We start from the raw sequence: 143,007 nt of genomic DNA on the forward strand, positions 1-143,007 counted from the left end.
TGGACTTTAGAAGACCAACACAGTTGAGTCAACAGAAGTTGCCTTTCGCAGCCCCAAGTTTGCATATATTCACATTCATATACCACATAATCTGTCAAAACCCATTCTCGCTGCCATCAGGATAAAGCCACATCGCTGAATGAGACCATTCCTGAGTTGACTCAGGGGCACCAGCAAAATGTGCTAGTGTGGGCAAGTTCCTGTGACACTGCAATGTCAAGAGCTGTAAAAGCCTTGGGCTCTTCCCAGTGATCCTCTCTGCCTTTTGCAGACCCAGCTTTTTCACAGTGAAGGCAAGCAGCACTAGCAAAAGCACTTGAGTGTGCACACTATTGCTACTGAGAGCTATAAACCAACAAATGTTCAGTTGATCCAGGTCCTAGGAAAGAAGGACTGGTTCTTCATCACAGCCCCATCATTGGTAAGTGTATTGGTTTTGTTGGCAAGGTTTTGGTAGCGGGGGGGTTACAGGGGTAGCTTCTGTAAGAAGCTGCTAGAAGCTTCCCCTGTGTTCAAGAGAAAGCCAATACCAGCTCTGAGACGGACCCGCCGCCGGCCAAGGCCGAGCCAATCAGCGATAGCGGTAACGCCTCTGTGATAACGTTTTTAAGAAGGAAAAAAAGTTGGGACAGGCAGATTCGGCAGCCGGAGAGAGGAGTGAGAACATGTAAGAGAAACAACTCTGCAGACACCAAGGTCAGTGAAGAAGGAGGGGGAGAGATGCTCCAGGCGCCGGAGCAGAGATTCCCCTGCGGCCCGTGGTGAAGACCATGGTGAGGCAGGCTGTCCCCCTGCAGTCCATGGAGGTCCACGGGGAGCAGATATCCACCTGTAGCCCGTGGAGGACCCCACGCCGGAGCAGGTGGGTTTCCCGAAGGAGGCTGTGACCCCGTGGGAACCTTGCGTTGGAGCAGGTTCCTGGCAGGACCTGCGGATCTGTGGAGAGAGGAGCCCACGGAGCAGGTTTTCTGGCAGGACTTGTGACCCCGTGGGGGACCCACGCTGGAGCAGTGTGCTCCTGAAGGACTGCACACCGTGGAAAGGACCCATGCTGGAGCAGTTCGTGAAGAACTGCAGCCCGTGGAAGGCCCACGTTGGAGAAGTTCGTGGAGGACTGTCTCCCGTGGGTGGGACCCCACGTTGGAGCAGAGGAAGAGTGTGATGAGTCCTCCCCCTGAGGAGGATGAAGCGGAGAAACAACGTGTGATGAACTGACCGTAAACCCCATCCCCGTTCCCCCTGTGCCGCTGGGGGGGTTGGTAGAGAAGCCGGAGTGAAGTTGTGCCCGGGAAGAAGGGAGGGGTGGAGGGAAGGTGTTCTGAGATTCGGTTTTATTTCTCATTACCCTACTCTGGTTGATTTGTAATAAAGTGAGTTAATTTCCCCAAGTTGAGTCTGTTTTGCCCGTGACGGTAAGTGATGAGTGATATCTCTCCTGTCCTTATCTCGACCCACAAGCTCTTTGTTATATTTTCTCTCCCCTGTCCAGCTGAGGAGGGGGAGTGATAGAACGGCTTTGGTGGGCACCTGGCAACCAGCCAGGGTTAACCCATCACAGTAAGCTGCTGCTTTTTCACATTACTATGCCCCCAAGCGGGGCCTCTTCAGCACGTGTCACCTCCTCCTCTGGCGAAATTCCAAAATCTTTGCCTTCTGGCCAGTCCGTGATCACTTCCAAAATTCCTGGGCGACTGGGGTTTCCTATGCGAGCCGTTGTGTGATCAGTGATCCACTTACTCCAGTGGCATCAGTCGTGATGTGTAGAGGAGACCCTCCCTTTGAACATCCAGCCTAACACCGGCAGTCAGGGTGCTAAGAGGAGCTGTGTTTCAGTACCAACCACTTCTGAGGCAGCTCGAACTCCTTCATATGCTGCCAATATCTCTTTTTCAGTTGGAGTATAGCGAGCCTCGGATCCTGATATCCCGACTCCAAAACCCCAGGGGTCGGCCTCGGGTCCCCGGGTGCTTTCTGCCAGAGGCTCCAGGTAGGGCCATTCTCCCCGGCTGCAGTATAGAGGACATTTTTAACATCTTGTCCTGCCCGGACTGGTCCAAGGGCTACTGCATGAACAATCTCCCGTTTAATTTCTTCAAAGGCTTGTTGTTGCTCAGGGCCCCATTTAAAATCATTCTTCTTCCGGGTCACTTGATAGAGAGGGCTTACAATCAGACTGTAATTTGGAATATGCATTCTCCAAAAACCCACAACACCTAAGAAAGCCTGTGTTTCCTTTTTATTAGTCGGTGGAGACATAGCTGCTATTTTGTTGATCACATCCATTGGGATCTGACGACGTCCATCTTGCCATTTTATTCCTAAAAACTGGATCTCCTGTGCAGGTCCCTTGACCTTACTTTCTTTTATGGCAAAACCGGCTTTCAGAAGGATTTGGATTATTTTCTTCCCTTTCTCAAAGACTTCTTCTGCCGTGTTGCCCCATACGATGATGTCATCAATGTATTGCAGGTGTTCGGAGCTTCACCTTTTTCCAGTGCAGTCTGGATTAGTCCATGGCAAATGGTGGGGCTGTGTTTCCACCCCTGGGGCAATCGATTCCAAGTGTACTGGACACCCCTCCAAGTAAAGGCAAACTGTGGACGACACTCTGCTGCCAGGGATTGAGAAAAACGCATTAGCAATGTCAATTGTGGCATACCACTTGGCTGCCTTTGACTCTAGTTCGTATTGAAGTTCTAGCATATCTGGAACGGCAGCACTCAGTGGTGCGTAACTTCATTCAGGCCACGATAGTCAACTGTTAGTCTCCACTCCCCATTAGACTTTCGCACTGGCCATATGGGACTATTAAAGGGTGAGCGAGTTTTGCTGATCACTCCTTGGCTCTCCAGTTGGCGAATCAACTTGTGGATGGGAATCAGAGAGTCTCGGTTGGTGCGATATTGCCGCCGGTGCACCGTCGTGGTAGCAATTGGCACTTGTTGTTCTTCAACCCTCAGCAACCCCACAATCGAAGGGTCTTGAGAGAGACCAGGCAGGGTAGACAGCTGTTCAGTGCCCTCCGTCTCCAAGGCAGCTATACCAAAAGCCCATCGATACCCCTTCGGGTCCTTAAAATACCCTCTCCTGAGATAGTCTATGCCAAGGATACACGGAGCCTCGGACCAGTCACAATGGGGTGTTTCTGCCATTCATTCCCAGTTAGGCTTACTTCAGCTTCCAATACAGTTAACTCTTGGGATCCCCCTGTCACACCAGAAATACAAATGGGTTCTGCCCCTTTATAACTTGATGGCATTAGAGTACACTGCGCCGGTGTCTACTAGAGCCTTATACTCCTGTGGGTCTAACGTGCCAGGCCATCGAATCCACACAGTCCAATAGACCCGGTTATCCCTTTCCTCCACCTGGCTGGAGGCAGGGCCCCTCTAATTCTGGCCAGAGTATCCGGTATTCACTTCTGTAAAATTGGCTCAGAAGTCCCTTCAAGAGGATCAGAAATAAGATCAGCCCTTCTACTCTGTTTGGAAACTGGAGCGGCATTTTTCCTAGTAGAATCCCCTTTTGTGGTGGTTTTTCCTCGCAGCTCACGTACCCGTGCATTTAGGACCGAGGTAGGTTTTCCATCCCATTTCCTCATGTCCTCTCCATGATCACATAGGTAAAACCACAGGGCACCTCGTGGTGTGTACCTTCTATATTCTCTCTCTTGGGCAGAGGAGCGCTCACTCCTAATAGCTGAGACATTGGTCCTTACAGGTGGGCAATAGGACATATCCTCTTTGAATTGCTGGTGGAAATCCTCGCACAGCTTCTCCACAGCCAAAATGCAGGCTTGTAGGGAGGAGGAGAGGTTTTCTTCGTACTGACGGAGTTGGCGAGCCGCTTCATCCACTGTCGGTGCCTCTTCGTCTTTCCAGGTCATTATCACCAGGGAGTTGGCATAGGACGATGGTGCGCTCCGTACAAACTCCCGCCACATGGGTCATGTGCATTGGACTTCGTCTGGATCTTTGGGTAATTGTGGGTTGTCTGGGTCATGACGAATCGTCTCTAGCACAGCTAATTCCCTCAGAGATTGGATAGCTCTTTCCATGGTGGTCCACTTGCTTGATTGACATATAACATCTTCCTTAAAGGGGTACCTTTCCTTCACACTTGACAGGAGTCGCCTCCAGAGGCTGATGGCTCGTGTCCCTTTTCCAATTGCCTTGTCAATGCCACCTTCCCTGGCAAGCGATCCCAGCTGCTTGGCTTCCCTACCTTCTAATTCCAAGCTATTAGCCCCATTGTCCCAGCATCGGAGGAGCCAGGTGATAATATGCTCACCTATACGGTGGCCGAAATCTTTTCGCATATCCCGCAGCTCACTCAAGGATAGGGACCGGGTTATTGCCTCTGGTTCTGCCTCTTCCTCCTGGTCCCGTGATGACCCTGGTTCACCTTCATCCTTCGCTAAGCGAACTGATTTTTTTGTATATTTCTTCTTCTGTATGGGGGCAACTGATACTGGTGCTGGTTTAGTTGCAGTATCGCTCGCCAGGTTTTGGATAACCGCAGCGTCTGTCACCAAGGTTTGGGTAGCTGCTGTGCTCGTTGCCGGGACTGGAGGGACTGCAGTGCCGTTGCTGAGGTTTGGGTAGCAGTGCTCGTGCGGGCTGGAGGGGTCACGGTGCCTGTCACCAAGGTTGGGTGGCCAATGCTCGCCGGGGCTGGAGGGGCCGCAGCGCCCATTGCCGGGGTTTGGGTGACCGCAGTGCTCATCGTTTTGTTGTTAGGTCCAGAGACCTTCTCTTCCCCTTGAGGGTACTGAGTGGTGTCGAACAGGGCTCGATAGGCATGGGCCAGGCCCCAGCACGTTGCAGTGATTTGTATCTCTCTGGAGCTGGGGGTGACAGCATACCTTTTCCAAATATTTTACTAGTTCTTCTGGATTCTGCACTTGTTCAGGGGTGAATTTCCAAAACACTGGAGGTGCCCACTTTCCTAGGTACTTGCCCATACTACCCCACACACCCTGCCACTCATAATTATCCAGCCTTGGGGCAGATCTCTGGGTAATCTTCTTAAATAGTTGTTTAACCTTAAACAAGAGCGGAACCACATTCAGGAGCATGCTAATTCCCAGCAGTAGGGCTAGGACCGTGCTGGTATCAACATCCCAAGAGTATTCAAATTTTTCAAAATTCCCAAACATCATTGTAATTGGACCGAAGGAGAAGGGAGAGGGGAAGAAAGGTATCCCACCCATAGACTGGTTTTCCAAGGAGGAAAGGTAAATGGTGTAATTATTAATAGTTTCCCACAGATGGCTCCCGCAGTATAAAGGTGACAATGCTGAGTGCAAATACCGGATTAATCCCACAACTGATGACTTTATCATACCATAAACCAGTGTTATACAATACATCAAAGCGAAAACCTTAATCCACCTCCCACGGATGATAAGCAGCAGAAGAGGGACTACATACAGCAAGCGAGGTGATACATAACAGAACTTTAAGAACCAGAGCAACAACTCTAAGAACACATAAATCAACATAATGACCAGCAACTATTAGACCAATAAAATGAATGCTTATAACAAATTTGTTTTAACGAGCTCTGGCCAGGTTTGTTGTTATCTCAACCCTTCGTGCCCCACGTTGGGCGCCAAAAAGGAGTGTCGTGGTTTAACCCCAGCCAGCAACTAAGCACCACGCAGCTGCTCACTCACTCCCCCCCACCCAGCGGGATGGGGGAGAGAATCGGGAAAAAAAAAGTGAAAACTCATGGGTTGAGATAAGAACAGTTTAATAGAACAGAAAAGAAGAAACTAATAATGATAAGGATAACACTAATAAAATGACAACAGCAATAATAAAAGGATTGGAATGTACAAATGATGCGCAGTGCAATTGCTCACCACCCGCTGACTGACACCCAGCTAGTCCCCCAAGCGGCGATTCCCCGCCCCCACTCCCCCCAGTTCCTATACTAGATGGGACGTCACATGGTCTGGAATACCCTGTTGGCCTCTTTGGGTCAGCTGCCCTGGCTCTGACCTGTGCCAACTTCTTGTGCCCCTCCAGCTTTCTCGCTGGTTGGGGATGAGAAGCTGAAAAATCCTTGACTTTAGTCTAAACGCTACTTAGCAACAACTGAAAACATCAGTGTTATCAACATTCTTCACATACTGAACTCAAAATATAGCACTGTAACAGCTACTAGGAAGACAATTAACTCTATCCCAGCTGGAACCAGGACACGTAGTCAATCTAAACCACTCAACTTCACCCCTGCTGCTACTTAGAGAATGTTCCGCTAATCAATTCCATTTCCCATTCTTCCATAACAGTTTCTGCCAATCCTTAATTTTTTTCATCAATGAACATAACTACCCTTAACTATTTTAGGGATGAAAAAGACTGCAACCTTGCTGTCATGTTGTGGGTTAACCCTGGTAGGCAGCTAAGCAACACACAGCCGCTCACTCACTCCCCCTGCAGTGGGATGGGGAAGAAAATTGGAAGGGCAAAAGTGAGAAAACTCATGGGTCAAGATGAAGGCAGTTTGATAGATAAAGCAAAGCTGTGTACGCAAGCAAACCAAAGTAAGGAATTCATTCACTACTTCCCATTGGCAGGCAGATGTTTAGCCATTTCCAGGAAAGCAGGGCTTCCAGGAAAGCAGGACTTCAGAAGTGTTCAAAGTCACGTTGAATGGAGCTTTGAGCAACCTGATCTAGTGAAAGATGCCCCTGTCCATGGCAGGGGGGTTGGACTAGATGATTTTTAAAGGTCCCTTCCAACCCAAACCGTTTGATGATTCATCACGCTTAAATGGTTACTTGGAAAGACAAATGCCATAACTCCGAACATCCCCTCCTTCCTCCCCGTAGCTTTTATTTCTGAGTACGGTGTCATAGAATCATTTAGGTTGGAAAAGACCTTCAAGATCATCGAGTCCAACCATCAGCCATGCCCACTAAACCATGTTCTGAAGTGCCACGTCTACGTGTTTTTTGAACACCTCCAGGGATGGTGACTCCACCACTTCCCTGGGCAGCCTGTTCCAATGCCTGACAACCCTTTCAGTAAAGACATTTTTTCTAATATCCAACCTAAACCTCCCCTGGCGCAACTTGAGGCCATTTCCTCTCATCCTATCACTAGTTACTTGATAGAAGAGACCAGTACCCACCTCACTACAACCTCCTTTCAGGTAGTTGTAGAGAGCGATAAGGTCTCCCCTCAGCCTCCTCTTCTCCAGACTAAACAACCCCAGTTCCCTCAGCCGCTCCTCATAAGACTTGAGCTCCAGGCCCCTCACCAGCTTGGTTGCCCTTCTCTGGACACGCTCCAGCACCTCAATGTCTTTCCTGTAGTGAGGGGCCCAAAACCGAACACAGTACTCAAGGTGCGGCCTCACCAGTGCCGAGTACCGGGGGATGATCGCTTCCCTGCTCCTGCTGGCCACACTATTTCTGATACAGGCCAGGATGCCGTTGGCCTTCTTGGCCACCTGGGCACACTGCTCGCTCATATTCAGCCGGCTGTCAACCAGCACCCCCAGGTCTTTTTTCTGCCGGGCAGCTTTCCAGCCACTCTTCCCCAAGCCTGTAGTGCTGCATGGGGTTGTTGTGACCCGAGTGCAGGACCCGGCACTTGGCCTTGTTGAACCTCATACAATTGGCCTCGTCCCATTGATCCAGCCTGTCCAGATCCCTCTGTAGAGCCTTCCTACCCTCGAGCAGATCAACCCTCCCTCCCAACTTGGTGTCGCCTGCAAACTTACTGAGGGTGCACTTGATCCCCTCGTCCAGATCATTGATAGATATTAAAGAGAACTTGCCCCAAAACTGAGCCCTGGGGAACACCACTTGTGACCGGCCACCAACTGGATTTAACTCTGTTCACCACAACTCCCTGGGCTCGTCCATCCAGCCAGTTTTTTACCCAGCGAAGAGTACGCTTGTCTAAGCCATGAGCCGGCAGCTTCTCAAGGAGTATGCTGTGAAAGACAGTGTCAAAGGCCTTACTGAAGTCCAGGAAGACAACATCCACAGCCTTTCCCTCATCCACTGGGCGGGTCACCTGGTCATAGAAGGAGATCAGGTTGGTCACGCAGGACCTGCCTTCATGAACCCATGCTGGCTGGGCCTGATTCCCTGGTTGCCCTGCACATGCCGTGTGAGCACACTCAAGATGAACCGCTCCATAATCTTCCCCGGTACTGAGGTCGTGCTGACAGGCCTGTAGTTCCCTGGATCCTCCCTCCAACCCTTCTTGTAAATGGGCATCACATTGGCAAGCCTCCAGTCGTCTGGGACCTCCCTGTTGACCAGGACTGCTTGATAAATGATGGAGAGTGGCTTGGCAAGCTCCTCTACCAGCTCCCTCAGTACTCTCGGATGGGTCCCGTCTGGTCCCATAGACTTGTGAGTGTCCAGGTGGCATAGCAGGTCTAACTGCTTCCTCCTGGATTATGGGGGGTATATTCTGCTCTCCGTCCCTGCCTTTCCACCTCAGGGGGCTGAGTACCCTGAGGATAACTGGTCTCACTATTAAAGACTGAGGCAAAGAAGGCATTAAGTACCCTCAGCCTTTTCCTCATCTCTGGTGGCAATGTTTCCCCTCTTGTGGTGGGTGACCCTGGCTGAACACCAGGTACCCACCAAAGCCATTCTATCACTCCCCCCTCCTCAGCTGGACAGGGGAGAGAAAATATAACAAAGGGCTCGTGGGTCAAGATAAGGACAGGAAAGATCGCTCACCAATTACCGTCACAGGCAAAACAGACTCAACTTGGGGAAAATTAACTCAATTTATTACCAATCAACCAGAGCAAGGTAATGAGAAATAAAACCAAATCTCAAAACACCTTCCCTCCACCCCTCCCTTCTTCCCGGGCACAACTTCACTCCTGGATTCTCTACCTACCCCCCCAGTGGCGCAGGGGGATGGGGAATGGGGGTTACGGTCAGTTCAATCACCACGTTATTTCTGCCGCTTCATCCTCCTCAGGGGCATCCTCCTCATCACACTCTTCCCCTGCTCCAGCGTGGGGTCCCTCCCATGGTAGACAGTCCTCCACGAACTTCTCCAACGTGGGTCCTTCCCACGGGCTGCAGTTCTTCACGAACTGCTCCATCATGGGTCCCTTCCACGGGGTGCAGTCCTTCAGGAGCACAGTGCTCCAGCATGGGTCCCCCACGGGGTCTCAAGTCCTGCCAGAAAACCTGCTCCGTGGGCTCCTCCTCTCTCCACAGATCCGCAGGTCCTGCCAGGAGGCCTGCTCCAGCGCGGGTTCCCACGGGGTCACAGCCTCCTTCGGGCACCCACCTGCTCCGGCGTGGGGTCCTCCACGGGCTGCAGGTGGATATCTGCCTCCACCGTGGACCTGCATGGGCTGCAGGGGGACAGCCTGCCTCACCATGGTCGTCTTCATGGGCTGCAGGGGAATCTCTGCTCCGGCGCCTGGAGCATCTCCTCCCCCTCCTTCTTCACTGACCTTGGTGTCTGCAGAGTTGTTTCTCTTACATGTTCTCACTCTCTCCTCCGGCTGCCGTTTCCGTCTGTCCCAGCAACTTTTTTTCCTTCTTAAATATGTTATCACAGAGGCCGCTACCACTATCGCTGATTGGCTCAGCCTTGGCCGGCGGCGGGTCCGTCTTAGAGCCGGCTGGTATTAGCTTTGTTGGACACAGGGGAAGCTTCCAGCAGCTTCTCACAGAAGCCACCCCTGTAACACCCCCCCCCCCCGCTACCAAAACCTTGCCACACAAAGCCAATACACCTCTGCATCCAATAAAGGATGGATATTCTCCTTGGCTCTCTTTTTGTTGTTAACATATATGTAAAAACATTTTTTGTTGTCTCTTACGACAGTGGCCAGATTGAGTTCTAGCTGAGCTTTTGCCTTTCTAATTTTCTCTCTGCATGACCTAACAAGATCCCTGTACTCTTCCTGGGTTGCCTGCCCTTTCTTCCAAAGATGGTAAACTCCTTTTTTCCGGAGTCCAGCAAAAGCTCCGTCTTCAGCCAGGCCGGTCGTCTTCCCCAATGGTTCTTCTTGTGGCGCATGGGAATAACCTGCTCCTGAGCCTTTAAGATTTCCTCTTGAAGAATGCCTAGCCTTCCTGGACCCCTTTGCCCTTCAGGACTGTCTCCCAAGGGACTCTCTCAACCAGTGTCCAGAACAGGCCAAAGTTTGCCCTCCGGAAGTCCATAGTGATGGTTTTGCCGACCCCCCTTCCTTACCTCACCAAGAATCGAGAATTCCATCATTTCATGGTCACTAAGCCCAAGACAGCCTCCAGCCATCACACCTCCCACCAGTCCTTCCCTGTTTGTAAACAGTAGATCTAGCAAGGCTCCTCCCCTCGTAGGCTCACCTACCAGCCTGTGTCAGGAAGTTACCTTCCACACACTCCAGGAACCTCCTAGACTGCTTGCTCTCTGCTGTGTTTTATTTCCAGCAAACGTCCAGAAAGTTGAAGTCCCCCACGAGAACAAGGGCACACAATTGTGAGACTACTGCCAGCCACTTGTAGAATGATTCATCCGTCTCTTCAGCCTGGTTGGGTGGTCTATAAACAGACTCCCAGCATGATATCTGCCTTGCTGGCCTTCCCCCTCATCCTTACCCATAAGCACTCGACTGTATCATCACAGTCGTGGAGCTCCGTACAGTCAAAACACTCCCTAACATAGAGAGCCACCCCACCACCTCTCCTTCCTTGCCTATCCCTTCGGAAGAGCTTATAGCCATCCATTGCAGCACTCCAGTCATGGGAGTCATCCCACCATGTTTCTGTGATGGCGACTAAGTCATAGATATCCTGCTGCACAATGGCTTCCAGCTCCTCCTGTTTATTGCCCATGCCTGCGTGCATTGGCGTAGATGCACTTGAGCTGGGCTATCGAATTCACGCTCAACATTGTCATGCTGCCCCCAGGCTCATCTCTGGTGTGCCTAGATTTATCCCTTACCCCCCTCAAACCTAGTTTAAAGCCCTCTCTATGAGCCCTGCCATCTCATGAGCGAAGATCCTTTTCCCCCCTTTGAGATAGCTGGACGCCATCTGTCGCCAGTAGGCCCGGTGCCGTGTAAACCTCCCCATGATCAAAAAACCCAAAATGCCACCGATGGCACCAGCCTCTGAGCCACGTGTTGATCAGTGCGTTTTCCCGTTCCTTTCAGTATATTTCCCTGCCACTGAAGGGATTTAGGAAAACACTACCTGTGCTCCCAATCCTTCCACTAATCTCCCCAGTGCCCTGAAGTCCCTTTTGATTGCTTTTGGACTTCTCTCCACAACCTCGTCGCTGCCAACCTGCACAACCAATAGCAGGTAATAATCAGAGGGCCAAACCAGACCAGGGAGTTTCCTAGAAATGTCTTTTACCCGGGCCCCAGGGAGGCAGCAGACTTCCCTGTGGGATGGGTCAGGTTTGCATATTGGGCCCTCTGTCCCCCTCAGAAGGGAATCGCCTACGACAATTACCCCCCTTTTTCTCTTAACAGAGGCTGTCAGAATGAATGGGGCTGACCGACTCAACCTAGGCACCCCCCTGGATAGGCCTTCGTCTACACCCTGATGTTCATTGACCTGGCCCTCAAGTTCCAGAGTCCCATACCTGTTGTGTAGGGGCAACTGGGAAGGTGAGGGAGACTGGGAGGGGATTCTCCTGCCTCCCCAACACGGAACCTATATCCATTCCCCTCCATCTCTTAGGTCCCCTTCGGCCTGGAGGCAAGAGGGTAGGGGCTCCTCCACTTCTCGTGGAGCCTCCATCTGCTGCCTCTGCATCAGGGATGGTAGGGTGAGGGTCCACCAATCTATATCCCTCTCACACTCCCTAATACTCCTCAACCTTTCCACTTCCTCCTTCAGCTCTGCCACCAGGCTGAGCAGATCATCCACCTGGTCACACCTCAGAGAGGAGGTGTCCCTGCTGCCCTCCGGCACCAGTGACAGGCTCAAGCAAACCCTGCAGCCAGAGTCCTGGACAGCTGCATGTTTCCTTGGGAGCTCTGTCCACGCCGCCACATTTTTCCTAGCAATAGCTTTCACCCGAGTGGCAACCATACGTGGGTCTCCTTTTGAGCAGATGCCCACCACTTGAGTAGAATTCTCGAGCTGGGAAGGGGGGGGGGTGCGCCCTACCTGCACTCCCTGCCTAAGCGAATTGCCATGCAAACTGAAGCACTACGCCCTTTCTGACATGCTACACCCTGTTTACCCAGCCTGTTCACCACAATCCTGGTCTCCGGGAAACTCAGGGCTATTTAACTGTCCCACATTTTCCCCTTGTAAAGCCCACACTGCGTCAGCCTCTCTCGCTGGAGGTGCCGGTTCTGGACGGGTCTCTCTGCTCTTCCTCAGGGCTCCTGGGCCTCAGGAACCTCCCTGTCTGCCTCAATATAGCGCTTAGCTGCCGACTTACTGATGTTGCTGCTGGTCTTGATGCCAAATGATTGCTGCTGACGGTTATCCCCACTTTTAAATCTCCTGTGGTTACCCCTTGTAATGCCTACACCGCATCAGCCTCTCTCGCGACAGCTACCGGCTCTGGATGGGTCGCTCTGCTTTTCCTCGCCGCCGACTTACCGTTGCTGCTGCTGGTCTCACCGCTGACTGATTGCTGCTGATGGTTATCCCTTACTCAGAACTCCTGCAGCTGCCCGTGGTAACACCCACACGGCGTCAGAGTCTCTCGCGAGAACTGCCGTCTCTGGATGGGTCTCTCTGCTCTTCCTCAGCCTCTGGAACCTTCCTGTCCACCTCAGTCTAAAGCTTAGCTGCCGACTTACCGTTGCTGCTGCTGGTCTCGCGGCCGACTGATTGCTGCTGACGGTTATGCCAGTTTTAAATCTCCCGCGGTTCCCCATTGTAATGCACACACCACGTCAGCCTCTCTCGCGGGAGCTGCCGGCTCTGGACGGGTCTCTCTGCTCTTCCTCAGCTTCTGGAACCTCCCTGTCTGCCTCAATCTAGCGCTTAGCCGCCGACTTACAGCTGCCGCTGCTGGACTCACCGCCAACTGATTGCTGCTGAAGGTTATGACGCTTTTAAATCTCCCACAGTTTCCACTTGTAACGTCCACGCCACGTCACCCTCTATCGCGAGAGCTGCCGCCTCTGGACTGGTCTCTCTGGTCTTCCTCAGGGCTCCTACGCCTCAGGAACCTCCCTGTCTGCATCAATCTAGCACTTAGCTGCCGATTTACCATTGCCACTCTTGGTCTCGCAGCCGACTGATTGCTGCTGACGGTTATGCCACTGTTAAATTTCCCGTGGTTCCCCCTTGTAACGCCCATGCCATGTCAGCCGCTCTCGCAGGAGATGCAGCTCTAGACTGGTCGCTCTGGTTTTCCTCGGGGCTCCTAGACCTCGAGAACCTCCCTGTCCACCTCAATCTAGCGCTTAGCCGCCAACTTACCATTGCTGCTGATGGTCTTGCGGCCAACTGACTACTGCTGACGGTTACGTCATGTTCAAAACTATCGCGGTTGCCCCGGTAACACCCACACCGCGTCAGCCTCTCTCGCGGGAGCTGCCGGCTCTGGATGGGTCTCTCTGCTCTTCCTCGGGGCTCCTACGCCTCGGGAACCTCCCTGTCTGCATCAATCTAGCACTCTAGCCGCCGATTTACCATTGCCACTCTTGGTCTCGCCGCTGACTGATTGCTGCTGATGGCTATGCTGCTTTTAAAACTCCCGCAGTTCCCACTTGAAATGCCCACGCTGCGTCAGGCTCTCTCGCGGTTGCTGCCAGCTCTGGACTGGTCTCTGCTCTTCCTCGGAGCTCCTACGCCTCGGGAACCTCCCTGTCCACCCCAATCTAGTGCTTAGCTGCCAACTTACCATTGCCACTTGTATTGGGTCTGCCTGAGATGGAGTTAATTCTCCCCATAGCAGACCTCATAGCGCTGTGCTCTGCATTGGTAGCTAGAAAGGTGTTGATAACACACCAGTGTTTTGGCTACTGCTGAGCAGCACTGGCACAGCATCAAGGCTGTCTCTCCAACATTTTTGCCCCCCCCCTCAATGGCAGGCTGGGGCAGGGCAAGATCTTGGGAGGGGACATAGCCATGACAGCCGACCTAAGCTAACCAAACAGATATTCCATACCATATGATGTCAGCTCAGCTATAAAAGCTCAGTAAAGGGAGACAGAAGGGGGGGCATTTTCGTCTTCCGGAGCAACCACTACGCGTACTGAAGCCCTGCTTCCCAGGAAGTGGCTAGACATCGCCTGCTGATGGGAAGTAGAGAATAACATCATTTGTTTTTCTTTGCTTTTGCGCGCAACCTTTGCTTTCACTTTATTAAACTGTCCTTATCTTGACCCACGAGCCTTTTGTTATATTTTTCTCCCCCCTGTCCAGCTGAGAAGGGGGAGTGATAGAGCAGCTTTGGTGGGCACCTGGCATCCAGCCAGGGTCAACCCACCACAGTCCTTTTTGGCGCCCAACGTGGTGCTCGACAACGGCAGTTTTGCATTAAGCGTGCCTTAGCTAGTTATTAAGTGGCAAGCTCCTGTGCAGGTCACGGAGCTTGTTGGCTCCTTGCTTATCTCTATCTTGCTGAGTTTGGGAACATGGTAATGCAAATAATGCCTGTGTGCTTTGTCCTGGCACTGATGGCTTTGTTGTGCTGCGGGAGCTATCTTGTGGGGAGAATGAAGGAACTCGGGAACATGCTAATACAAATAATATCTATGTGCTTTGTCCTGGCACTGATGGCTTTGCTGTGTTGTGGGAGCTATCTTGTGGAGGAGATGAGGGAACACATCTCCCTCTCCCTACCGGGCATTGATGTGAATGGTTTTATTATGCAGGCTCCCGAGGTCCTTGTTCACCCTTATGTGAGTTGTTCAATACTAATAATTAATACTGGTGGTATATTATGGGTATTGTGGAATCTGGTCTCGTCCTGGTATAAGAGAAGACAACTTTTGGGTGAGGCAATACTGAAATGTGCCTTCAAGCGACTGGTCCCTGGGTGGCAGGGTATATGGAAGGATTTGGGCAGATTCCTAGGACGGTTATCACCTCCCATAATCTGGGACTTTACACCCAAACAGGCAAGCAACCCTGGCAAACTGACGCGCCACCTGATAGAAGGGTGCCTTGCCTACCCCAATGAAAACCAGTAGCTTCTCACACTGTACTGGGGCCTGGCCTATGACTACCAAGCCATAGTTCAACACTCTCAGAGGACCACGGTTGAGGCAGGGACCCAGACTGCATCTGAGGACACCAAGCTCGAGATAGGGACCCCAACAACAACAACTACAGTAATTGCCCCAGTAGTGAAAAAGAAACAGTGGACAAGGAGATCAATGGGTCCATATCATCGATTAGTAAGGGAAGAAGAAGAAAGGTTTAATCTAGAAGCTGGTCCTTCGACAAAGAAATTGGAGGAAGGAGTGAGAGAACTTAGACAGGAAGCGGAAACTACCCAGTCCCTGACCTCAGAACTTCGGGACCTTGAACAGAATAAACAAGAAGACAAAAAAAGAAGAAAGATGATAATAAAGCCAATTAGAAGAACACAGGTGTGCAATCCACGATAAAGGGAACTTGGCACAAAGAACCTCAATTCGGCAGTTTATCTTGACCAATTAGACTGAGACAAGTTTCACATGTTTTAGTTGGTATAACCAATTATGCCTTATGTTTATGCGCGTGTACAGAGATGGTATAACCAATCATATTCTATGCTTGTGCACGTGTACAATGACTTTGCAGAATATGTGTGTTTTGTAGCAATAAAGGGTCGTCTGTCGTTTGCTTTCAACTTTACAGGCGTCCGTGTATTTCTACCTCCTGCAGTTTGCCTGTTCCTTTTCCATATACATTTATTAGTCTAAGAAGAGATATTGTCCCTTTTGTTAGAACTTCCAATGTCATAAATCTCTTCTATTTGAAAACTTCTTTGTTATTTGCAATTGGTAATTCGGAGTTCCAAAACACAAATTTAGTGAGTGGCAGATTTGTAAAGTCTCACTCAATGACCTCGTGCCAAGAAATGAGGCCTGAAACTTCCTCAGATGTCAGCAGGAATGAGAGACATTCTTTCTAAACTCAGCAGTCAGAATCTCCAAGGAGAGAACTTGCGGAGACTCAATTAAGCGCTCAAACTCTCTGTGCAAGATTCCCTTTATTTCACAAAAGAATCCAACTTATATATGTTTCAACAAAGATCCAGAAAGTACTAACGGCTCACAGCCAATACTACTAACACAGGAGGGCATATCTGGCCCAGCTGGGATGTTTGCCAGTCCTCAGAACAGTTAAAGATAAAAACATTCCATAGACATACTCGTGACTGTCTTCAGCCACATCTTCCCAGGCCTACACAAGCCCATCCTCCAACCTGACCTTGTGAAACTAGTTCTTCAAAGGCTTGGCAAACATGCAGCACAACAAATTCTAACGGTCACTCTTGAAAACAAATGCCAGGTGTTCCGAGCTGCTCCCACAGAACTCTCCACAACAACTTCTTGCATCTCAAGCTTGAGCAGTACAGATAAAATTATGCATGACATTTCCATGGTTTCAAGATGACACAGATTTCTATTTATATATTTATGACTTTCTCATTATGTGATTGGAAAGAGGCTGAAAGAAAACAGTATGTATGACTGTATCCTTTCCTTTTAGTCTTTATTAGGCACTTTGCAGATGCTGGAGAGATGCAGCCTTTGCCCCAAAGAGCCTACAGTCTGTAGAACAAGACTCATTCTTCCTATTATCCATTGGACAAAGTTTAGAAACTAACTTTAATACAGCAAATATTAACAAAGTCCTCACAAAATGCTGAGTGGATGAATGCTGTACTTTGACCAAATTGAAACTCAAAAGATACTTTTAAAAACTTGTCTTCAATATAACAGAAACAACAACAACAGTTCAAATGAAGTATAGGTATATTAGCTAATGCTTACTATCTAGACACTATTGACATCTGACTTTTTGGAAGAATTTAAGAATTTGTGAGCTAAGTCACAGAGAGAAAAAGAAAAACAATTTAGAAATAGTAATATAGGGAGATGGCCTGCAAATACTTTATTTACATGAGAAAAACTGCTTTAGTGATTGTGAATACTACTGCACTTGGTTAAATGACTGGTCTGCAAGAATAGGACATAATACTTCTAATCCTCATCCCCTGAGAAAGATCTTATCTTAAACCATGTAAGCAGCTGCGCTTTATCCATTTGAGTTCTGTTGAAAGAAATGAGATTACTCAGGATAACGTTAGGAAAATCTCATTCCTTAACTATTGTACCAATTAGTCTTTATAGTATGGGATTGTATGAACTTTCTTAGGAGAGAGAGAGAGAGAGAGAGTTTACATTGTATACTGCACAGTCATGGTTAAGTAAAGCATGACTAAAGAACCCCAGCTCATTGAAAGGAGAAGGACAGGCCCCACCCTGAAGAATAAAGGATACCCCTGGACTACCGAGAGATAATGCCAGCATCCTAGCTCCTCTAACAGCCCTGTGAAACCCTCCCATCATCTGGCATCATAGATAAGTAACTGTAGCAAGACTGACTCCAGGGATGTTTAGATCAAGAAAGAAGCAGATGGATGATGATGCCTGTCATGGTTTAACCCCAGCCAGCAACAAAGCACCACACAGCCGCTCACTCACTCCCCCCCCTGGTGGGATGGGGGAGAGAATCAGAAGGGCAAAAGTGAGAAAACTCATGGGTTGAGATAAAGACAGTTTAATAGGTAAAGCAAAAGCTGCACACGCAAGCAAAGCAAAACAAGAAATTCATTCACTACTTCCCATCGGCAGGCAGGTGTTCAGTCATCTCGAGGAAAGCAGGGCTCCATCACGCGTAACGGTTACTTGGGAAGACAAACACCATCACTCTGGATGTCCCCCACTTCCTCCTTCTTCCCCCAGTTTTATATGCTGAGCATGACATCATATGGTATGGAATATCCCTTTGGTCTGTTGGGGTCAGCTGTCCCAGCTGTGTCCCCTCCCAACTTCTTGTGCACCCCTAGCCTACTCACTGGCAGAGTGGTATGAGGAGCAGAAAAGGCCTTGACTCTGTAAGCACTGCTCAGCAATAATGAAAACATCTCTCTATTATCAACACTGTTTTCATCACAAAACCAAAAACATAGCCCCATACTAGCTACTACGGAGAAAATTAACTCTATCCCAGCCAAACCCAGCACATTCTCCACCCCTTTTTCCATACCATTTACATCATGCTTAGGTCCCACACTATCCAATACAACCTCATTAACGACCATCCCCCTTCCCATCCTTTGATATAATACACAGATATCATTCATCCCTTTAGTCTATGGACCATCCCTGTAAAATGTCTATAAAATGTCCACAAATGTCCACAAAATGTCCATTGAGTTCATTTAGTCCATGACTTTGGGCTCCGTCTGTTATGGTGGTCACTCAGGACAGGAGAGGTGGTGTCTTTCGTGGAGTTATTGGGCACCAAAGCCAGCTCTGGTCGGGTCACTACTGCACTCACTGCTTCTTGTAAGGCTTGTCCTCCACTGGTTCAGGCGGTTCCTGCTATAGTAATTCCTAGAACATGCAACTCAAATCATGGGTTACAACAATTTAAAAGTATTTGCATTACAATCTCCACCTCTGGTCCCTTTGGACCAGACCATTGGGTTTAACATTGCAATGAACTCCTCCCCTTGCCCCTGCTCTGGCTTGCACTTATCCACAGACTGCAGTCTCTTAAGGGTGTACCTGCTCTGAGTGGAGCCTTATCTATGAGCCACAGTCTCTCCAGGGGTATACCTGCTGTGGCATAGACTTATCTACAGCCACAGCCGCTTTGAGGTGCACTTGTTCCAGCATGGCCTTCTCCATGGGCCGCAATGCCTTCAGAAATATAACTGCTCCAGCATGGCTTTACCCACAGCCACAGTCCCTTCAGAAGTAAACCTGCTCCAACATAGCCTTACCTATGGCTGCAGTCCCTCCAGGGGTGTACCTGCTCCGTCGTGGGTTTATCCATGGCCACACACTTTGAGGTGCTCCAGCATGACCTCATGCACAGCCACGGATGCTTCAAGGTGTGCCTTCTCCAGTGTGGACTTATCCTTGGGCCATAATCCCTTCAGAGGTATACCTGCTGCGGCACAGACATAGCCACGGCCACAGACGTTTCGAGATGCACCTGCTCTGGCGTGGACTTATGCACGATCACAGATACTTTGGGGTGTCCTGCTCCTGCGTGGACTGATCCATAGGTCACAGTCCCTTCGACTCGAGTTCACACTGGAGTTCCATCCTGTCCAGTACAGCAGCACAGAAACAGCAGCAATGCCCTGGCCATCTGCCAGCCCAGGCACATCACCATTGCTGTTATCAAAATGTTCCCAGGCACTGCAGAATAAGATGATAAGCAGTACAGCAGTACAGCAAGCAGCGAAAGCAAAAAGCAGCCACTAACAAGCACTAGACTCTAATTTACATTAAGGCAAGCAAGCCCTGTGGCAAGCACAGGAGCGAGCCTGTCAATTAATAGCTAAACAGCAATAACAGCTATAAATTCGATCTAGCACATTCCAATCAAATTTGTCGTTATCTTGAACCCTTCGAGCTCCACGTTAGGCGCCAAGAAGGACTGTCATGGTTTAACCCCAGCCAGCAATTAAGCCCCACACAGCTGCTCGCTCACTTCCCCCGTGGTGGGATGGGGGAGAGAATCAGAAGGGTAAAAGTGAGAAAACTCGTGGGTTGAGATAAAGACAGTTTAATAGGTAAAGCAGAAGCCGCACTTACAAGCAAAGCAAAACAAGAAATTCATTCACTACTTCCCATCGCAGGCAGGTGTTCAGCCATCTCCAGAATTTTAGAATTATGCCATATAATTATAGTTGCTTTGCAAAACAGCAGTGTGTGTGTTAAGTAATGATTAGTCAAATCACGTTCTAACTGAATGCCTGAAACATATAAGAACCACGTGTAAAACCACATTTGGGGTGCCCCAATTTGAATGGGACACCTCATGTGCATGAATAAAAGAATTACTCTTGTAATTCTATACTTTGTGTCCTAGCTTCTCTCCTCAGTTGGCACAGGGCAGTTTCAAAAGTTTTGTGACAGTAACAACCATATATATGGATGAGATTCCTAAAATACAAACATTTTGGGACACAGACTTTTGTGTTTTATGAGAAGGAAGACTTTGTTGGATTTAAACAAAAATGACCAGCCTTATTAAACTATTTTATCACAGTAACAATTTCAAATCACAGCTACCAGCAAACATCCAGCTTCTCGACTTATCTAGATGCCCTAACATGGTGCACCTACAGCTGTCTCCTTTCACAGGAAGGGGAGAGAAACCAAAAGCTGGGCAAGTTGCGTGCAGTGACATACTGTTAATAATGTGCGAGCTGCAGCGATGCAGGCGCGCCTACTACCCCTTTTCCCCCCGCCTCCTTTCCTAGCTCTTCCAATCACGTGGCGTGAGGAGGCGGGGGTTGGGGTGTCACGTGAGAGCAGGAGGCTGGGGCTCGTGACCCAGGCTGGAGGGGAAGATGGCGGCGGAAAGACAGTCTCCGCGATTGGCGGGTGTACGGCCTGTCGACTTTGAGGTGCTGGAGGATGGCAAGAACGTCTTTGCTAGCCCCGTGTCCACTTTGGAGGTGAGAGCCCGCTCGTCCTGCAGCCGCCCTCTCTCCTTCCCTGGTGCAGTCTATTACTGTGGGGCCCAGCCATTGCCCAGACCCCTGCGGTGGAGTGTGATGGTGCTGGCTCCTATCAGGCCCTCCCTGACTACCGGGGGTCCCTTCCCACCCCCATCTCGGCCTCGAGCTGCGGCCCTCACCGCTCTGTTCTCTGGGAGCGGCGGCTCCTTGGCCCTTGCCTTCTGGTGGGGAGAGTCACCTCACCAGGGGCCCTCCGGGGCCCTCAGCTAAGTCTTTCTCCTGTCAAAAAAAAACCCACGGAAAAGTCTTTCTCCAAGTATCACACCTGCAATTGTTCAGAGAAAACAAGAGTCTGAAAGATCTAAAAATGTGTGGTGAATACATCTATAAACCACTCTTGCTTTCCATGTCAGGAATCTTAATAGAAAACCCCCACTACAACTGAATGTGTAAATACTTCATAGTTCTGAAAAATGCTCATGTGTTCATTAAAGTGGGAACTTTTTTCTAAGTCATGGCCATGTTTCACCTGTACTAGTCTCTTATGGAAAAACTTTGTTCTCCCTGTACACAGTTATCCATTTAAAAAGAAAATTGTTTGTGTTCCTCTTTTCCTGAAGTTTCCTGTCCCTGACCTTTACAGTAATAGGATCAGTGCATATTTCTTTGTTTTGCTCCGACTGTTGTCTGTCCTTAAAAAGGTCAGTAAGTAAAGAGGCTCTTAAATGTGTTTTTTAAAGACACTTGCCTTCTCTGAAGTAGCTTAAAAAGTTTTTGTTTTTTTTTCTTTTTGTAGATAATCTGTGCAATGCTACAAAAAAAAAAATCTGTGGAAAAATACTGTGAAGGAATAACAAATGATGTTATTTGTGAAACTGCAGTTGTCAAGAACTATTTTAATAGACTTATGTACATCTGTGTGTGGTACAGTGTGTATTACTGGAGTCTTGTTTTGTATTTTCAGAAAAACTGCAATAAAACATAATTTCTTTATTGATGTGCTCTTGAATTAAACCCCCAAGAGATGTGATAGAATTAATGCCTAAACCACAGTCTAACAATGAAAAGTCCTCATCTTAATGATTAAAAATAGCTACTGAAAACTTCTATAGCTGGAAAAACTGGTGAAGAAATGCACTTTCTCTGTATTGAGTGGTTTGGTTGACAGTTCTGTTGTGCCGCTTTGTTTTTGTAGTCAGTTTATTTGGAAAAAAGTAGTTAAGTAGCAAAGGGAAGCCTCACTGCTTAGAGAAACTTTGAAGACAAAGCTTTTTTTGACTTTTAATCAACTAGAGTGCTTAGGAAAGAACCCTGCTCTTGTGAATTTCTAGCAAATTTGGAAGGAAGAGATTACGAAGATTGAGTTTGAACTTCTCCCTAGCTTAAAGCTAGATTGTTTAACTTAAGCGTACAGGGCACCTTAGTCCAGAGAAGAATGATTATGTCATGGTGTGGGTCTAATTAAACTTATGTATTTGAGTGTTGTAGTGGTGTTGTAGTCCTATAATATTCATGAAGTAGCTGTTTCTAAATGGCAATGGCAGCTCTATTAAAACCAGAGCTGACTTAATCCTGATCATATGTTTGTTTGCTGATTAACTAGAGAGGAGAGCATGGCAGGTGACAGTGAGGTCCAAAGCCAATTTATGTGAAGGTTATGGTGCTTTGAGAGGGTTCCAAACTGTTTTAATCTTGGAGCTGTCCCCTTGATTTTTTTGTGATTAATTTCTGTTCTTGCCCCCCTCTTTTTTTTTTTCCTTTTTTTCTTGCTTTCATTCTTTTTGCACCTCACAGAAGACATGCTGTTGTGTTTTTACCTATAATTTCGCTAAGCTAAGCAGTGGAAAAGCTGTAAGATTGCTAATAATTCTTCCAAATGGTTTCAGTGTTAGCATTTGTTTTATAAGAGGAGATTTTGTTAACTCGCCTAACTTTGTTCCAACAAAATATAAATTTCATGTATATTATGAACAGTAAAAATAAATGAAACTTTTTGAAATTTCTTATGGCTGCAAGCAGCTGTGTATTGTTTGAATGGAGCTAACTTGTTCACTTAATCTCTGAAAAACTAGTATGGAGCGCTTGGAGACTTTTTTTCTACATAGAAAAAATTACTAAACAAAATCTAAATATAAGCCTTTCCAAAAGGACCTTCGTAATCAAACTACATTCAGAATGCTAACAAACTTATTCTAGATATTTCTGTAGCAGTTTTTCATGTAAATTAAACTTGAGGAAAGTTATTTACTTTTTTTCCTGACAGAAATGAAAAGAGCTGCTGACTAGTTTGTATCCTTTGTTCGTTGTTATCCCACTAGGAGTAGGAAATGGAAACAGCTTACTGGGCTTCCTTTCTGTACATCTTGCTTTGTTTCTTTGCAATGAAAGAATGTTTATTGCAATACTTATATACTGATATGTGACAACTGGTTCTCTGCTATTTCACTTTTTTTTTTTTTTTTTTAACAGTCAAGTCCTTCATCTCCAGAGCCAGCAAGTCTTCCTGCAGAAGACCTCAGCACAAACTTTAATGGTCCAAAGCCAGCAGAAGTCATGCCAGATGATGATAGAGAAGACCTTTTTGCTGGTAACTGCTTTTTTTCTTCTAATGTAGCTGCATAGACTCTTTTCCTCTTGGACTTAAAGGGGTGTGCTTTTGTGAGGAGGAGGAGGAAAATCTTTTTATGCTGTAAAAGGTAATTTCCATGTCTGTAAGGAAATATGAAGCAGTACCCTTGCAATGGAAACTCTGATTTTAAGCTTAAGCAATTTAATATTGTTGTAAATCTTATACCATTGTTCAACCTGTTGAAGATATACTTTCTGGAAAATTCATTAAGTAATGTTTTCCTTTGGATGTTAGGAGTATCACTAGTCTTTGTCGATCATTCTTTATTGGATTCAATGATCACCTATTTAATCGAAGTCCTATGATCTTCTGCAATATACTGTCAAATTTATGAACTTGAAATAATTTGCAAGAAAAGTGACATACTATAAAAGGAAAAACAGCTGAGGTTCTTTGTGCAAAGTTTGTTCTACTGTTGTTAACACATCTAGCTACTGGTTGAATATTATTGTAAAACTGTTTTGAAGTGTAGCCTTTTCTTTTTGAACTGCAAGTAGAAGACTTAATCTTGCTTATTAGCGAAAATAAAGTGATATGTGACTTCTCTTTAGGGGTAGATGAGTCTTGTTTAAATTTCAATAGTAAATTAAAATTGGGGATTTTTTTTCACCAAATTTGTGTGTTGTCATCTCAGCAGTAAGCACTTTATTACACTCTTGACAATACATATTTTTGTAACGGAACTATTAAGAATTACATACTGAAGTAATGGCACTTTGAGAAGCTTATTTGATAGAAAAGTTAAATTTAAATGTCTTAAGATCTTGACAGTGATGTACAGGATTTTTTCCTGTGGGACTCTAGCTTTAGTTAAGTTTGATTACTAAATACAGGTTTCTCTGTGATATGTACTGTCGCTGCATAGTGTGGCAGTGTTAGCTAGTTAATAACTTGTTCTGCTGATGGTAATATGGCATGTCTTGTTATGTAATAATATTCAACTTTGTGTGTGTGTAAAAACATGAGGCGAGTTAAAGCCTTTTTTTCTACTGTATAACCATTTATAGCTGTCCTAGTCCTTTTTTCCAATTATGAAGACTGATAATTCAGATAATATTGCAAGCTGGAGGGTATTTCTACTTATTAAAAGACTTTATTATTATAATAAAAAGATGAGAAACTGACATATGGGATCAGTCCTGGCATTTCACTAGTGTAAGATTTGGTCTCTAATATTTGACAGTACTGGATGTTTTGGAGAGAGATGTATGAAAGTTTTGAAAAGTAATCAATGACACTTATTTTTAATCCTTGGTCAGTCACTACTTTGATGTTGGTTTTCTACAGTCTGTTTTTTCCTAACATGGATTATGGTTGCTGTCACATTTACAGATGTAGGAGCATTTACTATTCAAGAAAGGAGATGTAACGTTTAGAATATATTGTGCGTCAAAAGATGGTTCTAAATGCTTCTTCTCAATACTAAACACTTTTCCTATTAGTGAGTCAGTTGGCAGTCTGCTTTGAATACACTCCTAATCTTATCTTTATTTGCACCCTGATGTAATTATTTTTAAATAAAGTTTATAGCATTTAGTTCTGAGCTGCTTTATATAGATAAGTGTATATATGTGCCCATTACCTTTGTTCTCAACTTATCAAACTTATATTTGCATATATTTGAACTTGCATTCTAACAGTGTCATAAGCAAATCTATTGATTAGTTTGCAAACTCTCTAAAACAGTCTTAAGAGAAATGGAGAATAATTAAGAATTCAGTGATAACCCTAGTAGTTTTGTATTTATATTACCTGATCTTACGACCTACAAAGACTGGGAACACTTTACTAGTACAAGAAAGCTTTATTTTTAATTTGGTTATATAGTTTCAGTATATAAAGCCAGCTTTTTGTAGCTGTAGGGCCATCTGGAACATGTTTTAGGAAAGCAGATTGTCCTTTGGCTGGAAAATATTAAATTAAGAAAAAAGGTGACTGGACTAAATATCGATGGGATCCAGACAGAAGTAACATGTTAGCAGCCAGATCGTTGAAGTGAATGGAACACTGAGAAAAGACAGAGAAATGACTTAATGAGTTTGAGTTTTACTATGGAAGACATTTTTTTAAATGCAAGCAGCATTCAGCTGTGAAAGCATCTGACGTGCTATAGGTCTAATACAACTAAAAGTGATTTTTAAAAGGTCAGTTCATATACAGACTAAGGCTAGTACAAACTCTCAAATGGGGAAAAAAAGACTGATTTATAGAGCCTAACACAACTTGCAGAAACATGACCTCTTTAACAGTAGCCTGTTCTAAACAGGAATTTTGCATAATACAGTTCCGTCCTAGTGATGAACTTCTAACTGTATCACTGTCAGCATATGTGTTCTCAAAAACAATGTCTAATTTGTGTTTCAGTGCTATGTACTCACGAGGATAACTTTTTTTCCTTAGCACTGTTTTGCTAGACAGTGATGGTCATCCAGCCTTTCTGACACTGATTTGCGACGAACAGAAACAGTGTGAGAAGGCTACATGAGATATCTATTTCCTTGCTTTCAGCTTGATTGTGTGAGCCTTTTTTTCTATGAAAGCAACACTCAAGTTTTAAAAAAATAAAAAATGAATGCAACTTTTTTCCCCCAATATGCTGAAATTCCAAAGAAATCTTATCTTTACAAAGATTATAGGGACAGTTAACTGGAGAGGAAGAGAATGAAGTTTCACAACTTCTTAGCTTGTGTTGGTCCTTCACGTTGAATTATTAGACACTATAAAACCCAGGTAAAAGGAAGTCCTATGAATGGCTCCTGAAAGGAGGGCATTAAAAAAAAATGTAGTTTTGCAGACTTATTTGTAAAAATGTGGTGATATTCCTCTCTAGCTACTGTAGGCTTGATAAATCTTTTTCATTGTTCGTCTAATAATGCAACCTAATGGAAAAGGAGGTGAGAGAGAACAAATTAGAAAATGTCCTGTACTGTCTTAATGCAGTTCAGAATCTGGAATTTTTGTAGGCTTTTTTGACTATACTTAAAAACTCTTTGCTACTGTGTTTTTAGGACAGCTATAAGGTATATCTGCAATAAACTGGTTTTAGATATTCCTTACGTCATCTCTAATGAATCATAAGTGCTTTGGCTGAACTGTTAAGCTGAGTTATGAAGGTGGAAGAAAATGAGATTTTTTTTTTTTCCCATCTGTTACTGGAGACCTGTAAACTTTGCTGTTCCATTTATTAGTGTTGTGATTCTCAGTTCTGCAAATAAGAAAACTATCTTGCTAAAACCATTTAAGAACTTTTTCCCTTAGGATAAAAGTAAAAATGTTTTTCTGCAAAGCTCCCAATTCCAGGCGGGGGTGGAGGTGGATGATAATGTTGTTTTTTTGTTTGTGGTTTTTTTGGACAAGAGAATACTGTAGGAACATCTGTTCAGATGATTGCTATCTTAAAACCTGGTCATCCATAAACTTATAGAGAGTTAAGAACTAAATCTTGAATGACTGTTCTAAAATGTTGGCCTTAAGTTCAATGTATAGCTGAAGCTGAAGAAATGTGTCATGGACTGCCTGTGCAGGAAATAGCTATGCCTTCGGCTTCTAGTGCTCATAGGTGATGAGAGTAAGGCTGTGAAATTATATCAGTGCTCTGTCACCTTTTTCAGAAAAATAACATTTTTTTTCCACTTCTCTAGTCTGGTAAAAGATTGCTTTTTATGTGTTTTAGGAATGGATCCTCTCATGCAAGCATCTAGCTTCTGGGGAAAAGTGAACATGTTTGTTTGTTGTTGTTGGGTTTTTTTAGCTTTAGATCCAGATAGATTTGGTTTAGGCCTTTATTTTTCAGAGTTCATACAGAAAAGATGATGCTAATTCTGTGGAGCAAACAAAACATGTACTTGAAGCCCAGTTGAACAGCAAAAGTTCTAGCTAATAGTGTCTGTCAGGCTGTTGTCATGTGAAATGTCTAATCAGAGTAGTTGTGTAGATACCTGGCTGCTTTTTAGAAGCTGGTTATTCAGTTCCAGGTCTGTTCTGGAAGAAAGAAACACGCAAAGGCATTTGAACCTACAGTTTTGAAGTCAGAAGAAAGCCTTATTGGTGGCTGACTGTCCTGTTAATACTATTTATGTTTTCATTAAGATTATTCTTAGCCCTCCTATTATAATCGTAAGAATCATGGGTTCTGACTTGGGCATAGTAGTTTCTCCCAGTTCTGTTAGGATCATAGAATCGTAGAAGGGTTTGGGTTGGAAGGGACCTTAAAGATTGCCTAGTTCCAACCCCCCTGCCACGGGCAGGGATACCTTCCACTAGACCAGGTTGCTCAAAGCTCCATCCCACCTGGCCTTGAACACTTCCAGGGAGGGGGCATCCACAACCTCTCTGGGCAACCTGACCTCACCACCCTCATAGTGAAGAATTTCTTCCTTACATATAATCTAAATATACCCTCTTTCAGTTTAAAGCCATTACCCCTTGTCCTATCACTACATGCCCTTGTAAAAAGTCCCTCTCCAGCTTTCTTGTCAGCCCCCTTTAGGTACTGGAAGGCTGCTATAAGGTCTCCCCGGAGCCTTCTCTTCTCCAGGCTGAACAGCCCCACGTCTCTCAGCCTGTTGTCATAGGAGAGGTGCTCAAGCCTCTCTGACCATCTTTGTGGCCCTCCTCTGGACTCACTCCAACAGGTCCATGTCCTTCTTATGTTGGGGGTCCCAGAGCTGAACACAGTACTCCAGGTGGGGTCTCACGAGAGCGGAGTAGAGGGGGAGAATCACCTCCCTCAACCTGCTGGTCACACTTCTTTTGATGCAGCCCAGAATGAGATTGGCTTTCTGGGCTGCGAGTGCCCATTGCTGGCTCATATTCAGTTTTTCATCCACTAATACCTCCTAGTCCTTCTCCGCAGGGCTGCTCTCAGTCCCCTTATGGCCCAGCCTGTATTTGTGCTTGGGATTGCCCCGAACCATGTGCAGGACCTTGCACTTGGCCTTGTTGAACTTCACAAGGCTAGCACGGGCCCACCTCTCAAGCCTGTCAAGGTCCCTCTGGATGGCAGCCCTTCCCTCCAGCGTGTCGACCGCACCACACAGCTTGGTGTCGTCGGCAAACTTGCTGAGGGTGCACTCAATCCCACTGTCCATGTTGCCGACAAAGATGTTAAATGGCGCCAGTCCCAATACCGACCCCTGAGGAATGCCACTTGTCACTGGTCTCCATTTGGACATCAATTAGAATAGAATAGAATCATTAAGTTTGGAAAAGGCCTCTACGATCATCAACTCCAACTGTCAACCCAACACCACCATGCCCACTAAACCATGTTCTGAAGTGCCACGTCTACGTGTTTTTTGAACACCTCCAGGGATGGTGACTCCACCACTTCCCTGGGCAGCCTGTTCCAATGCCTGACAACCCTTTCAGTAAAGACATTTTTTCTAATATCCAACCTAAACCTCCCCTGGCGCAACTTGAGGCCATTTCCTCTCATCCTATCACTAGTTACTTGATAGAAGAGACCAGTACCCACCTCACTACAACCTCCTTTCAGGTAGTTGTAGAGAGCGATAAGGTCTCCCCTCAGCCTCCTCTTCTCCAGACTAAACAACCCCAGTTCCCTCAGCCGCTCCTCATAAGACTTGAGCTCCAGGCCCCTCACCAGCTTGGTTGCCCTTCTCTGGACACGCTCCAGCACCTCAATGTCTTTCCTGTAGTGAGGGGCCCAAAACCGAACACAGTACTCAAGGTGCGGCCTCACCAGTGCCGAGTACCGGGGGATGATCGCTTCCCTGCTCCTGCTGGCCACACTATTTCTGATACAGGCCAGGATGCCGTTGGCCTTCTTGGCCACCTGGGCACACTGCTCGCTCATATTCAGCCGGCTGTCAACCAGCACCCCCAGGTCTTTTTCTGCCGGGCAGCTTTCCAGCCACTCTTCCCCAAGCCTGTAGTGCTGCATGGGGTTGTTGTGACCCGAGTGCAGGACCCGGCACTTGGCCTTGTTGAACCTCATACAATTGGCCTCGTCCCATTGATCCAGCCTGTCCAGATCCCTCTGTAGAGCCTTCCTACCCTCGAGCAGATCAACCCTCCCTCCCAACTTGGTGTCGCCTGCAAACTTACTGAGGGTGCACTTGATCCCCTCGTCCAGATCATTGATAGATATTAAAGAGAACTTGCCCCAAAACTGAGCCCTGGGGAACACCACTTGTGACCGGCCACCAACTGGATTTAACTCTGTTCACCACAACTCCCTGGGCTCGTCCATCCAGCCAGTTTTTTACCCAGCGAAGAGTACGCTTGTCTAAGCCATGAGCCGGCAGCTTCTCAAGGAGTATGCTGTGAAAGACAGTGTCAAAGGCCTTACTGAAGTCCAGGAAGACAACATCCACAGCCTTTCCCTCATCCACTGGGCGGGTCACCTGGTCATAGAAGGAGATCAGGTTGGTCACGCAGGACCTGCCTTTCATGAACCCATGCTGGCTGGGCCTGATTCCCTGGTTGCCCTGCACATGCCGTGTGAGCACACTCAAGATGAACCGCTCCATAATCTTCCCCGGTACTGAGGTCGGGCTGACAGGCCTGTAGTTCCCTGGATCCTCCCTCCAACCCTTCTTGTAAATGGGCATCACATTGGCAAGCCTCCAGTCGTCTGGGACCTCCCCTGTTGACCAGGACTGCTGATAAATGATGGAGAGTGGCTTGGCAAGCTCCTCTACCAGCTCCCTCAGTACTCTCGGATGGGTCCCGTCTGGTCCCATAGACTTGTGAGTGTCCAGGTGGCATAGCAGGTCATTAACTGCTTCCTCCTGGATTATGGGGGGTATATTCTGCTCTCCGTCCCTGCCTTCCACCTCAGGGGGCTGAGTACCCTGAGGATAACTGGTCTCACTATTAAAGACTGAGGCAAAGAAGGCATTAAGTACCTCAGCCTTTTCCTCATCTCTGGTGGCAATGTTCCCCTCTTGTGGTGGGTTGACCCTGGCTGAACACCAGGTACCCACCAAAGCCATTCTATCACTCCCCCCTCCTCAGCTGGACAGGGGAGAGAAAATATAACAAAGGGCTCGTGGGTCAAGATAAGGACAGGAAAGATCGCTCACCAATTACCGTCACAGGCAAAACAGACTCAACTTGGGGAAAATTAACTCAATTTATTACCAATCAACCAGAGCAAGGTAATGAGAAATAAAACCAAATCTCAAAACACCTTCCCTCCACCCCTCCCTTCTTCCCGGGCACAACTTCACTCCTGGATTCTCTACCTACCCCCCCAGTGGCGCAGGGGGATGGGGAATGGGGGTTACGGTCAGTTCATCACACGTTATTTCTGCCGCTTCATCCTCCTCAGGGGCATCCTCCTCATCACACTCTTCCCCTGCTCCAGCGTGGGGTCCCTCCCATGGTAGACAGTCCTCCACGAACTTCTCCAACGTGGGTCCTTCCCACGGGCTGCAGTTCTTCACGAACTGCTCCATCATGGGTCCCTTCCACGGGGTGCAGTCCTTCAGGAGCACAGTGCTCCAGCATGGGTCCCCCACGGGGTCTCAAGTCCTGCCAGAAAACCTGCTCCGTGGGCTCCTCTCTCCACAGATCCGCAGGTCCTGCCAGGAGCCTGCTCCAGCGCGGGGTTCCCACGGGGTCACAGCCTCCTTCGGGCACCCACCTGCTCCGGCGTGGGGTCCTCCACGGGCTGCAGGTGGATATCTGCTCCACCGTGGACCTGCATGGGCTGCAGGGGGACAGCCTGCCTCACCATGGTCGTCTTCATGGGCTGCAGGGGAATCTCTGCTCCGGCGCCTGGAGCATCTCCTCCCCCTCCTTCTTCACTGACCTTGGTGTCTGCAGAGTTGTTTCTCTTACATGTTCTCACTCTCTCTCCGGCTGCCGTTTCCGTCTGTCCCAGCAACTTTTTTTCCTTCTTAAATATGTTATCACAGAGGCGCTACCACTATCGCTGATTGGCTCAGCCTTGGCCGGCGGCGGGTCCGTCTTAGAGCCGGCTGGTATTAGCTTTGTTGGACACAGGGGAAGCTTCCAGCAGCTTCTCACAGAAGCCACCCCTGTAACACCCCCCCCCCCGCTACCAAAACCTTGCCACACAAAGCCAATACACCTCTGCATCCAATAAAGGATGGATATTCTCCTTGGCTCTCTTTTTGTTGTTAACATATATGTAAAAACATTTTTTGTTGTCTCTTACGACAGTGGCCAGATTGAGTTCTAGCTGAGCTTTTGCCTTTCTAATTTTCTCTCTGCATGACCTAACAAGATCCCTGTACTCTTCCTGGGTTGCCTGCCCTTTCTTCCAAAGATGGTAAACTCCTTTTTTTCCGGAGTCCAGCAAAAGCTCCGTCTTCAGCCAGGCCGGTCGTCTTCCCCAATGGTTCTTCTTGTGGCGCATGGGAATAACCTGCTCCTGAGCCTTTAAGATTTCCTCTTGAAGAATGCCTAGCCTTCCTGGACCCCTTTGCCCTTCAGGACTGTCTCCCAAGGGACTCTCTCAACCAGTGTCCAGAACAGGCCAAAGTTTGCCCTCCGGAAGTCCATAGTGATGGTTTTGCCGACCCCCTTCCTTACCTCACCAAGAATCGAGAATTCCATCATTTCATGGTCACTAAGCCCAAGACAGCCTCCAGCCATCACACCTCCCACCAGTCCTTCCCTGTTTGTAAACAGTAGATCTAGCAAGGCTCCTCCCCTCGTAGGCTCACCTACCAGCTGTGTCAGGAAGTTACCTTCCACACACTCCAGGAACCTCCTAGACTGCTTGCTCTCTGCTGTGTTTTATTTCCAGCAAACGTCCAGAAAGTTGAAGTCCCCCACGAGAACAAGGGCACACAATTGTGAGACTACTGCCAGCCACTTGTAGAATGATTCATCCGTCTCTTCAGCCTGGTTGGGTGGTCTATAAACAGACTCCCAGCATGATATCTGCCTTGCTGGCCTTCCCCCTCATCCTTACCCATAAGCACTCGACTGTATCATCACAGTCGTGGAGCTCCGTACAGTCAAAACACTCCCTAACATAGAGAGCCACCCCACCACCTCTCCTTCCTTGCCTATCCCTTCGGAAGAGCTTATAGCCATCCATTGCAGCACTCCAGTCATGGGAGTCATCCCACCATGTTTCTGTGATGGCGACTAAGTCATAGATATCCTGCTGCACAATGGCTTCCAGCTCCTCCTGTTTATTGCCCATGCTGCGTGCATTGGCGTAGATGCACTTGAGCTGGGCTATCGAATTCACGCTCAACATTGTCATGCTGCCCCCAGGCTCATCTCTGGTGTGCCTAGATTTATCCCTTACCCCCCTCAAACCTAGTTTAAAGCCCTCTCTATGAGCCCTGCCATCTCATGAGCGAAGATCCTTTTCCCCCTTTGAGATAGCTGGACGCCATCTGTCGCCAGTAGGCCCGGTGCCGTGTAAACCTCCCCATGATCAAAAAACCCAAAATGCCACCGATGGCACCAGCCTCTGAGCCACGTGTTGATCAGTGCGTTTTCCCGTTCCTTTCAGTATATTTCCCTGCCACTGAAGGGATTTAGGAAAACACTACCTGTGCTCCCAATCCTTCCACTAATCTCCCCAGTGCCCTGAAGTCCCTTTTGATTGCTTTTGGACTTCTCTCCACAACCTCGTCGCTGCCAACCTGCACAACCAATAGCAGGTAATAATCAGAGGGCCAAACCAGACCAGGGAGTTTCCTAGAAATGTCTTTTACCCGGGCCCCAGGGAGGCAGCAGACTTCCCTGTGGGATGGGTCAGGTTTGCATATTGGGCCCTCTGTCCCCCTCAGAAGGGAATCGCCTACGACAATTACCCCCCTTTTTCTCTTAACAGAGGCTGTCAGAATGAATGGGGCTGACCGACTCAACCTAGGCACCCCCCTGGATAGGCCTTCATCTACATTCTGATCTTCATTTGCCTGGCCCTCAAGTTCCAGAGCCCCATACCTGTTGCTTAAGGGCAACTGGGAAGGTGAGGGAGACTGGGAGGGGATTCGCCTGCCTCCCCTGTCAGGACCCAGACTGGACAGACTGGGGAGTCGTGTTTAATTCGAAATTCCCTCAGGCTAAATTAAGGTGAAAGGACACCAAACAATCAGTTAAAGATTTTATTCATGACAGAAGCAAACTGAACTGGGGAGGCGTGGTAGGAGGTGGAAGGGTTTCTCACAACAGGAATTGGCATAAGACTACTTCTGTAAACCGTGTAACCTAGGGTAACCATATACATCAATTCAGGGAACAAGGAGATCCCTCCCGTTGAGTCACGAGGTTCAGAGCAGACCCCCTTGCTTTCTAGACTCCTCCTCAGAGAAGGGCCCAGGGGCAGCTGGATCCACTCTTAGTCCCAGACTTGGTCAACGGGTTTATGTCTTAAAGGGATGAGGTGTAGGGATTGTGGAAAAGGAAAGAGAGAAGAAGACAGAGAAAAAAGAAGAGAGAAAGATTTCACCGGTCCTGGGTCCAGCATGGGTCCAGTCAGCCGAGGGGTCCAGTCCCAGTGGGCTTGTGCACCTGGGGCTTCAGTTTGTGTCCTTTTATCATCCTTGCCCCTCCTTTGGGCGGGCACCCGAACTGGTCAGGCTAATGAGCAGTTTGTGAGCCTTTGGCCTTGGGGGTTGTTTGTGGAGTAACTTCTCCTTCCCTGCAGAGGTGGCCATTATTTGATCTTTGTATCAGAACAGCTTATCAGAACAGGGAGCTGCGCACCCTCCAGCACGCCCTCCCCCTCCTGTTGCTGATGTCTGAGCTGGTGGGCTTTTCACCTTGGTCCCTTGCTGTGCATGGTTTGTCTTTAAGCAGAACTTGCCCCACCACAATGTTTGAGACATTAACTCTTTCAGTCTCTCACATCCCCAAGCAGGGACCTGTATCCATTCCCCTCCATCTCTTAGGTCCCCTCCTGCCTGGTGGCAAGAGGGTAGGGGATCCTCCACTTCTTGTGGAGCCTCCATCTGCTGCCTCTGCCTCAGGGATGGTAAGGTGTGGCTCCACCAATCTATCTCCCTATCACACCCCCTGATACTCCTTAACGTTTCCACTTCCTCCTTCAGCTCTGCCACCATGCTGAGCAGATCATCCACCTGGTCACACCGCACACAGGTGTTGTCTCTGCTGCCCTCCAGTACCAGTGACAGGCTCAGGCACTCCCTGCAGCCAGAGACCTGGACAGCTGCATGTTTACTTGGGAGCTCTGTCTGGGTCGACACACGTTTCCTAGCAATGGCTTTCATCCGAGTGGCAACCATAGCTGGGTCTCCGTTGACCGCAACTCTTTCAGTGCGACCATCCAGCCGATTCCTTATCCACCGAGTGGTCCACCCATCAAATCCACGTCTCTCCAATTTAGAGACAAGGATGTCGTGCAGGACAGTGTCAAACGCTTTGCACAAGTCCGGGTAGATGATGTCCGTTGCTCTTCCCTTATCCACCAATGTTGTAACCCCGTCGTAGAAGGCCACCAGATTTGTCAGGCACGATTTGCCCTTAGTGAAGCCATGTTGGCTGTCGCCAATCACCTCCTTATTTTCCATGTGCCCTAGCATAGTTAGCCTGGTCCCATAGCCAACCCCCCTGTGCTCTCACCCCTGGAGATATACAGGTGCTCTCACACCCAGAGCTGGCCCTTAGAGACCCACTCACCCCACTGGGTCCCCGGCTGCTTCACCTCCTCGCCGGCTAGTCCAGTTTGATCTTGGCTAGCAATCACACACTCACTCTCACACCTGCACTCTCTCCAGTTGCTGGCACCATGGACACACAGGCCCTCCGACCCGTGGTCTGACTTCAGTTGCTGCACTCACACCACCATGTCTGAAAATAACTTAAAGAAAATGAAATATATGTGTTAGATGCTCTAGTGGCTATAGTGCCAGCTTCTCCTTTTGCACTGCTGTTCAGTGGATATTTCAGAGCTTTCCTGTTTCTTATTGGGAAAGTTGTAACCAACATTAAATTGATAAACTAATTGTTATAACAGCCAGAGACAGTGCTATTTGATAGAAATCAATTATATTAGAAGTTTTTCATTTTTCATACTTATCTTTTGCCTGGTCTAGCTAAAATGTAGACAGATGCCCCAAGTCAGTTTACACCAAAATTGTAAATGATGCAAATTACAGCTACATTTGGGCTGTAGAACTTTGAAATAAAGCAAATATTGGTTCATGCATACTCACTGTGCAATTTTCAGTGGAAAAAGTGCTTTCACATGCTCTTATCTTACATGTTCACCAAGTGGGGAAAAAAATCTCAATGGACTGAAGATTATGCTCTGAAAAAATTACTGGAAAAAATTGAAACATTTTTTTTCTGGCTCCTAGCTCCATGCAAATCCAAACATTTTGAGAAAGATGTTTAAATTTGAGTGTGTTTTTGTTTTGTTTAATTTTAAGGCTCTGGACTTTTTTAAAACAGCAACAGTACAGGAGCCAGCGTGTATGGAGGGGAGGGAAATAATTTTTTCCCAGATTAATTTTGGATTGAGTATTATTAATAGCATTTGAAGTCAGGTTAATTCTACAGTCACTTTATGATGATAAATACCATAAACAGCCAACAAGCCAACATTTAGGCCTTGATTCATTAAAAACATACTTTTAGGATTAAGGGTCAATAACTTTTATAATTTATAATTTAGGATATATGTATATGCTTTGGTGAATGAAATTTTCTCACCTAACCGCAGCTGTCCGAAAGTTAAGCATCCATCTATGCATTTGTAAAAGCATCCTTTCTAGGCAATGGAAATAGGTGCTCACTGAGCAATTCATCCTAGCAAAGGAGTTTAAGACATGTAGGATTGTAGAGGAATCATATTTTCCTTTGACTCCCTCTTTCCATAGCCTATAAATTGAGCTGAATAGCTGCATAGACCTCCAGCATACAGTACAGGCTACTGATGTGAGCAGCCATAAAAGTGACCTGGTTAGAAGGGGAAAATTACTGAACAGAGGAAGATGTCTGCTGAAAAATACTGACGGAGAAAATGCCTGCCAGCCTGGGAACTAGGCCTAGGAACCAGAAGCATCCTTGGAAAGTGCAGCTGGCACTTCTGAAGTGCAGCTGGGTACCTAGAAACCGGAGACATCCTGAGATACCATTGATAAGCGCCAAAACCCCAAGGAACTGTAACTGCAACTTGTCGCGTCCCAAGGTTGGAGTGACTCAGGTTCGTGGATTTCCTTTGTCAGAATTAAGGTGAAATGACACCAGGGGAGTTCAAACAACAATCAACATTTTTTCAACCTAGCTAACCTTGCCCAAGTACAAGTGAACTTATCAATATGAACCTTGCAACATGTCATTAAGCTGCTGTTTGAAAAGAGAAGGGAGGTGTAGAAAAATGAAATGGAAAAAGGAACATGAAACTGTGTCAGAAGGAGAGCTCTCCCGTTGAGTCACGAGGTTCAGAGCAGACCCCCTTGCTTTCTGGACTCCTTCTCAAAGAGGAGCCCAGGGGCGGCTAGATCCACTCCTAGTCTCAGACTTGGTCAACGGTTTATGTTTAAAAGGATGAGGTGTAGGGACTGTGGAAAAGAGAGAAGGAAAAGAGGGAGAGAGAGAAAGTGAAAAAGAAAGAAAGAAATAGAGAGAGAGAGAGAAGGAAAGGGTTTCACCAGTCCTGGGTCTGGCGTTGGTCCAGACAGCCTAGAGATCCAGTTCCGGAGGGCGCACGCCGAGAACTCGTCCTCCCTTCTTTTATAGTTGGTGGTCTCGACATGCACAGTTCATGTTCCCGGGGTTCTCTGGAATTGGTCAGTGGGCTTGGGGGGACATTGGGGAGTTGCCTCTCTCTCCCTGCTGGCATGACCGCTTAAGATAGAAGCGCATTCCCATCCTCCGTGGGGCCCCCTCCTCCAGGCGCATACGCTGTACTTCTTCTCATGGTCGCTTAAGATAAGGAATTGCGGCTTTGGAGAAGTGCGTTCCCGCCCTCCATGGGGCCCTCTCCTCCAGCCACATTTTCCTGTTCACACGACTCCAGCACTTTTACAGAGGCCGTCTTCTCCACCAAAGCCCTTTAATGAATGTTTGAGACATTGACTATAATTTGTCAGACCAACACACAACTTGTCACCTGAAAAGGTGAAAAGAAGTCTGGAAAAAGGGGAAAACATCCTGAGAAAGTAAGAATTGGTAACTGACATCCATTAGCTGTTCTAACTGCAAGAACAGGAAAAGAGCCTGGGAAAATAAAAGTTGTTATGAAAGAACAGAAAACATCATCATCTATTGGTTGTTCCAGGTGAAAAATAGAAATTAACAGCATCTCTTGACTGCTCAAAGTGGTGTTGTCCTATGCCCTCTTATGTCTCCAGGATATAAAAATGACTTAATTTTTATCCAAAATGGAGCCTCTCTCTCTGAGAACTTCCTTCCCACACTGCACGTAGTTTTCCTTTTCCTAAACAAGTAGAATTCTCTGCATAAACTTTCTACAAGATCTTGGACCCTCGCTGGGGATGTCTGGCTGATTCCAAACTCTGTGACACGGTTCATCTTTGAAGTAAGACTCTGTCTGTTACTTTATTGGTCCCCCTCTGGGCCCACTTTTGGGGTCGGTTTGGTTTGTCCTCCCACCTTTGGGATGGTTGGGACCCCCTCTGGGATCGGTTTGTCCTCCCCTCTGGGATGGTTTGGCCCCTTCTAAAATCTAATTCGCTTGATACTGGTATTATATATCCACATAAGTAATCTGTCATAAGTATATCTGCTGTTATATTGTTGATAAGTTTGCTTCTCTAATGATGAGTTTGTAGTAACCTGTAATAGTGTCCTGGTTTCGGCTGGAATAAAGTTAATTTTCTTCCTAGTAGCTGGTATAGTGCTGTGTTTTGGATTTAGGATGAGAATAATGTTGATAACACACTGATGTTTTAGTTATTGCTAAGCAGTGTTTATACTAAGTCAAGGACTTTTCAGCTTTTCATACTGCCCTGCCGGCGGAGGCTGGGAGTGCACAAGAAACTGGGAGGGGACACAGCAAGGACAGCTGACCCAAATGAGCCAAAGGGGTACTCCATACCGTATTACATCATGCCCAGTATATAAACTGGGGGGAGTTGGCAGGGGGGCACCATGGCTCGGGGATTGGCTGGGCATCGGTCAGCGGGTGGTGAGCAATTGTATTGTGCATCACTTGTTTTGTATAGTCTATTATTATTATTATTATTATTGGTAGTATTTTCCCTTCCTTTTCTGCCCTATTAAACTGTCTTTATCTCAACCCACGAGTTTTTTTTGTTTTCTTCTGTTTTTTTTTTATTTATTCCGATTCTTTCCCCCATCCCGCTGGGTGGGGGGGGAGTGAGCGAGCGGCTGCGTGGTGCTGAGTTGCCGGCTGGGCTGAAACCATGACAAATAGTATATATGTACTTGATTGTTGCTATCGTAGAATCATACCATGGTTTGGGTTGGAAGGGACCTTAAAGATCATCTAGTTCCAACCCCCCTGCCATGGGCAGGGACACCTTCCACTAGACCAGGTTGCTCAAAGCCCCATCCAACCTGGCCTTGAACATTTCCAGGGATGGGGCATCCACAACCTCTCTGGGCAACCTGTTCCAGTGCCTCACCACCCTCACAGTAAATAACTTCTTCCTTACATATAATCTAAATATACCCTCTTTCAGTTTAAAGCCATTACCCCTTGTCCTATCACTACAGGCCCTTGTAAAAAGTCCTTTTCCGGCTTTCTTGTACTTGGCCTTGTTGAACTTCATGAGGATCGCACGGGCCCACCTCTCAAGCCTGTCAAGGTCCCTCTGGATGGCAGCCCTTCCCTCCAGCGTGTCGACTGCACCACACAGCTTGGTGTTGTCAGCAAACTTGCTGAGGGTGCACTCAATCCCACTGTCCATGTCGCCAACAAAGATGTTAAACAGCGCTGGTACCAATACCGACCTCTGAGGAACGTCACTGGTCTCCACTTGGACATCAAGCCGTTGACCGCAACTCTTTCAGTGCGACCATCCAGCCAATTCCTTTTCCACCAAGTGGTCCACTCGTCAAATCCATGTCTCTCCAATTTAGAGACAAGGATGTCGTGCGGGACAGTGTCAAACGCTTTGCACAAGTCCAGGTAGATGATGTCCGTTGCTCTTCCCTTACCCACCAATTCTGTAACCCTGTCGTAGAAGGCCACCAAATTTGTCAGGCACGATTTGCCCTTAGTGAAGCCATCTTGGCTGTCACCAGTCACCTCCTTATTTTCCATGTGCCTTAGCATAGTTTCCAGGAGGATCTGCTGGTCTCTAACTCCTCTTGTTTATTCCCCATTGTCGTGGTTTCAGCCCAGCTGGTAACAAAGCACCACGCAGCCGCTCCCTCACTCCTCCCTGCCCCACTCTGGTGGGATGGGGAGGAGAATCAGAAAGGAGAAAAGAAAAAAAAAACGGAACCTCTTGGGTTAAGGACGGTTTACTGGGACAACACAAAAAGAGAAGTTACAACAACAACAATGGTACTAATAAAAGAATATACAAAACGAGTGATGCACAGTGCAACTGCTCACCACCCGGAACCCGACGCTCCGCCACTTCCCCCACCGAGATCTGAGAGCACCCCCCAGCCCGCTCCCCATTTATAGACTGAGCATGATGTCACATGGTATGGAATAGCTCCTTGGCTAGTTCAGGTCAGCTGTCCTGGCTGTGCCCCCTCCCAGGTTCCTGTGAAAATTAACTCTATCCCAACTGAACCCAGGACACCCGTGTTACGTGCGTTTGCATAGAGGCATTTAAGTCGGGCCCCCAATGAAGCTGACTTACTGGCTGGAGTGGCTGGAATTCTATTGTGCTGCTCTTCAGGTGGTCTCCTGCTGACCTGTGATCCCTCTCCAGGCTCTAGGCATCTATTACTGGCATCAAACTGGTAGGAATGGGATGGATTGAGGTTCCCCTCGATTTAAAGCCCTCTTCACCAGCTTGGCAAGCTTATGACTGATTGTTGCTATGCTATTGATTGCTGATAGTAATTTGTAATAGCTTGATATATATATATTCTCTTTATTAATCATAGGTATACTTGCTAGTGGTGATTTTTGTGGCAATATATTTTTAGTGGTGATTTGTGTGGTATTTGTGGTAATCCATAATAAAGTAGAGAAATTTAGAGGGTAAAGCCTCCATGTCCTTGTGTATTACAGAATCCTATGAACCCAGAGTCACGATCCCTATACACCCGCAGGCCATGTAACCCTTTAGGTCATGACAGCTATTCATGTGTTACCAAAACTGTTTAGATATGCAAAAGTTTGATTTAAATAATGTGAGTACGATCTTGCGGAGTTTTTTTATAATCGAGTTCTAACCTTTGTGAGATTTTCTTCCTTCTCACTCTCTTTCAGTAACTACTGCTACATCTGTGTTGTTCTGCAGCTAGTGCTTTTGTCAGGTTAGGGAGCAGCTGGAAGAACCAATGACAACCTCTGCTCCAAATAACCTGCCATTCTTTCCAGTGCTGTTCTAGAACGGATCCCAAAGACTAGCAGCTGTATTATAAAGTTCCAGTTTATAAATCATGATTTACAACAAAAAAGAAGAAAATGTATGTGCACAAAGGAGGAATGTCAAGTACTGGATCATTTATAATGTAACTCATTAGGCTTAGGACTTTTTCTTTAATTTTATACTCTCTATTTGCAAGAAAAAAAATTAAAATAATTGAGAAAATTAGGAGAAACCGCTGAGAAAACAGGAGAAAACAGGGAGAAACTGCACCAGCAGCACATACTGAAAGCTGCAAAAGGAAGCGGTGAGTGCTAGCAGTGGGTGACTCCCTGCTGAGATGCACTGAGGCACACCCATCTGCCAGCCTGATGTACAGTCAAGGGAAGTTTGCTGCTTACCAGGAGCCAAGATCCAGGTTGTCACAGAGAGACTGCAAGAACAGGTTAAAAGCACAGACTACTATCCCCTACTTCTTTTGCATGTGGGCAGCAATGGCATGGTAAAGAAACACCTGGGCAAGATCAAGCAGGACTTCAGAGCCCTGGGGGCCCAAGTGAAAGGGACAGGTGCCCAAGTGATCTTCTCTGTCTTGCCAGTCAGAGATAATGGTGCAGGCAGAAGTCGATGCATCATGCAGATCAATACCTGGCTTCATGGCTGGTGTCATCACCAAAGCTTTGGTTTCTAAGATCAAGGGACATTCTTCAACAAATACAGCATACTGGGGAGAGAATCCAGTATCCTCCACCTATCTAGAAGAGGCAGGAGAATCTTCGCTAGCAGATTGGCTGACTTAGTGACTTGTGATTTAAACTAGTGAACTTTGGGGGTAGTGTCCAAACCTGTGACACCTGCATAATCATAAGCAACAGGGTGGATGAGCGCACCTACCAGAGTAGCGAGGAATGCTCCCCAACCCTCTCCAAATCAAGAACCAAGTCCAGCTGCCTCAAGTGCATGTATATCAACGCACATAGTCTGGGCAACAAACAGGAGGAACTGGAGCTCCGTGTCCAGTCTGAGAGTTATGATGTCATAGGAATCACAGAACCTTGATGGGTGTCGTGATTTAACCCCAGCCAGCAACTAAGCACCACACAGCCGCTCACTCACTCCCCCCCCTACCCAGTGGGATGGGGGAGAAAATAGGGAAAAAGCAGCAAAACCCGCGGGTTGAGATAAGAACAGTTTAATAGGACAGAAAAGAAGAAAGTAATAATGATAATGATAACACTAATAAAATGACAACAGCAATAATGAAAGGATTGGAATGTACAAAAGATGTGCAGTGCAATTGCTCACCACCCGCTAACCGGCACCCAGCAAGTCCCCCAAGTGACGATTCCCCGCCCCCACTTCCCAGTTCCTATACTAGATGGGATGTCCCATGGTATGGAATACCCTGTTGGCCACTTTGGATCAGCTGCCCTGGCTCTGTCCTGTGCCAACTTCTTGTGCCCCTCCAGCTTTCTCGCTGGCTGGGCATGAGAAGCTGAAAAATCCTTGACTTTAGTCTAAACACTACTTAGCAATGACTGAAAACATCAGTGTTATCAACATTCTTCACATACTGAACTCAAAACATAGCACTGTACCAGCTACTAGGAAGACAATTAACTCTATCCCAGCTGAAACTAGGACAGTGGGAAAACTCACATGACTGGAAGACCGCAATGGATGGCTACAAACTCTTTTGGAAAGATAGGAAGGGAAGAAGAGGAGGCGGAGTTGCACTTTATGTAAAAGAAAAATCTGAGTGTATGGATGCGAGCTCTGGAGACCACGAAAGTTCTATCGAATGCCTTTGGATTAGGATTAGAGGGGTTGTCACCAAGGGGAATCTTATGTTAGGTATCTGTTACCGACCTCCCAATCAGGGTGATGAGGCCGACGAAACCTTACTTTGGCTGCTCAGGGAAGTCTCGGGGCAACAGAACCTGGTCCTCATGGGTGACTTCAATTACCCAGACATTTGTTGGGAAAACAACACAGCGGTGCACAAGTCGTCCATCAAGTTCCTGGAATGCATCGAGGACTGCTTCCTGCTACAGATGCTGGACATGCCGACTAGGAACAGCGCATTGCTAGATTTACTGCTCACAAACCGAGAAGACTAACTTGACAACACAGCTACCAATGGTAGCCTTGGATACAGCAACCACAACATTGTGGAGTTTAAGATCCTGCTGAGCACACTAAAGACCAGTAGTAGGACAAAGACCCTGGATTTTAGAAGAGCCAACTTCAATATGCTCAGAGCCCAGCTGCGAGGGATTCCATGGGAAGCATCCATGGAGGGCAAAGGAGCTTGTGAGGGCTGGGAGTTATTCAAGAACAGCCTCCTGGAAGCACAAGAACAGTCCATCCCCTACAAAGGGAAAGGAAGAAGGCAGAACAAGAGACCACCCTGGCTTAACAGTGACCTTTTGGGTATGCTTAAAAGCAAAAAGAAAGCCTACCAGCTATGGAAAGGCAGCCAAATACAAGAACCTTGCTAGGGCATGCAGAGATGCAGTCAGGAAGGCTAAGGCTCAGCTAGAACAGAAATTGGGCAGAGATGTCAAGAACAACAAGAAAGGGTTCTTCAGGTACATGAGCAGTAAGCAGAAGCACAGGGAAGACGTAGGCCCATTGCTAAACAGGGCAGGGAAACTAGTTACTAATAATGCTGACAAGGCAGAGGTTCTCAATACCTTCTTTGCCTCTGTCTTTACCTGTGTAGCTGGACCCCAGATCACAGGATCAAGTAGCTATGACAATGCATGTGTCGACCCACCATTAGTGGAGGACGGGCTGGTCTGCGGCATTTTACAAGGGCTCAACCCACATAAATCTATGGGCCTGGACGGAATCCACCCCAGGGTGATAGGAGAAGTGGCTGACATTGTTGCGAGGCCACTGTCTATAACCTTTGAAAAGTCGTGGAGATCAGGGGATGTCCCTGATGACTGGAAGAGGGCAAATGTCACACCCATCTTCAAGAAGGGCCCAATAAACAACCCAGGAAACCACAGGCCCATTAGTCTTGCTTCATTCTCTGGGAAAGTAATGGAATGAGTCCTCCTGGAAGCTATTACTCAACCAAATGAAGCAGGTGATTGGGAAAAGCCAACATGGATTTACCAAAGGCAAATCATGCCAGACTAACCTGATCACCTTCTACAACAAAATAACATCTTCTGTTGACATGGGGAGAGCAGTGGATGTCGTTTACCTGGAAGTCATCAAAGTGTTCGACACTGTTTCCCACAGCCTTCTCCTGGACAAACTGGCAAGATACAGATTGGTTGGGAGGTCTGTGAGATGGGTAGGAAATTGGCTAACAGGCCACCCTTAGAGGGTGGTGATCAATGGTTTTTACTCAGGCTGGCAGCCTGTCACAAGTGGGGTCACCCAGGGATCAATACTGGGCCCCATGCTGTTCAACATCTTCCTAAATGATCTGGACGATGGGATTGAAAGCACCCTCACCAAGTTTGGTGATGACACCAAACTGGGCGGTGAGGTGGACACGTCAGAAGGGTGAGCCGTCTTACAGAGAAACCTGGACAGGCTGGAAGAGTGGGCTAGGAAGAACAGTATGTAGTTTAACAAAGACAAGTGCAAGGTCCTGCACCTGGGACGACATAACCAAAGAGCCCAGTACAGGCGAGGCTCTGTGTGGCTGGGGAGCAGCCTTGCTGAAAGGGACCTGGGGGTCCTGGTGGACAACAAGCTGAACATGAGTCAGCAGTGCACCGCTGCAGCAACAAAGGCAAAGTGGAAGGCATAAGAGTAGGTGGCGTGGTTTCTCACGAGAATTAGCATGAAACTCCATCAGTAAACCGTATAACACGTGGTAACCATACGTCACCAAAGATATACTACAAGCCTTGCTTATTTGGGGATCAATTCAGGAAAGAAAATGAGGAGAGCCCTCTCGTTGAGTCACGAGGTTCAGAGTGGACCCTCTTTCTTTCTAGACTCCTTCTCAGAGAAGAGCCTAGGGGCGGCTAGATCCACTCCTAGTCCCAGACTTGGTCAACCGTTTTACATCTAAAGGGGTGAAGCATAGGGGTGATGAAGAAAAAGAGAAGGTGTCGTGGTTTAAGCCCACCCGGTAACAAAGCACCACGAAGCCGCTTGCTCACTCCTCCCTGCCGGTCCCGGTGGGATGAGGAGAAAATATAAAGAAAAGCTCGTGGGTCGAGAAAAGGACAGGGAGGGATCACTCACCACTTATGGTCACGGGCAAAAGACAGGCTCAACTTGGGGAAGAAACAAAATCAATTTAATTTACTACAAATCAAATCAAAACAAGGATATTATCAAGTAAAACCAAACCTTAGAACACCTTCCCCCCACCCCTCCCTCCTTCCCAGCTCAACTCCACTCCCGGTTCTCTCTACCTCCTCCAACCAGCGGCGCAGGGGGACGGGGATGGGGGTTGGGGTCAGTTTGCCACACATTGTCTCTGCCGCTCCTTCCTCCTCAGGGGGAGGACTCCTCACTCGTCCCCTGCTCCACCGTGGGGTCCCTCCCACAGGAGACACTCCTCCATGAACTTCTCCAACATGAGTCCTTCCCACGGGCTGCAGTTCTTCACGAACTTCCCTCGCGTGGGTCCTTTCCGCGGGCTGATCTTCAGTCACAGACTGCTCCAGCGCGGGCAGTTCCCCTTCTTAAATATGTTATCCCAGAGGCGCCACTGTCGCGGTCGAGACAGACAAACGACAAGTACGCATTCTTATAGTACAAGCAAAGAAGGTTTTTTTATTACTACAAGCCAGCAAATTTATACCCATTATACTTGTTACCCTGTACATATGTCTGTCCCTTATTGGTCAGAAAGTTGTCAGAAGTTGTTTTTCTCACCCCTCATTGGGTGGCTTTTTCAGGTTCCTTATCACAACTGCAAATGGTCAACACATTCCTTAAACTTAGTTTCCCAGGCATGCTTCTCATCCTTTCTTGTTCTCTCACGGAAACACTGTAATCTTGTCAAGGTCCATATCCTCCCCAGGCCCCTCGGTCCAGCCGAGGTCCTCCACAATTCCCCCTTTTTGTTTTTGCGCCAAAATATGCCATGTGAATTGTCTGCTGCAGGGCCCTTTGCAGCAAGGGCAGCACACATGGCAGGATGCTCAATGCAATGATGATAATTGCCAATATGAATAATCTTGTTTTCAATACTCCCTTTAACCACCCTCCAATCCCCCATTGAGAGAACAAGGCATCCAACCCAAAAAAAAACCCCAACATCTTCTGTCAGCTTCTGCACCTCCTTTCGCAGCTGTTGGATACTCTGGGACACTGACACCGAATGATCTGATAGGTTCATACAACACATACCATTAAGTTTTTCACAACTGTGGCCATGGGCCAACAATAGAAAATCAATAGCTGCTCTGTTTTATAGCATAGCATGGCATATAGAATCTATATCTAGCAATAATCCAGAAAGAGCTTGTGATGTAGCATTGCTTTGTGTGCTTAGCCAGCATCCCTCTTGGCCCGTAACATTTGCAAGCGTTACCCATACGTTCATCTTGGGCTGCGATGGTACCCATATTGCAACCACTACTCTGAGGAGACTGCAGCAGGCAATGACATTTCTAAGTAGGGGTTTTACCAGTCGTGCCGGCACCCATCGCGGTCCAGTATCTGTGGAGACACAAGCATAACCTCGACCCCAGGTTAATAAGTCACAAGGTGCAGGACCATTGACCCGTCTGCAGGTCCCGTATCTGAACCTTACCCCGGGGGTCACACCAGATATACTTGTCAATGACCCAAAATGACGCAGCATTGGTGGTTGTTGAACATCATCAGTGACCTGCAAAAAATTTAATACATACGTGGCCTTGTTAAGTCGAGCCTCCGGGCCCTCACCCATCATTCCTCCTTTTTGTTTTTGAAGCATATGCTTTAGAGTTCCATGGGCGCGCTCCACAATGCCTTGTCCTGTGGGAGAATGAGGGATACCGGTGACATGGGTAATTCCCCAAAGCTGCAAAAAGGTAGTCACCTTGGCAGAAAGATAGGCTGGACCATTGTCAGACTTAATCTGCTGAGGTACACCAGCCACAGAAAATGCTCATTGCCAGTGTCGAATAACATCCCTGGTGGCTTCACCTGTATGAGCGGTGGCAATAACAACAGAAGAAAAAGTATCAATAGACACATGCACATATTTCAAACTGCCCAAACTCAGGAATACGTGTCACGTCAGTCTGCCAGATTTGCAAGGCTCGAAGGCCTCTAGGGTTGGTTCCATAATAATGAGGTACATGGTGGCCCTGACAGTCAGGGCACGCGGCGACGATGGCACGAGCCTCAGAGTTCGACAATCGAAATTGTCGCTTTAAGGCCCGATGTCCTTGGTGAAAAAAAACTATGAGCTTCGATCGCCTGTTGTCTCACATTTGGTACTGGACCTATTGCCACCCTCGATACGAGAGCATCTGCACGAGCATTCCCTTCCACAATAAAACCAGGCAAGCTTGTGTGGCTTTTAATATGCATGACATAATATGGGGAGCGGCATTCCTGAATCTCCATCCATAACAGCTTCAACACCCCAAATAACTTTTCGTTTCCCACCTGACCAAGCACAGCCTTATCCAATCTTTGAACCAAACCCACCATATAAGCTGAATCGGTGACAACGTTTACAGGATCTGGAAAATGTTGAAACACCATCACCATTGCTCGAAGTTCTACAACTTGAGGGGAGCCTTCTTGCTGTTCTATCTTCTGTTGCCATTGCTGGCCATCATGCCACACAATGGCTGCTTTTCCTGTTTTTCCTGAACCGTCAGTGAACACCGTGGGACCAATCACCCGCTCTGATTGACTTAGTTGCTTTTGTGCAAAGCGTATTTGACTTCCCATTTTAATTAATGGATGAGAGGGAAGATGATACCCAATTTGCCCAGTATAATTTGCCAAGGCTGCTTGCAATGCGGAGCTATTAGCGAGACACCATTCAAAATAATCGGTTTTGACAGGCACAGTGATACATTCCGGGTCCCTGGCTATCAATTCCATACATCGAACTCGGGTCTTCATGATAATTTGGGCTAAAAGCTCAAAAAGACCTGGGGCGGTTTTGTTTGGTCTGAACGGCAAGAAGGCCCATTCTAACACATGCAATGGATCCGGCCAATCAGAATCCCATTGTGCGATCATGGCAAAAGGTACCAATTTGTCTATTAATACAAAAACTTGAATTGAAACTGTCAGATCAATTCTCCACACATGTCTATGCACAATTGCTTGCTCTACTTCTGTAATTACTTGTTTTGCCTCAGGGGTTAATGCCCGTGGTGCAGCAATATCTGTATCACCCTTCAATAAATCCAAAAGTGGCTGTAATTTTGATGATGGTAACCCTAAATAGGGTCGAACCAAATTGATCACTCCGGCCAATTTTTGTACATCATTTAAAGTTTTTATCTCCAATTGTAACTGAATGGGTTGTGGTGCGACCGTCTGATTTAATATTTTCATACCCAAATACAGCCACGGCTGTTGACGCTGTACCTTTTCAGGTGCAATAACTAGGCCTAATCGCTGTAGTGAATCACGTTCTGTAACTTCCATTTCCCTTAACATCTGTTGAGATGGAGCGGCTAACAAAATGTCATCCATATAATGATAACAATAACATGTTAGGAACGCAGCACGAACTGGACTTAAGGCCTTTGCCACAAACCACTGACAAATGGTGGGAGAATTTTTCATTCCCTGAGGCAAAACTTTCCAATGATACCTGTCCTGGGTTCAGCTGGGATAGAGTTAATTTTTACAGGAACCTGGGAGGTGGGGGGGCATAGTCGGGGCAGCTGACCTGAACTAGCCAAGGAGCTATTCCATACCATGTGACATCATGCTCAGTATATACATGGGGAGTGGGCCAGGGAGAGGGCTCTGCTGCTCTCGACTTTCGGTGGGGGAAGTGGCGGAGCGTCGGGTCCCGGGTGGTGAGCAGTTGCACTGTGCATCACTCTTTTCTGTATACTCTTTCATTAGTACCGTCGTTGTTGTTGTAACTTTTTTTGCGTTGTCCCAGTAAACTGCCCTTATCCCAACCCTCGAGGTTCCAGTTTTTTTTCTTTTCTCTCCTCCGTCTCCCCCCTATCCCACCGGAGGGGGGCGGGAGGAGTGAGCGAGCGGCTGTGTGGTCCTTTGTTACCGGCTGGGCTGAAACCACGACAGTCCTTTTTGGCGCCCAACGTGGGGCAGGAAGGGTTGAGATAACGACAGATCTGGCTAGAGCGTGTTGAAACAAATTTGTCATACGCATTCCTTATATTAGATAAATAGATGTTAGTCACAATGTTGATTAATTTGTTTACATGGTGGCGTTTTTGTAGGTCCTTATATGCTCTATGTATTGCCTGTAGTTACGTTTCTCACCTCTGGGAGAGGGATTGGGATTATCATTTTGCTGTACTGGGCAATGTCGACTTGTGAAATGATTACATCACTGGTCATGAGGTTAAGCTGGTATCTGTATGAGGCAGTGTATCATTTCCATACTTTGGGCACCTTCTATCGGATTTTATTGGTAATTACAGCCAATCCATGGGGGAGTTAGGGGGGGATACTTCCCCCCGTCCGTTCGGCCTCCCTTTTCTCCTTCCGACTAATTACAACAGCTTTTGAGAACTTTGAATATCCTTGGGATGCACAAGCCAGTGTGCTGTTAGTGCTATGCCTCCTGAATATGTTTCAGGTCTTGTTTAGGGCTACAAAAAGGCTCTTTAAGAGTACCACCCAGAGATCTGCCCCAAGCTGGATATTCATGGGTGGCACGGCATGTGGGAGGATATGGGCAGGTATCTAGAGAACTTCTCACCCCCAGTGGCTTGGAAGTTCACTCCCGAACAACTACAGAACCCTCATGAAGTGGTAGAATATTTGAAAGAAAAATGCTGTGGCTATTCCAAAGACGTACAACTCGCTGCACTGTGCTGGGCCCTGGCCAGTATCTACCAAACACTGCTTGATATTAGGCAGCACCCTCAGGGAGAAAAGGGGGAAAAGATGGAAAACAGGGCAGCAGGCACCGTGGCTACCCCTACCCCGGCAACAGGCAGCGCGGCTACCCCCAACCGCAGTGACAGATACTGCAGCTAAACCAGAGAAACCAACCTGTGCCAGTATCAGTCGCCCCTGTACAGAAAAAGAAACACACAAAGAAATCAGTTCGCTCAGTGAGAGATGAAGATGAACCAGGGTCATCACGAGAACAGGAGGAAGAGGCAGAACCTGAAATAATCACCCGATCTCTATCCCTGAGTGAGTTGCGTGACATGCAAAAAGATTTTAGCCGCCACCCAGGTGAGCACATTGTTACCTGGCTGCTCCGATGCTGGGATAATGGGGCTAGTAGTGTGGAAATTAGAGGGTAAGGAAGCCAAGCAGTTGGGATCTCTATCTAGGGAAGGGGGCATCGACAAGGCGATTGGGAGAAAAACACAAGTCCTCAGCCTCTGGAGGCGACTTCTGTTAGGTGTAAAGGAAAGATACCCCTTCAAGGATGAAGTTACATGTCACCAAGGCAAGTGGACCACCATGGAGAGAGGTATCCAGTACCTGAGGGAATTAGCCGTGCTGGAGGTGATTTATAATGATCCAGAAAATGCGCAGTCACCCATAGACCCAGATGATGTCCAATGCACACAACCCATGTGGCGGAAGTTTCTACAAAGTGCACCACCAACCTATGCCAACTCATTGGCAGTAATGTCCTGGAAAGAAGGCCATGGACAAACGGTGGATGAATTGGCTGTCCAACTCCGGCAATACGAAGGAAGTCTCTCTTCCTCCCTACGGGCCTGTGTCTCGGCTTGTAGAGGAATTGTCCCGAGAGTTCCAGCAATTCAAAGTGGATATGTCTTCCTCCCCACCTGTACAGGCCCGCATCGCAGCTATTGGGAGTAAGCATTCCTCTGCCCAAGAGAGAGGAGAAGAGAGAAGTACACACGACGGGCTAACCTGTGGTTTTACCTGCGTGACCATGGAGAGGACATGAGGAAGTGGGATGGAAAACCTACCTCAGTCCTGGATGCACGGGTACGGGAGTTGCGAGAAAAAGCAACCAGGAAAGAGGATTCTTCTTGGAAAACTGCTGCTCCAGTTTCCTGTGAGGAGTCCCCCAGATGCAGTAGATGGGCTGATCACATTTCTGATCCTCTTGAAGGGACTTCTGATTCACATGTGCGAAAAGTGAGTAACGAATATTCTAACCAGGATTAGAGGGGCCCTGCCTCCAGCCAGGTGGAGGAGAGGGACAACCGAGTCTACTGGACAGTGTGGATTCGATGGCCTGGCACATCAGACCCACAGGAATATAAGGCTCTAGTAGACACTGGTGCACAATGCACCCTAATGCCATCAAGTTATAAAGGGGCAGAACCATCTGTATCTCTGGTGTGACAGGGGGATCCCAAGAGCTAACCGTATTAGAAGCTTGAAATGAGTCTAACTGGGAATGACTGGCATATAAACACCCCATTGCAAACTGGCCCAGAGGCCCCATGCATCCTTGGTATAGATTATCTCAGGATGGGATATTTTCAAGGACCCAAAAGGGTACCGTTGGGCTTTGGTATAGCTGCATTGGAGACGGAGGAGATTGAACAGCTGTCTACCCTGCCTGGTCTCTCTCAAGACCCTTCGGTTGTGGGGTTGCTGAAGGTTGAAGAACAACAGGTGCCAATTGCTACCACGACGGTGCACCGGCGGCAATATCGCACCAACCGAGATTCCCTGATCCCCATCCATAAGCTGATTTGCCAATTGGAGAGTCAAGGAGTGATCAGCAAGACTCACTCGCCCTTTAATAGTCCCATATGGCCCGTGCGGAAATCTAATGGGAATGGAGACTAACAGTAGACTATCGTGGGCTGAATGAAGTCACGCCACCGCTGAGCGCTGCTGTGCCAGATATGTTAGAGCTTCAATATGAACTGGAATCAAAGGCAGCTAAGTGGTATGCCACAATTGACATTGCTAATGCATTTTTTTCCATCCCTTTGGCAGCGGAGTGCAGGCCACAGTTTGCCTTTACTTGGAGGGGCGTCCAGTACACCTGGAATCGACCTGCCCCAGGGGTGGAAACACAGCCCCACTATTTGCCATGGACTGATCCAGGCTGCACTGGAAAAAGGTGAAGCTCCAGAGCACCTGCAATACATTGATGACATCATCGTATGGGGCAACACGGCAGAAGAAGTCTTTGAGAAAGGGAAGAAAATAATCCAAATCCTTTTTGAAGGCTGGTTTTGCCATAAAAGAAAGTAAGGTCAAGGGACCTGCACAGGAGATCCAGTTCTTAGGAGTAAAATGGCAAGACGGGCGTCGTCAGATCCCTATGGATGTGATCAACAAAATAGCAGCTATGTCCCCACCAACCAATAAAAAGGAAACACAAGCTTTCTTAGGTGTTGTGGGCTTTTGGAGAATGCATATTCCAAATTACAGTCAAATTGTAAGTCCTCTCTACCAAGTTACCTGGAAGAAGAATGATTTTAAATGGGGGCCCTGAGCAACGACAAGCTTTTGAACAAATTAAGCGGGAGATTGTTCATGCAGTAGCTCTTGGGCCAGTCCGGGCAGGACAACATGTTATAAATGTGCTCTACACTGCAGCTGGGGAGAATGGCCCTACCTGGAGCCTCTGGCAGAAAGCACCCGGGGAGACCCGAGGCCGACCCCTGGGGTTTTGGAGTCGGGGATACAGAGGATCCGAGGCTCGCTATACTCCAACTGAAAAGAGATATTGGCAGCATATGAAGGAGTTCGAGCCGCCCTCAGAGTGGTTGGTACTGAAACACAGCTCCTCTTAGCACCCCGACTGCCAGTGCTGGGCTGGATGTTCAAAGGGAAGGTCTCCTCTACACATCATGCAACTGATGCCACGTGGAGTAAGTGGGCCGCACTGATCACACAACGGGCTCGATAGGAAACCCCCAGTCGCCCAGGAATTGTGGAAGTGATCATGGACTGGCCAGAAGGCAAAATTTGGAATGTCGCCAGAGGAGGAGGTGACACGGGCTGAAGAGGCCCCGCTGTATAATAAACTGCCAGAAAATGAGAGGCAATATGCTCTGTTCACTGATGGGTCCTGTCGCATTGTTGGGAAAACATCGGAGGTGGAAGGCTGCTGTATGGAGTCCTACACGACAAGTCGCAGAAAACTGCTGAAGGAGAGGTGAATCGAGTCAGTTTGCAGAGGTGAAAGCCATCCAGCTAGCGTTAGACATTGCTGAAAGAGAAAAGTGGCCAGTGCTCTATCTCTATACCGACTCATGGATGGTGGCAAATGCCCTATGGGGGTGGTTACAGCAATGGAAGAAGAGCAATTGGCAGCGCAGAGGTAAACTCATCTGGGCTGCCGCACTGTGGCAAGATATTGCTGTTCGGATAGAGAAGCTAGTGGTAAAAGTACGCCATGTAGATGCTCATGTACCCAAGAGTCGGGCCACTGAAGAACATCAAAACAACCAGCAGGCAGATCAGGCCGCCAAGATTGAAGTGTCTCAGGTGGACCTGGACTGGCAACGTAGGGGTGAGCTATTTATGGCTCAGTGGGCCCCATGATACCTCGGGCCATCAGGGAAGAGATGCAACATATAGATGGGCTCGCGATCGAGGGGTGGACTTAACCATGGACACTATCGCACAGGTTATCCATGAATGTGAAACATGTGCTGCAATTAATCAAGCCAAGCGACTGAAACCCCTGTCGTATGGAGGGCGATGGCTGAAATATAAACAGTGGGAGGCCTGGCAGATTGACTATATCACACTCCCACGAACCCGCCAAGGCAAGTGCCATGTGCTTACAATGGTGGAAGCAACCACTGGATGGCTGGGAAACATATCCTGTGTCCCACGCCACTGCCCAGAACACTATCCTTGGGCCTTGAAGAGAAAGTCTTATGGCAACACGGTACCCCAGAAAGAATCGAGTCGGACAACGGGACTCACTTCCGAAACAACCTCATAGACACCTGGGCCAGAGAACATGGCATTGAGTGGGTATATCACATCCCTTATCACGCACCAGCCTCCGGAAAAATCGAACAATACAATGGACTGCTGAAAACTACATTGAGAGCAATGGGGGGTGGAACTTTCAAACATTGGGATACACATTTAACAAAAGCCACCTGGTTAGTTAATACTAGAGGATCCACCAATCGGGCGGGCCCCGCCCAACCAAGACTTCCACATACTGTAGAAGGGGATAAAGTTCCTGTAGTGCACATGAGGAGTATGTTAGGAAAGACAGTCTGGGTTAGTCCTCCCTCACGCAGAGACAAACCCATCCAAGGGGTGGTTTTTGCTCAGGGACCTGGGTACACCTGGTGGGTGATGCAGAAGGATGGGGAGTTCGATGTGGTACCTCAGGGAGATTTGATTTTGGGAGAGAATAGCCAGTGAACTAGGCTGTATGATATTTAACTGCTAAATAACCTGCTAATATATGTCATTGTATCTATAGTGTCTATATGCCATATCAAGGGTATTACTGTAAGAATTACCCAAATGACTGAAGGATGGACTTTGAAACTGAGCCAAGAACAACAGTGATAGAACTTGAACTGGCGCCCAGCAATTTCCTCAAGATCAACATCTTCGACCTGCAGACCAAGGGTGTGGGTTGCATCAAATGTACCAGCCAGAAGTTCCAGAGACAGCATACAACAACCCACCACTCACACCATCTCTCTTATCCTGAAGAAGTGTTTACAACAGATGGAGCCTCAAAGTCATGGACTAAATAAAATTGATGGACACATTGGAGGGATAACCCATTGACTAAGGGAATACTATTTGTATGTGTGTGTGGGGGGGGGGTGTCCATATACATATATATCTATATATAAGACAAGGAAAGTGGTAGCGGTTGATTGGAAAATGTAAGATCTGGGCATGATGTAAATGGTATAGAATAAGGGGTGGATAATGTCCTGGGTTCAGCTGGGATAGAGTTAATTTTTACAGGAACCTGGGAGGTGGGGGGGCATAGCCGGGACAGCTGACCTGAACTAGCCAAGGAGCTATTCCATACCATGTGACATCATGCTCAGTATATACATGGGGAGTGGGCCAGGGGAGGCTCTGCTGCTCTCGACTTTCGGTGGGGGGAAGTGGCGGAGCGTCGGGTCCCGGGTGGTGAGCAGTTGCACTGTGCATCACTCTTTTCTGTATACTCTTTCATTAGTACCGTCGTTGTTGTTGTAACTTTTTTTGCGTTGTCCCAGTAAACTGCCCTTATCCCAACCCTCGAGGTTCCAGTTTTTTTTCTTTTCTCTCCTCCGTCTCCCCCCTATCCCACCGGAGGGGGCGGGAGGAGTGAGCGAGCGGCTGCGTGGTCCTTTGTTACCGGCTGGGCTGAAACCACGACAATACCTTTTTGCCGGCTCACTGTTGTTCGTTGAAGGTACAGTGAAAGCAAACTTCTCCATATCAGGTGCGGCTAAAGAGATGGTGAAAAAACAATCTTTTAAGTCCATTACAATAATTTCCCCATTGCATTGGAATCATAGGTGGAGAAGGTAACCCTGGCTGCAATGCCCCCATGGTTGCTATTACCTCATTAATCTTTCGTAAATCATGCAATAGCCTCCATTTTCCAGATTTCTTTTTGATCACAAACACTGGTGTGTTCCATGGGCTATGAGAGGCCTCAGTATGTCCTGCGGCCAATTGTTCTGCAACTAAAGATTTCAAGGCGAGGAATTTTTCTTGATTGAGGGGCCACTGATCCACCCACACTGGTTTATCTGTTAACCAGGTCAGTGCCAGTGTCGGGCGCTCCACGCCCTGCAGCACAGTGGTCCCTATGAAAAATCTGTGGTAAGACGCACCCCCCATTGATCCAACACATCTCGACCCCATAAATTAAGTGGCAAAGTGGTGACATATGGCCTCACAGTGGCTTTCTGTCCCTCTGGGTTGCTTATTAGCACAGGTTTTGCTGCAGTAAAACTATTTGAATCTCCACCTACACCCAACACTCCTTTCGCATTTACAACCAATGGCCATGAGGAAGGCCAGTTATGCTGCGCTATGATGGTCATATCAGCCCCAGAGTCCAGCAAACCTATCAATTTTATCTGTGATGGGGATGCATTTTCCATAGTGAGGGTACAGTGTCATTTCTGGCCTGCTTTCCGTAATGCGTTGCGACCAAAATACCTGCGGCTTTCCCGTGGACCCCAAAACCTTGAGTACCCACGAGTTACCTGTTCTGTCGCAGGCACACAGCTCATAAATGGTACGAGTTGAGCAATTCGTGTGCTCCTTTTATAGTGACTGGAGGGGTTGCAGTAGATACCATTGCACATATTTGCCCATGATAATCAGCATCAATAACTCCCACATGCACCATTAACCCTTGCAAAGTACTACTTGATCGTCCTATTAGTAAGGCACTTAATCCTTTACCAATCGGTCCCCAGGCTTCCAGGGGCACTTTATGCACTCCTTGGGTAGATAAAGTTACTGTGTGGGCGGTGCATACATCCATCCCGGCTGTTCCTTGGGTTTGTCCCCGTAACTTGTCACAAAGGCTTGTGGTGTCTGCGCTGGCTGTTGTACCAGAAAGGGGTTGCTGGAGTGGTAGGGCATTTGTGTCTGCACGCGCCCCTTCGCGCTCTTTCTGGCGTTTCCCGGCTGGAGGGGTTGACCGTTAGCATGAAATTTAGATTTACATTGCTTTGCAAAGTGTCCCAGCTTTCCGCATTTAAGACATGTAGCTGCTCCCACGGCCACCTGCCCGGCTCCTCCTTTTCTATTTTTAGCGGGACAGTTAGCCTTGACATGTCCAGTCTGCCCGCAGCAGTAACATTTCTGATTAGACATACGCATTGCAGACATAGCTGTAGCTAATGCAGACATTTTGTATTCAACAGAGCCCACCTTCCCGCAAGCCGTAATCATAGCTTCTAGGGTTGGATGCCCAGGGAGCATCTCAATCACCTTTTGACAATCTGTGTTAGCATTGTCACGGGCTAACTGTTTTACCAGCATTTCTCGTATATGTGCATCAAATACCTGCCGCTCTGTAGCCCCCATCAATTTCTCTACAAATGACAGAAACGGCTCTTTAGCCCCCTGTTTAATCATGGTATATCTTGCCTTAGGCTCTGCCAGCTCTGCCGTTCGGAGCAAAGCTTCTACACCAATAGTCTTTACTTGCTCCAATACAAGTGGATGCCATTGAGCCTGATGTTGAGGATTATTAAATTGACCAGTCCCAGTCAGAACATCAGCTCCGTTACCATAATATGGATCGGTTTGTGAAAGCTGCAAATTGTGTACTGCTTGCGCCTCTGCTCTCTCAGTCCATATACTACGAAAAACAGCGCATTGCACAGGTTGGAAAATAATTTGAGCAATTTGAGCAACATCATAAGGTGTCATTTCTTCCATAGTTAATAGGCGTATTAATTGCATAACTGCTGGGGAGTTGGGACCATATTGCGCAGTTGCCTTTTGTAAATCCTGTATAACTTTCCACGAATATGGTCTATGTTCATCCATAATTCCTTGTCCTGGATTACCCCGTACCACGGGGAAAGCCATCACCTCAGTCCCCCTTAAATTCGTTTCACCGGAGTTGCTTGCTGTTACAGGAACGTTAATTTGCTCGGACAGGTCCCAATTTCCTTCTTGCAGAGCTCGAGCTTTCACCTGCTGCCAGAATTTCAGGGGGTTGTGGGGACTGACAGTAATTCGAGCCGGTGGAAGGACCCAGGGCTGTCCTCGGCAACGCGAGCCTCCCTGTAATTGTCCCTCCTTCGGTGTTCCCGCAGACCCCCCAGATTCAGGATCCCCCATATTATTGCCCATGGGATCATCCCAATCCTCTGATGTTTCGGCTGGCAGAGCCCCTGTTCCCCTCCCCGCGCCCGGGGGGGGCTATTCACCCCTTCTTGATCCTCTGAATCAGGCGGCAAGGGGGGGGCGGACGGGTTAACTGGCGCCTCTGCCGTTTCAGCGGGGCATACGTCACTACCAGGAAGCAAGTCCTGGGGCCGCTTATAAGTTCTATCTTTAATAGTCCGAGGATGTCCTGAGGGCTGCTCATCATCAGAGTCATCAACGAAAGGGTTCTTTTGTCGGCCCCGTGGCTTTGGCCGCCCTGCACGCTTGCCAGAGGACTGGGCAACAGACCCCACGTCCTCTGTGGGAGAGGACTGTCCTCCCCCCGCGATGGGGACGTCTGGCTCCTTCATCCTATCCCTTTGTTCTTTAATGTCTTTGACGGTTTCAAGGAGCAGGTACCACGTCGTCAGGAGGCTGGCTGCCTCCTTAGACCCTCGGGACGCACTGTCAAACAGCTTGTCCCCGAGTCCTTGCCACACAGGCACACTAAATGCAGTCACTGTGTCTGCTTTATATCCGTGTTGCTTGCCCCATAAGAGCATTTTCCGCAACATCAACTCTTCTACTTTAAGTCCTCTCTTTTGCAAAATTACTTTCCACATATTTACAATTCCAGCGTCCTCTTTACTGAGGGTCTCGCCCATGTTCCCGGCAGTTCACCTGTTTATCTGCAGGTGTCAAGTATCTGTCCGGACTAGCAGCTCTTCCTGCCGCTCTCAAGCTATGCTGGGCTCCGTGTCCACTGCTCTCCTCGCAGTCACAAGCATTATTTACAGCATCACGTCGGGGTCACCAATTGTCGCGGTCAAGACAGATAAACAACAAGTACGCATTCTTATAGTACAAGCAAAGAAGGGTTTTTTTTTATTACTACAAGCCAGCAAATTTATACCCATTATACTTGTTACCTTGTACATATGTCTGTCCCTTATTGGTCAAAAAGTTGTCAGAAGTTGTTTTTCTCACCCCTCATTGGGTGACTTTTTCAGGTTCCTTATCACAACTGCAAACGGTCAACACATTCCTTAAACTTAGTTTCCCAGGCATGCTTCTCATCCTTTCTTGTTCTCTCACGGGAACACTGTAATCTTGTCAAGGTCAATATCCTCCCCAGGCCCCTCGGTCCAGCCAAGGTCCTCCACATCTCTGGATCAGTAGCCCTTGTCCTTATGGGAGATTTCAACTTCCCAGACATCAACTGGGAATAACATACTGCTGTGACAAGCAGGTCTTGAAAATTCTTGAATTTTGTAGGTGATAACTTCTTGTTACAGGTACTCAGGATGCCAACTAGGAAAGATGCCCTCCTAGACTTTCTGTCTGTGAATAGAGAGGGACTCGTGGGAGATGTGGTGGTAGGTGGCTGTCTTGGCCACAGTGATCATGAAATGGTTGAGTTTAAAATTTTCAGTGTAATGAGAAAAAAGGACAGCAGAGTTGCTACCCTGGACTTCAGGAGAGCAAACTTTTATTCAGGGAGCTATTTAGCAGAGTACCCTGGGAATCTGCTTTTGAGGGCTTAGGAGTCCATGAGTGCTGGTCAGTCTTTAAGAACCACCTTTTAGAAGCACAGGAGCAGGCAATTCCACTGTGTTGTCAGTCAAGGAAGTGGGGCAGAAGACCATCTTGGCTGAACAGGGAACTCCTCATGGAAATCAAGAGGAAAAAGAAATGGTAAGATCTTGTCACGACCCCTGCTGGACAGACCAGGGAGGGGTTGTGGTGAGATCAGAATTCCCTCGGGCTAAATTAAGGTGAAACGATACCAAACGATCAGTTAAAGATTTTATTTATGGCAGAAGCAGCCTGAACTTGGGAGGTGTAACAGTAGGTGGCGAGGTTTCTCACAAGGGGAATTGGCATGAAACTACCTCAGTAAACCGTGTAACACGTGCTAACCACATATATATCAATTCAGGGAAGACAATAAGGAGATCCCTCCCGTTGAGTCAGGAGGTTCAGAGTGGACCCCCTTGCTTTCTAGACTCCTTCTCAGAGAAGAGCCTAGGGGCGGCTAGATCCACTCCTAGTCCCAGAATTGGTCAACGGTTTTATATCTAAAGGGATGAGGTGTAGGGATTATGAAAAAGGGGGGAGAGAGAGAGAGAGATCCAGAGATAGAAAGAGAAAAAGAAAAGAGAAAGATTTCACCAGCCCTGGGTCCAGCATTGGTCCAGCCAGCCTAGAGGTCCAGTTCCGGTGGGCGCGCTCACAGGGCTCCTCGTGTCTGTGTCTTTTATAGCCCAGTTCCCGCCTTTTCTCACGTCAATCATGCCCCTCTTGGTCTTCTACACATCGCCGGTAAGGACTTATGTAACTCTCGATCTTGTGCGCAGGCGCCATTGGGGGGTGGTGGTCGCGAAAGGTCCCTTGGACAGCCGTGAGCCCCTTCCTCAAATAAACTTTGTATGACCTCTGGCCATATATGGTGAGCTGCCCTGCTCAGCGTATCAGAACACGGCATTGCACATCCTCCAGCATGCCCTCCATAACCCTTGAAGGTTATGGCTGAAGTCATTGTCATGCAGGGTTCGTTGTTATGCAGAACTTGCCCCACCACAATGTTTGAGACATTAACTCTTTCAGTCTCTCACAGATCTCTGCAAGCAAGGTCAGGCTTCGCAGGAAGATTACAGAGCTGTGGCTCGTATATGCAGGGAGAAGACACAAAAGGCCAAAGCTCAACTAGAGTTGAAAGTGGCCAGTGTTTTGTCAGATAACAAGAAGGGCTTTTTTAAAGTATGTTAATAGCAAGAGGAAGTCTAAAGAAAACATTGGACCAATACTTGTTGAAGAGTCACCTGACTAATAGGGTTGAAGAAAAAGCAGAGGCATTCAATGTGTTTTTTGCCTCAGTCTTTAATAATACTGATAGACCTTGGGCTGCCTGGTCCCCTGAGTTGGAGAACTGCGAGCATGAGAACAGTGACTTTCCATTTGTGGACACTGAAATTGTAAGGAACCAGCTGTATCAGCTGAACGTTCACAAGTCCATGGGGGCTGATGGGATTCATCCCAGAGTACTGAAGGAGCTAGTGGATGTTACAGCAGGACCCCTTTCGACCATCTACCAAAGGTCTTGGGAGTCTGGGGAGGTCCCTGCTGACTGGAAGCTAGCCAACGTTATTCCAATTTACAAGAAGGGCATGAAGGAAGACCCAGGGAACTACAGACCTGTTAGTCTAACCTCAATACCTGGAAAAATTATGGAGAAGATTATACTGGGTACTACTGAAAGGCATTTAAAGGCAAATGCAATCCTTAGGCACAGTCAACACAGGTTCACAAAGGGAAAGTCTTGTTTAACTAATTTGATATCCTTCTATGATAAGGTCACCTGCCTAGTGGATGAAGGGAAGGCGGTGGATTTTTTTGGATTTTAGTAAGTCTTTTGATACTGTCCCTCACAGCATCCTTCTGGACAAGTTGTCCAACTTTGGGATGAGTGGGTTCACGGTATGCTGGGTGAAGGACTGGCTTGTAGTGAATGGGGCTACATCTGGCTGGTTCCTCAGGGCTCAATTCTAGGGCCAGTTCTGTTCAATATATTTATCAACAATCTGGACTGCAGGAGTTGAATGCACCATTTGCAAGTTTGCTGATGATACCGAACTGGGAGGTGCTGTTAACTCTCTCGAGGGAGGAGAGGCCTTGTAGAGGGATCACCATAGATTTGAGCATTGGACAATGATTAATGGGATGAAATTTAACAAGTTGAAATGCTGGTTTCTGCACCTAGGATGGAGTAATGCCCAACACAAGTATAGATTGGGTGAGGAGTAGCTGGAGAGCAGCCCTGGAGAAAGGGATCTGGGGGTGCTGGTTGACAGCAGGCTCAATATGAGTCAGCAGTGTGCCCTGGCAGCCAAGAGGGCAAACTGCATCCTGGGGTGCATCAAACACAGTATAACCAGCCAGTCAAAAGAGGTGATTATCCTGCTGTATTCAGCGTTGGTGCAGCCTCACCTTGAGTGAGGATGTGAAGGATGCTTGAATGCATCCAGAGGAGGGCAGCAAAACTGGTGAAAGGGCTGAAAGGCATGTCCTATGAGGAGCAGCTAAGGACTTTGGGTTTTGTCTGGTTTGGAGAAAAGGAGGCTGAGGGGCGACCTCATTGCTCTCTCCAGCTTCCTGAGGAGGGGAAATGGAGAGGGAGGTGCTGATCTCTTCTCCCTGGTATCCAGTGATAGGACACGTGGGAATGGTTCAAAGCTGTGTCAGGGGAGGTTTAAACTGGACATTAGGAAGCATTTCTTTACTGAGAGGGTGGTCAAACACTGGAACAGGCTTCCTAGAGAGGTGGTTGATGCCCCAAGCCTGTCAGTGTTTAAGAGGCATTTGGATAATGCCCTTAATAACATGCTTTAACTTTTGGTCAGCCCTGAAGTGGTCAGGCAGTTGAGCTAGATCATGGTTGTAGATCCCTTCCAACTGAAATAATCTATTGTAAATATATGGTTTGCTGGTGGTCAAAATCAATTAGTGGAGAAAAGAAAGCATGAAGTGTTTGCAGAGCAGAGTTATGCATCCTCTTTAACATAGATGAACTATCTACAGTCTGAAGACAGTAAAAATAAGTAGTTAGTCTTACTGGTCAGAATGTCTCATCTACTAATATTTGTATTTTATGAGTTGTGGGCTTTTGGTAGGGGGTGTATATATATATATATATATAACTTATCTTGATATGCTCAGTTATCAGCCTATGTGACTTAATCAGTTGTTCAGAGTGCAAAAACTTCATATGGCATAGTGTCCCGTCCCATTCGGTGGGCTTGAGGGAGGTCATCTTTTAGATAGTCCGTTGCCACACACAGGAGTCATGACAATTACTCAGGAGGGACAGGGAAAATTTCAATGCCCTGTTTCGCTCAGCGAATCCCAGGGCAGGAGTCATGACAATGGCTCCTAAATGCTTGAAATATGTTTTATTTAACATTGACTTATAACACAAGTGTGGCTAAATTTGGCGTAGCAGATATTTCAAATAAAAAACTTGACACCTAAGAGCCATAGCAAAATATTCCTAACAACAAGGTAGGAGGAAAAGAAGAGATGAGAGAGAGAGAAGAAAGAGAAGAAAAGGAGAGGTAAGTATCACCGCCCTTGGATCCAGCGAGGAAAGGGTCTCAATAGTAACTCTCTGGATTCCTCAGGCGGCAGGCACACGCCTGGGGGTTGGTCTTCCCCCCTTTTATACTGAATTGTGAAGTTCTTGAGGAGGGAGTTGGGGGGGTCGCTGATGCCCCCTTATCCCATTTAACTTGTTTATACAACTGCTGTGGTAAGGGCCCATGGCAAAACTCCGAACCTGTGACAAAACATCCAAAGCGCAACACCTAGAAAGCCTCCCAGAAAGACAATCGCCAGAAAGCCTCTTTGAGGCACAACCACTAGAAAGCCTCGCAGAAACAGTTCACTACCCCACCTCCGCAGGGCATGTCCTGTTTTGACTGCTTGTGGCTACCTGCTTGGTTGTTTGAGACAAAATGGTTGCCAGTCTCTCACAGTCTCTTGGTCCCTCACACATAGGTGCTGAAAAAGAGTGGTCTGTGGTGGAAAAAATGTCATTAGTTTTCATGATATATCATATAGAAATGAATGAATGATTTAGCAGTTTTGTGACTACTTTAAAAGACTTTACCTGGCAGCATATATATAAAAAAAAATGCATACTTAATTTTACTTTAACCTATTATTCACTAGAAACTCGGATGTCCCCTCTAGTTTTACTGACATATTTAGAGAAATTATCTGAGAGACAAATGGATGTTATTTATAAATGATCTTATTAAACTTATGTATTATCACTTTTTAATGTGCATGCTTGGTATCTTTTGTGGTGCACATCTATCTCTATCTTACAAAAACTTTTTTGTGAACTCAAAATCTTTATCTAGAAGCTACAGAAGAAGTTTCGTTGGACAGTCCAGAGAGGGATCCAGTACTTTCACCAGAACCTACTCCTGCAATCACTCCTGTAACACCTACTACATTAGTAGCTCCCAGAATGGAATTGAAAAGTGTAACAGCCCCTGTGATTTTTGATAGATCCAGAGAAGAGGTACTGAGAAAATTTTTAACATATATTTTGATGACTATGGAAATGTCTTGTTGGGGGCTGTGTGTGTGGTACACGTTCGCTATTTGTTGGTTTTGTTGGGTTTTTTTTTAATGCAGTTCCTAATTACTCACAGGATCATTCTTTGGTAAAGGGAAGTATGCAAGAGAACAACTATTCTGTTTATTTTGTGTTTAATATGTATTTGACTCAATATCATGAGTATTCATTGCTTAGGTGATGAGATCTGTAGTGTGAGGAATAACACGCTCCATTCCTACAGGATAGGTATTGTAAAAGTGTGTGAAGGGAGCAAGTGTTGAGCTAGATGGAGGAGAAATGTTGAAGATGTGTATTAATTCATACTAGCATGTTACAGGTTTTAACTTGGATTTCTGAAGCTGTTGTTAATGAGGAAATGGAGGAAGCAGTTGTTAGCATTATTCTGCATACTAACAAACAGCTGAGGCTGGTCATAGTTTTACCACTTAATTTGCTATTTACATTTGGCATTCCATTCAAAGTCTGTGCATTGGCAAATACCATTCATTCTAGAATATGCTCCTAGAAAACATCACTGATGAATGAGGTTTGGCAAACAACACTTGCCTGGGACTCAATGATGGCTGCTTCCCCAGATGCCTTAAGCTGACATTTCATTCTGATTTTCTTCATCTTCAACCTTGGCACACTGTCTGTTCTGCCATGGTGTTTAACTACTTCCGTTTTATCAAACTTATGTATATTGCATGAAAGATTAGGAAATTCTGTGATCACACAGCTCAGGCAAGTATCTGAAAATTCTGTAGTTGTTGCTTTCCCCATCCCCAACTCTTCAACTACAGATACCATTAATAATGAGGAATATATCTGTCTTTTGATTAGAAGCTTATAGAAACATTGTGAGAGCATTTTTGAACCTCTGTGCCTGCTGGAATTGGAGGAGATAAAATGATCATTTCCCCAAGATAAATGTTTACTAAAACTCTGAGGCCAACAAGTCTGAAGAAGAGGTTGCCACACTAAAAATTTTTTTAGGAAGGCTCACAATTAAAAACCAAGATGTGAAATTATGTTTACTTAAAATTGGATGGTGGGTCTAGAAGAGCTTTTTAGTCATTGAGACATACAGACCCTTCCTCTATATCCTTATCTTTGTACCCATACGTAGTATGAATACACATTAACTTGTTAAATATGGCATACATTTTTTTCTAGATTGAAGAGGAAGCAAATGGAGATTTTCTTGATATAGAAATCAATGTATCAGACCCAGAGAAAGTTGGTAAGTGACTTGAACCTAGTAAGTCATATGTTAGGCTGTCTTACCTCTTAGAGATTATTCTGAGATTTTAGCATAATTCCTTATTCAGTAATCTTTTGATGGTTTTTAGTATGTAAATAAAAAGCTATTTAATATGTATTTTGGAAAAAAAATGTGTGTGGAGGGATTAAGGTAACTTGCCTTAGGATAAGTATTTTAATTTTCTTACAGGGGATGGCATGAATGCTTATATGGCATACAGAGTAACAACAAAGGTAACTAGTGCAACATATATTTGCAAATAACTTTATATCACAGCTGAGTAGATGCATCAGTAAGTCATAACTAAAATTACTTTTCTTTTTTTAGACATCCCTTTCCATGTTTAACAAAAATGAATTCTTTGTTAAAAGAAGATTCAGTGATTTCCTTGGCTTGCACAGCAAATTAGCAATGAAGTACATGCATATTGGTTACATTGTGCCTCCCGCTCCAGAAAAAAGTATTGTAGGTAAGTCTACTTTCTGTAAGGTTGAATGCATGCATGTGATTTCAGTACTATAATATAAATGAAATATTCTAATACCAATTCTGCTTGTAAAATAAATATACATGGAACTTGGTAATATGGTGGGACTTACTGTTATGTAAGCAAGCTCTGGGTGTGACTTAAGGTCCTAGTGTAGAGACTTTCTTTGGCTACAGATAACTTGGGAAAACTCACAGACTCTGTAGGACATTTCTCCAAAGAGCACAAAGCTCCCACTTTAAACTTGAACTGCCTACCCTTCAGTGCTTGGGCATTATTTAGTCACATCTAAAAGTGTATAGTCCACATGCTTATAATTTTGGAAAGAAGAAAAAAAATAGAGCTTTCTAGGCTGATTTAAAATGAGGCATCTTAAAGCGGAGAGCTGGCAAAACAGCTGAAAGCAGATGACATGCATTTATACTACACACGCGTTTATTTTATTTTACTTTTTAAGTCTGCAGTCTTAATATGAAATGTCCTACTGTCATGGTTTAACCCTGGTAGGCAGCTAAGCACCACACAGCTGCTTGCTTGCTCCCTCTTCCAAGAGAATCAGAAGGGTAAGAGTGAGAAAACTTGTGGGTTGAGATGATAAAGACCATTTAATAAGAAAAAAAAGGAAGGGGGAAAAAAAAAACACAAAAAAACCCGCATAAATAAGAACAAAACCAAGATAAACAAAGAAACCAAATTGCTCGCTACCCGCTGACCAATACCCAGCCAGTCCCTGAGCAACAGCAGCCCTGGCAACACACACCCCACCCCTGCTCCAGTTTATTGCTGAGAGTGATGTCATATGGTATGGAATATCCCTTTGGTCAGTTGGGGTCAGCTGTCCTGGCTGTGTCCCTTCCCAGCTTCTTGTGCACTCCCAGCCTACTCGCTGGCAGGGCAGTGTGAGAAACAGAGAAGGCCTTGATGCTGTGTAAGCACTGCTCAGCAATAAATAAAACATCAGTGTGTTATCAACACTGTTTCCAGAACAAATTCAAAACATAGCACCATATGAGCTGCTATGAAGAAAATTAACTCCATCTCAGCTAGACCCAGTACAATCTCCACCCCTTATTCCATACCGTTTACATCATGCTCAGGTCCCACGCTATCCTATCCCTCATTAACTACCACCACCCTTCCCGTCCTCTGATATATATACAGATATCATTCCCTTAGTCTATGGGTCATCCCTGTAAAATGTCCATAAAATGCCAATAAAAATGTCTGTTGAGTTCATTTACTCCATGACTTTGGAGTCCATCTGTTATGGTGGTCACTCAGGACAGGAGGGATGGTGTGTTGTGTTGGATTGTTGTCTAACAAATCCAGCTCAGGTTGCGTCATGCTGTACTTGCCTGGTTCCTCATGAGATTCAGTCTTCATTGGTTTGGGTGACTCCTGCTGTAATACCTTTTGCATATGGCAGCCACAGCAGTGGTGACATACAGCAAGCCCACAATGGAGGAATCTTCTGAGAGGCCAGGCAGGGTAGATAGCTATTTAATCTTCCTTGTACTTAAGGCAGCTATACCAAAAGCCTACCTTGAAGTACCCTCTCCTGAGGTAGTTTATGCCAAGGATGCATGTGCCCTCCTGGCCAGTCACAATAGGACGCTTTTGTCACTCATTCCCAGTTAGGCTTACCTTAGCCTCCAACACAGGCAGCTGTTTGGATCCCCCTATCACTCCAGAAATACAGATGGGTTGTGCCCCTTTGTAACCTGATAGCATTAGGGTACACTGTGCACTGGTTTCAACTACAGCCTTATACTCCTTTGGGTCTGCTGTGCCAGGCCATTGAACCCACACAGTCCAGTAAACCCAGTTGTCGCTTTCCCCTGCCTGGCCGGAGGCAGGGCCTATTTATTCCTGGTCAGAGTATTTATTACTTGATTTTTGTAACTGCAAACCAGAAGTCCCTTCATCAGGGTCAGAAGTAAGATCAGCCCTTCTACTCTGCCCAATAGAAACTGGAGCAGTAATTTTCCTGTATGGACGCCTTTTGGCTGTTGTGGGCAAAACAGACTCAACTTGAGCAATTTAACTTAATTTAAAACATTTAATTACTGATTTGGGTATTGGGGGGGGGGGGGGGGGGGGGGGGGGGAAGACAAACACTTAAGGAAAACACTTTTCCTCCGCCTTTCCCAGGCTCAACTTCAGTCCAGACACCTCTTGTCCCCCCTTCATAGTCCCCACTCCCCTTGTTATCAGTGCATCTTACACTCAGTCCCTTCACAGTGAGGCCACAGGTGCTGCAGGAGGTTGGGGTCAGGACATAGTGGTTTCTTTTTGCCACTCCTTGTTCCTTACTCTTATCTTCTGCTGCTCTTTCCTTCTACTTGTTTCCTCTGCTCCAGCATGGGTTCCTCCACAGGCTGCAGTCCCTTCAGGGGTGTACCTGCTCCAGCGTGGAGTTCCCCCTACTGTTCTGGCCTTGTTTCTTTTTTCCCTCGAACATACTGCTTCTCCTGTCCTGACCACTCATCTTGACAGATGAGGCCCAAGTCATAGCTTGTTTGTGAACATCTGGAGGAGTGGAAGAAGCCCATGGAATATCTCTCTGTTAAAGGACAGGCAATAGTAGTTAATAAGAATGTATAAATCTGTATGTTGGGTATGAAGGTGGTTTAAGTATGTAGTTTCAGTTGTAAGTGTTGGTAAGAAGGGATTTCAGTAATGAGAATTAAATACAATGGTGTGGTTAGAAGATATATGTGTATTAAATTATGTGGGACCTGAGCATGACGCAAATGGTATGGAATAAGGGGTGGAGATTGTATTGGGTCTGGCTGAGATGGAGTTAATTCTCCCCATAGCAGCCCTCGTAGCGCTGTGCTCTGCATCGGTAGCTAGAAAGGTGTTGATAACACACCAGTGTTTTGGCTACTGCTGAGCAGTGCTGGCACAGCATCAAGGCTGTCTCTCCAACATTTCCCCTGCCTCTTACTGGCAGGCTGGGGCTGGGCAAGATCTTGGGAGGGGACATAGCCAGGACAGCTGACCCAAACTGATGAAACAGATATTCCATACCATATGATGTCAGCTCAGCTATAAAAGCTAAGTAAAGGGAGATGGAAGTGGGGGCATTCGTTATTTACATTTGTCTTCCGGAGCAACCGCTATGAGTACTGAAGCCCTGCTTCCCAGGAAGTGGCCAGACATCGCCTGCTGATGGGAAGTAGAGAATAAAATCTTTTTTTTCCCTTTCCTTTCACACGCGACCTTTTCTCTCCCCTGACCAGTTGAGGAGGGGGAGTGATAGAGCGGCTTTGGTGGGCACCTGGCACCCAGCCAGGGTCAACTCACCACAACCGCCCTTTCTTAAATATGTTTTCATAGAGGCACCACAAACTTCTCTGGCTCAGCTTTGGCCTGTGGTGGGTCTATTGTAAAGCCGGCTGGAACCAGCTGTGACCGGCATAGGGTAGTCTCTGACCTCCTCCCACAGAGATCACCCCTGCAGGGCCTGCCCCCCCCAAAACCTTGCCATTTATACCCAATCCCTTAATTAAAAAGAAATCCTAAAAACCAACACCCCCCCCCAAAAAAAAACCCACACGCTTATTTTTAGAAATTAGAAAATACTAGAATAAAAATATTAGTTATGAGTATACCAATCAATAGACTTATAAACTAAGATTTAATTTCTTGTTCTGCTTTATTAGAGTAACTGTTTTCTTCTGAACACAAGTGACCAATAAGACTGTGACCTTTATTTAGATTGTCTTCATAAATGAAAATTCAACTAGTTTTTTAATAACTTTAATCACAATAGATGTATTGCAGGAAATTGCATATTTCATAGACATTTCCCACAAAAGTGTGCAGCATGTGGTGTTTGTGTTCTTTGTATCCTGTGGCACTTTTCATTGTAATTTGGCTTAAACTTAGCTGAGCTTAATCTTCTAATCTTATCAGTTACATTAATGATTTCTTTATGATAACGTAAAATCAATATGATGCAATTTTCTTCAAAGGCATGACCAAGGTTAAAGTAGGCAAGGAAGATTCTTCATCTGCTGAATTTGTAGAAAAAAGAAGAGCAGCATTAGAAAGGTAATATATGTATCTAACTAAAACTTGTTTACTGTCAAAATGAATTTTAATATACTACATTGACTCTGTAACTGAGATCTAGACCATTTATACTTAGGTGGATTCTGGAGTCTGTATGCAGGTGCCCAATTTTTGTGTAGAGATGGAATAATTCCCGTTAATAATAGGAAATGTAGAATTATTCATAGGGAGAATTAGAGTTACCTCTTTTCAAACAGATCACTTCTGAAAATTGAGGTTGCAGAGATCCAGTAAGCAAAACTTTCCTCATCAGCTTACTTACACATTGTGATTTTAAGGCATTAAATCACTTCAGTGCAACTATTTAATATAAAATTGACTGTTGGGCAGGAGGAAGGATGAAAGAAACCTTTAGTCAGTTGAAACTATAACGGCCTTCTGATGACTTATAATGCATTACTGTGACTAGCTATATTTTGATGTAAGAGATAGCAGATCTCTGTCACCCAGCACTGGCATACAACTGGTATTGTTCAAATACCTTTGCTATGGAAGGGTGTCACAGGAGAAGAGTCAGAGATCACTCAGACAGATCTTATCTAGTAGTTGGTTTATTGAGATCTAATCAGTAGATTTAGGTATGTAAAATATTTAATAAGTACAGATGGATTGGCGGTCAATACTCTGCTATTTACTACACTTAAAGTTAGTATAGGATAGAAAGATCATCGCGTAAGCTTACTATACGTATCTTAAATATTACATGCATGCAAAAAATGTCACTTACCAACACATCAATGCCTGGTGTCAGGTAAGGGATCTCTCAGCCTCGAGGGGTAACCTTGAAAGGCATCCCTGCTCAAGGGGAGATCACTGCCACGCAGCCAGCTGCTATGGAGGGAGAGCTCAATGGAGCCTGATGGCTGCAGATATTTATAGCGTAAAGTGGTTGGCTCGTAGGCAGGTGTCGTGGTTTAACCCCAGCCAGCAACTAAGCACCACGCAGCCGCTCACTCACTCCCCCCCACCCAGTGGGATGGGGGAGAAAATCGGGAAAAAGAAGCAAAACCCACGGGTTGAGATAAGAACAGTTTAATAGAACAGAAAAGAAGAAACGGATAATGATAATGATAACACTAATAAAATGACAACAGCAATAATAAAAGGATTGGAATGTACAAATGATGCGCAGTGCAATTGCTCACCACCCGCCAACCGGCACCCAGCTAGTCCCCGAGCGGCGATTCCCCGCCCCCACTTCCCAGTTCCTATACTAGATGGGACATCACATGGTATGGAATACCCTGTTGGTCAGTTTGGGTCAGGTGCCCTGGCTGTGTCCTGTGCCAACTTCTTGTGCCCCTCCAGCTTTCTCACTGGCTGGGCATGAGAAGCTGAAAAATCCTTGACATTAGTCTAAACACTACTTAGCAGCAACTGAAAACATCAGTGTTATCAACATTCTTCACATACTGAACTCAAAACATAGCACTATACCAGCTACTAGGAAGACAGTTAACTCTATCCCAGCTGAAACTAGGACAGCAGGTTCTCTGCTATGTTCATGCAGTTTTGGCTGCTTATCAGCCCAGTCTCCAGCCAAACCATTTTTGTGGGTTTGGTGCTGGGTTCTTGCTGATAGCCTTGCACAATAGGATTAACTTTGGTTAGGCCTACTTGTTGAGCATCTGCCTGGACCAAAGTTCAGTTAGTTCAAACAGGAGGAGTGCACCCGTCACAAAGGGTACTGTCACTGATGTGCTGCATCATCCCTTCCTGTTGACGTGGCTGGTAAAGCCTTTCAAAAGCAACTAGTAAAACTTCTATAACTTATGGTCACATACAGCTGAGTCAAGTATACAGACTTAATTTTGGTATGATTTTATAATATGCCCATTGCTGTGATGTGATTCTATGTGATTATTACATCATATGAAAACAATATACCATTTAACAGTTTCAGTTAAACTAGAAAATTAATAGAAATCAAAGGTTTTTGATAGTACGTCAAATAGCATATCTAACAGATAATATATGAAGCTCTTGATCTTTTGGAGTTCCAGAAGCAATCTTAATTGGAAAAATATCTATTCAGAATCTTGTTGCTACCATCCTTCCATTTCTTAACTAATAGAAGAACATCTGAACTGATGTTGACCCTCAAAATACTGATAGGTTGTCCTATCTTACAGCTGTTCATCACTAAAGATTGGTATACAGCTTAACGTTTGCTACTTAAAATTGTACCCTTAAGTTACTGAAATAGTTCTATCACTTGGAGCAGAACTCTGAAACACATCCTGGCTATACAACAAGCCTGTTGCTGAAAGAGTGGTGGTATAAGATATGAAGACTTGGAATAACAGCTGGGATTGGAGTAATTAGACAAGACAACCGAACAACCACTTCCAGACAACTTTAGGTCTCTGTCTGTGATAGAGATGACTGGTTTCCTCCTTGGTTGGTCACTTGAACAACAGAACTCGGATTAGGAAAAGTTTAATTCACAAATTTGCATGCATGCTTTAAAGATTGCTTTGTCATTTATTTTGTTAAAGGAGTTAAACTAGTATACCACTTTCAGTGGATGTTAAGCACTCTTCTCATACTGGGGAAGGGACTCCTCAGTACTTCTGACAGTGTTGGGAAGGCTTCACGGTATATTCCGTTTCTTTTTTCAGAAAGACCATGAAAGTCTTATCTGGCAACGAGCAACTTTTTCATCATGTTCCTAAGCCAATTTTAGCTAGCTTTTCCATTCAGAACCAAAAAGTCACCTATCTACTGAGGTGTTCAAAAGGTATTTAGAGGCAGTGGTTATGTTGCTGTTTCCTAAAGCCAAGGAAAACATATTAACGTGCCCTGGAAAGACCAAAGAAATCTGTTCTAGATTGCTCTTTCTAGATTGCCCAGAGCTATGGGGAAAGTGGGCAGAAAAGCAATGTGCCTTTTTTATTGAATTCACTGAAATTTATGCCTTAGAATAGTGAACTTAAGTACTACAAGTCTGACAGGTGTCTTCAAGTATACCTCTAGTTGTCTCCAGTGAAAACGTTAGTTATCTCCCTTGGAGTAAGTGCTATTCTTTAGCAGCAAAGTTCTACAGAAAAAGCTCTTTGCCGCATCAACTTTAACTTGTACTTGCTATTGACAAGCAAGGAAAAGTTGAGCAATCTAATGTATGAAATAGTTTCGCTGCAACTCTTAGCTTCTTAAGAAGAAAAATAAGTATCTAGTGGCCATATCTAATGGAGGATGGAGAAAATATATTGTGTTTACAATATCAATGTACTCAAACTTTCAGTTAAGTCCCGGTCTATATAACTCTCTAGGACAGTTTCCAAGCAATTTGTGACTGTAATGGGGCAGTTCTGGCACTTTACAGCTGAAGTTTGAGCAAAACCAAAGCTTTGCAAAAAGTACGAATACTGTTAATGGTGTTCTGTTAGTACATCTTAATTGGCAATATTGCATACTTTCTCACGCTCCCATGATCTTTTGAGGTATTACGTTTCTGTAAAGCATCCTTGTAAATATCAGTCACTTTCCATTAATACATAATATTAAAATCAGTTATGACAAACTTGAAGCAGTTTTTAGTGAATGAGCACTGTATAAATTTCCCTCTTCAACTCATATTTGTAAATCAATAGTTTTTAGATCCAAGCAGAAATGCAAAAAATTGCAAAAGGAAGGAGTTGCACTAATTTAACTTCTGGGTGGATGAGTCCTATAGAACTAATATAGGTTGAAGGCTGTCTAGCCAGCGAATAAATAGTTCATACCCAGAGCAAAATCATCTCACTTCTCCAAGACTTTCTTTAATTCTAAAACAAACCAGCCAGAATTAGCTGTAACAAAAAGCCTGTTCACTGCACTGTATGAGAATGTGTTTAAAGAAGCCTGTCTATTTTCTGGCTTAAACTGTTTGTTGTTAGAGCAGGAAGCCTTCACTGAGGTGTTAAAAATATCAAGTATATTATTTTAATACTGTGCAACGTAGATTTATGGCAAATTATGACACCTTAAGAAGTTTGATGTAAACAAACTAGGTTAGAAACCACTGCCAGCAACTTGTCTTTAGAGGTGACTTTACAAGTATTCAAACCTCATTAGATAATGAAGAAAGGTTACATGCTGCCTGCATTGTACCTATTCTTTAGCTAAAGGACACTTTCCAATGCTGTCAGGCACATGAAATCTGTTTTGTTATCTAATATTTTAACTTTTTTAAATCATAGGTATCTACAAAGAACAGTAAAACACCCTACCTTGTTGCAGGATCCAGATTTAAGGCAGTTCTTGGAAAGTTCTGAGGTATTTACATTCTTTTAAGTTCCTTATTTGTTTCCAGATATGGTAATGTACAAAGTAATGTACTCTTTGTATTGAGACCTAATCTCCTAAATTCATATGAAATCAAATTGGACTATACCCTTCATGGGACAGTGACAAAAGGCTACTTAGGTAATCATGTACAAAGTCTGTTGCCTCTACCTCTGATAAATCTTAGGTTGGTAGTGACCAAAAGCTATCTGCTGTTCAGTGACTTCTGCCAAGTGAGTTGGTCTGTCCAGTTCTGAGTGAAGCTCATCATACACAGAGTGAAAATCCATAATCAGTGCTACTGAGGGTTAATTAAGATCATGAATTAAACTGACTTGGAAACAGTTCTTGCCTCTAGGAGTCAAGCTAGAGGTTTATTGGCATGATAGTGTAAACAGGCATGCAGTGCTGCTGTCCACGTTAGATGTTTTGTGGATGGAGGACTTCGGTCACCAGTGCTATCAATCTGGCATCTTTCACAAAATGAAATATATTACAGAACAGATTGTCTGTTATGTCTCCAAAAACATAAGTCTATAAATGTGCATAGTGGATTTGCTGTAACAGTGGATTGTCTTTTGGCCAATGTCAATATCTTAGCTGTGCTAATAAGTCACAGAGGCCTCAATACTGACAAAAGCATCATTGATAGATAAAGTGTCAATGCTGCTGACACAAAGTATCAGATACGAAAGGTAAATGGCCTGACATCAGGGCCACTTTGTACAGCATATTTAGACTAACGTTAACAAAGAATAATATCAGTTTAAAGTTTTTTAACTTACTCCTGAGGATTTCTAAGTACCTCACAAATGCACAGTTCTCACAATACTCATGAGGTAGGTTTTGAAACCTGGCCTATATTTAAAAGCAAAAAGACATCAGCTTTTTATGATCTGTTGTCATGGTTTAACCCCAGCCAGCAACTAAACACCATGCAGCCGCTCACTCATTCCCCCCCACCCAGTGGGATGGGGGAGAGAATCGCGGAAAAAAAAGTATAACTCATGGCTTGAGATAAGAACAGTTTAATAGGACAGGAAGGAAGAAAATAATAATGATAATAATAATAAAATGACAATAATAATAATAAAAGGATTGGAATATACAAAACAAGTGATGCACAATGCAATTGCTCACCACCTGCCGACTGACACCCAGTTAGTCCCCAAGCAGCGATCCCTCCCAGCCCCACTCCCCCCAGTTTATATACTGGGCATGACGTCACATGGTATGGAATATCCTGTTGGCCAGTTTGGGTCAGCTGCCCTGGCTGTGTCCTCTCCCGAATTCTTGTGCCCTTCCATCCTTCTTGCTGGCTGGGCATGAGCAGCTGAAAAATCCTTGACTTTAGACTAAACACTACTTAGCAACAACTGAAAACATCAGTGTGTTATCAACATTCTTATACTGAACCCAAAACATAGCACTATACCATCTACTAGGAAGACACTTAACTCTATCCCAGCTGAAAGCAGGACATCTGTATACAGTGTGAATCTTGCATTATAATGAAGTGTTTTACAGAATTTCTGTATCTTATTGTAAATCTAAGCTTTTCTGTTTCTGTAGTGGCAGTTTGTTCTCTGTAGTATATAGGTGGCTAGTTAGGACCTTTGGCTAGTTCATGACTTCTGACAAGTAGGTTGTTTGTTCCGTTTAAATGTAAAGGTGTAGAAGAAAAGTGAATAGTCTATATTTTTAAGTTTTCCTCTGAGAATGTAAAAATAGTAAAACTGAGAAATTAGATTCCACTATATTGTAACACATAGGGGTAAAGAATATAGTCTATTCTTTTCTTTCCCCCTTGTACCCAGTCAAACCTCCAGCCTTTTAACCACTCTGCCGTTATTTGTCATTCATTTCCAGCTACCGAGAGCAGTTAACACCCAGGCTCTGAGTGGAGCAGGAATATTGAGGATGGTAAACAAGGCTGCTGATGCTGTCAACAAAATGACAATCAAGATGAATGAATCAGATGCAGTAAGAGCTGATTTATTTTTTTTACTTGAATAATGAGTTGAATTAATGAGGCTCAACAATTGCATTTTAAAGCTGTAGAAGTAGAAAATGAGATCGTAACTTGCTTATTGGCTTGGATTCTTAGCTGTAGCAGTTGACCATCCTAGCAATAAATGGATAATTTGCTTCTTTAAAACAAGACATGCTGTTGGTAATCTAAATTATAATTCTAGACTCTTTCCTCTTTTGTCAGTGGTTTGAAGAAAAACAGCAGCAATTTGAGAATCTGGATCAGCAACTTAGGAAACTTCATGCCAGTGTTGAAGCATTAGTCTGCCGCAGAAAAGGTATCTTTGCTTTTATGTGACTGCATGAGCTTAAGTGCTTAGAGCTTTAGAAAATGTTCATGAAACAGGAACTTAGTATGTCAGAGCTCTTAACTAACAAATAGTTAGTTTTACAGTAAATTTTAATGCAAAAGTCTTCTAACTCTACCTTTTAGTTTAAACTGCTCTAGCATTTCTGGTATATCTGTTTTTAATTTTAATTTTATCCAGAATATATATCATTCCTTCTGTTGAACTTGAAAGTTACTATATTGTTTAGCATGAATTTTTTTGTCTTGCAGAGATTTCATACCATAACTAGCAAGTGATATGCTACAGTAGACATCTATAAATGTATCTAGATCTCATGGTGTCACCCGACACCAAGGGGACAGACAGGTTCTTTTAGGGATCCTTGGCAGAATGATGACGGCACTAAGTCGTAGTTACAATTAAAGCTTTATTTTTCTTAACAGGATTTTATTATTAGTATAGCACAGAATTTATAATCACAATAGCACAAGATTTCTATAAGCGTAATCAGTGTAGTACAATTTTATAAGTAATGAAGTACAGAATTTTATAGCACCACTTAGCTTATGGTTTCTAATCACCTGGACCCTCTGCAGATTGGGTCAAATCTTAATACTTGGTTTGCTGTATCAACATAACAATCATAATCTAGACTCAAAAAACATATAAAAGAATATGAGTCACTCAATCCTCAGAGGAAGCAGACGACGGTGGAGGCATCCCTGGACACCAGGAGGTCACAGGTCTTACTTTCCAGCAGCAGTTCTGGTCCAAGTTCCCACTTAGGACTTGTAACTGCTTGATTTTATATACAGTGCTCTGTATGCTGTTATGCTTCCCTGTTCTGTGACGGGGTCATCACCACCACCTGGTTGGCTGGGTGCCTGGGACCTTCAAGGCCAGTAAGGAAAGGATTAGTCAGTCTGGCACCCAGGAATCTTGAGGCCAACAGGGAGGGGAAGAAGAAATCTGTTTGGTTCGTCTACTTGGTTCACATGACCTTCAGGGCCTGATAATGAGGGGAAAGGGGACTAATACGTGACCAGCTCAGTCACAGAGAATGGCCATTTGCCTTATGGTTAGCATAATTAATGCCATTTTATATTATCGGGGTCAGGAGCAGTGGGTACCAGTCATACCCCATCCCCTGACACTGTCAGAAACAGGGAAAGATGCCAGTGGTGGTGGTACCGTCACCTCTTGCCCACAGCCTACAGCGTAGTAATGGGGTCATAAGGAGGACTCTACGGCAATAATGGGCTGCTTGTTGTCTGAAGGCTGTTCATCTGAGGAGGGAGGAGAGTATAAAACATTGATTTTTAGTAACTGATATGCATAAAGATTTAAAGCAAGATATAACACAAAATAATGTAATTCCAACAGCCATAATAAGAACTAATATTAACAGAACATGACAGGCCCATGCTCTGAAGTCAGGTAACCAAGACCACAGCCAAAACCAGGCAGTTGATAGATCCTCTGACAAGGGTTGCTTGAGTTGTTTGGTGAAAGGTACGCACTTGTCTTTGAATGATGTTTATATGATATTCAATTTGTCTAGATTTGTTAGCATAAAAACAAGTGGTGTTTGACAGTACACATACACCTCCTTGTGATACTAGAAGATAATCTATGGCCCAATGGTTTTGAATAACTAATTGTAAAAGTGAACTAATTTCCAATTGCAAATTCTTTAAAACATCTACAGTAGCATTTTGGACAATTTCAAGCATAGCAGAAATATTTACAATAGCTTTTTCTGACTCAATAATACCTACACTTGGAAACAATGCATACATAAATTGATGGAATCTCGTTGGTCTTTTTACCAGGGGATCGATCACAAAATGCTTATGACATACAGGGTAATGGTGGTGTAAAAAGGTAGTAGTTAAATTTTTGGTTTGAAATGCATAGGGAGCAAGATGTGCTACGGGACAAGTACTTCCCATTGTGGTAGAAGACTTCTATATGAGTTTGTGCTACAGACCCAGAACCATCCAGATGCTAGAATGGTAGGCCACCAATTTGATTTCATAAGATTTCTAGGGAAATATTCCTCACACCATTGATAAGTCTCTTTTTCACTGTAAGAATGATCAAATTTGAGTAGGAAAGTGTGGCTCATTCGAATAGTGTGAAAAGGATTGGCATATATACAGCCGGTCATGTTATGCCACTTACAGGTGGTCCAATTCTTGTTAGTACTTAACCAACCATGTTCTGGTTTAACCCCAGCCAGCAACTAAGCACCACACAGCCGCTCACTCACTTACCCTCCACCCAGTGGGATGGGGGAGAAAATCAGGGAAAAAAAAAAAAGTAAAACTCGTGGGTTGAGATAAGAACAGTTTAATAGGACAGAAAGGAAGAAATAATAATTATGATAATAATAAAATTACAATAATAATAATAAAAGGATTGGTATATATAAAACAAGGGATGCACAATACAATTGCTCATCACTAGCTGACTGATGCCCAGTTAGTCCCTGAGCGGCGATCTGCCCCTCCAGGCCAACTCCCCCCAGTTTATATACTGGGCATGCCGTCACATGGTATGGAAAACCCCTTTGGCCACTTTGGGTCAGCTGCCCTGGCTGTGTCCCCTACTAACTTCTTGTGCCCCTCCAGCCTTCTTGCTGGCTGGGCATGAGAAGATGAAAAATCCTTGACTTCAGTCTAAACACTACTTAGCAATGACTGAAAACATCAGTGTGGTATCAACATTATTCTCACACTAAATCCAAAACATACCACTATACCAGCTGCTAGAAAGAAAATTAACTCTATCCCAGCCAAAACCAGGACAGTGTCTACCCCTTTTTCTATATGATTTATGTCATGCTCAGGTCCCATACTTTCCAATACATCCCAATTAATCACCATCACCTTTCCTGTCCATCCCTATAAAATGTCCATTAAGTTCATTTAGTCCATGACTTTGGGCTCCATATGCCATATCAGTCTTTCTGGTCAGGAGGGATGGTGCGAAGTCCACTCAGTCGGCAGAGCAGGATCGGACTTCAGTGCGGTGTGGCGAGCAGGTGACATTGGATGCAGCAGGAGAATAGTGTGTAGTGTTGGATTGTTGCACGCTGAAGGCAGTTCTGGTTCCATTACTACTGCGCTCCGCTCAGTTTTATCAAAGTTCATTCTTGCTTGATCTAAGTGATTCTTAATGTAATAGCACTGATATAGCATATAACAATTATAGTAATGATAACATACAGTGGCAGGGTTATATAGCAACTAATATCATACAGGTTAATTCATTGGCTATTCTCACCTAAAATCAAATCCCCTTGAGGCACACATCGGACTTCCCCATCTTTTCGCATCACCCACCAGGTCCTTGAGCGAAAGCAATCCCATGGATGAGTTTGCCTTTGCCTGAGGCAGGAGTAACCCAGACTGTCTTCCCTAACATATTTTTTATGTGCACTACAGGGAATAATTCCCCTTCTACAGTACGTAAAAGTTCTGACTGGGCAGGGCCACCCCGATTGGCAGATCCTCTGGTGTTGACTAACCAGGTGGCTTTTGCTAAATGTGTATCCCAATGTTTGAAGGTTCCACCCCCCATTGTTTTCAATGTAGTCTTTAACAGTCCATTGTATCGCTCAATTTTCCCAGAGGCTGGTGCATGATAGGGGATGTGATATACCCACTCAATGCCATGCTCTTTGGCCCAGGTGTCTATGAGGTTGTTTCGGAAATGAGTCCCGTTGTCCGACTCGATTCTTTCTGGGGTGCCATGTCACCACAAGACCTGCTTTTCAAGGCCCAGGATAGTGTTCCGGGCAGTGGCATGGGACACAGGATATGTTTCCAGCCACCTGGTGGTTGCTTCCACCATTGTAAGCACATGGCGCTTGCCTTGGCGAGTTTGTGGGAGTGTGATATAGTCAATCTGCCAGGCTTCCCCATATTTATATTTCAGCCATCGCCCTCCATACCACAGGGGCTTTAACCGCTTGGCTTGCTTAATTACAGCACATGTTTCACATTCACGGATAACCTGTGCGATAGTGTCCATGGTCAGGTCCACCCCTCGGTCACAAGCCCATCTATATGTTGCATCTCTTCCCTGATGGCCTGAGGTATCATGGGCCCACAGAGCCATAAATAGCTCACCCTTATGTTGCCAGTCCAGGTCCACCTGAGCCACTTCAGTCTTGGCAGCCTGATCCACCTGTTGGTTGTTTTGATGTTCTTCAGTGGCCCGACTCTTGGGTACATGAGCATCTACGTGACGTACTTTTACAACCAGATTCTCTACCCGAGCAGCAATATCTTGCCATAATTCAGCAACCCAGATGGGTTTACCTCTGCACTGCCAGTTGCTCTGCTTCCATTGCTGTAACCACCCCCACAGGGCATTTGCCACCATCCATGACTCAGTATAGAGATAAAGCACTGGCCACTTTTCTCTTTCAGCAATGTCTAACGCTAGCTGGATGGCTTTCACCTCTGCAAACTGGCTCGATTCATCTTCTCCTTCAGCAGTTTCTGCGACTTGTTGTGTAGGACTCCATGCAGCAACCTTCCACCTCTGATGCTTTCCCACAGTGCGACAGGATCCGTCAGTGAACAGGGCATATTGCCTCTCATTTTCTGGCAGTTTATTATACAGCGGGGCTTCTTCAGCCCGTGTCACCTCCTCCTCTGGCGACATTCCAAAATCTTTGCCTTCTGGCCAGTCCGTGATCACTTCCAAAATTCCTGGGCGACTGGGGTTTCCTATGCGATCTTGTTGTGTGATCAGTGCAATCCACTTACTCCACGTGGCATCAGTCACGTGATGTGTAGAGGAGACCCTCCCTTTGAACATCCAGCCCAGCACTGGCAGTCGGGGTGCTAAGAGGAGCTGTGTTTCAGTACCAACCACTTCTGAGGCGGCTCGAACTCCTTCATATGCTGCCAATATCTCTTTTTCAGTTGGAGTATAGCGAGCCTCGGATCCTTGATATCCCCAACTCCAAAACCCCAGGGGTCGACCTCGGGTCTCCCCGGGTGCTTTCTGCCAGAGGCTCCAGGTAGGGCGATTCTCCCCGGCTGCAGTGTACAGCACATTTATAACATCTTGTCCTGCCCGGACTGGCCCAAGGGCTACTGCATGAACAATCTCCCGTTTAATTTGTTCAAAGGCTTGCTGTTGCTCAGGGCCCCATTTAAAATCATTCTTCTTCCGGGTCACTTGATAGAGAGGGCTTACAATCAGACTGTAATTTGGAATATGCATTCTCCAAAACCCCAGAACACCTAAGAAAGCCTGTGTTTCCTTTTTATTAGTCGGTGGAGACATAGCTGCTATTTTGTTGATCACGTCCATAGGGATCTGACGACGTCCATCTTGCCATTTTATTCCTAAAAACTGGATCTCCTGAGCAGGTCCCTTGACCTTACTTGCTTTTATGGCAAAACCGGCTTTCAGAAGAATTTAGATTATTTCTTCCCTTTCTCGAAAACTTCTTCTGCCGTGTTGCCCCATATGATGATGTCATCAATGTATTGCAGGTGTTCCGGAGCTTCACCTTTTTCCAGTGCAGTCTGGATTAGTCCATGGCAAATGGTGGGGCTGTGTTTCCACCCCTGGGGCAATCGATTCCAAGTGTACTGGACACCCCTCCAAGTAAAGGCAAATTGAGGATGGCACTCTGCTGCCAGAGGGATTGAGAAAAATGCATTAGCAATGTCAATTGTAGTATACCACTTGGCAGCCTTTGACTGTAGTTCGTATTGAAGTTCTAGCATGTCTGGCACAGCAGCACTCGGTGGTGTCGTGACTTCATTCAGGCCACGATAGTCAACTGTTAGTCTCCACTCCCCATTAGACTTTCGCACTGGCCATATGGGACTATTAAAGGGTGAGCGAGTTTTGGTGATCACTCCTTGGCTCTCCAGTTGATGAATCAACTTGTGGATGGGAATCAGGGAGTCTTGGTTGGTGTGATATTGCCACCGGTGCATCGTTGTGGTAGCAATTGTATCTTTGGGTAATTGTGCGTTGTCCGGGTCATAATAAATCATCTCTAGCACAGCTAATTCCCTTGGATATTGGATACCTCTCTCCATGGTGGTCCACTTGCTTGACTCACATATAACATCTTCCTTAAAGGGGTACCTTTCCTTCATGCTTGACAGGAGTCGCCTCCAGAGGCTGATGGCTTGTGTCCCTTTTCCAATTGCCTTGTCAATGCCACCTTCCCTGCCAAGCAATCCCAGCTGCTTGGCTTCCCTACCTTCTAATTCCAGGCTACTAGCCCCATTGTCCCTGCATTGGAGCAGCCAGGTGATAATGTGCTCACCTGGACGACGGCTGAAATCTTTTCGCATATCCCGCAGCTCACTCGGGGATAGGGACTGGGTCATTACCTCTGGTTCTGCCTCTTCCTCCTGTTCCCGTGATGACCCTGGTTTATCTCCATCCTTCGCTAAGCGAACTGATTTTTTTGTATATTTCTTCTTCTATATTGGGGCAACTCATACTGGTGTGAGGAGATTGAAGTAGACGGATGCCTGTAAAGTTGAAAGCAGACGACAGACAACCCTTTATTGCTAAAACATACACATACTTATAGTCACATATTCTGCAAAGTCACTGTACACGCGTACAAGCATAAAATATGATTGGTTATATCAACACTGTACACGCGCATAAACATAGGACATAATTGGTTATACCAACTAAAACATGCGAAACTTGTCTCAGTCTAATTGGTCAAGATAAACTGCCAAACTGAGGTTCTTTGTGCCAAGTTCCCTTTATCGTGGAATGCGCACCTGTGTTCTTCTAATTGGCATCTTTCTTTTTTGTCTTCTTGTTTATTCTGTTCAAGGTCTTCTAAAGGCGTCTGGAATGCTCTTGCGACCGTTAGCTAAATATGTGTCCACAATTCCCCCTTTTTTGTTTTTTGACAATTAACAACATGCTGTATTGCCCTTTGCAAAAACCTATGAACACAGTTAATTAAACACAGCAAAAGCAACATTATACCTAATAAAATACATAAGAATAAAAGACTGTTCAGGTAATGCCAATGACACACAAAAAGAGGTTTGATTAATAGCTTTAGCCAGTGTCACCCAAACATTCTTACTGTCCCACGGTGTTAAACAATGTGGATCAATCACCAGTGTCACTGTCATGCTGCTTACTACAGTCAGTGTGTTCCATATCAATCTCAGCATAAGGTTTCATCCATTTAGTTGGAATCCACTTTGGCCCATTTTCTGTAATGACACAAGCATAACCTCGGCCCCATGTTATTACTTTAAAAGGTCCCTCCCATTGCTGATGCTCAGTATTTTTAACCCAGACTTTCCACCCATTATCAATATTTTGAATCCCACTATTCATTGTTTGAAAATGCCAAACTACAGGGGGAACAACTGACTCTCCACGCAGGGTCAAAAAATTCATCACATATATTGCTTTCATGAGTCTATTTGAAGGAGGTTCCCCTAATTCCCCCGTTTTTTGTTTTTCCAAAAAATCTTTTAATACTTTATGAGTACGTTCGATTATAGCTTGACCAGTGGGAGAATGAGGAATGCCGGTAATATGAGTAACTCCCCATTGCTGAAAAAATTCCTGAGTCCGTTGTGCTATAAAACATGGTCCATTATCTGTTTTTATCTGGGCCGGGACACCCATTACTGCAAATGCTTGTCATAAGTGTGTTTGTAGATGTCAACTTGTTTCGCCCGCAAGTGCTGTGGCCCATATCATCAAGGAATATGTATCAACAGAAACATGAACATAACACAATTTTCCAAAAGCTGGTACATGAGTCACATCAGTCTGCCACAATTGCAAGGATTGCAGACCCCTAGGATTTACAGCGCCATCTCCGTGCCCAGATAATTTCTGGCACTCAGCACAGGATTGAATGATGGCTTTGGCATCTGCTATAGAAATTTGAAACTGTTTGGCTAATACTTTTGCTGGTTGGTGGAAAAAACTATGAGCTCCACGTGCCTGTAGAAGTTTACTGGGGGGTGGCCCAGTCCATACAGGATTAGCTAGTAAATCAGCTCGTTTATTCCCTTCTGTGATCCATCCAGGCAAACTGGTGTGACTTCGCACATGCATTATATAATAACACTTTGTCCGTTGGTTTAACAGAAATAGCAACATCTTAAATTTTTCAAACAATGTGATGTTATCAATTTCTTTCAAATAAGCCCGTCTCAAGCGTTTTACTACACCTACCACGTATAAAGAATCAGCAATAATATTGACCTCAACATCCTGCCACTTTTTAAATACTTCTATTACAGCTTGAAGTTCCACCACTTGGGGGAGCCTTCACATGTGACAATGTGATTTTTCCATACCTGACCTTCTTTCCAAACTACTACTGCCTTTCCTGTTTTTCCACTGCCATCCGTAAATACTGTAGGACCATCAGTAGGTAACTCTGCACACAATTCTTTTTATTCTAGTTGTACATTTTGTAGCAAGGTAAACATTTTGTGTGCAGGAAGATGAATATCTATCTTTCCTTCGAAATCTGCAAAAGCAATTTGTAAAGTTAGACTATTCTGTAGACACCATTGTAAATATCCTTGAGTCAAAGGAACGACAATCGTGTGTGGTTCTTGTCCACAAATCTCAATAATCCGACGTCTCCCCTTTATAATTAATTCTGAAATCATTTCAATTCGAGAAAATATGGTTTTTCGGGCCTGGTGAGCTAAAAAGATCCATTCTATTATTAACAAGTCTTTGTGACTCCCCTCCCATTGATATATGATCCTGAGGGGTTGTTTTTCTCGGTTTAAAATGCTAAGATTAATGTCAAGGTTTTCTTTAATCCTAAAAGCCTGACTCTGGGATATTATATCTGCTATCTGCTGTAATGCTTGTTTACCTTGAGGGGTCAATTGTCGAGGTGCCATTAAGGTAGTGTCGCCTCGTAACATTTCAAATAAAGGGGTCAGAAGCTCATTATCTATTCCCAACAGTGTTGGAACCCAACTGATTGTCCCCAGTAATTTTTGCACATCATTCAATGTTTCAATCTTGTCTGTAATTTCCAGTTTTTGTGGAACTATAGTTTTTTCTAAAATCTTCCAGCCTAAATATTTCCATGGTTGCATTTTTTGTACCTTTTCTGGTGCTATTTTTAAACCAAAATCAGACAATTGTGTAGTCAATTCTTTGAGCTTTTTGGATAACTCTCTTTTCCCTGCTATCAAGATATCATCCATATAGTGATAAATAATCAAGTCTGGATTTTGTTGTCTAAACTCCTTTAGAGCTTGGGATACATAGGATTGGCATATGGTTGGAGAATTTTTCATTCCTTGTGGTAGAACTACCCAATGATAACGTTCCATGGGTTCCTGTTTGTTTATGGTGGGGATAGAAAAGGCAAATTTTTCCGCATCTTTCGGGTCTAAATATATTGTAAAGAAACAATCCTTTAAATCAATAATCAAAATGTTCCATCCTTGTGGAATCATAGTAGGCGTGGGTAACCCTAATTGAAGGGCTACCATATTTTCCATTACTTCATTTATTTTTCTTAAATCATGCAACACTCTCCATTTCCCAGATTTTTTTGGAATGACAAAAACTGGTGTATTCCAAGGGCTCGTGCTATTCACCAAGTGCCCTTGTTCCAATTGCTCCTGTACTAACTGTTTCAAGATGGCGACCTTAGATTCAGTCAGCGGCCATTGATCTACCCAAATCGGTTCCTCTGTTTTCCATTTCAGTTTTAGGCATGGTCGCCCGTCAATGGCCGCGCCACAAAATTGTCTCCTGTACTAAGCACACATCCCATTTGACTTAATGCATCCCTGCCTATCAGGTTCATAGGGATATTGGTTACATAAGGTTTGATATAAGAAACTGAATTTTGACAAATCAATTGAATCATATATTTGCTTTGTTGAGTTTTTGATAATCCTCCCACACCGAACAGTTTCGAATCCATCTCAGAAAGCTCCCAAGTAACAGGCCAGTCCTCCCACGACAGAACTGTTACATCTGCTCCAGTATCCACTAATGCTTGTAATTTTATTTTTTCTGGCCTGTTCTTTGCATTTTGTAACTCTACTGATATACTAGGTTTTGTTTTATTGATCTCCATTGACCACATAATTTGAGCTTCTAATCCCGTAGATCCAAACCCTGCATTGCCATGCTGTTGATTAACCTTACATGGTACATTTGCTTTAAAAGGGACTAGCTGTGCAATTCTGCTTCCTTCCTGTATCGATACTGGTGGAGACGGCGTCCAAATCATAGCATAAATGCGACCCATGTAGTCCGCATCAATCACCCCGGGAAGCACAAAAATTCCTTGTAATGTTATACTAGACCGTCCCAACAACAGGGCACTAAGCCCATTACCTAATGGTCCTTGTGCGTTTACTGGCACACGGTGTACCTGAGAGTTCCATAGTAGGATGGTTTCTATTGTTGAGACATCCACTCCAGCACTTCCAGCTGTTTGGGCTGGCAATTCTGCCAGACATCCTTCTTGGCACCATTCTGGGATCCTTTCGGAGCTGTTGGGGTCATCGCACCACTCCTCGCACTCTTGTTGTAGTTTCCCGGCGATGGGGTACCTCGAGGTGGCAGAGCTACACCTTCATTTGTGAAACGAGATCTACAATGGTTAGCATAATGTCCCCTTTATGACAACGAGGGCATATATTAGGCCCAACTTCCAGTTTGTTTCGCCCTTCTTTACACTGAAATTGCAAATGTCCCGGTTGTCCACATTTATAGCATTTCTTAACATTTTTTGTATCCATTCGCATGGCTACAGCAAAATCATTGGCTATTAATGTAGTTTTATGCTCCAAAGACCCAACTTTGTTACAGGCCTCTATCATATCTACTAGCGTCACTCTTCCTGGCATCGATTGTAGTATTTTTTTACAGTCTGCATTTGCATTTTCCACGGCCAATTTTATTATCAATGCTTCTTTGGCATCAGCATTATCTATTTGCTTTTCAATAGCATCTCGCAGACGATCAATAAAGGACATATAAGGTTCCGTATTACCCTGTCCTATACTTGTAAATGATTGTTGTGGCTTTCCAGCTTCAGGCAAGGTTACCATTGCCTTCAGAGCTAAGGAAGCTGATTCTTGTAACGCTTCCACCAGTAGCCTTGCTTGCCTATTAACATCTGCAAAGTCACCAGTCCCCATCATTTGTGCAGTAGTGATCATATACCGCGGATCTCCTTCTGGGCGGTCCAAATTTCTTAGTGCCACTAAATCACATAATTCTGCCCATTTCACCTTCCATAATAGACGCTGAGTCGGGGTTAAAATCATTGTAGCCAATTGCGTACAGTCAAAGCCCGTTAAAATTTGACCAGAAAATATATTCTCCAATAATGCCTGACTAAACGGAGCAGACAGTCCATTTGCCATTACTGTTTTCCATACTCCTTTTATTAAATCCCAATTGAAAGGTTGCCACACATTTGGGGCATTCTGCCTGACTGTAACTGGAAAAGCCACACGATTTAGACCTTCGGTTAACATTTTATCATTTATGTCCTTCCATCGCTTTTTTATAGCTTCTCCTGGGGATGTATCTGCCTCATAGGGAGGTGCAGAGGGGATAGGTCCCTGCTCGAGAGGCAGGTTACTTAAAGGTTGATCGTTGCCTCCATTAATGACATCTCCCTTGGTGTTTAATTGCTCATCACTGTCCGAATTATTTACCATCTCGCCACACACACTTTTCTTTTTTTCCGGGGTATCTTCAATTGAAATTTTTACAGCGGCAGCCACCTCCTTTTCTGCCTTAAGGGCTTTCAACGTTTCCAGCACCAATCTCCACATAGCGGAGATTTTCTGAGCCTTCACGTCCCCACGCGATACTAAGTCCCAAATTACTTTTCCCATTTCTTCCCAATTTTTAACTTCAAAGACTTCCACATTCAAAGTGGGGGCACCATGGTCCTTAAGCCACTTCAGCATCATACGTAAAGTATTTGAATCATACTTAACTCCTCTCACGGAGAGGATATGCGAAAGCATTCGTACAATTGCCCCTTCTTCCACAGACATCTGGGCACCCATTTTAATCCTTCTAGCCGCTCACCTTACTTCCAAACAAGCAGAGTGATTGATCTCCCGGGAGAAGGTTGTCCCCTCAGTCCAGCTGGCTAGACGATCGTTCGGCTAGAGTCTCCTCCGGACGCACTTCCAGCAATTCCAGCGTTTTCTCGGCCCGCAATCACGTCGGGGTCACCATTTGAGGAGACTGAAGTAGACAGACGCCTGTAAAGTTGAAAGCAGATGACAGACCACCCTTTATTGCTAAAACACACACATACTTATAGTCACATATTCTGCAAAGTCACTGTATATGCATACAAGCATAAAATATGATTGGTTATATCAACACTGTACACGCGCATTGTCGTGGTTTAACCCCAGCCAGCAACTAAGCACCACGCAGCTGCTCACTCACTCCCCCACCACCCAGTGGGATGGGGGAGAAAATCGGGAAAAGAAGTAAAACTCGTGGGTTGAGATAAGAACAGTTTAATAGGACAGAAAAGAAGAAAGTAATAATGATAACACTAATAAAATGACAACAGCAATAATGAAAGGATTGGAATGTACAAATGATGCGCAGTGCAATTGCTCACCACCCGCCGACCGGCACCCAGCTAGTCCCCCAGCGGCGATTCCCCGCCCCCACTTCCCAGTTCCTATACTAGATGGGACGTCACATGGTATGGAATACCCTGTTGGTCAGTTTGGGTCAGCTGCCCTGGCTGTGTCCTGTGCCAACTTCTTGTGCCCCTCCAGCTTTCTCGCTGGCTGGGCATGAGAAGCTGAAAAATCCTTGACATTAGTCTAAACACTACTTAGCAACAACTGAAAACATCAGTGTTATCAACATTCTTCTCATACTGAACTCAAAACATAGCACTGTACCAGCTACTAGGAAGACAGTTAACTCTATCCCAGCTGAAACTAGGACACGCATAAACATAAGATATAATTGGTTATACTAACTCTGTACACATGCATAAACATAGGACATAATTGGTTATACCAACTAAAACATGCGAAACTTGTCTCAGTCTAATTGGTCAAGATAAACTGCCAAATTGAGGTTCTTTGTGCCAAGTTCCCTTTATCGTGGTATGCGCACCTGTGTTCTTCTAATTGGCATCTTTCTTTTTTTTTCTTCTTGTTTATTCTGTTCAAGGTCTTCTAAAGGCGTCTGGAATGCTCTTGCGACCGTTAGCTAAATGTGTCCACACTGGTGCGGGTTGGTTTGCTGGTTCAGCTGCAGTGCTGGTCATGGGGGTTGGAGTGGCCACAGTGCCTGTCATTTTGTTGTCAAATCCAGAGACCTTCTCTTCCCCTTGAGGGTACTGAATAGTGTTGAACAGGGCTCAATAGGCATGGGCCAGGCCCCAGCATGTTGCAGTAATTTCTGTCTCTCTGGAGTTGCCAGGGTGACAGCATACCTTTTCCAAATATTTTACTAGTTCTTCCAGATTCTGCAGTTCTTCAGGGGTGAAGTTCCAAAACACTGGAGGTGCCCACTTTCCTAGGTACTTGCCCATACTACCCCCCACACCCTGCCACTCATAATTATCCAGACTTGGGGCAGATCTCTGGGTGATCTTCTTAAGTAGTTGTTTAACCTTAAAAAAGACCTGAACCACATTCAGGAGCATGCTAGTTCCTAGCAAGAGGACCATGCTGGTTTCAACATCCCAAGTATATTCAAATTTTTCAAAATTCTCAAATGTTATTGTAATATGACTGGAGGAGAAGGGAAAGGTGAAGAAAGGTACCCCACCCATAGATTGGATCTCCGAGAAGGAAAGGTAAAGGGTGTAATTATAAATAGTTTCCAACAGATGGCTCCTGAAGTGTAGAGGTGATGACACTGCTGAGTACCAATACCGAATTAGTCCCACGACCGATAATTTTATCATACCATAAACCAGTGTTACATAGTACAGCAAAATGAAAACCTTAATCCTCCTCCCATGGATCATAAGCAGCAGCATAGAGACTGTATATGGCAAGTGAGGTGATACATAACACATCTCTAAGAATGAGCACCACAACTCTAAGAGCCAGTAAATCAACATAGTGACCAGTGACTATTAAACTAATATAATGAATGCTTATAACAAATTCATTTTAACATGCTCTGGTCAGATCTGTCATTATCTCCACCCTTTGAGCCCCACGTTGGGCACCAAAAAGGACTGTTGTGATTTAACCCCGGCCAGCAACTAAGCACCACGCAGCCACTCACTTCCCCACCACCCAGTGGGATGGGGGAGAGAACTGTAAAAGAAAAAGTATAACTCATGGGTTGAGATAAGAACAGTTTAATAGGACAGGAAGGAAGAAAATAATAATGATGATAATAATAATAAAATGACAATAATAATAATAATAAAAGGATTGGTATATACAAAACAAGTGATGCACAATGCAATTGCTCACCACCTGCCGACCGACACCCAGTTAGTCCCCGAGCGGTGATCCCTCCCAGCCCCACTACCCCCAGTTTATATACTGGGCATGATGTCACATGGTATGGAATATCCCGTTGGCCACTTTGGGTCAGCTGCCCTGGCTGTGTCCTCTCCCTACTTCTTGTGCCCCTCCAGCCTTCTTGCTGGCTGGGCATGAGAAGCTGAAAAATCCTTGACTTGGTCTAAACATTACATAGCAACAACTGAAAACATCAGTGTGGTATCAACATTCTTCTCATACTGAACTCAAAACATAGCACTGTACCAGCTACTAGGAAGAAAATTAACTCTATCCCAGCCAAAACCAGGACAAACCATTACTCTGTAGAATGTAAAATGTAGAATTAGGACCAGTGAAGTTATAGTATCTTTGGCAAAATGTACCATTCCCTGTGAGATTCCAGAGTGGTGAAATATTTAAAACACCAGCATTTGTAATCACTGATTTATTTTTACAGATCCATGTGGTTCTTAAATTGGATTCATTACAAACTCTGGCTCGATTATGGCATATCACCTGAAACTGGGTTTGTGTCCAGTTGTAGAGCAGAGTATAGTCACAATGGCTTGTTTCTACCACCCGCGTTGAATTTGTATGTTCGGGCATTGTAATGCACCATGGGGTTTTATCATACGAATGTGCCTTAAAACATTGGGTTTGATAAGTTGGAGGATTGGGAAGTGAGTATGCCAATTTCGATTGGTACCAAGACATTTCACGAACAAGTTCAGCTAAACACCCGGAATTAGTATCTGAAGATTGAGGATGGTGTAAACAATACCAGCACTTTGATTCATTACCCATTTGAGAGATGATGTTCATGAACTGAATGACACGATTATTGTTCCAGTCATGAAATAAAGAGGAACAGGGTAAAAATAAGGATAAGTACAATACAATGGGTGCTATGATTATTATTTTTTTGCATTTGGAATTTCCATGAAGGTAAACTGATGATTCCTTGGGTGCATTCCAGGTTTATTCAGGCCGAAGAATCCATCCAAGTATAGTTCATTACCTGAAGCGATAAGAAATGTCGTGGTTTAACCCCAGCCAGCAACTAAGCACCACGCAGCCGCTCACTCACTCCCCCACCACCCAGTGGGATGGGGGACAAAATCGGGAAAAGAGGTAAAACTCGTGGGTTGAGATAAGAACAGTTTAATAGGACAGAAAAGAAGAAACTAATAATGATAATGATAACACTAATAAAATGACAACAGCAATAATGAAAGGATTGGAATGTACAAATGATGCGCAGTGCAATTGCTCACCACCTGCCAACTGACGGCCAGCTAGTCCCTGAGCAGCAATTCCCTCCGCCCCCACTCCCCCCAGTTTCTATACTAGATGTGACGTCACATGGTATGGAATACCCTGTTGGTCAGTTTGGGTCAGCTGCCCTGGCTGTGTCCTGTGCCAACTTCTCGTGCCCCTCCAGCTTTCTCGCTGGCTGGGCATGAGAAGCTGAAAAATCCTTGACTTTAGTCTAAACACTACTTAGCAACAACTGAAAACATCAGTGTTATCAACATTCTTCGCATACTGAACTCAAAAACATAGCACTATACCAGCTACTAGGAAGACGATCAACTCTATCCCAGCTGAAACCAGGACAGAAATTATCTGGTCTTGGAAATTATCCAAGCCTCAGTGATAGTTAGAGGGAGTCCCCATTTAGAAATGGTTTGCCATATGCCCTTTTCTCAGGGAGTGAGTAAAGTGACAGATATTTTAACCATTGAAATGTAGTTAATAATAATAGTGTCACCCTGAGAAAAGTGACAGGCTGACAGTGGGGGGTTTATAGGTTTTGTTGGTTGGAGAGCAGAAAAATGAGCTCGTTCTACCAGGCATCTGGTGGGCGTCTGTCGGTTATTTAAGTATCAGACAGCTTCAGGTCGGGCTTTACCCCATTTTCCTGTATATAAATTTTGCTCCAGAGTTCGTCTTAGTAGACCATTCCATCTCTCGACCATGCCATTACTTTGGGGGCTGTAGGTGTGGAATGATTGCTGGAGGTGACTTATTGATATGTCCCCCCCTTAAGGGAAGGTAAACCTCCAGGGTGGAATGCAGTGGATATGCAAGAAATCTGTTCCATAATAATTCCCTAAGCAACATAACCTGGAACCTTAGATGTTAGCAACACCAGGGGAGCTTGGTATGCTGACTCTGAGAAACAACACAGAGGGTGGAGCGGAGTGGAGACACCGCGGCCAGGCTCTGTGATATCACTGCAGGGATGGGGAACTGAAACTACTGGAACAATAATGGAAGGTCCCTGCATTGAATCCACTGAAGCAAGGAGGTGAAACAAGGGGGTTCTGTCAACGCTATTGCCTTACTTCTGATGTATATCAGAAGTGCCCAGTTCTGGAGTAGTGACCTGCTAAATCATGTTCTCTGGGTGAACTTTGCTCATTATAATCTCATTATAATACCAAAACACACCTCCATCCCAAAAGCTACCCACCTCCAAGGTGCGACCACCCCTCACTGAGCATGCATTCTGAATTTTCTCTAGCATACACCTTTAAAAATAAAGCGAGGAGGTTTTACACCAATCAAAGTAAAGGTATGTATGACTAGAGTTGCTCAAGCTCCACCTAAAAATAAGAAACTATAAAAGGGCTTAAGAGAGGAGGAATGTTAGGGAAGACACCATCATAGACAAGTCGGGAGGACATCGCTGACTTCTGGGATCAGTCGACGGGCTGAACCTCTTTCCCCCGCCATAGGGATGCCTATTGGGTAAGATTCGAACCCTCGGTTATGCCAAGTGCTTCCCCAGGAAACTTAGAAATCTCTATAGAGTTTTTCCATAACTTAGTGTGCTTGTAGTTGACTGTATTATTATTTGCACGTGCTTTGCAGACACTGTATTTATCACTGGCAATCCAAAAGAACCTGTACTTCTGTTGCTTTAATAAACTGTACTATTCATTAATCTAGCCGTGATAGTTTGTTAATGCAACCAAACTCCCTAAGTCTAGTAATTCTCGTGTATTGAATGCGGCTAAGCCAAGAGTGCAGTACGCTATTAGTGCATCCATCATTGTGATAGTTCAGCATATTGAACGTGACCAGACTTATAGCGTTGAATTGGACATCACTCAGAATTTAAACCTAGCCGCCCCCAGCCCCTCTGACATCTGAGGATAAGCTGGAATGCAAGAGGATTTATTTTCTGCCAAACTTCTTTACCCTTTAACGCAACAGTAGGGCAGGTGGAACACCCAGGCAACTCCATTACGTTCACGCCATTCTTGTACAATTTTATTTTTGAAATAAGAGCTGTTGTCAGACTGCACAGCAGAAGGCATGGGAGTGTCAGCAAACCATCCATTAAGTCCTGCCACAGTGTTAAGACCATCAGCTTTCCTACAAGGAAAGCTTTCCCTAAGCCTGATATTATTTCAACTCCAAGAAGGATATAACGCCACCCCAAGGATGTTTGAGGAAGAGGTCCAACATAATCAATTTACCAAGTGGACCAGGGGACTTATTTCCTACCCTCTATCCATTTGGTCCTGAAAAAGGTAACCTCCTGATATTGTTTCTTCATCGGTTGTTTCAAAAGCCTGTTTAGTGTTGCCCTGTATCCAGCTTTTGCCTCATAGAATATCCATGCACAATATAGTTAGGTTTCCTAGGAGCATTTAGTATTTGGGGGGTGGGGGGGGCACAAAAGAGAGATTTCAGTTTTACCTTAACAATTCAATAAGGAACCACTACTCCATTTACTCCGTTTACTAATATTTTCCGATGTTTCAGAGGGATGGCTCCAGGACATGATTCTACTTTAATCATGGATAATTGTGCTCCGGTATTGTCATGGTTTAACCCCAGCCAGCAACTAAGCACCATGCAGCCGCTCACACACTCCCCCCCACCCAGTAGGATGAGGGAGAGAATTGCGAAAAAAGAAGTAAAACTCATGGGTTCAGATAAGAACAGTTTAATAGGACAGGAAGGAAGAAAATAATAATAATGATAATAATAATAAAAGGATTGGAATATACAAGTGATGCGTGATGCAATTGCTCACCACCCGCCGACTGACGCCCAGTTAGTCCCTGAGCAGCAATCCCTCCCACCCCCACTCCCCCCAGTTTATATACTGGGCATGACATCACATGGTATGGAATACCCCGTTGGCCACTTTGGGTCAGCTGCCCTGGCTGTGTCCCCTCCCGACTTCTTGTGCCCCTCCAGCATTCTTGCTGGCTGGGCATGAGCAGCTGAAAAATCCTTGACTTTAGACTAAACACTACTTAGCAACAACTGAAAACATCAGTGTTATCAACATTCTTCTCATACTGAACTCAAAACATAGCACTATACCAGCTACTAGGAAGACAATTAACTCTATCCCAGCCAAAACTAGGACAGGTATCTATGAGAAAATCAGTTTTTAATTTATCGTTTACTATGGCCTCTGCTAGTCTGAGTCCCTGGTCTAGTTTCCCCAATTGTGTGGATTGTCCAGCTCATAGTTCACAAACGAGTTTCACCATGTCTAGTGCACACAGGCGACTCATGGGGGGTTACAAAAGTGACCCAGCCTTGGATTGCCTTGAGGCCCTGTCTCTCTGCAGAGATGACTCATGGGGAGCTGTGTAGACAGCTTAGCCCTGGGTTGTCTGATAAACCCTAAACTAAACAGGGCGGTGGCTGTGCCATTCAAAGAACCAAAACCTGAACTGAGCCTTGAAATCCCTTAACAAATAGCATGCCCTGAGTCTCAATCCAACCACTATTCAGTTGCCTGAGGAAGCAAGGTAAAAAAACCCCAAAACCTGGAGGGTTTCAGCCTCAGTTTCAAATGACAACCTTGTGTATTCAAACAATCACAGACCAACAAAGGAAAGATAAGGGGAAACTCCACTCAGATCTACATAATCCATTTAGGCATATATCATAATCCACTCATAGTCATACACACCATTCCACAAGTCAGGGGATAAAAACTCTAAGATTCAGGTTGGAAATGGGGGAGTCACTTCTCCAACTATACAGTTGGCTTATGAAGGAAACCCTTCCCCCCCCCTTGATCGGGACTCCAGTCGAGGTAACTTCCCTGGGATTGAAAGCCCTTACCTGGAGGGGTAAGTGAATATTGTTTATGCTTTAAGTTTGTAAATGCGTGTGTGCTTGTGGTTGTCTGTGAATCGCTTGTGGTTGTAATAATGTACTACTCTTGCCTTAAAAAATTGCAATAGTGCATTCCTCCATTGTATCTGTAAAACCTGCAATAGTGGCGTGTTAAGTCTGTAAGTGAAGTTCAAATAAATCATTTGCTTGAACCTTGCAGTTAAGTCTGTGAGTGAAGTTCAAGTCGTTTGCTTGAACCTTGCATTTAAGTCCTTTTCCATCACACCAATACTGCTTTCTGATAGGAGACAAATCAGGGTTTTTTTGTGGTTTGAAGGGTTTTCCCTGTATCGGAGGAATACTAGGCAAATGTGTAGATAACTTTTCCTCCTGTTCTCTTTCTTTCACTAGCAATTTTAGGTTTTGAGAGAAGAAATGTCCATAAGCTTAATATTTTAATCACCTATGTATCTGTTTTGTCAATACTACTTTCCATCAGATCATTTATTTTTTTTTAATATAAATTAAATAAATCAAAGTTTGATTTGTAGTACATGAAAGACCATAAATGTACCTTCTGACACAGATGCATTATGTTTATGTATGGGGTCACCTTTCAACTCTGCCCTTTTAAAAGTACATGAATGTGTCTTAAATTGCTTTCTCATACCCCTACTAGGAATTATTCTCTGTAGAGGCAGATGTCTCTGAGATCAGATGTCCTCAAGGTTAAAGAGTATTTTAAGTAATGAAAATGGGAATCTATTTGATTACCGCTGATTTGACACCTGCTCTTAGATTTCAAGAAATGCTTTTTTTAGAGAGTGGTATTTAAATTGTGATAGTTTTAAATATCTGAAGACTTTTCTTCTACAAATATTTCTGGTGTTCTGATGAATCTGCAAAAGCAGCACAGTTATAAACAAACCTGTGCTTTCAATCCTTAACTAAGCTGGATTACAATGAAATTTTGTTCAAAGGTCCTTCATAGGAGTTAACATGATGACTTAACATGAGGTTTGATAAGACAGTTGCCTAAGCGTTTGTTAATGAATAAGCTCAAAACTTCAGTTTCATGGATGCCAGCCACAAAGTCATATGCTTTTTTTTTTTAAGGCATGTTAAAACATGACAATATATTACAGTATACAGTCTTGTTAAGGATACTTTAGTCAATAGAACAGTATAATGGAAGCAAATTCCACTCTGGTGTTGATGTTCTCATTGTCGCACTTTCTCCACTGCGACAATCTAGGGAAAACGACACATCGCCAGGGACTCGCCCTGGGGAGGAAAGGGACCAACACAGATACTGTGGATCAAACGATTTCTCCCTTTATTAACTGCGCAACACTCGGTTATATATGTTTCTAGTGTCTACTCACGCATAAGCCATTTGTTGATTGGTTAACATGTGCCGTTCACGCGCTTAAACAATAGTCTAATTGGATAAAGGCTTCTAATCACGCGAATAGTTTCCTCCGCCTGCATGCTGTCTTGCACTCTGTCTTCAGTCACGTCACCCTCCTGTTATCAGTCACGTACGCCTGACCTTGTTCTACTTTTTGTGCATTCTTCAGCAAGCTCATAATAATTGTGCCTTTGTGCAGTTAGCAAACTTAAAACAACAGTTGTGCCTTGTGCAGTTTCCTTCGTCCTCCCACAATTTCTCCCACAAATTCTCCCACACTCATTGAATAATTCTCTTCCTCTTCTTCCTCCCCCACAACTGCATGGAACAACTTCACTACAGACCAGTTAAGATTGTCTTGAATTTGCTGTATATGTGACTTGACTTTTGTTTTATGGGCTTGGACTTTTTCTGAACTAAGCAGTTGGATAATACTGAAGTGACAGTTTCTTCCATGTATTTTGCAAAACACAATAGGTATCATATAACAGGCTCAGCAAATCATTTACTGATTTTGGAGAGTTTTGGGTGCACTATGTTCTCCTAAATGTGGTTTCATTGTGATCTCCTTATGTATTTTATCGTGAGCTTTGGGAAATATAGTTTATATTTTTCAGTTGGTAAATTTAGGGTTGCTGTAGGGCAGAGGTCTGCTTGGTTGATCTATCTTGAAGAGTAACGTAACAAATTAACTTCATTGTACGGATGTCACTCCTGTGTTTCAGAGCTTTCAGCCAACACAGCTGCCTTTGCTAAAAGTGCTGCCATGTTAAGTAATTCTGAGGACCACACTGCTCTATCTAGAGCTTTGTCTCAGCTTGCAGAGGTTGAGGAGAAGATAGATCAGTTGCATCAAGAACAAGCTTTTGCTGATTTTTATGTGTTCTCAGAACTGTTTGGTGACTACATTCGTCTTATTGCTGCAGTAAAAGTAAGTACTGCTAGGAAAAATGCTTAAGTTTTGTGTTTAGGGTCACACTTTGCAGTTTGTATATTTAAGGTAAATGGCCAGGTTGGATGGGGCTTTGAGCAACCTAATCTAGTGGAAGGTATCCCTGCCCATGGCAGGGGGGGGTTGGAACTAGATAATCTTTAAGGTCCCTTCCAACCCAAACCATTCTATGAGTCTATGAATGTTTGTATGCACTTGCACACTTCATTATGCAGTTAAGACTTGCTGAGTTTTTGCCTGAAATTCCAATCAAGTAAAATGAATGAATCCATGATCAGTTATTCCCATGATAAAAAATTGTTGTGACAAAAAATGGGCATGGATTAATAGGATCCAGACAAAATCTAATAGGATCCAGACAAAATCTAAATGGTGAATATCTTCTAATTAGAGCAATATTAATTGTGCAGAGTATTTAGGGACACCATACTAGTTAGCATGCTGTACATGTTTCTTTCAGGTAACTGATTTTTACAGTATGCTCATAAAATGTTTTCAAGAAAATAGTTTGGCCATATTAGATAACCAATAGTTTCAGTACATAAGCAACAAATATCACTTGTGGATCTACATCTCATTAAAGAAAGTATTCAATTTTGGTGTACAGCATGATTAGGTTTTGACATGGGGAGGGGTTGTATTGGGTTTATGTGGCAAGGTTTTGGTAGTGGGGGGTGCCGCAGGGGTGGCCTTTGTGAGAAGAGGCCAGGGGCTGCCCCATGCCAGACACAGCTGGTTCCAGACAGCTACCCAGTGGACCCACTGCTAGTCAAAGCTGAGCCAATCACCAAAGCTAGTGGTACCTCTGTGTCGTGGTTTAACCCCAGCCAGCAACTAAGCACCACGCAGCTGCTCACTCACTCCCCCACCACCCAGTGGGATGAGGGAGAAAATCGGAAAAAAAGAAGCAAAACCCACGGGTTGAGATAAGAACAGTTTAATAGAACAGAAAAGAAGAAACGAATAATGATAATGATAACACTAATAAAATGACAACAGCAATAATAAAAGGATTGGAATGTACAAATGATGCGCAGTGCAATTGCTCACCACCCGCCGACCGACACCCAGCTAGTCCCCCAGCGGCGATTCCCCGCCCCCACTTCCCAGTTCCTATACTAGACGGGACGTCATATGGTATGGAATACCCTGTTGGCCAGTTTGGGTCAGGTGCCCTGGCTGTGTCCTGTGCCAACTTCTTGTGCCCCTCCAGCTTTCTCACTGGCTGGGCATGAGAAGCTGAAAAATCCTTGACATTAGTCTAAACACTACTAGCAGCAACTGAAAACATCAGTGTTATCAACATTCTTCACATACTGAACTCAAAACATAGCACTGTACCAGCTACTAGGAAGACAGTTAACTCTATCCCAGCTGAAACTAGGACACTCTGTGAAAACATATTTAAGAAAGGACAAATTGCTGCTCAGCAGTGTGTGTGTGTGAGGGGGAAGTGTAAGAAACAATCCTGCAGACACCAAGGTCAGAGAAGAAGGAGGGGGAGGAGGTGCTGGAACAGGTCCTGTGGAGAGGGCCACACCCAAGCAAGTGGAAGGAGGAGCAAGCCCTGAAGGAAGCTGCAGTCCTGGAGAGCCCAGGCTCCTCACAGGAACTGTGGCCTGTGGCGAGGAGCCCATGCAGGAGCAGTTCTTGAAGGACTGCAGACCAGGGGAAGGACTTATGCTGGAGCAGGGGAAAAGTGTAAGGAGGAAAGGAGCAGCAGAGAGGAACTGTTATGAACTGACTGCACCCCCCCCCCATCCCTCCTGTGCTGCTCAGGCAGGGGGAAGGTAGAGGAGTTGGGAATGAAGGAATGAAGTTGAGCCTGGGAAGAAGGGGTGGGTGGGGAGAAGGTGTTTTAGTTTTCGTCTTTGTTTCTCCCCATCCTACTCTGTTTTTAATTGTCAATAAAATAATCTTCCCCAAGTTGAGTCAGTTTTGCCTGTGATGGTAATTGGTAAGTGATCTCCCTGTCTTTATCGTGACCCATGAGCTTTTTTTCATCTTATTTTCTCCCCCTGTCCTGTTGAGGAGGGGGAATGAGAGAGCAGCTGTGGGTGGGGGTCTGGCAGCCAGCCAAGGGTCAACCCATCACAGGGGTGTCTAAGCATTTTATCCAGAAATATCTTTGAACTTGTCAGGCTGTTGGGAATATATTTTTATGTATTTTATATATATATATACACACATAATATATATAGTTATAGTCTATATGTTATTCTATATATTGTTATTCTATATATTCTATTATATAGAATACATAATATATAAAAATGTATAATTCAATTCTACTACCTCCTTCCATTGCTAACAAAAATGTACTGCCAGTTATGCGTATAGTAAATGAAGAAGTTTGCTAGAATCTGTATTTAGAGAAGCATTTGTGTATTATAGCACTTTGCAGTGATTGCTTTGGTAGTATTGTGATGGGTCAAGGAACACAAGATGATCTGGAGCACCAAGGTGTCTGCTCTAAAGAGGCTTCTTGAATGCCCTCTGTTATTTTTAGATGGTATTTAGCTGTGCAAGCATGCTGGCAAATGAAATCCAAGACACAGCGAAGTTTCTTTTGAGTACACTTGTTCCAGTTTCATCCAGAAATATATTTTCCTAATAGGACTTTAGATAACTTTAACAATTGCAATTGCTTAATAAACGCCCATACTTACAGGGTGTGTTTGATCATCGAATGAAATGCTGGCAGAAATGGCAAGATGCTCAGGTCACTTTACAAAAAAAACATGAAGCTGAAGCAAAGCTCCAACTTGCCAACAGACCTGATAAACTGCAGCAAGCTAAAGATGATATAAAAGAGGTAATGTTGTCAAGTATTTATATTATTCTGGAGGCCAGAGTTTTTGTATTGATTCATTCAGTCCCCATCAATGCACTATTTTATGCAATTTTTGTTTATAAATCACGTATTTGCTATTTTCCATATTTACTGAAATTGTTAAAAGGAATTTATTTAAAATATGAGATGTGCACAATTGTTACCCATTCTGAAATACATAAGGCAATCAAATACTGTCTCTACAGAGTCTGGGATATGGGAGGAGGGGAACATGAACAAGTTTAAAAATGCTTTTAACTGTTGCAGATGACTTGGGTAGTCAGAAGAACATCTCTTGGCTTCTAAAGCTAAAATCTAGCTAAAAAGACTAACAGAGAACTGTTCTCGTGTTTTGCTTAATGATCCAGCATATCTACTTGTATATATATTTTTTTTAAATATATATATATTATAATTTCAGTAAAAATCTAACATGTTGAAGTTTCATAAATTATACACTTTTTCTAACATGCTTCACTAAGGAAATTGAAGAGGTAGGACAGTTTAATTATTTAACATTAATGCATTCTTGTTATGCACCACTATTTTCTCATGAAATAATGGAGAACATCATTGCAGATTTCAATCTCTTATGCACTTTATTTTGTTTGGCTGCCTCATTGGTCACTAACCCAAGCTGCTTTTTTCTTTCTGCACTTCAATATATTTTATGTACAGTGTTGAAGTTGCTCATTAATGTGGCTTTCTTTTTTTCTTTAAAAAGGCCCTTGTTGACTGGGAAAAAAGTGTCACTCTTTTGTAACCACATTCTTGCTGGTTGGCTCTCTTGATGTCATCCATCCACCATGCAACAAGTGAGCTGGAACTCATTGGCAAAACTAATTCCTGAGTGTTTGGAGTAGTAGGAAATACTCAATGACCCTTTCTCATTCTTAATATAAAAAGAATTAATTATGTTGTTCCTGAAGGATTTCTTTTTCCTACTTTATTGTGTGTTTAGAGAAGGTTGTTAGTAAACACAGAATTTGAATGTGCTGGCAGAAAATTATTGCTTCCACTGAAATATATTCAGAGTTGCTGAATTCTTTAATAGTAGTCCTTTTGACAGAGATATCGAAAAGTGGAAGCCTATGCAGCTTGAGCTTCATCCATGACTCGGTTCCTTTGTGCAGATAAAAGGTAAAAGAGTAGTCCTCAAAACACCATATTAAACAAGGGGAAGATTTTTCCTTGTCAGAAACTGTAAGATGGCAAATTATCCAGTGATAATTCCTACAAACCCTGGTGTTTGGATATGATGAAACTGGGACGTGGGTCCATAGGCCTATAGAGGCTGTCTCTGAAAAAAAAAAAAAAAATGTTGCTTCCTGGCTGCTTTTTTCTGAGGAAGATAACTGTTACCAGATCTATTAGCTCCCATAATTCAGTTAGTATGTTGAGATTAACAGATACAGTTGCATTTTTAGAATGTCTGTTAGCATGCATATGTCTGAAGTGTCAGGATGATAGCTTTTTTCATAATATACTTACACAGATGGTTTAAATTTAGCAATATAATAGTTGCATAAAAGCAGGTGCAAAGGAAAGTCTAGTAATGATAAGGTAATATAGCTGGTGATGCTTTCTTAATTGTGTAGCTGGATGTCTTTTGATATAAAATAAGGATAAACATGACCAAGTGTTTTGTAGTATTGATATTAATGCCTTGTTCCCAGTATGGCAAAACCCTACAAGCAGCTTCACTTCCTCTGAATTTTCCTTCTGTGCTCTTACCTGCAATTTTTTATTATTTTCTTTTTTTTTATTGCTGCTGTCTCTTAAAACAGTCCCCACTGAGCAAGAAAGTTTGTGCTTTGGCTTGCCTAAATAATATACGTTCTTATCAATAAACGCATCCTTGTTAGCTTGTCATCTGCAGCAGAAATATGACAAAGATAAGCAATTACTTGTCCATAGGCAGAGATGAAGATTTAATAATCTCTTCTGTGAATAGGAAAGTACAGGCAACTATTTTTTGAGACTTTTTCACATTTGATTGAACAAGTAAGAAAACTTAAAGGTTTAGCTTCCTTTTATAGCAGTGTTTGTAAAGGGAATAGCTAATAAAGCTTTAGAGATCCTTTTTCTTTGCTAAAGAATCTTTAAATTTTTTGTTACAAAATATTCGTTAATAACAATATTAAGATAATTTTATATTTGGTATACAGATAACATTACCTTAGAGATATCATTGTTTTAACTGATCTGATGACATCCTTCTCTATAAATTGTTGTTCTGAAATTACTGTACTGATATTTTCCCTTAAGTATGTCAAAAAGGTGCTTTTCAACTCTTGAATGACTATCACTAATATAATAAAAAAAAGTTCAGCTACCAATAGACTGAACAGAGAACGCAGTCTTATCTCTGCATGTTTTTCCTTTGCCAGTGGGAGACAAAAGTTCAGCAAGGGGAAAAAGATTTTGAACAGGTCTCCAAAACCATTCGTGAGGAAGTGCAAAGATTTGAGGCATGTATAATTTTGTCCAAATAAATGACAGTTTTGCTTTAAATAATATTGATGTTCCAAGCAAACTTGGTTAAGAGGTTAATCTGCCATAATTATTTACTTTATTAACAGAGGGAACGAGTGAAAGACTTTAAAACTGTTATTATCAAGTACTTAGAATCATTAGTGCAAACACAACAGCAGGTAAGAAATTTTAAAATTTTTGTACAAGTTAATACTTAATATGTTCCATATTAGGTTAGTTAAAAAGGCAGGCTTTAAGTATAGCAGTTTCTAAAACATAGAGAACTAACTCTAGTCTGTAATATATTGCAGGAGAACATAGTGATTGCTGTTTCCCAGCTATTACTGTTCTCACTTGCATAGCCCTAATTCAGGGGAGCAAGAGAGAAGCTTCGTCAGGGAGGTGGGAGGGGAGTGGAAGGTCTTGTCTATTCAAGTAATACTTTTACTTGTAGACTGGAGTAAAATGCATTAAATATGTGCATAGGCTTACTGAAGAGACTTGAATACTCAAATGCTTATCTGCTTTTTTAAAAACAAACAAACAAACAGAAGAAGTACTGAATATTGTATAGCAGTAAAACAGCTTTCAGTGACTCAGAAGTAGGCCTGGTTCCCAAATGAGTGTCTGAAATCTTTTCTTTTTTCAATCTGGGAATATAATCCTCCAGCTTTGTTTAATATAAATAAAATAAAATAATTAAAAAACAAAACACCTTTAGAGATAAGAATGGCAAACTCACCATGCAAACAAATTCTGTATAACTATATTCTGTGGCAATGTGCTCAGTGTGTAAGAATAACTCTGCATGAGCAGATTTGTGTATTTATTGCTTGTGTTTTTCTTGCATCATGTAATAATGTGAATGGATAATTAATCAATGGATAATGTGAATGGAAGCATCTGTGCTCTTACTTTGTCCAGTGGAGACAAATTCGGTAAAAGAGGAAGAAGGTGTATGTGTATTCTTTTCCAACATTCAGTACTTAAAGTAAGGCGGTTTTTTTTCCTTCTCTGCAAGCTAATAAAATACTGGGAGGCATTCCTACCTGAAGCCAAATCCATCACCTAAAAGAAGACTATTCCAAATAACAAGAGACTCTCGATGTTTGTTCTGGATAAAAACTAAATTCCACACTGAAATCACTTCAAAATCATCCAAATAAACCACTATATATTTTATGAAATAACACGTGGTGGTTTTATATACCACAACATTTTATTAACAAGCTGCATGTCATGACCCTCTTTGAAATGGACTGTGGCGTGATGTTCTGCAATACATTGCTGAATTGAACACTATTGTGTCTTAATACTTGCACCAAAACGTGCACTGTAAGGCTGGAAAGCAGATATTTTTGTTCTTTACAATACAGTGTTCTGTAGTACGTTTACCTGATCTTTGAAACAAATTTAATTGCATTGATTAATATTCACTTACACATTCCTGTACAAAATCATGTTTCTGTGGTTACGATAATAAAGAAATGTATCTTGTGAAACATTCAACTCTTATTTTGTTTCTCTAGATATTTACTGATGTTCTTAAAAGTAGCATATATAACCAATTGAGATTATATCAAAGACAGCAACACATAGAATCATAGAATGGTTTGGGTTGGAAGGGATCTTTTAGAGATCATCTAGTCCAGCCCCCCCCTGCAGTGCATCAGTTGTCATGCATTGAGCATGCCAGTTTCACACAATATCATTTGCTTGCAAATGGGCCTGGCCTCAGCACCCTGAGACACATTCTTTAGTATCTGATTCTTGGCCTGTGATTTCTCCTGTCTCTAGTACTATCAGCATAAAGTAATTTTAATAGATTCTGATAGTTTGCTTCTGGAAGGTAAAGAATGCACTACAGATTGTGTCAGGTAGCTTTCTATGGCATGTAACATGGTAGAGGCCCTCATGATGGTGATGATAGCCAAAGAAAGAGTATGGAAAAATAAGAACCCTATTTTGAGTGGTATTTAATTGCCCCCCTTCTCAACATGCTGCTGTGGATATCTTTGCTAATTCAGCAGGTTCAAAAACTTAGCTGTTTAACAAAGCAATGTTATTTGTGCTTAATAGTTGTTCACAGGTGGAATATATAGACAAAAAAACAGTGGCATTGTTTCTCCCTATTCAAAAAGAAAAATGCTCAAGAGATGTAAAAATATTAAGTAATCTCCAGGGACTAAACTGTATGTATTTTATTTCCCCCTCCCCCCTCAGTATTTAAGTTGGTGTATGCGGCAAGGTTTTTGTAGCAGGCAGGAGGTCTGCAGGGGTGGCCTCTGTGGGAAGAGACCAGGGGCTGCCCCTGTGCTGGACACAGCTGGTTCCAGATGGCTCTGCAACAGACCCACCACAGGCCAAAGCTGAGCCCATCAACAAAGCTCGTGGTGCCTCTGAAAAGAAACTGTAGAAAAGGCCAGACAGGGAGAGGAGGAGGGAACACCAAGGTCAGAGAAGGAGGAGGATGCGGTGCTCTATGGCAGAGCAGATATTCTCTGCAGCATGTGGAGGACTTGTGACGGATCTGTTGTATATTCCAGAAGGAACTGCAGCCCATGGAGAACCCATGCCGGAGCAGAGCAAAAGTGTGAGAAGAAAGGAGCGGCAGAGATAAACCATTATATAGCGAGCGGAACCCCCCACCCCCCTATTCCCCCTGCACCACTCAGGGGTAGAGGAGTCTGGAGTGAAGTTGAGTTGGGGAAAGCGGGGAGGAAAGGTGTTGTTTTAATGTCTGTCTTTTTGTTTCTGACTACCCAAATCAGTAATTAAATATCTATTTAATATCAGTAATTAAATATCTATCTAAATTAAGTTAATTTTCCCCAAGTTGAGTCTGCTTTGCTTGCTATGGTAATTGGCAAGCAGTCTTCCCGTCTTTATCTTGGCCCAAGAGCTTTCTTGTTCCTGTTCTTCCTTTTTTCTCTCCCGCCCTGGCCCAGCTCTGCTGAAGGAGGGAGTGAGCGAGCTGCTGGGTGGGAGTTTGACTGTTAGCCAAGACTAACCCACCACAGTCAGTGTTAATTATTTGGAGATTAAGTATTCCCTAAATTATGTTCTTTAACACTGTAAAAAAGAAAAAAGCTTGTGTAATTCATACAGAAATTTATTTCTATGCTCTAGAATATAGATTTGTGAAGTTAGTTCATAAATTTTGATTACAATAGTTATTTGGGAATCGTTAGAGATAACAATCTTTTGAATGTTTAGAATAATTTACTTGCATTATGAAATAAGTATATGGCATGTTTTTTACTCTTCCTTTGATACCACTGAGATGAGATTATTTTGCCATTGACAACTCTGATCTTTGCATCATTTATTTTCATCTGACTTCCTTAACTGATTACTGTTTGGTGTTGGAGCCTACAGAATAGCTCTTGAGAATTCTCCTGGCACCAATTGATTAATGTGAAGTTGTTAATGTTAGTGATTTCATCTAAGAAACATTCAAAACCATGTCAGCAAACTGTTCTTAAAAACTGCCAGATCATTGAACCTTGTTATTTTGAACATGTTAGTTTGAGTTAACAAGGATTTCTCTGGAAAGCAAAAAATCTTTTAGTGAGTCCTGTGGGAAGATCAGATTTTTATTCAGTTGTTGTACATTAGTATGGCTGTCCTGGGTTCAGCTGGGATAGAGTTAATTTTCACAGGAACCTGGGAGTGGGCACAGCCAGGACAGCTGACCTGAACTAGCCAAGGAGCTATTCCATACCATGTGACATCATGCTCAGTATATAAATGGGGAGTGGGCTGGGGGGTGCTCCCGGCTCTCGGTGGGGGAACTGGCGGAGCATCAGGTTCCGGGTGGTGAGCAGTTGCACTGTGCATTTCCCCCCGTTAAAGCGCCCGGTATTTGTATGTGACTGTTAATATGTGCAAAAAATACAAGTTCTTGTCTTTTCTCTAATACTGACAAAAGTTCCCGAGCAGGTCCAGTCCCCCCCGGTAAACTTTGTTTACATCGTTGTGTTAAGTTATACACATATTTGCTATCTGTTACAATATTTAGAGGGATGGTAGGCCAAGTCGTTAAAGCAGTTAACACAGCATGTAATTCTAAAATTTGTACAGATCCTTGGCTTTTCGAAGCTCTGGTATGCCATTGATTGTCCAAAAACCAGGCTATAGCTGCCTGTTGAGTCCTTCCAGAGGCATCTGTAAACACAGTGAGGCCTTGGAGGGGTTTCTCTGAAATGGGTGTTTGTGGTTTGAAGGTGATGATAATAGACTCTTAATGAGAGGGTCACCCCTAGCCAGGATAATTTGCCCCATAAAATCTGCTAAGGCCGCTTGTAAACACATATCAAACATTAGTAACTGTTCAAAATTACGGGGACTAACAGATGTTGCAATAAATTTAGGATCTCTTCCTGATAACTGCTGCGTTCGTCGTCGTCCTCGAGAGATTGCATCTGCCAATGCTACTAAAAATTGTGGTGCAGCTTGTTCGGGATAACTGGTATACAGCCATAACAAAGGACATACCCGTGAATCAATGAATTGATATATTAGTCCGTTTGCTCCTTCTCGTTGCATAGTTATATGGAATTCTAATGGGATTTCTGGGGTATACGGCTGAGACTCTTGTGAGCTAGTTAGTAGTTATCTGTTTGTAACACAGCCTTTTGTGTGTCTGTCAATGTGCGAGGAGCCGCGGCATCTGGGGTTCCTGCTAAATCTGCTAACAAGGGTTGTAACTCCTTGTGTGTTATGGGAATGAATTGTCTTAACCACTGTAGGTTACCAACCAACACCTGTAGGTCGTGTAAGGTTGACACTTGGTGTTCAATTTGTAGTTTTTGAGGCTGGACTGCTCGTTTCTGAATGAGTGTTCCCAAATATTTCACTGGAACAGTTGTTTGTACTTTTTCAGGTGCTACTTCTAGACCATGCTCCTTAAGAGTTTGAACCAAGTGTTTTAAGGTTGTGTTAATGTCTCCCTCCCCGCATAGCAAAATATCATCCATATAATGATAGAGAACCCAATTTTGATGTGTATCTCGAAACTGACGCAACGCGCGAGAAACAAACCACTGACACAGAGTTGGGGAATTTTTCATCCCCTGTGGTAACACCGTCCAATGATAGCGCTGTACTGGTTCTTGACTGTTGATCGTCGGGATCGTCATCGCAAATCTGGGTCGATCCTCTGGATGGAGTGGAATAGAAAAGAAACAATCTTTTATGTCAATTACAGCAACTGGCCAGTCTTGGGGTAACATGGACGGCCAGGGCAGGCCTGGTTGCAATGGTCCCATGTCTTCAAGAACAGCATTGACTGCCCTAAGATCATGCAAAAGGCGCCAGGCACCTGACTTCTTTTGGATGACAAACACAGGGCAATTCCATGGACTGGTGGTTGGGACTAAATGTCCTTTTTCTACTTCTTGTTGTACTAATATCTGTAATTGAGACAATTTTTCCTGAGGAAGGGGCCACCGGTCAACCCACACCGGCTGTCGGGTCTTCCAATTCATGGCTATGGCTGGTGGGCATTGGCCAGCGGCCCCTACGAAAAATGGGGATCAGTGTTCAATTGTGGATCAGAAACTATGCGAAGCGATAGACCTTGCATAGCATCTCGTCCCAACAGAGGTAAAGGAAGCCCTTTTAACACAAATGGTCTGATCACAGTTGACGGGTGATGATCTCTATCTCCCAATATTTGAATTTGGATGGGTAAAATACTTTTTCGGGTACCTTGACTGCCACCAACCCCAGTCACGGAGACACTAATCTCTTCCAAGGGCCATATTTTGGGCCAAATTTCTTGGGGAATCACAGTGACATCAGCCCCAGAGTCTAAAAGGGCTCGAATTTGAATGCTCTGTCCCCATTGTTCGCCCACTGGTTGTAAAAGACATCCAATCATAGGACGTGTTGACATATCCAATACTAAATGAGCCATAAAAGTATCTTCTGGAATATACATTGGTATTTCAGTGAGGGGAACTGTAGTGGCTTGTATCGTGTCATTTGTTTCATTGTACATTCCCGGAATAATATCAACCCCCCATTTATGAGCCCCATTGCCCACTAGAATGCCACCCACATTCTCTCCTGATCCTCCTCCCTTCGAAGTTATCGTTGTGGGTTGGCCCACCCAAACCCTGTGGTTGTTCTTAAAGGCCGTCGGTTGTGATCTTCCAGGGCAGGAGCTCGTCCTTTTGCTGTCCAATCGTCGGTGATTCTCGGCATTCTGCGGGATATGCTTGACAGGACGGATTGTTCTCCGGCAGCCCCGCCCGCCCCGTGCTGGGACCGCCCCTGTAGTTTCCCCTGATGTTCCCCGGCCCGTGTCATGCGACATTGCTTTGCAAGATGCCCTAACTTCCCACAGCGGAAACAACTCCTTTGTTGGGTCTGAATTTGGCGTCCTGCCCAGATTGGCTCTAGACACTGAAGGACACTGGCTTCTAACGTGACCGCTTCCCCCACAACCAAAACAGATGTTTTTCCTCGGGTTGTTATTTGTGCGATGCGAAGTACAGCTGTAACTGCTGCAACCACAGGTGCCGCTGCGGTTTGAGCTTCTGCTTCTAACACCCGTTTAATCATATCTGCTACTGAAGCTTTTGCTGGCAATTGCGATAAAATTTGCCTTGTCTGGTCATTTGCTTGTGTACGAGCTAATTCTTTCGCAAGAACTGGCTTAACCTCGTCCGGTATGTCTGCTACCTCCACCGCCTTTTGCAAACGCTCTAAGAATCCTGATATGGTTCATTAAGTCTCTGAATAACCTTTGTATATGGGACTCTTTTCTTTTCAACTTACTGACCTTCATAAATGCATTTCTAGCACACTTTGAAGAAGCTGTTATCACCTGACCTCGCAAACCGGCCTGATTTTGAGGGGATGCATGATCTCCGGTCCCCGTTAACTGCGCCATAGAGACCCCTACTAATCGTGTCCTGGAGTAAGAGCGTCCAAAACAACCGCTCTGCTTCCTCTTTAAACGCCTGCTCCCAGAGGCACATCAAAGGTGCCGTAAGTGCTGCACGCGCCAGCTGTCTCGAATCAAAGGGCAGTAACGGCTGAGCATAAATCACATCTAACAGAGCTTGCATCCTTGGGCCATTCAATCCATCATCTCTACAGCTCGTCTGCCATTCCTTTACTAATTTGTAATCTAATGGTTGCCATCTAGGTCCATCTTGAGTGATTAACAACGGACACGCTAATACTCCCCCTTCATCTGAAGGTTTGAAATCCACACCCTCTAGAACACAATTTTTTGCTATGAACTTCCAATCCGTAAACACCGGAGGTTGTGCCGCACGATCTACAACGCTTTGAGCATGCTGTACTGTCTGTTCAATAGTCGCCACTAAATTGTTAAATTTCGTCAAAACCTCCATTACCTCAGTGATCTGATTCTGTTTTGCATTCGGTGGACTCTCCTCATCCGAGTCCGGCAATGGAACTGCTTCTGCTTGCAATTTCTTTCTAATGCAACGTTCTTTTTCATCCGAATCTACCTCCATCATAGACACCAGAGGTGCACTAGGACCCGTGGTCGTACTACTCGCTGGCGGGACATACTTAGAAGGCTCCTCTGCCTCATGTGAAAACAATCCTGGCGGGGGAAGGGGTGGATACCCAAAAAAGAATCCTCTGGTTGTCCGCGAGAGACTGGAAATGCCAAGGCGTCCGGAGCATCCTCCGCTCTTTCCAGTCTCTCTACTTGTTTTCCCAACATCTCCTCACGTCCGACTCCGGTAACACCTTTACTCTCTTTGTCAGCCTGTACCTCTAACAAATCAAGCACCTCTCTACTCGCCTCTCCGCACAACACCGCTGTAGCCGCCATCCAAACCGCCTTTGCCTCTCTCCCCCTTCCTCAATACGGTCAACACTGAACCAAGAGCTGCGAGCTTATCCGCAGCTGCTTTCTTTCCACTCAAACACTCCTCCACCAACTCCTCGCGCACAGCCCGCAGCCGCGACGCGTCAAATATCTCTCCCGGCTTATACTATGAAGCCCCGGTGTATCATCCACTGGATGAGACTCGTGACTGGAGCCGTATGCACTCAACAGTCCACATCCCTGCCTACCGCCTTTAATACCTTAATAATTGTTCCGATGGATGCCATCGTCACCGGCAGGATCGCCCCGAGGGCTCTCTTCCAAGCGCCTGGCCAGACAAAACACTCGCACACTCCGCGTCCGCGTCGGGGTCACCACTTGCCGCACTTTCTCCGCTGCGACAATCTAGGGAAAACGACACATCGCCAGGGACTCGCCCTGGGGAGGAAAGGGACCAACACAGATACTGTGGATCAAACGATTTCTCCCTTTATTAACTGCGCAACACTCGGTTATATATGTTTCTAGTGTCTACTCACGCATAAGCCATTTGTTGATTGGTTAACATGTGCCGTTCACACGCTTAAACAATAGTCTAATTGGATAAAGGCTTCTAATCACGCAAATAGTTTCCTCCGCCTGCATGCTGTCTTGCACTCTGTCTTCAGTCACGTCGCCCTCCTGTTATCAGTCACGTACGCCCGACCTTGTTCTACTTTTTGTGCATTCTTCAGCAAGCTCATAATAATTGTGCCTTTGTGCAGTTAGTAAACTTACAACAACAGTTGTGCCTTGTGCAGTTTCCTTTGTCCTCCCACAATTTCGCCCACAAATTCTCCCACAATTGTAAAACAGCATAACCCTGATTGGAAGGATATACAGCTATTATTAATTCTCCCATAATCTACAAAATAGCAGCTGTGTCTCCACTGACCAATAAAAAGGAAACACAGGCTTTCGTGGGTGTTGTGGGCTTTTGGAGAATGCTTATTCCAAATTACAGTCTGATTGTAAGCCATCTCTATCAAGTGACCCGGAAGAAGAACAATTTTAAATGGGGGCCTGAACAACAACAAGCCTTTGAAAAAATTAAACGGGAGATTATTCATGCAGTAGCTCTTGAGCCAGTCCGGGCAGGACAAGATGTTAAAAATGTGCTCTACACTGCAGCTGGGAAGAATCGCCCTACCTGGAGCCTCTGGCAGAAAGCACCCAGGGAGACCCGAGGCCGACCCCTGGGGTTTTGGTGTCGGGGATACAGAGGATCCGAGGCTCGCTATACTCCAACTGAAAAAGAGATATTGGCAGCATATGAAGGAGTTCGAGCCGCCTCAGAAGTGGTTGGTACTGAAACACAGCTCCTCTTAGCACCCCGACTGCCAGTGCTGGGAGTTCAAAGGGAGGGTCTCCTCTACACATCACGCGAGTGATGCCATGTGGAGTAAGTGGGTTGCACTGATCACACAACGGGCTTGCATAGGAAACCCCAGTCACCCAGGAATTTTGGAAGTGATCACGGACTGGCCAGAAGGCAAAGATTTTGGAATGTCACCAGAGGAGGAGGTGACGCATGCTGAAGAGGCCCCACTGTATAATGAACTGCCAGAAAATGAGAGGCAATATGCCCTGTTCACTGATGGGTCCTGTCACATTGTGGGAAAGCATCGGAGGTGGAAGGCTGCTGTATGGAGTCCTACACGACAAGTCGCAGAAAGTGCTGAAGGTGAATTGAGTCGATTCGCTGATGTGAAAGCCATCCAGCTAGCGTTAGACATTGCTGAAAGAGAAAAGTGGCCAGTGCCCTATCTCTATACTGACTCATGGATGGTGGCAAATGCCCTGTGGGGGTGGTTACAGCAATGGAGTAAGAGCAATTGGCAGCGCAGAGGTAAAGCCATTTGGGCTGCCGCACCGTGGCAAGATTTGCATCCCTGCTAGAGAATCTGGTTGTAAAAGTACGTCATGTAGATGCTCACATACCCAAGAGTCGGGCCACTGAAGAACATCAGAACAACCAGCAGGCAGATCAGGCTTCCAAGACTGAAGTGGCTCAGGTGGACCTGGACTGGCAACATAGGGGTGAGCTATTTATGGCTCTGTGGGCCCATGATACCTCAGGCCATCAGGGAAGAGATGCAACATATAGATGGGCTCGTGACCGAGGGGTGGACTTGACTATGGACACTGTCGCGCAAGTTATCCATGAATGTGAAACATGTGCTGCAATTTAGCAAGCCAAGCGGTTAAAGCCCCTGTGGTATGGAGGGCAATGGCTGAAATATAAATATGGGGAGGCCTGGCAGATTGACTATATCACACTCCCACGAACCCGCCAAAGCAAGCACCATGTGCTTACAATGGTGGAAGCAACCACCGGATGGCTGGAAACATATCCTGTGTCCCATGCCACTGCCCAGAACACTATCCTGGGCCTTGAAGAGAAAGTTTTATGGCAACACGGCACCCCAGAAAGAATCGCGTCGGACAACGGGACTCATTTCCGAAACAACCTCATAGACACCTGGGCCAAAGAACATGGCATTGAGTGGGTGTATCACATCCCCTATCATGCACCAGCCTCTGGGAAAATTGAGCGATACAATGGACTGTTAAAGACTACATTGAGAGCAATGGGGGGTGGAACTTTCAAACATTGGGATACACATTTAGCAAAAGCCACCTGGTTAGTCAACACCAGAGGATCTGCCAATCGGGGTGGCCCTGCCCAGTCAGAATTTTTACGTACTGTAGAAGGGGATAAAGTCCCTGTAGTGCACATGAAAAATATGTTAGGGAAGACAGTCTGGGTTACTGCTGCCTCAGGCAAAGGTAAACCCATTCGTGGGATTGCTTTTGCTCAAGGGCCTGGGTGCACTTGGTGGGTGATGCGAAAAGATGGGGAAGTCCGATGTGTGCCTCAAGGGGATTTAATTTTAGGTGAGAATAGCCAGAATTAACCTGTATGATATTAGTTGCTATATAACCCTGCTACTGTATGTTATCATTACTGTAATTGTTATATGCTATATCCATAGTACTATAGTAAGAATCACTTAGATCAAGCAAGAATGAACTGTGATAAAACTGAGCGAAGCGCAGTAGTGATGGAACCAGAACTGACTCCAGCATGCAACAATCCAACGGTGCACACCATCCTCCTGCTGCGTCCAATGTCAACTGCTCGCCATACTGCACTGAAGCCCAATTCTGCTCTACCGACTGAGAAGACTTTGCACCATCCCTCCTGCCCAGAAAGACTGGTATGACGGATGGAGCCCAGAGTCAGGAACTAAATGAACTCAATGAACATTTAATGAACATAACCCATAAACTAAAAGAATGATATCTCTGTGTATGTATGTGTGTATATATATATATATATATATTTATATATCATTGCTCATATGTCTCAAAGGGATGGAAAAGCTGATGATGATTGACCAGGATGTAACTAAAGGTATGGGAACTGAGCATGACGTCAATGGTATAGAATAAGGGGTGGATACTGTCCTAGTTTCAGCTGGGATAGAGTTAACTGTCTTCCTAGTAGCTGGTACGGTGCTATGTTTTGAGCTCAGTATGAGAAGAATGTTGATAACACTGATGTTTTCAGTTGCTGCTAGTAGTGTTTAGACTAATGTCAAGGATTTTTCAGCTTCTCATGCCCAGCCAGTGAGAAAGATGGAGGGGCACAAGAAGTTAGCACAGGACACAGCCAAGGCACCTGACCCAAACTGACCAACAGGGTATTCCATACCATATGACGTCCCATCTAGTACAGGAACTGGGAAGTGGGGGCGGGGAAATCGCCGCTCGGGGACTAGCTGGGTGCCGGTCGGCGGGTGGTGAGCAATTGCACTGCGCATCATTTGTACATTCCAATCCTTTCATTATTGCTGTTGTCATTTTATTAGTGTCATCATTATCATTATTCGTTTCTTCTTTTCTGTTCTATTAAACTGTTCTTATCTCAACCCGCGGGTTTTGCTTCTTTTTTTCCGATTTTCTCCCCCATCCCACTGGGTGTGGGGGGAGTGAGTGAGCGGCTGCGTGGTGCTTAGTTGCTGGCTGGGGTTAAACCACGACAAATGGTAACCTCCACTTTTTCACATGCTTGTCAGCTTCATCCTGTTTCCTCCCCTGAATGCCTCAGTGGCCTAGTAATTGTCCTTATGGACGGAGGAATGTCCTGCTTAGACAGGCCATCTCAGAGACAAAGGGCTCGAGATAAGCAGTCCACAATTCTTGAGATGAATGGCTTAAGAAGTCTCTCACACTGAACAATCTTTGAGACAAACAGCTCAAGATAACAATTCAGTCTCTCACAGGCTGGTGTACCCATGCCCACACTCCGGAGGCACCATGACAGCACTGCATTCGTTACTGTTGAGGAACTGGCAATCTCTTTCCTTAAAAAAGGCACTTAGCAAAACCTGCTAAAAGCAGTAAGTATATCCTCCTGTGCTGCTATTTGTTGGCAACATCCAACGCAATTTTTGCACATGTATAAAAAGCTGACGTGCGGAAAACAGACTTCACAATCAGTAAGATTGTAAAGTAGGTATGTTCATTCAGCGCTGGGCAGCACAGGGGGTAGTCCCACCAAAGTCATGCGTGCCTGACTCGGCAGCTTGCTTTAAATTTATACAATCAAGTGTTACGTATACATAGAGTTTCACAATATGCCTATACATATGCATGACCTGTCCCTGCTTCATATTAAAATGAGTTCTGAGAGGTTATTTCCGTAGTCTCCTCTCAACTGTGCTTGCGCAGTGCCTCCTTATGGTGGTCTTAGCTGGCTCTTGGGGCCAGCTCCTGCTTCTTATCAGGAACCGTCTCTGCCTCTTGGCTGGTTCTTGGGGCCAGCTCTTCTTATCAAGGACTGTCTCTGCCTCAGCTAATTTCAACAATGTAAGCGCTAAACATCATATTTCATCCCCCTTTATTATATCTACTGAGATTCTTTTGACTCCCCTTGTCTCAGTCCCCCCTTTTCTAGAAAATAGTAAATTCTTTTACTATATCTAATCCTAGTACTTCTAATACATTGTTTCCCTATCTAGCATCCTCTCAAAGTATTTGTTGGTCTCGAGTTTTCGTCGTAACTGATTCTTTTTCCATTCACTGTAAGAGTCTCCTGTACTCCTACAGCACAAAAAGCCACATCGAACCACTATGCCAAGAACCACAGACAAGAGAATAATGATTATTATAGTGACAAACAATTGCTTCAACCATGTCAAATTTGGCAACCAGGAGGTTAATTTTTCTAATATGTCTGTCAAGTCCCAAGAAGTGTCATCTTGGGAAGCTTCATGTAGTATTCTAGTCTTTTCCCATATCTCTTCAAGATCTGTTTCAATTGTTGGTTTTGATTGATATAGGTACAGCAAAGTTTGGTTTATAACTACACATAAGCCCCCTTCTTTTGCTAAAAGCATGTCCAATCCCATTCTATTTTGGAGTACTACTTTACTTAGGGATTGTATTTCCAGTTGCAGCCCTCGAATCACATCAATTGTAGCATTTTCTATAACCTCTAATGTAGCAGATATATTCACGATGGCTTTCTCCAATTTGCTTACCCCTAAAGAGGGGATTAACCATTGGAATTAGTGGGTTTTCAGTCCATTTTACACGGAGCCAAGGTGTTCTCAGAAACCCTCGGGGAGGCGAAGCTCCCTCGAATATACTGATCTGAGGTGTGAGGTACCCCCGAACACAGTGTCCCTTCCAGTTCTGGGGTAAACTCTTTCTGGCCCTGCCATCCCCACAGAGCTACCAGTATCCAGGCCCTATGTTGCATCTTGGACCGAGATGCGACTCCCTTCTGTCTTGTCCTCGCCCCCTCTTTCCTGGCCCCCTCTTTGGTTTCCGGATATAATAGAAACTGATAGTTAAGTTCAGTCCAAGACATTCTAATTTTCCTTTATCAAAAGTTCCCAGATTTTCCGCAAGGCTACAATTATCCATGTCTCCCCAAATATTATCAGTAATATTTAAGCAACAGCCAGTAATTAAGACCTCTTTAGGGTCAGGTACCTCCAGATCAAAGCTGGGTCCCCGCTGGGTATTCCCCTTTCCATAAGGGCATGATCCATTCCTGTCTGGCCCGTCCTTACTAAGAGATGTCCAATTTGTGGTCGGGATTCCTAAAAAGGGGAGTTCCATGTTCCCCCGAGGAAGGGGATTGCATACCCAACAGTCTGATAAATTTAGTACTTTCGAGATACTCTCTGTTATATTTAAATAAGTATTTCGATCCCAAGCCTGCCCCTTGGGCAAGGTCCAACTCAGGAGCATGACAATCAATGTCTCCCAAATTTGAGCTTTAAAGGTCCCTTTTCTTGTGAAGTCCATTGTCCTTTGGGTGCTTTCTTCACCCTAGTGTGATGGATCCAGGCGCTCTGTTCCTTGATCCTAATCGCGGTGAAGGAGGTAAGTAATACTTGAAATGGTCCTTCCCACTGCGGCTCCAGAGTTTTTTCTGTAAGAGACTTTATATACACATAATCTCCTGGTTGTATATTATGTACAGGCCCATCTAAACCTCTCCCTCGAGTCCCAACCACATGCTTCCAGATTTTATTAAGTTGCTTACCTAATGCTACCATGTAAGAAGTCATAATTTCACCCCCCGCTTGTACAGACACCCCTCTCTGTATCCCATAAGGTTGTCCATACAGGCCATTGTAGAACGAGCACATCGAACCTTAAAGACCCTGCTAGATCGGCTTAGGGAGGGGGACCAGGCGGAGCCCTCCTGCTTACGGGATAATTCACCTGTTCTCCGTGCACAGCGTCTCCTGTTAACTGCGTTAACTTCATTAAATCAGACAATTCAGGGGGACCTGGACCAGACGACGGCGCAACGACATTTTACGAGTACGGAAGAGAAAGGCCCCTACCCGTTGGTCCGTGTGCGTGATCCCCAGACACGCCAATGGGACGGACTGTTTGAGCTGCGTTGCCTCAGGCGGGGGTACGCCTGTGTACAGATACCTGAAGGGCTACTGAAATGGGTCCCTAGTCGCATGGTTCGTCCTGCCCTAACCTTGTAGTGTTTGAGTGTTTTTCTTTACAGATTGCTGTTATCCTTTCCTGGCTTGTGACGTCTTGGGTATCTGCTACGAATTTCTGACGCTGGAGCAATTAATAAACAAGATAACAGAACTGCAGAAGCAAGAAGGTGCTGCAAGACCTTTATAGCAATTAAGAAAAATGTTCATTTTGGCTTGGAGCATTTAGCTGCGGGATGGGGACTAGGAGTTGGTTTGTATCTTTGTTAAAAATCGGGGTTTCTTTTATTCTTGTGTATTTTATTAGGTATAATGTTGCTTTTACTGTGTTTAATTAATTGTGTTCATATATCTTGTAGGTCACCTTAGCCGACATAACAGGTCAAGATTCTCTGTGCACTGCAACCACATCACTAAGCCCGTGAACCAATAGACACGATGGCTATGACTCGTGCGGCACGTCTGGCCAGCGACCGCATGTGCCATAGGCTCCCTATGTTTCAACTGAGGCGAATTTTGGCACCCGCTGGCCACGTGTGCTGAAATCTGTTCCTCTGCAAATGTACAAATACCGGGATTTTCCGAAGAGCATCGGGCTGGTGTACGGCAAGGCCATCGTTGCCTCTGTGGGGACGCCCACATAAAGCTGGCACCTACCGATTGCTGGCCTGAGTTCGCGGATGGTGGTGACTAGATCTGCTAATGCTCTTCTAATAGAAAAAGGGAGGGGGAATTGTTGTGGGAACATATTTAGCTAACAGTCACAAGAGCATTCCAGACGCCTTTAGAAGGCCTTGAACAGAATAAACAAGAAGACAAAATAAGAAGATACCAATTAGAAAAACACAGGTGCATATTCCACGATAAAGAGAACTTGGCACAAACAACCTCAATTCGGCAGTTTATCTTGACCAATTAGACTGAGATAAGTCTCGTATGTTTAGTTAGTATGACCAATTATATTTTATGTTTATGCGTGTGTGCAGTGTTGATGCAGCCAATCATTGAGTGCAACTGGACGCGTGGACAGTGCATGAATAGTGTGTGTAACCAATGGGAGCTAGTTGGACATGAGGAGGGGGAGATGTAGGGAACACCGTTCGGAAGATCTCGCGATGTCACGGAAAGGTAGAAGGCTAGTCGTCGCCTCCCTGTGACATATCAGTAATCCCACCTACCGTTGTTAGTATAAAAGGAATTAACTGCGCAATAAAGGACGGAGTTGGCACTCACACCATGTGTGTTATCTGTCTCTTCCCTGGTCCAGGCCGACCAGTGATCTAATCGCGGCACCTTGATATGTAGCACTGCTACATACGATCTTACTAAGAAGGCACAAGTAGAGGCCTTGCTTGAATAGATAGGGCCAGAAAAGATAAGAACTCCTGCCTTTGTTCCCGTCCTTGTAGATAATTTAGCTTAGCACTAACAAGCACTGATGTATCAAAACATGTAAAGGACCATACTGCGCAGAATCACCTGAGGAGGGTCAAATAGCGGACAAGTGAGGAAGACTATGGAAGACCACCAGAGGACTCCTGAAGACCACCAGAGACCTTCAATGCGCCTGCGTAAAGGACATTTGCATATGCTAATAGTTTCCCAGAAAACTAATGAATATGTATAACATTTCTCAGAAATCTAGTGAATATGTATGTAGAACCTGTACTTAACCTGCACAATTAGACCCGACGGTATGCACGATAGGTGGAACGATCCCCCGTGCATCCAGCGCTGCCAATAAAGAATACCTACTCAATAGTTAATCAAACTATTGTGTTAGTTTCTTTGAATCAATATCTCAGAAAATCCCCATGATGTGTCATCCATAGTGATAAGATGTAACTCCTTAGAAATTTCCCAAATCTTTCCAATATCTGTCTCTATTTGCTGTCTTTCATTTAAATAAGCACAACGGCTCTGATTTATAAGTACACACACACACCCTTCCTTTGCGGTTAACATATCTAATGCAAGGCGATTTTGTATCGTTATCTTTGCCAAGGAATCAATTTCAGCTTGTAATTTTCCTAGAGCGTCAGCAGTAGTATTGGCTAAAGTCTCGACCACCGCTGATACATTGACTATTGCTTTTTCCAATTCAGATGCTCCAAGCATTGGGAAAAGCCATCGTACCACACTGTGGAATGTGGTACCTCGTTCTATAAGAGGGTTAGAGGTTCTTTTAGTCCTCGTGTGGTGCCATGGGGATCGGAATATTCCCTGTAATTTTCGTAAGATAGGGAGTGTTTGTGGGATTATTATTCCCTCTGTGCATTCTCCCCACCAATCGATAGGTAAACTCTTATGTGCCTTCCCGTTTGCACAAAGGTACCAACGCCCATCAGGGAGATTACAATTGGACGGCTCCCGAGGAGGAGGAAGATAACAACTCCCTGTTAGATTTCCCCATCCTGTATTAGCTATCCCTGTAGAGTGTGATTCATTACATCGAAAGCAAGTTCCATTCAGTGTCCCAAGAAAACTAGAAGTGTTGGCATAATGGGGGCGCATCATTACGGGGTTTCCCCTTCTGCCTCTTTCCATGTCTTTTAATCTCCAAGACCAATTGTATCGATCATTATCATGTGGGTCTCTGCTATCCAGATCAAGTTTATACTTCACTATAGTTCTGGAACCATTTCCATATAAACAAGTATAGTTGCCAGTTCTATTCAATAGTGTTTTAGTGCTGTTTGTTCTGAGGGGGACACCAATAAACGGGAAGGTTTCTCCTTGTCTGGGTATTAAGGTACACATCCAACAGCTTGATACATTAATATCCTTTGCTAGCTCCTGGTTATATCTGACAAACAGGTTTTCATCCCACGCCTTACACAGAGTCCCTACAACTCACCATATTACCACGTAAAAACTAAATGTCCATCGGGTTTTGTGGTGACTTTCCATGGAGTTTTGGGTGTCTTTTTCACTCTGGTGTGATGAATCCAAGCGTCCTGTTCCTTGATTCTGATTGCAGTAAAGGAGGTGAGTAGTACTTGGAATGGTCCTTCCCACTGTGGCTCCAGGGTTTTTTCTGTAAGAGACTTTACATATACATAATCCCCAGGTTGTATATTATGTACAGGTCCATCTAAACCTCTCCCTCGAGTCCCAGCTACATGCTTCCTGATTTTATTGAGCTGCTTACTCAGTGCTACCATGTAAGAGGTCATGATTTCGTCCCCAGCTTGCACAGACACCCCTTTCTGTATTTCATAGGGTTGTCTATACAAAATTTCAAAGGGGCTCAGTCCTTCCCTCGCCCTAGGTCTTGTTCGTATACGCAGAAGGGCTAAAGGGAGAGACTGAGGCCATGTCAGATTTGCTTCTTGTCCCAATTTCACAATTTGCTGTTTGATTAAGTGGTTCATTTTTTCCACTTGACCACTTGACTGGGGGGTGATATGGAGTATGAAGCTGCCAATCTATACCCAAATGGCGGCTAATTTGTTGTACTATTTTTGAGACAAAATGTGATCCTCTGTCAGAGGACATGGTTGCTGGAACCCCAAAATGTAGTATTATCTCTTGCACTAATATTTTAGTTACCTCCCGAGCTTTAGCCGTTCTTGTTGGGAATGCTTCTGGCCAACCTGAAAAGGTATCAGTTAATACCAATAAATATCGATACCCCTCTTTTCTTGGAAGTTCTGTAAAATCAATTTGCCATTGTTGTCCAGGCCCATTGCCTTTTCCAATCTGGCCCATTTCTGGCTTGGGGGTATTCTTAGGATTAGTCTGGAGGCAAAGATCACACTGTTGAGTCACCTGTCTCACCGTGGTATATAAATTTCTAGCCACAATTTCTCTTATCAAATGTTTATACAGAGCGTCTGTCCCCCAATGTCTTTTCCTATGCTCCTCCTGTATCAAATGCCACAATAAGCAAGAGGGAATGATTAGTTTTCCCTGTGGGGTATGAGCTCACCCCTCTTCATTATATGACCCTTCTAAATCTGTAATGAGCTTCTGATCTTCCTTGGTGTATTCTGGCTTACCTTCTAGGGAGATCTGCCTATCCGGAATTAAGGCCCCTTCTATTTTTACCTTTGTTTTGGCCACTTGTTTTGCCTCTCTGTCCGCCAGCTCATTCCCTTTTTCCAAATCTGAGCTCACTTTCTGGTGTGCCTTAATATGCAGAATTGCCACTTTCTCAGGGAGCTGGACAGCTTCCAGTAACTTCAGAATTTCTTCTGCGTGTTTGATATTTTTCCCTTGGGAATTCAATAGTCCTCTCTCCTTCCAAATTGCTCCATGTGCGTGTACAACTCCAAAGGCATATCTTGAGTCTGTATAAATGTTCACAACTTTGCCCTGGGCCAATTCCAGGGCGTGGGTTAGAGCAATTATTTCTGCCTTCTGTGCGGAGGTGTTCATGGGCAAAGCCCCTGATTCTATTACCTCTTGGCTGGTGGTGATGGCGTATCCCGCATGTCGATTACCATTTAGGACGTAACTGCTTCCGTCTGTGAACCAAGTTTCCCCGTTTTCCATGGGGCTGTCTTTCAGGTCTGGGCAGCTGGCGTAGGTTGCTTCGATGGTTTCCAAACAGTCACGATGTACCAGTTCTCCTGTGTTCCCGCTGAGAAAAGAAGCTGGGTTGACAATGTTAGTGACTACAATCTCCACATCATCCTGCTCTACCAATATAGCTTGATATCTCAGGAATCTTTGTGGAGAGAGCCAATGTCCACCCTTTGTTTCCAGTACTGCTGATACTGTGTGAGACACCAAAACAGTCATTTTCTGGCCCAGAGTAAACTTTCGGGCTTCCTGTATGTTCAGTATCACAGCTGCAACCGCCCGCAGGCATCCAGGCCAACCTTTTGCAGTTGTGTCTAACTGCTTAGAGAGGTAGGCAACTGCCCATCGATATGGACCCAGGTTTTGTTCTAATATTCCTAGGGCAATGCCCTGCTTTTCGTGGGAGTAAAGAAGAAACGGCTTACATCTGGGAGTCCTAAGGCCGGGGCCGACATCAAAGCCTTTTTCAGTAGCTCAAAGGCTCGTTCGGTCTCCTTGTTCCACTCAAGGTGTTTCTGCTCAGTGGCTGTCAGCGCATACAGTGGTTTAACAAGCAATCCATAATTATAGATCCACAATCGGCACCACCCCGTCATTCCCAGAAAAGTCCGTAACTCTTTCACTGTCTGAGGTCTCTGAGTTTGGCATATTGCCTCTTTACGGGCCTGTCCCAAAGTTCTTTGTCCCGCACTAATTTCATAGCCCAAATAATTCACTTTGCGTTGCATTACCTGTGCCTTTTTCTTGGATAGCCGGTACCCCTGGAGTCCCAGGAAATTCAGCAGACTCACCGTCCATGTCATACAATCTTTCTCTGTTTTGGTGGCGATCAGCATATCATCCACATACTGCAACAGCTTCCCCTCCTCAGACGGGGCTTCCCAGGATTCCAAGTCTTTCGCAAGCTGATTGCCGAAAATGGTAGGACTATTCTTAAATCCTTGTGGCAACACCGTCCAAGTGAGCTGGGTCTTTTGACCACTCTTGGGGTTTTCCCATTCAAATGCAAATAATTTTTGGCTGGCGGCTTTCGGCCTTCCTTGATCCTGATTTCAACAGGTGGAGCACTTTTTGCTCTTCCAGGTGTATCGGTAGCCCATACCCCCGGGTACACTTGGTTTAAGATGTCCTCGTTAATGCTTCCTTCTAGGGGGAGACTGGTTAAGGTTAGGCTCAATATTTGAATATATTGCTGATCTTTTACCTCCAGAGTAATTTCTCCCTTTTCGAATACAATTTTTGCTCACAGTTATTCCAACAAGCCCCTTCCCAAAAGTGCCTTTGGGGAGTTGGGCATATATAAATATTTATGAATGCCCCACTGTTTTCCTAATTTATATTCTAAAGGTTTACAAAAATATGCCTTTTCACTTTGGCCAGTCGCTCCTTTCACCATGACATAATCATCTCCCAGGGGCATCAAAGCTTGGTTCAGAACCGAGTATGTTGCCCCCGTATCTACCAAAAATTCTACCTCTTGTTGTGTTTTCCCTAGCTTGATTATAACCAGTGGATCCGCTAGGGTAGATTCCCCAGGTTCCCGTCAATCTCCCTTCACATGGGCTACTGTTCTTCCTGTTTGAGCCCTCTGATCCTCCTTCTTGTTCTTTGGGCATTCCTTTTTCCAATGACCGAATTTCTTACACAAAGCACATTGATCCTTGCCCAGTCGGGGCAAGTCTCGTCTAGGCCCTCTTCCTCTTTCTTCCTGGATAACAGCCATTAATTTCCTTTGCCCTTGCCTATATCCTTCCTCTCTGTTACTAAATACTCTCCATGCTTCATCCAATAATATTTCTAAATTCCTACCCTCTGTAGGGCGTAATTTCTGAAGTTTGTGCCTTATATCCTCTGTAGATTCACCCAAAAACAGGGAGACCAATTGTTGTACTCCTACCTCTGACCCAGGATCCAGCGGTGTGCTGCGGCGCATTACATCCCTCAGTCGATCCAGGAATTCAGATGGAGACTCAGAAGGACTCTGTGTAACTGCATATAAAGCTGACCAATTTATAATTTTGGGGATTGCCCTCTCCATTCCTTTTGTAATCCACTCCTGATACCCCTGCAATCTTTCCATATGTGCAGATCTCTTAACATCCCACTTTGGGTCTTGGAGAGGGAAATATTCCTTAATGTCCCCTCCTGTGATCTTATAATGATCTTCAGCTAGGTTCCCTGCTGTTTTTAAAATCAGCTCTTTCTCTGTCTCAGTCATATATTCCAATAATAGCTGTATATCCTTCCAATCAGGGTTATGCTGTTTTACAATTGTGGGAGAATTTGTGGGCGAAATTGTGGGAGGACAAAGGAAACTGCACAAGGCACAACTGTTGTTGTAAGTTTACTAACTGCACAAAGGCACAATTATTATGAGCTTGCTGAAGAATGCACAAAAAGTAGAACAAGGTCGGGCGTACGTGACTGATAACAGGAGGGCGACGTGACTGAAGACAGAGTGCAAGACAGCATGCAGGCGGAGGAAACTATTTGCGTGATTAGAAGCCTTTATCCAATTAGACTATTGTTTAAGCGTGTGAACGGCACATGTTAACCAATCAACAAATGGCTTATGCGTGAGTAGACACTAGAAACATATATAACCGAGTGTTGCGCAGTTAATAAAGGGAGAAATCGTTTGATCCACAGTATCTGTGTTGGTCCCTTTCCTCCCCAGGGCGAGTCCCTGGCGATGTGTCGTTTTCCCTAGATTGTCGCAGCGGAGAAAGTGCGGCAAGTGGTGACCCCGACGCGGACGCGGAGTGTGCGAGTGTTTTGTCTGGCCAGGCGCTTGGAAGAGAGCCCTCGGGGCGATCCTGCCGGTGACGATGGCATCCATCGGAACAATTATTAAGGTATTAAAGGCGGTAGGCAGGGATGTGGACTGTGGAGTGCATACGGCTCCAGTCACGAGTCTCATCCAGTGGATGATACACCGGGGCTTCATAGTATAAGCCGGGAGAGATATTTGACGCGTCGCGGCTGCGGGCTGTGCGCGAGGAGTTGGTGGAGGAGTGTTTGAGTGGAAAGAAAGCAGCTGCGGATAAGCTCGCAGCTCTTGGTTCAGTGTTGACCGTATTGAGGAAGGGGAGAGAGGCAAAGGCGGTTTGGATGGCGGCTACAGCGGTGTTGTGCGGAGAGGCGAGTAGAGAGGTGCTTGATTTGTTAGAGGTACAGGCTGACAAAGAGAGTAAAGGTGTTACCGGAGTCGGACGTGAGGAGATGTTGGGAAAACAAGTAGAGAGACTGGAAAGAGCGGAGGATGCTCCGGACGCCTTGGCATTTCCAGTCTCTCGCGGACAACCAGAGGATTCTTTTTTTGGGTATCCACCCCTTCCCCCGCCAGGATTGTTTTCACATGAGGCAGAGGAGCCTTCTAAGTATGTCCCGCCAGCGAGTAGTACGACCACGGGTCCTAGTGCACCTCTGGTGTCTATGATGGAGGTAGATTCGGATGAAAAAGAACGTTGCATTAGAAAGAAATTGCAAGCAGAAGCAGTTCCATTGCCGGACTCGGATGAGGAGAGTCCACCGAATGCAAAACAGAATCAGATCACTGAGGTAATGGAGGTTTTGACGAAATTTAACAATTTAGTGGCGACTATTGAACAGACAGTACAGCATGCTCAAAGCGTTGTAGATCGTGCGGCACAACCTCCGGTGTTTACGGATTGGAAGTTCATAGCAAAAAATTGTGTTCTAGAGGGTGTGGATTTCAAACCTTCAGATGAAGGGGGAGTATTAGCGTGTCCGTTGTTAATCACTCAAGATGGACCTAGATGGCAACCATTAGATTACAAATTAGTAAAGGAATGGCAGACGAGCTGTAGAGATGATGGATTGAATGGCCCAAGGATGCAAGCTCTGTTAGATGTGATTTATGCTCAGCCGTTACTGCCCTTTGATTCGAGACAGCTGGCGCGTGCAGCACTTACGGCACCTTTGATGTGCCTCTGGGAGCAGGCGTTTAAAGAGGAAGCAGAAGCGGTTGTTTTGGACGCTCTTACTCCAGGACACGATTTAGTAGGGGTCTCTATGGCGCAGTTAACGGGGACCGGAGATCATGCATCCCCTCAAAATCAGGCCGGTTTGCGAGGTCAGGTGATAACAGCTTCTTCAAAGTGTGCTAGAAATGCATTTATGAAGGTCAGTAAGTTTGAAAAGAAAAGAGTCCCATATACAAAGGTTATTCAGAGACTTAATGAACCATATCAGGATTTCTTAGAGCGTTTGCAAAAGGCGGTGGAGGTAGCAGACATACCGGACGAGGTTAAGCCAGTTCTTGCGAAAGAATTAGCTCGTACACAAGCAAATGACCAGACAAGGCAAATTTTATCGCAATTGCCAGCAAAAGCTTCAGTAGCAGATATGATTAAACGGGTGTTAGAAGCAGAAGCTCAAACCGCAGCGGCACCTGTGGTTGCAGCAGTTACAGCTGTACTTCGCAATCGCACAAATAACAACCCGAGGAAAAACATCTGTTTTGGTTGTGGGGGAAGCGGTCACGTTAGAAGCCAGTGTCCTTCAGTGTCTAGAGCCAATCTGGGCAGGACGCCAAATTCAGACCAACAAAGGAGTTGTTTCCGCTGTGGGAAGTTAGGGCATCTTGCAAAGCAATGTCGCATGACACGGGCCGGGGAACATCAGGGAAACTACAGGGGCGGTCCCAGCACGGGGCGGGCGGGGCTGCCGGAGAACAATCCGTCCTGTCAAGCATATCCCGCAGAATGCCGAGAATCACCGACGATTGGACAGCAAAAGGACGAGCTCCTGCCCTGGAAGATCACAACCGACGGCCTTTAAGAACAACCACAGGGGTTTGGGTGGGCCAACCCACAACGATAACTTCGAAGGGAGGAGGATCAGGAGAGAATGTGGGTGGCATTCTAGTGGGCAATGGGGCTCATAAATGGGGGGTTGATATTATTCCGGGAATGTACAATGAAACAAATGACACGATACAAGCCACTACAGTTCCCCTCACTGAAATACCAATGTATATTCCAGAAGATACTTTTATGGCTCATTTAGTATTGGATATGTCAACACGTCCTATGATTGGATGTCTTTTACAACCAGTGGGCGAACAATGGGGACAGAGCATTCAAATTCGAGCCCTTTTAGACTCTGGGGCTGATGTCACTGTGATTCCCCAAGAAATTTGGCCCAAAATATGGCCCTTGGAAGAGATTAGTGTCTCCGTGACTGGGGTTGGTGGCAGTCAAGGTACCCGAAAAAGTATTTTACCCATCCAAATTCAAATATTGGGAGATAGAGATCATCACCCGTCAACTGTGATCAGACCATTTGTGTTTAAAAGGGCTTCCTTTACCTCTGTTGGGACGAGATGCTATGCAAGGTCTATCGCTTCGCATAGTTTCTGATCCACAATTGAACACTGATCCCCCATTTTTTCGTAGGGGCCGCTGGCCAATGCCCACCAGCCATAGCCATGAATTGGAAGACCCGACAGCCGGTGTGGGTTGACCGGTGGCCCCTTCCTCAGGAAAAATTGTCTCAATTACAGATATTAGTACAACAAGAAGTAGAAAAAGGACATTTAGTCCCAACCACCAGTCCATGGAATTGCCCTGTGTTTGTCATCCAAAGAAGTCAGGTGCCTGGCGCCTTTTGCATGATCTTAGGGCAGTCAATGCTGTTCTTGAAGACATGGGACCATTGCAACCAGGCCTGCCCTGGCCGTCCATGTTACCCCAAGGACTGGCCAGTTGCTGTAATTGACATAAAAGATTGTTTCTTTTCTATTCCACTCCATCCAGAGGATCGACCCAGATTTGCGATGACGATCCCGACGATCAACAGTCAAGAACCAGTACAGCGCTATCATTGGACGGTGGTTACCACAGGGGAATGAAAAATTCCCCAACTCTGTGTCAGTGGTTTGTTTCTCGCGCGTTGCGTCAGTTTCGAGATACACATCAAAATTGGGTTCTCTATCATTATATGGATGATATTTTTGCTATGCGGGGAGGGAGACATTAACACAACCTTAAAACACTTGGTTCAAACTCTTAAGGAGCATGGTCTAGAAGTAGCACCTGAAAAAGTACAAACAACTGTTCCAGTGAAATATTTGGGAACACTCATTCAGAAACGAGCAGTCCAGCCTCAAAAACTACAAATTGAACACCAAGTGTCAACCTTACACGACCTACAGGTGTTGGTTGGTAAACCTACAGTGGTTAAGACAATTCATTCCCATAACACACAAGGAGTTACAACCCTTGTTAGCAGATTTAGCAGGAACCCCAGATGCCGCGGCTCCTCGCACATTGACAGACACACACAAAGGCTGTGTTACAACAGATAACTACTAAACTAGCTCACAAGAGTCTCAGCCGTTATACCCCAGAAATCCCATTAGAATTCCATATAACTATGCAACGAGAAGGAGCAAACGGACTAATATATCAATTCATTGATTCACGGGTATGTCCTTTGTTATGGCTGTATACCAGTTATCCCGAACAAGCTGCACCACAATTTTTAGTAGCATTGGCAGATGCAATCTCTCGAGGACGACGACGAACGCAGCAGTTATCAGGAAGAGATCCTAAATTTATTGCAACATCTGTTAGTCCCCGTAATTTTGAACAGTTACTAATGTTTGATATGTGTTTACAAGCGGCCTTAGCAGATTTTATGGGGCAAATTATCCTGGCTAGGGGTGACCCTCTCATTAAGAGTCTATTATCATCAACCTTCAAACCACAAACACCCATTTCAGAGAAACCCCTCCAAGGCCTCACTGTGTTTACAGATGCCTCTGGAAGGACTCAACAGGCAGCTATAGCCTGGTTTTTGGACAATCAATGGCATACCAGAGCTTCGAAAAGCCAAGGATCTGTACAAATTTTAGAATTACATGCTGTGTTAACTGCTTTAACGACTTGGCCTACCATCCCTCTAAATATTGTAACAGATAGCAAATATGTGTATAACTTAACACAACGATGTAAACAAAGTTTACCGGGGGGGACTGGACCTGCTCGGGAACTTTTGTCAGTATTAGAGAAAAGACAAGAACTTGTATTTTTTGCACATATTAACAGTCACACACAAATACCGGGCGCTTTAACAGGGGGAAATGCTCATGCAGACAAAGCAGCAGGAACCCTCATTCGGACAGTAGGCATCCCCATTTTACAAGCCAAACTTTCTCATGAATTTTTTCATCAAGGAGCTAAAGCACTAGCAAAACAATTCCGACTACCCCTGTCTGATGCTCGAGCAGTGGTCGCTTCTTGTCCACGCTGTCATCAAACTAACTCTTGGACATGGGGAATTAACCCCCGCGGTCTACTACCGAATCAAATTTGGCAAACAGACATCACGGTCTATGAACCTTTCAAACCCTGGAAGTATTTACACGTTACTATAGATACTTGCAGCGGCTATATTTGCCCTACTGCTGAAACTAAAAGTAACGCCACAGCCACCATACGACATCTTTGTCACGCCATCAGTGTCTTAGGGATTCCCCAAGAGATAAAAACAGATAATGGCCCCAATTATGTTAGTTCTCGAGTTCGCGAATTTCTGAATAAGTGGGGCATCTCACATATAACTGGAATACCCTACGATTCTACAGGACAAGCAATTGTTGAACGAGCCCATCAAACCCTAAAGACACAGTTAGACCGTCTTAGGGAGGGGGAGAAGGTACCTGTAAGCTATCAAAATGAACTGTTAGCCAAGGCCTGCCTGGTAATAAATCATATGCCACGAGGCAACTCAGATCCATCTCAGCATCACACTGTGGCACAGCGACATTTTTCTACCGCATTGCTATCTGACCGTACGCTGGGAGCACCAGTTCGGTATCGAGATCCAATCACGATGGAATGGCAAGGGCTGGTACCCATTTTACAATGGGGGGCGAGAATATGCCTGTGTCCAAACAGACTCAGGACCCAGATGGGTACCGGCCAAATGGATCCGACCAGATGTACAAGGAACCAATAAGGATTAACAGCCTACAAAGTGATACCCCCAAAACTGCGAGGAGGACTCTGTTCCAAAGGACAATTGAAAGCCTGGGCACCTACAGAAGCACAATTAATCAACGTGACACGTTGAGAAAAAGGAACTGTACAGGTAACGAAATTGGAAAGCTCTTGTGACCCCAATGTCCGTTTACCCACTGATTTTTTATACTTGACACTCTCATCAGTTACTCCAAGTAGGACCTTGGATAAACAGAATGAATATTCAAGCTTTAGCCTGTTTGGTTTTAAAACAAGGAAACGCCACTGCTCGAGCCATCGACGCATTAACAGCGCTTCAGGAAACGACAACAAATCAATTACAAGCACTACTTCCACCCATAGATTTTCTACTGGCTCAATTTGAGGTACGATGCAAACAAAACAACACCCTTTTCCAGGAATTTTGTTGTTTAGGCTTTACAAACAACACCGAGACACTGAAAACCATCAGACAACAAGCCGAGATCATTCGACAACTCCAAGATGCTGTAAAAAGTGATAGGGACTTCAGGTATTCCTGAGGATTGGTTTGGGTGGTTGAAAAAATGGGGTTTCTCCATCACTGGAAGTCTGTGTATTTTGGCCGTTGTCTGTATGATCATTCCTTGTGCTTTGGCGCTTTTGAACAGTATGTTAGAATAGTTAAACAAACTATGCACACTTATGTATTATACTCACCTATTGCGAGCGAGACTGTTTAGATGAGCTTAGGGAGGGGGAATTGTGGGAGAATTTGTGGGAGAAATTGTGGGAGGACGAAGGAAACTGCACAAGGCACAACTGTTGTTGTAAGTTTGCTAACTGCACAAAGGCACAATTATTATGAGCTTGCTGAAGAATGCACAAAAAGTAGAACAAGGTCGGGCGTACGTGACTGATAACAGGAGGGCGACGTGACTGAAGACAGAGTGCAAGACAGCATGCAGGCGGAGGAAACTATTCGCGTGATTAGAAGCCTTTATCCAATTAGACTATTGTTTAAGCGCGTGAACGGCACATGTTAACCAATCAACAAATGGCTTATGCGTGAGTAGACGCTAGAAACATATATAACCGAGTGTTGCGCAGTTAATAAAGGGAGAAATCGTTTGATCCACAGTATCTGTGTTGGTCCGTTTCCTCCCCAGGGCGAGTCCCTGGCGATGTGTCGTTTTCCCTAGATTGTCGCAGCAGAGAAAGTGTGACGGTACTGAAACACAGCTCCTCTTAGCACCCCGACTGCCAGTGCTGGGCTGGATGTTCAAAGGGAAAGTCTCCTCTACACATCACGCAACTGATGCCACATGGAGTAAGTGGGTCACACTTACAACCATTGTTGTTGTAACTTCTCTTTTTGTGTTGTCCCAGTAAAATGTCCTTATCTCAACCCCTGAGGTTCCGTTTTTTTTTTTTACTTTTCTCCTTTCTGATTCTTGACACCATCCTTCCACATCACCCACCAAGTACACCCAGGTCCTTGAGCAAAGACAATCCCACAAATGGGTTTGCCTTTTCCCATGGGAGGAGCAATCCACACTGCCTTCCCCAGCCACTTCCCCATGTGCACTACAGGGACCTTATCTCCTCCCACAGTATGTAGGGGTTTTGTTTTGGCAAGACCATGATGGTTAGCAGATCCTCTGGTGTTAACGAGCCAAGTGGCTTCTGCTAAATTTATAACCCAATGCTTCCATGCCCCATTGCCCAGCTCTCTCAACATAGTCTTTAACAGTCCATTATATCTCTCACTCTTTCCAGAGGCTTGCAGGTGATAGGGGATGTGATGCACTCAGTCAATGCCATGTTTCTTGGCCCAGGACTTTCCGAGGTTATTTCAGAAATGAGGCCCATTGTCTGATTCAATTCTTTCTGGGGTACCATGTCAAGACAAAAATTGCCTTTCAAGGCCCAAGATGGTGTTTCAAGCAGTGGCATGGTTTACAGGGTATGTTTCTAGCCAACCAGTAGTTGCTTCCACCATCGTGAGTATGTAGCGCTTGCCTTGGTGTGTTCGTGGCAGTGGTCCAATGTAGTCAATTTGCCAGGCCTCGCCATATCGAAAGCCCAGCCACTGCCCTCTGTTCCAGGGAGACTTTACTCTGGTGGCTCGTTTGATTACAGCACATGTTTCACATTCAGTGACCTGTGTGATGGCCTCCATGGTCAGGTCCACCCTTCAATCACGAGCCCATCTACATGTTGCATCTCTCCCTACATGTCCCAATATTTCGTGCGCCCATCGAGCTACAAATAGCTCACCCTTACGCTCCCAGTCCAGGTCCACCTGAGCTACTTCAGTTTTGGCAGCCTCGTCTACCTGTTCATTGTTTCGATGTTCTTCAGTGGCACGGCTTTTGGGCATGTGAGCATCTACACGACGTACCTTTAGAGTCATGTGTTCTACCCGGGCAGCAATGTCTTGCCACAATGCAGCAGCCCAGATGGGTTTACCCCTGCGTTGCCAATTGGTTTCCTTCCACTGCTGTAGCCACCCCCATAGGGCATTAGCCACCATCCAGGAGTCAGTATAGAGATAGAGTACTGGCCACTTTTCTCGTTCAGCTATATCTAGGGCTAGCTGGACAGCTTTCACATGTGCAAACTGACTTGACTCGCCTTCTCCTTCAATGGCTTCAGCGACTTGTCATGTGGGACTCCACACAGCAGCTTTTCACTTCCGATGGTTCCCTACCACACGACAGGATCCATCAGTAAACAAAGCATAATGCCTTTTGTCTTCTGATAACTCATTATATGGTGGTGCCTCTTGGGCACGAGCCACGATGCTCCAAAATCTCTGCCTTCTGGCCAGTCCATGATCTCTTCCAGGATTCCTGGGTGGTTGGGTCTCCCCATTCAAGCCCGTTGCGTGATCAATGCTACCCACTTACTCCATGTAGTGCTGGTTGCATGATGTGTAGATGGGATGTTTCCTTTGAACATCCAGTGCAGCACAGGCAATCGTGGTGCCAAGAGGAGATATGCTTCTGTACCAACAACTTCTGAAGCAGCTTGAACCCCCTCATATGCTGCTAGTATCTCTTTTTCAGTTGGGTTGTAGTGGGCTTCTAATCCTTGATACCCCCTGCTCCAAAACCCTAATGGTCGACCTCAGGTTTCTCCTGATGTTTTCTGCCAGAGGCTCCAGGTGAGACCATGCTCTCTAGCTGCAGTGTAGAGCACAGTTTGCACAGCTGGTCCTGTACAAATGTGCCCAAGGGCTACTGCACGAACTATCTCCTGTTTGATCTGCTCAAAGGCTTGCTGTTGCTCAGGGCTACACCCAAAATAGTTCTTCTTTTGGATTACTCGATAGAGAGGACTCACAAGCTGACTATAACCTGCAATATGCATGCTCCAGAACCCCACAAGGCCTAGGAAAGCTTGTGTTTCTTTCTTGTTAGCTGGTGAGGACATAGTTGTGATTTTATTGATCACATCCACATGGATGTGATGATGTCCATCCTGACTTCTTACTCCCAAGAACTGGATCTCCTGTGCAGGTCCCTTGGCCTTGCTTCTTTTTATGGTGAAAACCAGCTTTCAGAAGAATCTGAATTACTCTTTTTCCCTTCTCAAACACTTCTTCTGCCTTGTTGCCCCACACGATGATGTCATTGATGTACTGTAGATGTTCAGGGACATCACCCTTTTCCAGTGGAGTTTGGATTAGTCCATGACAAATGGTAGGGCTGTGCTTCCACCCTGGGCCACTCAGTTCCAGGTATATTGGACACCTCTCCACGTGAAAGAAAACTGTAGCCTGCATTCTGCTGCCAAAGGGATTGAGAAAAACCCATTGGTGACGTCAGTTGTGGCATACCACTTGGCTGCCTTTGACTCCAGTTCGTAATGGAGCTCTAGCACATCCGGCACGGCAGCATTCAGAGGTGGCGTGACTTCGTTCAGGCCACAATAGTTCACTGTTAGCCTCCACGTGCTCTCAGATTTTTGCACGGGCCATATGGGACTATTAAAGGGTGAGTGAGTCTTGCTGATCACTCCTTGGCTCTCCAATTGGCAAATCAGCTTATGGATTGGAGCCAGGGAGTCTCAGTTGGTGCGATATTGCCACCGGTGCACCATCATGGTACCAATTGGCACCTGTTGTTCTTCAACCTTCAGCAACCCCACAACCGAAGGGTCCTCAGAGAGGCTGGGCAAGGTGGACAGCTGTTCAATTTCCTCCGTCTCCAATGCAGCTATACCAAAGGCCCAATGGTACCCCTTTGGGTCCTTGAAATACCCTCTCCTGAGATAGTCTATGCCAAGGATGCACGGGGCCTCTGGACCAGTCACAATGGGGTGTTTCTGCCACTCATTCCCAGTTAGACTCACTTCAGCTTCCAATACAGTTAACTCTTGGGATCCCCCTGTCACACTGTCGTGGTTTCAGCCCAGCCGGTAACAAAGGACCACGCAGCCACTTGCTCACTCCTCCCGCCCCCCTCCGGTGGGATAGGGAGGAGAATCGGAGGAGAGAAAAGGAAAAAAAAAACCAACCGGAACCTCGAGGGTTGAGATAAGGGCAGTTTACTGGGACAACACACAAAAAAAGAGAAGTTACAACAACAACAATGGTACTAATAAAAGAATATACAAAACGAGTGATGCACAGTGCAACTGCTCACCACCCGGAACCCGATGCTCTGCCACTTCCCCCACCGAAAGTCGAGGGAGCTCCCCCCAGCCCGCTCCCCATTTATAGACTGAGCATGATGTCACATGGTATGGAATAGCTCCTTGGCTAGTTCAGGTCAGCTGTCCTGGCTGTGCCCCCTCCCAGGTTCCTGTGAAAATTAACTCTATCCCAGGTGAACCCAGGACAGATGGGAAGATCCAGTGTGTGCCCCAAGGAGATTTAATCTTGGGGGAAAATAATCTGTGATTTGAGTTGTATGTTGTAGGAAGTAATGTAGCAGGAACAACCTGAACCGACAAAGAGTGAGTTTTGCAAGGAACTGGGCGAGTGCAGTGGTGACCCAAACCAAGCCGGTGTTGGCACCCAACAATCGAACACACTGCTTCTCTTGTCCTGAGCGCTCATCTTGACAGATGGGGCCCAAGTCATAGCCTGTTCTTATGAACATTTGGGGGAGTGGTGGAAGCCCATGGAATGGGAAAATAATATCTATCTTTTAAGGGACAGGGGATAGTAGTTAATGAGTATGCATAAATCTGTTTGTTGGGTATAAAGATGGCTTAAGTATTTAGTATAAGTTGTAAGCATTGGTAAGAGGACATTTCAGGAATGAGAAGTAGATGCAATGGGATGTTTAGAAGACAGAGAAATGTATTAAATTATGTGGGACCTGATCGTGACGTGAATGGTATGGAATAAGGGGTGGAGACTGTATTGGGTCTGGTTGGGATGGAGTTTACTTTCCCCTTAGCAGCCCTCGTAGTGCTGTGCTCTGTATTTTTGGCTAAACCAGTGTTGATAATACACTAATGTTTTGGCTACTGCTGAGCAGTGCTCACACAGCATCAAGGCTGTCTCTCCAATCCCGAGCCCCTAAAGGCCAGTAGGTTGGGGGTGGGCAAGAGGCTGGGAGGGGACATAGCCAAGACAACTGACCCAAACGGTGTCGTGAAATTGGAGTGGCTTGGACCACTTAAAGAATCACCTCCAATGGTATTAGTAAAAATGATTTAATAGGAATTTATATAAAAGCACGACTTCACAGAATTTGATGGCAAGTTTCACTCTATTACTTAATATCGTTGCCATTGATACAGATCTATTTTCTCCTGAAAAAGAAAAGAAAGAGAAGTCTCGGTGGGGAAGTTCGAACGAGTTATCCCTTTTATGATGCAGGATAAATCCACCTAGCACTGATTCTATGTTTTCTACCACTGCTATCAGTAGCTTCCCAAGCAAGTGGGCCATGAGGTTTATTTAGTCATAGGCAGAGTTCCAATTTGTGGCAGATTCACCATAACACGTTCTCCCTGGTATATTTTCTCAACTTGTTTAACTGCTTGGGTTAGAGACAAAAGTCTCTTTTCCCACTCAGAGTCTCTCTGCTCTGTTTCTTTGAATGCAGTTAAGCTAAACAGTAAAGGTTTCTTTGGTCCGTTAGGGCCAGTTTGGAACAGATTACAAAAAGTACCATGTTCTGCAAAACCCCATTCAGCTATAACAGAGTCACAGGGGTGAATTAGTCCCCGTGATTGGTATGTTTTTAATTCCTGTATTAATGTTTTAACTGCCTCTTCTTGTTCTGAGTTCCATTTCCATGGTTTTCCCTTCCATAAAAGTGAGTACAGTGGGCGAGCAATGATAGAAAATCCAGGTACATGTTTCCTCCAGTACCCTAAAGTACCCATGAGTTGTTGTAGTTCTTTCCTAGATTGGGGCATTTCTAACTGTTCTGTTTTACTTAGGGTGTCCAGTGGAATCGCTGCACTGCCTGCAATCCACCAAGTACCTAAAAATTCTACCTCTGTGCCTGGTCCTTGACATTTCTCAGGTGGGATTTCAACTTCTGCTCTGTGTAGTGCCTGTCACACTGCTGCTGCTGCTTCCCCCACTGTCTCAGGGGAAGTGCCCCCAATTAGAATATCATCTACATATTGGTATAGTTTCACATCCTGGTGGAGTGAGACTGTTTGTAAAACTTCTGCAGTGAGCAATTGTGGGAGAATGTTTATATCCCTGTAGGAGTCTGTTAAAGGTATATTGTACACTTTCCCAGGTGAAAGCAAATTTCTCTTTATCCTTTTCTTGTAAGAGGACCATGAAGAACATAACTTTCACATCTAATGTTGCCATCCATGGTTGTGCAGCTGCTTGCAAAGTAGCTGTTAAGTTTGCAATGTTTGGTACAGCAGCTGTTAGCGGGGCTGTATTGGCATTCAAGTGCTGATAATCAATTGTTAAACGCTACCTCCCATCCGGTTTACAGACTGGCCAGACAGGTGAATTATATGGGGAATGAGTTCTAGAGATGATTTGTCTTTTCTCTAAATCCATTATTACCTCTGAAATTCAGTTTCGTGCCGCAGCAGAAATAGGGTATTGTGGCACATTAATAATCTTTGAATCAGGAAGTACAGGGGCTGCGCGGAGTACATGCACTGTAGTCTCTTGATTTTTGTCAGGCTTAGGGTTTGAACCGAATGACCACACACTACCATCCGGCAGGTGTCAGGTTTGGCCGTTCAAAACATCAAAACCGAAAATATTTTCATTGTGATTCTTGATAGCAAAGTGAGTAGATGACATAAGCTTCTCACTCGGGAGCCATAAGTTTATTTTTGTGGTTTGACACAGAACACTTGTTCCGTTTACTCCGGTGATTTTAACTCTTTGCCGTCCAGGTCGTACACCCAGCTTCTCAGCATCTTGTTGTGTTAAAACTGAAATTTGCACTCCCATATCTATTAGGAATTTCACTAATTGTTGTCGAGGACCAATTGGGATCAAAATGTATGGGCCATTGTTATCTATCCATTGATAGGATTCCACTTGCCAGACTGACAGACCCAATCATCGTCCGGGTGCTACTATTTTTTTGCTTCTGCATCTTTGGGAGAAAAAGGGGTATTCCTCCCTCTCAGAGGAGGGGTAGGTGTCTGAGCGTTTGGAGCATTTCCTTTCTGATTATCATCATCATTATGTTTCTGGAATGCCTGAAGTAGACTCTGGATAACACGGGCATTTTGTCTTTGAATTGCAGCTCTAGGGATGCCTAATGACAATGCTTTGTTGTATAATTCTCTCCACCTCTGAGTTCTGGATTGACGATAAATGGATTCCTGTTCTTGGGGGTTATTTGGGGTTGAATGTTTAAGTTGCCTAACATTACGAACTATCTTTTTGGTTTCATCAGACAGATTATCCCATCCCATTTCTCGCTCATGATTTATGACGTCATGCATTAGTGTTGCCCAGGTAGGGACATTCCTAAGCACTAGGGCCTCTTCCTCGTCGTTAGCAGCTTCTCTTAGAGCCAAAAGGGCATTAAAGTCTGTGTCTCTCCTGATTTAATCTCTTTTTGCAATGAGGTAGGGTTTAAGTACAGCAGGGGCTCCCTTAATTAGAGGCTTTAGCATGTCAGGATCCACAATTGCTGATATGGGAACATTAGGAGGGGGTGCGTTCACCCATGGCCTGGATACAGGCAGCTTTTGTAATAGCTGTAGAGAGCTCGTTCATGGATTTAATAGGTATTAATAGAGTTTCTCCTCTCTCTAATAAAACTATTCAACCAGCCCAGTATGCCACTCTACTTGTTATCGAGTGGGGATCGTCTGGGGGTGCAGGTCCAGCATTTAAAAAGACACCAGGGCCCCAAAATCCATTGGCTTCATTGTTGTTGTGTAAGATTCTATCCATCTCCCCCAGTTAGACATACTCGCCATAGGTATTCAGTTTCAGTTTCTCCTGGCTTACGGCCATAGCGTTCTTGCAAATTGGCCATCTGAATTGGATCGAACGGGGGTGTTTTTCAGGTACAATCTCCTGCTCCACCCCCAGGTCCAGTGGTTTCTTCTGTTTTTATAATGGGCCTGGCCTCATATTCAGGGGGATCTAAAGGAAATGGAAGATTATTTCCCATTGGATAGCTATCATCAGGATTGCCCCGTATGTATCCATCCCATTCTTCAGGGGATACAATTAGTTTCCTAATTTGCACGATGTCAGGGGGATGGGGAGCTTGCAGAAGCATCATTTCAACCCTTTCCTCTACCTTCTGTTTTTTCTCTTTTTCTTCCTGTAACTGTCTCTGCAGCTGCTCAATTTTCAAGGACAGTATCAATTCAGCTGCTTTCCTGCCTTCTATTTCTTCCTTTAAGTCCAATTCCCTTTTATTGTTATTCTTCCTAAACTGACAAGTGGCTTCTAGACAGATAACTAACATTTTGTAAATAATTCCCTTTCCTTTTCCATCCTTTATATTGCCCCTGGCTAGCTTTAGCTGTTTTTCCACAAATTTCCAGTCATGCCAGTTATCATGAGCCCATTCATTCAGAAAATTTGGGACTCGAACTAATTCCATGCTTTTGTAAGTAATCAGTGATGCTACTTGCCATCCTGCCGACTATGCCAATTTGTCGCAAAATTGGAGTGGCTTGGACGGCTTAAAGAATCACCTCCAATGGTATTACTAAAAAAATTATTTAATAGGAGTTTATATAAAGCACAACTTCACAGAATTCGATGGCAAGGTTCACTCTATTACTTGGTACATGGATGAAATGCACAAAGGAAAATTAAGTTAGAATCAAATTAAAATTATGTATACAGAGACCAAAGACACAATAGGGTAAAAGAGAAACATACAAAGAAAAATCACATTAGAATTGATTTCTCGTGATTTGTACAGAGATCAGGAATGTGAACAGGGTAGGGAAGACCCTCCCGTTGAGTCACGAGGTTCAGAGGAGACCCCCTTGCTTTCTAAACTCCTGTCGGAGTCTAGGTGCGGCTGGATCAACTCCTAGTCCCAGACTTGGACAATGGTTTATATCTAAAGAGATTATGAGTATAATAGCAGCCTGAGATTCATTCACAGTCGAATAAAGTTCATGACAGTAATTTAAGCATAGATTTTGAAAAGCAATATTTGTAATATACTTGCTATAGAATATTCAGGCTAGTACGCACACAGATGCATAAAGGCACTGAGAGATATACATATAAGCGAGTAAAAGAGGTAAACCTGTTAAAAATTCCCCTCGAGTTCAGTGAAAATATTCATGTCGAATGCTTTGGCATCTTTCTCAATGGGCGAAGGGTCGAGCCCCAAGGATTGGAGAGTATCAGCCTGAGTCTTGTTGGCTTTCGGCGACAGACCTCCAATCTTCGTAAACTGAAGAGTTTGCGAGCTGAGAGGCGTCCCACTCAGAGGGAGATGCTGGTCGCAGCCCGCTGCGGTCCAGGAGAGCTCAAAGGGTCTCACTTAGTACTGCTGTTTATAGGTTGGGGGGATGATTGGCTTTAGTCATTAGCAAATTACTGGGATTCCAGTTGTGCTGGTACCATTACACATGAGTTGTGATTCAGATAAGGAAGGCTCCAGGGCTGTCAGAGAATGATTTAAGATTCAGATACGGGATGCTCCAAGGCAGTTAGGAGAGGACTGAGATATGTCTCAAGGTTGTCAGGAGAGAACTAATTATCCCTATTCCCATCCCCCACATCCGCCGGGTAGCAGGAGCCCTTGAGACGATCAGCATGACTACCTGTCTTCGCCGTGTAGAGAGTTCCTGGTACGGTCAAGGGACGCTTAACCGCCCAACTCATTACACTTATGCTAAGGCCTAGTGAGACTTCCTGAGTTTGTAGATTAGCCCAGAGAGGGGGAAGAAATGCACCACCACAATGGGATATTCCATACCATATGACATCATGCTCAGCAATAAAAGCTAACAGAAAGGAGGAGGAGCGGGGGGCATTTGTTATTAAGGCATTTGTCTTCCGAAGCAACTATGCTACGTGTACTGAGGCCCTATTTCCCAGGAAGTGGCTGGGCATTGCCTGCTGATGGGAAGTAGAGAATAAATCTTTTTGTTTTCCTTGGCTTCCGTGCGCGGCCTTTGCTTTTCTTAATTAAACTGCCTTTATCTTGACCCACAAGTTTTTCATCTTATTTTCTACCCTTTGTCCCACTGAGGAGAGGGACTGATAGAATGGCTTGGTGGGCACCTGATGGCCAGCCAAGGTTAACCCACCACATATGACCAGCTTAAATTTTATTCTATGTCAAATTATCGAATAAAGCTACAGCACTGCACTGACCAGGAAAATGAGAGGTTGGACAGTAACACGTTTATAATCTAAATTATTCCTGTTTTTCAATTCTAAAGCTGCTGGCATTTTTCCATTTTACCTGTCAAATGTGTGTGTTCAAGACTTATCTGCAGATATATACAGTAACTGAAGAACTACTTTCATATATATATTGATTGGTTTGTTTATTGGGGGGAAAATTTCTACTAAACAAATATACAAAGCTGATAGAGTTTGGGAGTTGGTAAACTGAGCAACTCTTGACACTGTGTGCTGCATTCTTTGAGTGGCAGCTTGATTTAACTTCTACACATCGCTACCTGATCTTTATATAGGAAGGAAGATACATGCCTTTGCTTGGAAATTTTCAACTTAATAATACTACAATATGGAATTCCTTGATGAAAAGTATATACTGCATATTAATTAGTTAATATATCAGCATCATGGATGGGGGCTTTTTTTTACCATGCCTAAAACCAGATTTCTGGTACACGCTTGAATCAGTGATGCCTGATAGAAAATATATTTGAAGGAAGATTCTAGCTCTTCAGGAACATAATATTGCTAGCTCCTGAACTTTGTGTCTGTGCCTGTGGATATATACTTAAACAGTATGCTTTGCTTTGTAGTAGAATACCACCTGATCTTCCTGAAAGCACTTTGCCTGGAAAATTTTCTAGTGAAATAGGAGAGCTGATTAGACAATAAATTTGTAGTCTTTTTGAGGTGTGCTTTAAGGCTCCAGAAGAAAATCCCAAGAAAACTCTAAGATTTTGATCCATCTCATAATAGCTGTGTTTGCAGATATAAACACAGACACCTCCAGCGCTTACCACTGTCTTAGATTAGTTCCTGCTTGTAAAAGTTGCAGAATTGAACGTCAATGACAAGGTTACTAAGATCTTGAAGGAGACAGCTAGTAGTTAAGGATGCTAGTGAAGGTAAAGAGCTTGTTTGCGGTCATGTGTTTTACTGCTGGCTCCCATTTGATGCTTGTAACATCGTTGAAAGAGGAACTACAAAGATGGGGATCTTTAAGATGCTTCCAGACCTGGCTCTTCTGGAGCAGAGTATGGGACCATGTCATATATTATTAACTTCAAACACTAAGATGTTTTATCCCAGTTGCCATAAAGTTGAGATTTAAGAAGAAAAAGGATTTAACCCTGCTTCTAGATGCTAAGCTTTCTAGCAGATGCAGTTTGAGTGTAAACCTGACATGTCTTTTGAGAGTCCTGCACTGCCCCTTGTTATCATTGTTATGCACTGGCAACCTTTGATTTTTCTTTTTGTATAGCAATTTTCAATGACGTAAAACAAAACTTTGGTGATGCGCCAAAATACTGTAGAATCACAGAACCATAGAATGGTTGGGGCTGGAAGGGACATTTAAAGATCATCTAGTCCAACCCCCCTGCAGGGGCAGGGACATCTTTCACTAGATCAGGTTGCTCAAAGCACCATCCAACCTGACCTTGAACACTTCCAATGATGAGGCATCCACAACTTCTCTGGGCAACCTGTTCCAGTATCTCAGCACCTTCATCGTAAAGAATTTCTTCCTTATGTCCAATC

General features: G+C 44.9%; 1 protein-coding gene and 2 long non-coding RNA genes across 6 annotated transcripts; 1 reads left to right on the forward strand and 2 right to left on the reverse strand.

The window, feature by feature from the left end:
* Positions 1-20,464: 20,464 nt before the first annotated feature.
* LOC121232937 (sorting nexin-2-like) lies at positions 20,465-104,837 on the forward strand. Of its 4 annotated transcripts, none has more exons than XM_041121441.1 (16): positions 20,465-20,612; positions 23,085-23,202; positions 63,443-63,606; positions 64,822-64,888; positions 65,099-65,142; positions 65,237-65,378; positions 69,377-69,455; positions 73,658-73,733; positions 75,612-75,725; positions 75,958-76,051; positions 97,801-98,006; positions 100,699-100,842; positions 101,343-101,354; positions 103,251-103,331; positions 103,443-103,514; positions 104,357-104,837. In XM_041121441.1, the coding sequence occupies exons 1-16, from the start codon at positions 20,505-20,507 to the stop codon at positions 104,405-104,407; spliced, it is 1,572 nt and encodes a 523-aa protein (XP_040977375.1). In that variant the 5' UTR covers positions 20,465-20,504; the 3' UTR covers positions 104,408-104,837. The 4 variants fall into 4 exon arrangements, 3 of the variants coding, with proteins under 3 accessions (XP_040977375.1, XP_040977377.1, XP_040977376.1); XM_041121443.1 differs by lacking the exon at positions 104,357-104,837 and adding an exon at positions 104,260-104,336; XR_005931766.1 differs by lacking the exons at positions 103,443-103,514; positions 104,357-104,837 and adding an exon at positions 102,778-102,864 and having other exon boundaries at positions 103,251-103,314.
* Positions 83,268-84,500, reverse strand: LOC121232938. Its single transcript, XR_005931767.1, has 2 exons — positions 84,406-84,500; positions 83,268-83,298 (listed from the first exon to the last, which is right to left on the reverse strand). It is a non-coding gene; the product is annotated as an uncharacterized LOC121232938 (long non-coding RNA).
* A 12,175-nt stretch (positions 104,838-117,012) lies between the features above and the next one.
* LOC121232939 lies at positions 117,013-124,636 on the reverse strand. Its single transcript, XR_005931768.1, has 2 exons — positions 124,601-124,636; positions 117,013-117,654 (listed from the first exon to the last, which is right to left on the reverse strand). It is a non-coding gene; the product is annotated as an uncharacterized LOC121232939 (long non-coding RNA).
* Positions 124,637-143,007: the final 18,371 nt, after the last annotated feature.

The sequence above is a fragment of the Aquila chrysaetos genome (genome assembly GCF_900496995.4).
Source record: "Aquila chrysaetos chrysaetos chromosome W unlocalized genomic scaffold, bAquChr1.4 W_unloc_2, whole genome shotgun sequence".
In the NCBI taxonomy this organism is placed as follows: domain Eukaryota; kingdom Metazoa; phylum Chordata; class Aves; order Accipitriformes; family Accipitridae; genus Aquila; species Aquila chrysaetos.

What these genes read in the sequence shown, in the direction of transcription:
- LOC121232937 (XM_041121441.1), top strand. Translation starts at nt 20,505, where the DNA reads ATGGCGGCGGAAAGACAGTCTCCGCGATTGGCGGGTGTACGGCCTGTC. An exon ending in TCCAGAAAAAAGTATTGTAG is followed by an intron (nt 65,379 to 69,376) that starts GTAAGTCTACTT and finishes TTTTCTTCAAAG; the next exon opens with GCATGACCAAGGTTAAAGTA. An exon ending in AGATGAATGAATCAGATGCA is followed by an intron (nt 75,726 to 75,957) that starts GTAAGAGCTGAT and finishes CTCTTTTGTCAG; the next exon opens with TGGTTTGAAGAAAAACAGCA.